Genomic DNA, 121,896 nt, shown 5'->3' with positions numbered 1-121,896 from the left:
ATTTCTATTCACTCTCTTCCAAGCAAGCTCATTGGCCATAGTTCTGCATACAACTAGCAGCTGTTTTCAACAGCTGGGTGTTAAATCACCATTGAGAACAATATTGGTAATAACCTTCCCCCCAGCTCCTAATTTCCTGGTAACTCAGTCCAGCAGCTTAGAATGCTAAATTAGAAATGCAATAAACATGCACATACAATAAAATGTCAAGTTTTATTCATGGATTTGTAGCCCCATTGAAAGTTAAAAACACAAATGGCCTCTTCTTGAAGGCATCATGAAGGGGATTAGAGTAGATTAAAATAAATGAAAAACATGTAAATATATAAAAGTAGAATGCCACAAGACATTGTTAAACGGGGTTACTTCTGTGTTGCTGCTAAATGTCCAAAGGCACAAGCTTCTAAAATTCATAGACGAAAGGATGGATCAAAAACCTTTGAAGCGAGTAATTGCGTGGTCCATAAAATGGTGTTGACTGTGGAAAAACAAAGTTCATAATTAGCTAATATTTGGTATTTATGAGACCCAATATTCAGGGATATTGTTCAAAAGAGGGGGAGGACTCTCTGAGTTCATACCCATGGGAATGGAACCAGCTAAAATACGTAAGATTAGTTTTAGGATATCATTTTCTTATAACTCCTAGATATGAACTATATCCCAGATGGTCTTGGGATGTCCAAATTTTGACAATGGGAATAAAATAGATTCTCTCTCTTCAAGATTATAGAAAAAAAGAAAACCAAATTCAAGGGAATCTTGTACATGTTTGAAATTTTGTTGGAACTGGACTCAGAAGGAGAACCCAAATGACTTAGCTCATATGTTTCCTTCAGAGGGCCCTCCTCAATCTTAAAATATTTGGTCTCTTCATGGAAGATAAGAAAAATGTTCTAAACTCTGAACTTATCAACTCCTCCTTCCATCATAGTCACTGGTTTTGTGACTGACCTTAGTAAAGTAAAATCAGTTCTGAACTTAGCAAAGTAAAATCTTTATTGTCAAGAAAAAAAATCCCAGGGTGAGGAGAGATTTATAAGACTAGTAGGTATAGGGTCTTCCTCATATTAACACCAAGTATGGTGTGATACAAGTACAAGAGAGAGAACTCAATTTAACCCTACTTATATATCTCTACTACTGACTGTATGCCATTCAAACCTCATTGGGGATTTAGAGCTTACCTATTGTTACTTGCCCCAAATAATCCATTTTTTGCTCATAAAATACCCTCTTGGGCACATTAAATATTAGCTTTTGTGGTTATTCATACCCAAGATTCTCTGAAGTGGGCATAGCCACATCTCACACAGTATCTGTACTCTATCAAGAACCAGTGTTCAGCAGGTGGCGCTACGATGAAGACATTGCTCATCTCGGTGTTGTTAGACTCATCAGGTGAGGCATAGAGGCTTTGAAAGGAAAAAAAAAAACAAACAAAGCCAATTAAAAAGTAACACAAAGACTTAAGATATCATTCCTGAGACTGAACGTTGGGCCCAGCTGTTACTAGGCCTTGCTTTAACAGCTATAAGTTTTTATTTTGTTTTAAGAATAACACATTAGCACGTTGTGCTTGTATAGCACCCTCGGCCCCTCACCCCCTCACCAAATCCTTCATTGTAGGATAATAAATGATGCATACAGAAACTGTTCTCTGTTAAACTGAGAAAAGCTATTTCAGGAAGATATTCACGGTAAGATTTGCTTGAAAATACTAATAGGTCTAAGGCAAGATTTTCCTAGAGTCTCTTGAAGTTTATTAGTAGATTACCAAAGAGCTAATAAAGTCCTATTCCTTTTATTGGAAAGACTACATCAGTCAGGAAGCAGAGAAACAAGAGCTTACTTACCAGCACAGCATGCCAGATCATAGTGACGTAAGGTAGTGGTTTTTGAGCCATTCTACCTAGAATTAAATCTAGGACTTTCTAGCCAAGTGATGTTGACAAATCATTTAATGTGTCTGTGCCCAAGTTTCTCAGACATTAAACAGGGACAATATTATTGACTCATGCCTAGGGTTGATAATGACAATTAAAATGCCTGAAGTTCTTGTAAACTTGTGGTTGGCACACAGTAAGTGTTAATAAATGAAGTTATTGTTATTAGCAAGGGTCAAACAGCATTTTTGCTCAAAAACTGTTGCCTGAAAGAAGCTGTGCTTAGCAAACTTTCTAACCTTTTCTCTCTATTCAACTCCCACTGGCTTATAAGAAATTGTATATTTACTGCCTAAACTATAGAATTTTTCTTGTTAATGGGCTGTTGGGTACTGTTTTTCTTTTAATTTTTTAAGTATCCAGAAAAGAAAGGTATATTTTGGTCCACTCTCCAGGAGTGGAAACTATAGGGGAACAATTTTACCTTTTCTAGGCTCTCTCTTTTCACTTTCCTCTGGGGAACAGGAAAGTGTTATCTGATGGTAAATTTGGGAAAAGGAACTGATGATGCTTCGTTTAGTCTCACTGCATTTCTCTTTGTGGAGCCAGGCTGTCTTCAGCGGGCCACATCTGGTCTGGTCTGCAGCCAGGAGGCCAGCTTACTGGAAAGGATCTTTGCAGGCAAGGGGGAGACCTGCAATTTTCCAGTACGTCTTTCCCCTGGGTCAGCAAACTCATGTCTTGGTGGACTTGTAAGAGGGTTTCTAGTTGAGGACCTAAAGCATCGTTTGCCAATTGGCTTTATTAGAAATAAAGCTACATTCTGATCTACATCTTCTATATCCTATGATTTATTACTTAGTTGATTTCAAATGGAGGCAGGAAATGGGTTCTTATTTATTTGACCTCCCAAATCCCAACTCATTTGCACAACTCAGAGCTTCTTGAATTGTGGAAGAGTCAAAGCCAATCTGTACACCTAAGAAACCTCCATAGATGATGTGTTTCGAGAGCTGGGGCTGTGAATTAGGTTTGGCAGCATGTCCTCATAAGCTATAGGAGAGTAGATAGAAAGAATCGAGGGTCTAGAATTAAGAGGCGAGGTCCACTCCCGGCTTTGTAACTTGACATAACTCACTTGTCCTGAGTTTTGACCTTTGAATAGTGAGCTGACACAGAAATTAAATAACATTGGCAGACACACTGTAAAGCTGAGAAGCTAGACAAAAACAGTCATGATTTTCAATTTCATGATTTCATCATTAACAATAATGACAAATTTCAGCAAAAAGCTATTGGTATTTAAGGGAGGAGCCAATGGGTATTTTGGACTGACCTGGGAACCGTACACTCCAAACGAAGTTCAGCAGAGATGAACCTATTCTTTGGTGTGTAGGTAAGCCAGGAGTAAATGACAGTTCCATCAAAGAAGACCTGGTGGGAAAAGAGACCTTTGAAATGTGTTCAACTGTCAGAACATATTTTAATATATTCAAATAAAAGATTGGCCACTCCGAGGTCTCTAGAGGTCATGATATTTACCCCAATTAAGGTAATTAAAGTTCTCTCTGGCAGAGCAGAGGCACTCAACTTCACCAGAAAACAGAACAGACACACATGGCAGAAAATTTTGAATAGAATTGGCAACTGAGGGTCAGTCAACCCCGAAAGTTTTATGTTAGACTCTTCAAATCAAAAGTCTAGGCAAGAAAATTTTTCACAGCTGCTTAGGAGAAGAATTGTTCCATAAGGAAAGGATTTTCAAAAAGACAGTTACTGTGGGGTTTTGCAATACTTTATATGATCTCTGAATTAAAACATGATATTTTCTCTTTACTTCTGGTCTCCAAATCCTTGAAAACATTAGACAAAAAGGAGGACAGCTAATTAAAAATTATGTATGTGTGCTAACCAACTGAGTTTTCTGAACATAAAGTATGTGTTCCTCATAGGGAACATTTGAAATACATTTGGTGTTCAACAAATGAGATAATTCCTATCATCATATCATCCTAGGTTTAATTCTGTAACTATTTGCATGTATTTCCATCTAACTTTTTTAGCCCTCCTGTGTTGACACTATTGAGATCATACTATATGTTAAGTTTGTATATCTTCTTTTTTCTTACTTTCATAGAGAGGTTCTCATGTTGTTAAATTATTGTATAAATATATTAGCTGCATAGTATCCTATAAGATGGATGGATCATGTATTTTGTGGGGTCTAAATGATTTATCTGGTTCAGCAATTCAAATCAAGGAATAAGATGGGAAAAAGGCAATTTTAAAAGTATGAAATGCCCTCATCTGGATTGTATAGCACTGAAGCCAAAGTTTAGGCTGTTTCCATTGTCATGATTCTAAGCTCCTTAGTGAAAGGCTGCTTAGAACACTAAGCAGGGAGAAAAGGCAAGTGTGATGATTTAGCCCAGGACATTACTGGCAATTTAGGCTGGATAATTCTTTCTTGGGGGGTGGGGGTGCTGTCCTGTGCACTGTAGGGTGTTTAGCAGCATCTCTGGCCTCTACTCACTAGAAGCCAGTAGCACCCTCCCCACCCACTTAGTTTTGACAACTAAAATTGTTTCCAGACATTGCCGAATGTCCACTGTGGGGCAAAATCATCCCCACTTGATAATTATTGGTTTAGGCTATTGCCAAGGACAAATGCTTTTAACCACAGAAAGTATCTCAAATGCCTTTGGATCTCTGAATGGCAGGTGTAGAGAAGCATATCTGAGTCACTAGATCTCACTGTGGGGGACTAGGGCTGGTGCAATGGCGTGTCTTGGACGAGCATAAACTGTGCTCTCACCATAATACCTATGGGTCAGTGAAGAGGATCCATTGAAAGAACTTCCAACATGTCTGAGTTATCCCTTGCCTGTGACTTGAAGGCCAGGTTCCTGGCAGAAAATATTTAGCCCCATGTTTAAAGCAGTGCGAATTAAGTTGAGATAAATTGGATATATTATACTTACCTTTGGTGTGATAGAAATCTCCTATATCAAAATCTTCCAAGCTTTCCTTACTCCTATGTTGATATAATATGGGTACATTTCCAATAATCTTTTGTGAGATACAGAAGAACAAGTAAACTCTATTTCTAGTTCAAGACCCTCTCAGATCATTCTCTCCTCCAAACTTCCCTGGCAATTTTTTTTAAAACCATCGTTATACATTCTATAATTCGAGTTGCTAATCCTAGAGTCATAATTGAAAATAAAACAAAGGGCCGATTAGAATAGATGTCAGCAAATCTGGCTCTGCTATATATTAATTTCTGGAGTGTAATTACATTGCTGGCGTTTATGCCTCAATTACTTAATGTACATAAATGGGAATGACATCAACCTCAGAGGAATATGAGAATTAGAAAATGTGTGAAAATGCCGGATAATGTATCATGCTATACATTTAATGGGAGTTCTACCCTAATAGACCATACGCTTCACAAGAGAAAGATCTTGGAGTTTCTTATTCATTCTCAATGTTCTACACATAGGTCTTTGGTGAATGAATGGAAACAGAGAAAAGGTTTTTCGTGTTCTTTCTAGGCATCTGCTCAGTCTGTGGTACCAATTAGCAATACTAGTAGCATATTATAATAAGAACTAATGTAAAGCAATGCTTCTAAAGGTTTTACGGATGGTACGAGGTAAAATGATGTTTCTCTTACCTGTGTGACAATTCCACAGAGATTAACAGGATAATAAAATTCAAGTTCATCTGGTCGCACTCGAATTGCCTGACAGCCAGTCCCCAGAAGTAATTCGTCAAGGCCTACCAATTCATCTCTATAAAATAGTGCTCTTTTGGCAATAGCATGGAAATGAAAACGGCTACATTCCACCAACACTGTTAAAAGAGGCAAAGAAAAAAAAAATCAGTCAGCAATTCTCTTTGAATGAACAGCTCAAAGAAGTTTGAGCAGGATTAGGTAACATGAAGGAAGACCATGTTCAGCTAAAAGAAATGAAGCTTAGAGATTTGTGTAAAAACTAATTTCCTTCACGGTACTACATCCCTCTTTCTACCTCTCTCAAACAGTCCCCTTTCGTCCCTGGCAGTCTCAGAATGGCCAGAATCAACTTTCACAGCACTCAGAACTTTTACGTGAGAAGGAACCACAGTGGCATCTCCTTGAGCCTCTTCATTTTGTGGAGGAGCAGAGGTCCATGTCTTTATTAGGGCACTCCTGCTATGTCCTAAGTTCCCCAATACCTGGTGTCCTTGGAAAACTTGAACTCTCTGAAAATAGATCCCATGTTTTAGCTTTTTGCCCATGGCTGTGTGCCACACAGAAGCAGATGTGCCATAAATATGGAAAGAATGAAATGACTCTTTCAGAGTCACAGAACTAATAAAGAGCTGTGACTGAAAATCATGCTTGGTTCATTGCTCTTTGGACCACCTTATATTACCTCGGAACCGCAGACTGTTACGCCTGACCTAGACATCCCCCCTCGTTTGCGAGTCATCTCTCCAATTAGCTACTAGATATCCAAGTGGATATTTGAAATAGTCCTCTCAAAAGTTGCATGTCCAATACAGAACCCTTGATTTTACCACTCTTTCTGCTTTCTCTCCATCACAGTCAATAGCACCACAATCCATCCAACTTCCAAGCCAAGAGATGCTAGGATTTATTCCCAATTTCTTCTTTTCCTTCCTCCCTGCATCTAGTCTACCACTGAATCTTCTCACCTTTACCTTCAAAATTTATCTCATGTCCATTCACTTCTCCATGATCAACGCGCTGGCCCACACTACCCCTGTGTCTCTCCTGGACTACCTCAGTAGCCTTGTAAAGGGGCATCCTGCTTCCAGTTTTGTTCTCCTTCTAGAGCAGCCAAAAATGTGAACACAGATAAAATTTTTTCACCGGATTGCATACAACTCTCTAATTGCTTCCCATTGCAATTTGCCTAAAATCTGAAATCCTGATGGCCCGTAATACCTTCATTGTCCTGGTCCCTGAATCTCTCTCCACCTAACCTTCCTTGATTCACTAAGCTCTAGCCTAGTGGGTCTCAACCTATCAGACTCAATGCTCTAATTTTATAATAAGAAATTTTAATGCTCCCTTTATTATCCTTAAATAAAACTCATAGATAATCTATCTACACACATTTCTTTAAAAAGTCACTATCATTTACTAATTATAGTATAAAAGAAATAAAAGGAAAGCAATGTATCATAAAGTAAAATGTATATCAATGTGTAGATACTCAGGGAGACCTATAGAAGTACTCTGACACTTACATCAGAGTCATCATGGGTGAGACTGCTGCTAATACAGCCAGATGTAGAGCTTTCAAGGACCAGAGTAGCCTTCCATTCTCTCAGTAGTGAGAGTTTTCCAGAATGATGAACATAAAGTTCCAAGCAAAACAATATGCCATTTTCCCTTGGTTTATATGTATAACCTGCATAAAAAGACTCTTTGTTTATATGTAAATGAAGGGTAAATTCCAGGTTCAGATTATAAACAGGTTGGCACCTATATGAAAGAATGGGGAAATATTTGAAATTCTTATGGGACAATTCTTTGCTGTATGGGATTTTACCTTGACTTGCAGGCTGTATAGCATATTTGCTTTCCCTCCAGTCTTGTTCAGAATGAAGCAGCATAAATTTCAGCATGCCCCAGGGAGCAGTGCCTTTTGGTTTTAATAGCCACTCTCTAGCCACACTGACCTGGAGGGTCATCGAGGTTGCCACCCTCTTCCCAATTCCTTATACCGTGGACTGCTTTTCCTCTGGGTTTTTGCCTTGATGTCTCCTCTTTCATGTCCTAGTTCAACGTCACCTTCTCGGAAGACCTTACATGAGTATCCTAGTCAAGCAGTTTTTTTTTTTCTTTTCCATAATTATTGCCATTTCACATTACCCTACTTATTACACTATCATCCTTATCATAATCTGGACTTAGTGGTTATCTACCTATTTATAGTGTCTTTCTCTCCAACTACAATACAGGATCCATAGAGATAGAAGCTGTTTACTGACATATTTTTACTGCCAGCAACAGTCAGATATATGGTAGGTAAATAGATGAGGAAAGAAAATGTGAAATGGAAACAACATTCGGATACCGTCTGTTCTAAATGCTGGAAGGACAGAAACAGAAGTGTGTCATGGACCTTGCTTTCAGGAAAGGAAGAAAGATCTCACTCAGGTTCTAGACCTGTGTGAGGGTCCTGCAGTATCATGGTGTTACTATGGTAACAGAAGTAGCCCAAATAAAGCTGCCTGAGCCTGAGTTCACTAGGGCAAGATTCAGTATTAAGGGTGAGCATAGGGTATAGAAACTGCACTAAAGCATAAGGGACACTTGACAACAAGCCCTGACAGTCTCATGTGCTTCTTTTGCCACCAGGTATATCCTACTACTGGTAAAAAAATTTAATTCCATTGTATAAAACTTTGAGAGTTATTTATATTTACAAAGCACCTGCATATTCATTCTTTCTTTGGACCATCACATTTCTATTATTATTTTAAGTTTGAACTTCTTAATATCCTTGGGAAATTGAATAAGCATCCTCCATATTTGACAGACGAGGAAAACAGGGACTCAAGGGCTTTGGGTGGCCAACTTTAGAATCTGGCCAGAGGCCATCTTGGCACAGTCAGGCCAGGACTCCACCACATCAGACAACTTGTTTACGAGGGATTATTTGCTTAGAAATTAATTCTCCCTTCCACAATCCTTCATCAATCTGAAGTGGTTTTGTGAAGATGATGGCAGCTTGGGGAAGGGCACCAGGCAAGGCTTTGAAAAGGTTATTATAGGGTGGTCGAGATCTTGAGTCAACAAAAATATAGCAGATACCCAGCATGCTATTCTCATCTCCATTACTGCTACCCTGGTCTCCTCGTTAGGATTTTCATTGTGAGTAGGAAAAAGAGCCAAGTCCTTAGCATGAGCTGCAAGACCCTGCCCAATCTGGATCCTGCCTCAGAAGCAAGCCAGGCCCTGGTACTTGGGATATGGCACCTGAGGGCAGGGCCAGGTGGGGTGGGGAGCAAATCTGTGCTGCTCATTATGGGGTGCCAGCACAAAGTGGGGTATCCTCTTTGATTTCTTTTTCTACCCACTTCACTTCTGAGTCCTGATGTTTCACTCATAAACCCAAACATCCCATTCCTAGCTTTCACACAGTGTCTACATTTTTCATCAGCCCTCTAATAACCACTGTGACAGCACATTACCCTAAATATCGGAAAGGCTTGCTTTCAGAGAATGCTCTGTGTGAAGCGAATGCTCTTCTTGCTTACACCCATCCCCCCACCATCTCAAAATCCTCCACTGCCCTGTCTTCCCCTTTTCAAATCACTTTCAAATCACTTTTTTTCAACCTTTCTATTCCATTCACATTGGCATATTTCATCAGCCTGGACACAGATCACCACTTCTGAAATAGTGGCATTTTGCAAAACCTTTTTTATTTTTTTAACTTAAAGCAAACAGCAGAGTGTTCCCTGCTCCCCACCACCCAAACCTTCCCCTAAGTAAAGATAATGTCATCCCCAGGGTCCTACCTCAAATATGACTTCTCCAGGAAACCTCTCCTGCCCCCCTAGAACCACATCAATTCCGCTTGTTACGTGCATTCATAATCCATCCTTACTTTTACTTTTCCTTCTGAGCATTTAGAATGGCTTATGTATCTGCAAGATTTGTTGTTAAAATCTGCGTCCTTTGAGACGACCAAGTCTCTGTGGTCTACACGGCCTGAATATGTTATGGTGGGCTCTGCACTGGATTCTCTCTGGGTGCTGGAGTGAGACTCTGCAACACCAGCGGGGAAACAAGCAATCTGAAAGTCCCTCTTTGGGGAGCAATTAGACGCATGGGATCTGAGGGTAGCCTGAGGTCAGTCTTTATGGCATCCTGAAAGCCAGTCTAGGCTTTACCCAGGTGGCTGCGGGAAGCACTGGAGTTTTTAAGAAGGAGTTTGGTCAGAGTCGTATCTTAAGAAAATTTATGCAGTGACGTTCTGGAGGCGAAGAGAGGCAATTAGATGAGGGAGGCCAGTTAAGAATGTGTGATTAAGTAATCCAGGTGTGAAGTGGTGAAAGAGCAGAGAAGACACCAGCAATGGGAAGAGGAAGTCATGTGAAAGAGCAGATGGTCCCAGAATGACTTAGTGGGAAACTCCATTAGCTGATAAGTAGGAAGAAGTGGGAGGAGAAGAGGAGAGAATAGTTCTGAGAACCTGCAGAGAAAATAACAACCACTTGAGTGCAATATTCCTTCACACATTCATCAGTGTTAGCTGGGTCCAAGGGGAAGATAAAGCACGGGGCTATGAGGGTTATCGAGTTCTTAATTTGTAGGAGAGGCAATCAAGCCCAAGCACCAGAAGCTCCATGACTCATGGTCATGAGAAACTACCCGTTCAAAGCACCATCAGTCAGGGTCCACTCTAATACCTGGCTCTTGTCCAGAACACGTCCGAATCAAGGAAGCAAGTAGAAACAGTGGCCCTCCTAACTCCACAAAGGCCTTCATTGTGCTGGACCCGGGGCTAAGAGCTCCTCAGGCAACAGGAAGTTGAGAGAAGCTGGGAAACACGAAGTGTTCTTATAGCCGATGCCGCACTCAGATGTATTCAATTAACCCAGTTCGCCAAAGAGAGAGAAAGCCTTTAAACATATTGTCAGCTCCAGCTCCTGAAGTCTGACCCTTTCTTGATCACTTGGGGATAGAAAACTATAGTGTCATATAAAGTGAACACAACACAGCTTTATGTAGTGACCGTAGAACTGTGTTTTCTAAGACCTTTAAAGTGCTCAAATAAATGTCATTTGCAAGCCAATTTCTGATACTATATGGGATGACTTAGGGAGGCCACAAAGCTCTGACCTGATGGTGTATTTCATCACTCACTGTTGGAACCATTTTTTCCCAGTTTATGTTTTTTTATTTTTTAAATAAATTTACTTGGGATGCTGGTAGAGTCTGCACCAGTAGCTGTAGGACTTGCCCAATATTATCAACCCTGAAAAGAGAAGCCAACAGGGCCAGGAGGTCCAAACTTGACTGCATCTACATTTTGTAAACAATCAACGTGGCAGAGTCTCATTCTCTTACTTGATTTCTTAACATCCTAGTGAGGTCAGACAGTGTAACTCTTTGATATAACCAGGATTTACATCTCCCCAGAGAGACACTGCGGTATACTAGCTCCAGTGGATGCTCCCGGGTGAGCAATGAGTAGCTCCTGGAGAGTCTGTTTAATTGGAAGATTTTCAAAATTCCTATGATCTATGAAAATTTCTTCAAGTTGGTTCCTATGAAAATATTTATTAGTTTCTCCAGTAGCATTGTTCTTCCCATACTGGGATTTATACAAGCTCAAGGCTGTGCTATCATGTGCCACAATATAGTCAGAGAAAGGATGGATACGGAAAAATTTCCTGGAGAATCTGTCAGAGAGGTGCTTAATGATTTATCTGGAAAACAATTTAAAATGTTATTTAAAATGCAAATAAAGAGGATTCCACTGTGGAAAGGAAAGGCAACTTCTATGAATACTTAGAATAAAACTGTATTTCAAGCATGCAGCTTCTAGCTACACCCCTATACACTATGGCGTTGTTCATTTTCTCCCCTGTTTCGTAGATTGAGAAGCACCAGATAGTTAGATCCCAAACGTCATTGATTTTAGAGAATGACTTTAAAGTTATTCCAGGTACAGCAAGCCTAGTAACTAAGTTTTACGTGTATTCAGTCAGCAGTGGTGGGAGATTACTATTTACTAGGTGGCTTTAAGAAAATCCATGAAATAGTATAAAAGGCATGTAATGCAAAAGGTTAAAAATATAAAATTAAAGTCCCATCTAACACATTCCTTGGTGATAGCCATTGTGATCAACTTTTTCTAAAGTTTTCCAGAGTATGTAATGTATGTTGATTTTGCTTTGAGGAGCTCAGAGTCACTGCAGTGAACTCCCAGGGGTACCAGAGAATATTTTAAAATTTCCAGGGACACAGTGATACTTGACAACTGTCAGGCACTGTGCAAACTACTAGCTCACAGTAACCCACAGTTCCAACATTTGATGGCACAAAGTCCTTTTAATGAGGCCATGCCTTTGTGAAGCTGGGGGTGCAGTGGTTGCTGTGATAAGAAACAAAAGCAATCACCATGGGAAAATCAATGTGGAACAAAAAACAAGAGTGTTGATGTCCAATCTGATTTTAGAATTTGAGAAGCTGTGCTTTGTTGAACGGGCATACACATTCTGTTAGTAATTGTGGTTATTTACACAATAAAATAAACATATTAAATTTTCTTTCAGTGTATGTGTTTTAATGTTTTCAAACGGCTATGAAGTTGTTAGGGCTTAAATATTTACTAAGTTAGTTTTTACATAACTATTTAATAAATGGAGCCAGTAGGTATTTCTTTTGACCTAGAGATGCTGTAAAATAAATTACTGAGCCATTAAGAGAACTATGGGAATGTTCGGGATTCTCTGCCGTAACTTGTCACATATCCTGTAAATTTTCCAAGGGAAATAATTCTTTTTGTAAAAAAAAAATCTGGCAAAATAGAAATGGAACTCTAAACCCAAGGCAAGAAGAAGGAGAGGATGTAGATGCTTATAGGAGTATCTTGACACATATAGGAGATGCAAACAGGAATATCCCTTTCAGTGGCTCAGTCTCTTGAGCCTCTGGAAGGGAATGTTGGCAGAACCCTGGTCCAGGGCTTGCTGAGAGTGAGACTGAGGTATTCGTCTCCTTTACTCAGGGAGACAGGCCTGTAGGTGGGACCACTGAAAACCTTAGCTAGTGAGAGATTTCCTTCTTTCTTTTCTTATTTCCTGTCTGCATACAAGTGTTAATGGGACATAGCTGAAATATTTTAGTGTTACTAGCCACTTAGCTGAGAGTTAATATGAATCAGTTAGGTGTCTGGGGGCCACGTTGGATATAAACAAACAAAGGACAGAGAAGTACAAATGACATAGGGTAGTGATTTAGTGGCCCTGTACTGGCTACACCCTGGTCCTAATACAGAGTCCATTGTGTACTTAGCCTGCTTGTATTAATTATTTTACTAACTAGATGTGGAGGAGTCTGTTCTAACTATGACTTATAGTCCAGAAGCAATAAGTAAAATATGACCAAATAAAACTTGAAAAAAAAATTAAACAAACTTTGAGGCAAAATTATCACAAGTAAAGTCAAAAGGCAAATAACTGCCTGGGAGGAAAATATTTGCATCTTATATCACAGATAAAAGTGTAATCTGCCTAATATATAAAGAACTCTATAACATAATAAAAAAGAAAAAAAATTAGAAAGATGGGCAATGAAAATGATATATAAATAAGCTTATGAGATCTTTTACTTTACTACAAGGACACAACATCATCTATGATTTATTATTGCCAAAAAGGTTTAACTTAAGTCTAATTATGAGGAAACAATCAGACAGATTCTGAGTGTGAGTCTTAAGACAACTATCCATGATTCTTCTAAAAAGACATCTTCATAAAAAACAAAAAAGTCAGGAGGCACAACTCAGCAAGATGAAAAATAACTCAATAAAAATGAGCAAAATATATGAACAAACACTTCTTCAAAAGAGATATACAGACAGCAAAGATGCACATGAAAAGTTGTGCAATATCATTATTTATTAGAAAAATGCAAATTTAAACCACAATGAGAGACCACTACATACCTACTAGAATGGCAAAAATTAGAATGACCCATAACACCAAGTACTGGTGAGGATATGGAGCAACTTGAATTCTCCTAAATTTCTGGTGAGATTCTAAAATGACACAATCATTTTGGAAAACAGATTAGCAATTTCTTTACAAAATTTAAACATACACTTGTCATACAACCCAGCAATCCCACTTCTGAGTATTTACTCAAGAGAAATGCAAACACATCTATACAAGGATCCATGTATAAATGTTTATAGCTTTATTCATAATAACCCCAAACTGGAAACAGCTTAAATGTCTATCAACTCATAAATGATTAAACAACTAGTGGAACAGACATACAATGAAATACTACTCAGCAATAATGAGGAACAAACTACTGTTGTCTCTAACAGCTTGAATGAATCTCAAAAACATTAAGCTAAGTGAAAGAAACCAGATGCAAAAGGCTACGTACTGTATGATTCCGTTTAAATGGCATTTTGGAGAAGACAAAATTACAGGGAAGAAAACAAACATGTGGTTGCCTGGGGATGGAGAAGGGAGAATTGTTGACTGCAAAGAGGCATTTGGGAACATTTTGGGGTGATGGAAATGTTCTATATCTTGATTGTGGTGGTTACATGATTGCACACATTCATCAAGACTCATGGAACTGTAGACTTAAAAAGAATGAATTTTACTGTTTGTAAATTTTGCCTTAATTTTTAAAAAGCAAGAAAAAAGGTAATAAAAATCTAAACTGAAAAAGTCGAGGCGTGGACTTTAGTACATTATAGAAGATTAAAGAGATATAATAACCAAAAACAATGCATCGATCTTTATTGTATTCAGAATACAATAAATAGCCATAAAAAGACACACTGAGGACAATTGGAAAACCTTAAGTTTGGCCTGTAGGTTAGATCATCACCCTCAATAAGTCTGGACGTTTCTAGAACCTCAAACATAGTGGGTAAGGAGGAGAAGGTCCTATCTCGCCTGCCTGCTATTTCCTATACTCCAAACCATTGCACTCCAAAAATTGAAATATATTCTTACTAAGACTTATATTGTTAACATAATTTCTGTACGTACTAAAACTTAGTTTAAAATGTTTTTTAAAAGAGTACTTAAAATAGAGAAAGGAGATTTTTGTTCAGGGCATAGAAAGCAAGTAGGGATTTATTAAAAAAAAAAAGATCATGAAAGATAGAGGCTGATGAGTAGAATTAAGAAAAATAATATAGAGACATAGACAACTACCTCTTCATTGCCTCCATCCTCACACTGAAAGTACTGCTCTCCTAGAGAGTTAACCAGGTAATTTAAAGATTTAAACCACTGATTTCCTTACCAGTTTGCTAACAATTTGCTAACAATCACAGTTTTGCGTATTGGCAGTGTCAACCTTCGAAAACAGACACCAGTGTGAGAGGCAGAGCGTTTATTTGGGAATCAAAGAATTGCAATCCAGGGAGCACAGATTCAAGTAGAAACCCAAACATGTCCCATGAGGGGGTAAACGTCAGGGGCTTCTAAAGGCAAAGAAGGGAGGTTGTATTACAAAGAAGCTTAATTGGAGTTGGAGGCAGAGAGCTAGTCTTTGCTAACCATTGATTGACTATTGATTCTATCTTCAGAAAGTCCACAATCCTCAGTCTTCGTGATCAGGGTGTCCATTCTTCTGCTGACTTCTCAAACAATTGCTTGTAAAACAATTGCCATTTTGGCTCAGTCCAAAGGTTTGGCCCAGTCTAAGGTTCAGTCAACAAGGCAGTTTCTCTGGAAAGGCAGCTCCGACTCAATTTTAAAATGACTTCACTATTGTCAATTTTGACAGCAGATTTGGGGGTTAAGATTGTGTTACTGAAAGTTGGAGACATTGATGTACGTACCTGTGCACAAAGCTTGACCCTCATTGGACTGTTTTTAGCATTGTCCATCTAGATGGCAAGATCTATGTAATGATGTTTTAATATGCTTTTTATCCTAATACACATATAATTTAAAAAGCATAATTATTGTTAAAATTGAAATATATTTATACCCATACTCAAGTGGAATGTAAATATTTGGTAAACTCTTAAATAGAAAAAAATGTTAATTAACTGTATTTCTTTCTTTTTTACTGCTTCTCCTCCCCTGATCTGTTATCAGATACCAGGTTTGCCAAGTTCTGCAGATGTGAACATACATGGGAATGGTCCCCGCCCTTGAAGATCCCATCATTCAGAGGCCTTTACTTTTAGAACAGACTGTGAATGTAGCTATAAAATCCATATAATACCAAGGATAGTTAAATGCATTTATCTAATCATTTCTAATTTCTGCTTCTCATATTCTATTAAAACAGCACAAAATTGTGGAATTCTAGTAACTGGTGAGATAGAGGGAAAAAAAAAAGCAGAATGCATTTAAACCAAATATTCATTCAGGTTCCTTTTCTTAATATGATTTTGAATTTCTCATTTTCAGTTGCACCTTCCATTTTGAAGAGAGGAATCTAAATGCTGCAGAAGTCTTTTCATGCTTTGCTAAAAATGATTTACAAACCAGCGTAATTGGTATTACCTGAGAGTTTGTTAGAAATGCAGAATTTCAGCCCCTACCCCAGACCTTCTGAATCAGAATATGAGTTTTAACAAGATCCGCAGGTGATGTGTATGCTCCTTAAAGTTTGAGAAGAACTGCTAATGGGCATCAACTCAGCATGTCCTCTGAAGACAAACCCTTTAGAGCAGTGATTCTCAAAGTGTGGTCCCTGGACACTATTGGCATCACCTGGAAACTTGTTAGGACTGCAGATTTTCCAATCCACTCCAGTTTTACTCAATCAGAATTGGGTGGGGCTCAGCTATGGGAGCTGAGCTTCAATACGCTCTCCAGGTGATTCTGATGTCTGTTAAGTTTGAGAGCCACTGTTTAGAGGTTGGTTGGTAGAATAAGGTGAAAGTAGGAGAAATCAGTCCTGTAATCCCCAAATTCTCAGGGCTTTGCCTTCTCAGATGCACAGGGCAATTAAATTCTCTTACAATTATTTTTTTTTTTAGGGCTCAGACAGGGAGATAGACATTACAGGATAATAGGGAGTTTTAATGAAATAAGCCTTAGTGCCTAAAAATAACTCCATATTTGATGATTTAGACTCTAAAGCGAGTGAAGCAGAGCCTTCCATTGATCTTTGAATCATATCTAAAAGACCTGCCTCTTATACTTCAATAGTCATCATTACAATTTGTGTGTGAGTTTCACAGGCACTTTTGTAGGCTCACAAAATTCCTTGTTCCATGAGAACACTCAAATAGCACATTTTACTTTACTTTTGCTCACGTTATTTGATATTTGAATAAAAGTGTTGTTTTATATAATGAACTAATGATATATTTATGGCATGTGTGTGCTGTCCGAAGTTGGTAGTTAATTACTCACACTTGAGTGTGGTTCAGCCATTTTGGCTTATAAGGCCACCTCTCCTCCAACTTCCTGTTTCCTGAGTGGGATTTTGTTTCCAATCGGGGCCAATGAAGACTTTCGTGGGGTTAAGAGGGCTCTTTCTCCTTTTTCCTATGATATGGACCTGTGCTGAGGATTGGTCAGGTATAACATATGACTTGGAGAGTAGGAGTTTCTGAACAAACGCTGAAAGATGGGGGCCTCCAATGTGGCTTTTGGATTATTCACAGTTTGGGTCTAGTTGACTCCTAGAAATAGCTAAGGATGCGTGAATTGCAGCTTTCTTTTAGATGCTTGATCTTGGGATGTCATGTTTCTTCTCTTGAATACTAGTCGTGAGACTAGAGAATGTGCCCAAACTTGAAAGTTTCTTTCTTTCCTCAACTCCTCTTCTCTTCTGACCCCTTTCAGACCATGTCAGGTTCTGGGGACTTAAATAGTTGAAGTGGGTTGAATACAAGGAGACTCCCACGGGTGATGGCAAGTCCTCAGGACCCTGTTGAGTGTGACATACGGGAAGGAAGCCTTATCAGATGCTCAGTTGTCCTTTACATTATTCTTTATAAATCCATTGTGTTTGAGAGGGAGCATCCAGCCCTTTCTATGTGGGGTGACCATCTGGGTTTTCCTCATGGCTTCCCTGTTTTGGCACGGAACGTCTCCTGTCCTGAGCAAACTGGGATGGTTGGTCACCCTAAGTATAAACATTGGCTGTCAGTTTCTGATGTTGAAATTTCAGAGTTGCAGTAAGAGTGTGTGTGTTCTTATCAAGTTACCTGTTTGACAAGACGGCCCAGACCTGCTGTCTGAGTACTTGTAAGGATCTCAGTGTATTCATTATTCTTTCTTTCTTTCTTTTATTTAGGAAATATTTAAAACAGACAACTATAAGAAATCATATAAATAATCATTGACCCACTTTTGTGCCATCTCAGCCATAATGCTATCGGCTAGAAATGCCTGGGGGCACTCACCTGGGTCCTGGTGTGAGCCACGAACAGGCATCACCTCTTTCCCAATCAACATTATGATTGGACCGACCTTTTGGTTCTCATTATGATTGCAAAATTCCCTTCAGCAATAACCATTAGGAAACCTTGAAGAAAAAAAAGTTTATTACTTACAGGCCCTGGGGTGTACCAGACACACCTGGGGCCACACAGAGGTTGCAGGGGGAGAGAGAAAAAGAGCATAGGCCTGGGGTTCTGCTTTTATTGGGGTCGAGGGTGGGAATCTAGGGTTTTGCGAATTTAAAACATAGGAGTGGGAATTTAAAGTGCTGGAAGAGAGGAAAAAAAGTGGCCCAAATGGCCAGTTATCTAAATCAACCAGGGTTTCTAAAACAAAGGAACCTCACGGTGGAGGGTTGGGGCTACGTGTCCCGGCTCTTTATCTAGTCATGTGGCTGGCAATGTGTTTATTCCAGATTGCCTTCATTGAAGCAGATGCCTCTTTGAAATGGATGCCTTGGCAATCAAATCTTAAGTCAGGCACCTGCATTACAAAAAGAAAAGCTAGCTGTCAGGGCTTACACTAAACCCACTATCCAGCTTTATTAAATCCATAATAATTTGCTACATTTGCTTACATTTTGTTTTCTGATAGAAGTAAAAGTTCAGGTAGAGTTGAAGTCCTCATGGCCATCCCTGATGCTATTCTCTTCCTCTTGGTCCAGATGTGAGTTTGGTAATTATTCATTTCTCGGTACCTTTTGCAGTTTTATGTCAAATTTATGGATCCATAAATATGTTTTGCCGGCATTACACTTTAATTTCTGTTTTATTCTACAGCTTTTTTTGGTTCAACATTAGAGATTTGTATGTATAGTTTTGGTTTGTTTTAACTACTATATGGTATTCTGTTGAATGAATCCATCGTAAATTGTTTCTATTTTCCTGTTGATAGGTAGAGTTTTTCTGATGTTTGGCTGTGACAAGTAGTGTTTGTGCTTGAGTATTTTTTGCATACTCAGGAATAGAATCATGAGGCCACAGGGTGTGCAGATATGAAAACCAACTCAGTCTTGCTCACTTGTTCTTGTGGTGAGCCAGTTTACAGCCTTCCTAGAAGAACGAAAGCTCTTCCTTCTCGTTTTTGCCAACACTTGGTGCTTATAGATGTCTTACTTTTTGACAACCTGAGTGTGAAATAACAATAACTCAGGCTTTAAATTTTTTTAACCTTTTTATTTTTAGATAATTGTAGATTCATATGCAATTGGGTAATACATGACAGTTGTATAAAAATAAGGCAGAGAGATCAAGTGTACCATTTACTCAGTTTCATCCAGTGGTAACATCTTGCAAAACTATAATACAATGTTATGTCAGGATATTGACTTTGTTACAGCCAAGTAACAGAACATTTCTATCACAACAAAGATCTCTCATGTGCCATGTTGCCCTTTGGGAGCCATTTCTACTTCCCTCCTGAACTCCGTCTGCCAACCTTCCCCTCCTCCCATCCCAGTCCTTTTATCTGTGGCAACCATAAATCTGTTCTTCATTTCTATAATCTTATTTCAAGAATGTTACATAAATGGAGTCATACAGTATATTAATTTTTGGGATTGGATTTTTCCACTTACCATAATTCTCTGGAGATTCATCCATGTTGTTGTATGTATCAACAGCTCATTCTTTTTTATTGCTGAGTGGTATTCCATGGCATAGATGTGCCATAGTTTGTTTAACCATTTATCCATTGAAAAACAACTGGGATGTTTCTAGTTTTTGGCTATTATGAATAAAACTATTATAAATGTTTGTATACACTTTATGTGAATGTAAATCTTTATATCCCTGGGATAAATGCCCAAGAGTTTAACTGCTGGGTCGTATGGTGGTTGTATGTTTAGTTTTTAAAGAAATTGAGAATCTGTTTTCCAGAGTGGTTATATCATTTTACATGGCCACCAGGAATATATGAGTGTCCAGTTTCTCCACATCCTTGTCAGCATTTGATGTCATATTTTTATTTTAGCTGTTCTGAAAGGTGTGTAGTGATATTTCACTGTGATTTTAATTTGCAATTCCATAATGGCTAATGCTGTTGAACATCTTTTTCATGTGCTTATTTGCAATCTGTGTATCTCCTTCAGTGAAAACATTGTAGGTTTATATAGTTTCCATTTGGCTAGTGAGTTCTCAGTATCCTCTGGGGCTCTTTCCAATATCCTACATGCAACTGAGAGAATTTATCTTTAATGGGGACTAGATACATAGTCAACCTGACTCTTTTCTCTCATGTCCTACCCAATCCCATAATTTCTAGGTTATTCTAATTCTCTTCTCCTGGAACCTCGCTCGGATAGAAGATTCTATCAGAAAATTGTTCCCTTTTTCAGATTAAAAGTAATTACTGTCCAGGTATTTCAAGTTAGAAGGGGAAGGATAAAGCACTATAGGCACTCAGTTTCTATAAAAGCCTAGTTGCTAGGTTTTAGTTTTCTGGATAAGTCTTTATTGCTGCATCAACACTCAGTGCCTCCTTTTATATATCATCAAGCTGTGGATACAAACATGGAAACGATGGCTTGCTTAGAGGACTTCAGTTCAACATGGGAGATCAAACGTGCTCTACACTTAGCATGAATGCTATAATATAGATATATTCTTATGATGCCAGCTCTATAAAAGACAACTGGAGAGTTGGATCATAAGGTCTTATTTTGTATTAACTTTTCATATATTGATTCGCTTGAGAGGCTCTTTGAAAGATATATGTTTGTATGAGTATTTTCAGAGGACAAAGCAAAATATGGAGACCATTTTTTACAGACTTGCTCATTTCTAAGACATGTTTTATTTTAGTGGAGGGATGATCTCTTCATTTGTATTAACTGGCTATGCTAAATTTTTCTGAGCTTATTATGTAATAGCAATATTAACAGAAAGTTTCTCTTTTCTACTTCTTAGCCGTGCAAGTACAATGCACCAACTTTTGGTTCTATGCCAGGATTAAACCCACAATATTCCACAATTTGTATATGAACCCCAATGAAGCATTTCTAGGAGATGACTGCCCTGTCACCGACGTTTGGCGGGATGTTTACTATGAATTTTTCTACCATCCTCGTGACTGTGGCATCGTAACCAAAGTAAGAGAAGTGGCTATTTTACCTAAAACCTGAGTGTTTTATGATTCCTCAACAGACCTACAAACCAGAAGTCACTAAGTTTCTATTTGTAATATGGCTAGACTGATATCTCTAATAGTCACATTCAGGACAGAGGAAATTAAGGAAGGAGATGATAAATACTTTTTTCTTCTTGTAGGGCAGTAACTACAAACTCGAACGTGTCCCTCATAGATATGAAACTCAGTTAGTGATGGAGCAAGTCAGGGAGTTGACAGGTGTAGGAGGAGAAAAGCATTTTGCATGCATCACAACTTTCTCAAGCAGTTTCTCAAACTAGTGAGACATTACAATTCATGAAATTTGGCCAAGGGCAAACAGAAGAAGGGAGTAACACTAGGCAAGCATCGGAATGTTTAATACTTTACCAGCCACAAGCCCCGTTCACCAGAGCTTTTGGTGTGCCTTAATGGGCACACTGAAAGATCTATTATGCAGACCACTGCTAAAAATATAGCTGGAATTTTGGCTTAATTTAAAATGAATTTTAAATTCATTTTAATGAATTTTCATTCAATGAAACTTTGCTGTAACGTTATTTTCACTCTCCCAAATGAAATGTTAAGAGAAGTAATAGAACTTTGTCAGGCCTAGCTGAATGTCACAGACTGGTGTCCACAGAAAGCAAAATTTGAGATGGAATTGATCATGCAGAATGTTTATTAAGAAGTGTCCACTTTTATGCCAGTACTATACTGCTTTGATTACTACAGCTTTGTAGTATCGTTTGTTTTTTTCCAGAAGAAATTGTTCCATATATAGCCATAGATTCAGTGTGTCTGTGGGAGGAAGTGAGTTCACCATCTTCCTACGTCACCATCTTGAACTGGATGTAGCATAGTTAGAGATCAGGGTGTGTGATGCCTCTGGCTTTATTTTTCTCAGGATTGCTTTGGTTATTCAAGGTCTTTTGTGGTTCAATACAAACTTTAGGAAAATGTGTCCGTATTTCTGCCATTTTGGATTTTGATAGAGACTACATTGAATCTATGAATGGCTGTGGGTAATATGGACATTTTAATAATAATTCTTCCAATCCATGAACACGAGAGACCTTTCCTTTGTGTCTTCAATTTCTTTTATCAAAGTCCCGTAGATTTTGGTGTACAGATCTTTTACTTCCTTAGTTAAATTTTTTCCTAAGGATTTTATTATTTTTGATGCCATTGTGAATGAGATTGTTTTCTTTATTGCTTTTTCAGTTATTTTGTTGTTAGTGTATGGAAATGCAACTGATTTCCGTATGTTGATTTTATATCCTACAACTTTACTTAATTCATTGATTCACTGAGTTTTCTGGTTGAGTCTCTAGGACTTTCTATCCATATGATCAGCAATTCCACTTCTGGGTATATATCCAAAGAACATGAAAACAGGATATCGAAAAGATATCTGCATTTCCTTGTTCATTGCAGCATTAGTTATAATAACCAAGATATGGAAACAACCTAAATATCCATCAAAGATGATTGGATAAAGAAGTTGTGATATATATATATATAGTTGTGTGTGTATGTATATATACAGAAGTTGTGCTATATATATGTCTCTCTATATATGTCTATATATACACAATGGACTATTACTTAGCCAAGAAAGAGAAGAAAATCTTGCCATTTGTGACAATATAGATGGACCTTGAAGATGTTATGCTAAGTGAAATAAGTCATGCAAAGAAAAATACTGTATGATCTCCTTTATATGTGGAATCTAAAAAGCCAAACTCATAGAAAGAGAATAGAATGGTGGTTACCAGGGGCTGGGAGGTGGAGGAATTGGGGAGATGTTAGTCAAAGGGCACAAACTTGCAGTTAGAAGATGAATGAGCTCTGGAGATCTAATGCACGCATTGTGATTATAGTTAACAATCCTGTATTATATACTTGAAGATTGATAAGAGAGTAAATCTTAAATTTCTCACCACAAAAAAGAAACGATAATTATGTGATGTGATAAAGGTGTTAGCTAATACTACAGTGGTAATCATATTGCAATATATGTGTATCAATTCAACACATTTTTAAAATTATTTTTTCTTTTTTTGTGAGGAAGATCAACCCTGTGCTAACATCTGCCAATCCTCCCCTTTTTTTTTTTTTTTTTGCTGAGGAAAACTGGCCCTGGGCTAACATCTGTGCCCATCTTCCTGCACTTTGTATGGGACACCGCCACAGCAAGGCTTACCAAGTGGTGCATCGGTGTGCACCCAGGATCCGAACCAGCGATCTCTGGGCCACGGCAGCGGACTGCACGCACTTAACCACTTGCTCCACGGGGCCGGCCCGTCAACACATTTTATACCTTAAACTTACACAATATTATATATCAATTATATCTCATTTAAAAAAGTAAAAAAAGAAGTGTCTTTGGGATCAGCACTTATGAAAGGAAAAAGAAAGAAGAAGATTGGGCAAAGAAGGAAGCTGATCTGTGATGTATGCCCAAAGACAGCTTTGCCTAACCCTGCAGGGAGCTTCATAGTCCTCCTGGATAAGTCACTGGAAGTGGGCCACCCAGGAGAGGGGTGGGGCCTTAGGGAGAGAGCTCTCTGCAGCTGTGACAATTCCTCAAGGGGCGGAGACCTGAAGGCTATCTGGTGACAGTATTCCAGCATCTGGGGTGACTGGCCCTTTACTGAAGGGGGATCTGGGAGGCAAATTACAGGTCCACCACAAGAATTAGGGGAACATCATCAACTTTGATACAGATTGGGGGGGAAAAATGCAGGGGGAAGTATCCATATATTAACTGAAGCATCTGTGGGTGGGGACAGTAGGTGAATTCCATTTGATCTATCCTTATATTTTCAAATTATCTAAAAAGAAGCATGATATATCTTCAGGGAAGAGAAATATTATATTTAAAAGCATATAATGTGAATAAGTCCCTCTGATTCATCTAATCCTCCCATGGAGTCAAGGACGGGGCCTTATATTGAGAATCACATGTTAAACATTCCTAGGAAAGCATTTTGCTATTAAATGTCCTAACTCCTTCCCCCCAGCTATTCTTCCTATTAGGCACTTACCAGATGCTGAGAACTTCATCACTATTGTTCCTCACCACTGTGATTGCTGCTCTTTTTAGAGATAAGGAAACAGACTTAATTGTTTAAACAAAATTCCCAGGGACTCATGGTGAGTTGAGGCAGCTCCCGGATTCCAGCCTGGATTCATATGGTCTCAGAGCTCATGCCCTCTACCACTGAGCAGTATTCCAGCTACCACGGTGTTTCTCCAAAAGAGGTGTAAACACACTTTCTTGAATATGAATCACAAAGATCCTTTCTCTTTCAACTAACAAGTATTAGTTGTCTTTTATGTACAAGCACTGTGCCTGACTTGAACCCATCTGTCCATTTGGAAATGGCCTGATGTCCCACAAACAGATGCTGTCTATAGTCACTTCAGTGAGAGTGTGGCCATTTTTAGAGAGCTTGAAGGATCCATACATTCTTATTCAAATGCCTTTAAATTTCCTGAGACACTTGAGACAAACATGTTTAAAACCTTTCTTTGTCCCCTTAGACTCTCCAGGAGACTCTTCTGTTTAAAACTAAAATCAAGTATATCTCAAGAAACTCCAGCGCCCGAGCTGAAATGCCACTGTTGTGTGTTGTCCGAAAGTGAGTATGGCGTGCCAGACTCTTGTCCTGGCCTCTGGCGTCATCTTTACCTTCCAGATAAGAAACCAAACCTGATGTATGCCAATTATAACTTAATTAAAAAAAAAAGAAAGAAACTAACCTGAAAGTTTAAATTGCCTAGCTGGCGAAGGAGGACTCAAAACCCAAATGGGAATACCAATCTGTTCATCCCTGGCCCTGTATTCTTCAAAAGTTATTATAATTGTCCCGTAGGATATGGGATTACTAGGAATAGTAAAAAACAGAATGATGATGATTCATTTTTTGATACAAGTATCAGGGTTACTGATACTTGTAAAACATGATGGATCTTAACTAGCCAAATCAGGTTATTGTAGTTTTAAGTTTGAGCCCACATTCAAGATTTCTGAAGCAGATAAACAAGAAACAAGGTCTAAGTCATACATAAACTCACCAAAAAGTTAAGATCAGTAGGTACTGTGCTGGGCTGAAGATCTGGGGAGAGAGATGGAACTTACTAGAACAAGATCCACAGGTCAAGATTAGATTTCTTTTGTATCTTATTGATTGAACTTTTTGAGAAAGTCTAAGATAATCAAGCTTTAGATCATAACAACTTTGATCAGGTCTTAGCAAAGTTCTGACACTCACCGGGACTTTCTTTGGGCAATTTTTCTGTTAGAGTTTTCTGGTTAAAATCTTGAACTGAGATTTTTCTTTTTTCTCTCAATGATTATAGGAAAGCCACACTACATAGGGTTCTTCTCACAGATAATAGTAATAATAAATGGGAGCTAACATTTATTAATCATTTACCATATTCCGACACCGTTCTAAGAACTTTACCTGTATGACTGTGTTTGTTCTTCATGACAACTCAATGAGATAGATACTATTATGCCAATTTATGGGTGAGGAAATTGGAAATTGAGGCACAGGGAAATTAAGTTATTAGCTCAAGATCATTTGCTGGTAGATGGTAGAACCAGGAAGTAAACCCAGAGTTTGGTTTCTAAGCCCATGCTACTTAGCACCACAAACTCTGCCTGTAATGTTCTGGAACAATAAGCAGAAATGAATACATCTGCTCAGTAGGAATTCAGCCCCAAGTTCAGTCTTGTAAACACTAGGGTCTAAATAGTTCCTTAGGCTTATGTGATATTTCTCTTTTCTTGTCTCATTTTAGTCAGTATCCTCTTTTAAATGAAGTTAAAAGGAGAGATAATAAAACCGGCAGTGCTGCCAAATGGGAAATAAAAATAAAAGCACTCGTTGCAAATGAAGACGCGGAAGTTGCTTTTGCAATGCGGTCATGGTAAGGGCACTCAGAGGTAGCATTTTATGATTTTGTCCAGGCAAGTCCTAGATAAGAGCCCATACAATTGGCAAGGAAATGTCATGTATTTGTATTAAGAGGTATTATGCTTAAAGTGTTCAGGAATGGCAAATTCATGCATTTCCTGTGTTTGTTGAAGGTATTACTGATCATGGTGGTTTTGTTAATCTGTCACTAACTGATAGGGATCCCATATAAAGAAGAGCTGTCCTTCTTGGGCATCATAGGAAATTCTATGATCAATGCAAAGGTGAAATACCCATCAATTCCAATGCCAACAAAATTCTGAATCTTAAAACAAAACGAGTGTCAAACTGTGCTTACAAAATGGTGGCTTAGATATGTTGATAATCCCTGGGGAAGTGAACACAGAAGTGCCATAAAGCTTGGTTGCAGCTTCTTCCAGGAAGGGCCAAGTACCTATAAGTCAGTACAGTTCTTCATTCTTAAGTCACATATGAAGGAATATTACAGAAAATCCAGATATTTTAATCTTGGGCTATTAATGAAGGGATGGAGCTGTGTTTTACAGATGGTACTGGGATAGTCTTAGAACATTTTGGATGTACTTCACAGTTTACAGAGGCAAAAGCATCCTTATTCACTTATACATGCATTGCACTTGAATTATTATACACTTGATATGGTCTCAACGATAGATTATTTCCTTTCTTTCAAATTCTTCTCTTCCCTCACCTTCAATCTTCATCCTCTCCCCCCATCCCCGTCCCCTACACACATAAACTGCTTTACTTATGAATAGCAGGTTCTTAGCAAGAGCTAAATAATGTTTATATTGGAACCAATTGTTTTTTTACTGTCTTTTTCCATTTCAGGGAGAATCTGAATATTATATTCCCTTGTGTATCAAATGATGTAACTTTACTGCAAGAGAAGAATTGGGTTGTTCACTCCTATGTTCAGAGGCAAATCTGAAGTGACTGTTCATGACTAAGAATTTTATGTGCTATTTTGTAGAAATCTCAGAAGCTGGTATGGAACTTAATGATACCCCAATTCTCTTCCATTAAAAAAACTAATTTGCAATTTTAAATAAAATGACATGTTGCCTTTTTATATTCCCTTTTCCAAAAAGTCACTGCCCCTGCTTTTAACTTTATGGAGACTTATTTATGAATAAAGTGTGTCCTATTACATGGCTGGCTCTAATTATTAAAGGGCTGACGTGTGTCATTTTAAGCTGTGATGCTCACTATAAAGAGGTTTTTAAGGGTAAAATTAACTTTTCTCTCCTTTGTGGCTGATTCATACCCTAAGCTAAGGTTTAGTCATGGTTGGACCTGGTAATAGCATGTATTCATTTACTTATTCCATGAACATGCCCTCCTGGAGTTTATATTTTAATAGGAGGAGACAGAATATAAAAAAACAAAAAGTAAATTCTATAGTATTCCAGGAAGGAGTAAATGCTATTGGAGAAAAAAATACGTCAGAGAAGGGAGATTGGGAATGTTCGGGTGACATTGCTGTTCTAAACATGGCATCAGGAAATGCCTAACTAGAAGATGACAATTGACAGAAGACCTGAGGGAGTGAGGGGGTGAGCTGTGCAGGTCCTGAAGGGAAGGTTATTCAAGACTATGGAAACAGCTGCTATAAAGTCCCTGAGGGAAGAGTGTGCCCAGAGTGTTCACAGGGCAAGAAGGCAAGTGTTGCTGGAGAGTGAGAGTGGTAATAAACGAAGTAAAAACAAAAACCCCCAAAACAATGGGAATGGAGTCGGGTAGGTCATATAGTTTCCCAAAATTGATGTGACAAACTTGGCTTTCATTGAAACAAGATGGGGAGCCAGTGGAAAGTTTCAAATGGAGGAGTGACATGGTCTGACTTGGGAGCCATCAGCCACTTCAATTGTTGTTGGAAGGTTAAGTAGGATGAGAGCCAAGAATTGACCGTAAGATCTAGCATGTGAGGAGCACTGATGACTTTGACAAAAGCAATTTTGGTGGAGAGGTGTGAGCAAAAGTCTATTGAATCAGGTTTAAGAGAGCATGAGAAAAAAGGAACCTGAGTGAGTATAAATGGCTTTTCCTAGGAATATGGCTGTAAAGAGAAGAATAGAAATTGGGTGGTTGTCGGGGAAAGTGGAGATAGGATCTAGAGCACAGGTGGAGGGAATAAGATGGATTGCTGAAATGCTGAATGCAGAGAAGGTTGTGAGTGGAAGATTCAGGACTGTCAGGAAGTCAGGTGGAGTCTCCTGGTGCTGCTCAAATGACTCCTACAATGACTGAGATCCTAAAATGAAAAGAAAATATGGCATAAGAATTACACATACTTTCTCTCCTGTCACTTCCCTAGACGTAAAGAAGAAACAGATCTCTGGCACAACCAAGCTTCACATTTTACTTTACTTATTCTCTTGAATTTTAGAACCCATGTGATCAGTAAAGGATGGATTTAGGAAACTGGGCTGAGTGTATAGTAACACCTGATGCTATGAGCATATACAATACCTGAGTTCATTGTGAGCTGTAAAGTCACATGAGGCGGCTCAGCTTCCTGTTATTTTCTGTATCCTGAGTCATTGTGGGGGCCGGCCCCGTGGCTTAGCGGATAAGTGCACATGCTCTGCTACTGGTGGCCCGGGTTCAGATCCCGGGCGCGCACCGACGCACTGCTTGTCTGGCCATGCTGAGGCCACGTCCCCCATACAGCAACTAGAAGGATGTGCAACTATGACATACAACTATCTACTGGGACTGTGGGGAGAAAAAGGGGGAAAAAAAAAAAGAGTCATTGTCCTGGATCTGGTATCAAATAGCCTCCCTTGAAGTCAGTTTTGGTGCATCTCCTTCTTGCTTTGACTTTGGTTCTGGAGCACCAAGTGGTATAAAATAGAAATCCAAGAAATTTTCCTAAAGAGATAGCATTTGTGGTCATCTGGGCACATTGATATGCTCAATATGTGGGGTGAATGAATGAACTGGATTCTTATTTGATTTTCTGATTCTTATTGTCCTGACTGGATAGTAAGTAGGGAGTAACTTAACCAGGATTTTCTGGTTCTAATTAGACTTTGGGCCAAATAAGTGTCACTGTCTTATCTCCCTTTTATCAGTTAATGTACTAAATTCGAATTGATATTATCTTTACTTTTCTGGAATATTCTGTAAACAGCAGGTATTTTCTTCTGATCCCAAGTCTACCTTTTTTCCTCTGCCATGTACCTCTTCCACGTCTGAACCCTCCATAAGAACAACTTTCAAGGAATCTTGCACTGGTCTTTGTGCCCTGATCATCAAATTCTCGTCTAGGATGCTCTTCCTAAATTAATTCTATAATGCTGCTTATCCTCCGATTTCTGTAGGAACATCTTATATTGATTGACACATGCTTTTCCATTTTTACCTCCCTGTCCTGTTGTATGTAGTGGATCAGAAAATGACTTGTCAGCCTTGGCACTGAGCAAATGAACTAGAGATAAGTAACTTTTAGATGATACTTACTCTACATATAACCTTAGGAGGTTGCATGACACCTAGGTAATTCTTGGGAGCCAATGAGATGTCAAGTCTCACTTTCAACCTTGTTTACAGGTTTGTCTACAATATGGGTTTGGCAGACACCACTTATTTTATTTATTTTTTTTGGTGAGGAAGATTGGTCCCAAGCTAACACCTGGGCTAGTCTTTGTCTATTTTGGATATGGGGTGCCGCCACAGCTTGGCTTGATGAGCAGTGTGTAGGGCTGTGCCCTGGATCTGAACCAGTGAACCATGGGCTGTCGAAGCGGAGTGCGTGAACTTAACCACTACGCCACCAGGCCAGCCCCAGGATACCACTCTTAAGGCAGTTGTCTTGAGATAATTTGTAATAAATCAGTGTGACTAAATTTGGAATAACACAATTAGATTCTGGAATTATTGGCTATACCTGCCAGAACTTCAGTGACAGGTGCTTTAGGTTTGAATTTTTTGTTTTTACTGATATTTCATTGTTACCATTCCTTTTCCTCTCTGTTTGTGAGTGGCAGTGGGTGTGATTCATGAGCAAGATGCAGTTGGAGGGGTTTTTGGAATTAAGAGATGTCTGTCCCTGCAGTCCACAAAGAGCGGAAGTACAACGTGAATATGGTTTTGTAGACCTTGGTCTTAAAGGGCCAAGCCTCTAAGATCACGTATTATTGAAAACATGTGATGATTGAAATATACAAACCCTTAGGAAGGAAGAAGAAAGCCACAGCCTTAGTTACAGAAACGGACCTGGAGTAATTTCCTAGAAGCATAGTGAATACAAGTTCTTTGTGCCTCATAGTCAGAAATAGCAAAGTGAAGAAGAGTTAGCAGTAAGAAGTGTTTAAAACATAATGCCAGTTCTAGAAGAATTTGTTATTTAAATATTTTTCCTTAGATCTGATGGCTTTGAAATATTAATTGGAAAAGGCTGGCCCCTGGCTGAGAGAGTCTTAGTTTAGATCCTACGGAGGCGGATATGTCCGGGGCAAAAAGAAACCGGCCAGTGGTAATTGCAACCCTTAGTTGTACATCTCAGGTGTAGGAATTTTAGTTACTTTAAATTTGCAGGAATTTTTTTCCCCAATTCCATCCTAAGACTCTTCTAGCTAAGAACTGACCTTTCAAAAGGTGGATATGAGTGTCTTCAAGATAACTTATTTTTAATATGTTGTGGCCCAAAACTGGGTGTTGAAGCTCCACTGGGATTAGGATAGTATCCACATGAGGCTGTGGGGTGGAGGGGATTGGTTTAGGGTTTTGAAGTTCAAGTGGATTCCTAGTGGGGTGAAAAGGGCATCGGCCTGGGAGAGCAACATGACCTTGTGTTTCAGGTGGAATGAGGTGGTTATCCACACAGAGAGGGATGGGCATAGCATGCGGGGAGGTGGGAGCAGAGTGAGGTGAGTATGGTTTCTGCCTGGTGGGGGTGATAATGATAGTAGATTGTTTCATACAGGGATATTGATCCAAAAAATTCACCTACTAAAGATAATGGGAACCAGATTTGTCACTGTTGGATAAGGGAACAAAAATACAGAAAGTCAGACTAAAATGAACCTTGTTATTTTGAATTGGAATTGGAGATATAAATTTGAACTCATAGTTTTCAATATATATAAATATAGAAATAAAGTAAACATAGTCATGCCTATATACACACACGTTTTTGTAGTTTTATCCACTGACAGGGCGTGGGAATAGTGACACCTAGTGGCAATGGTTACATCTAGCACCCATTTCTCAGTTCCTAAATACCATGTTTTAATTAAAACAAGTCTCCTCAGAATGAATGGCCAACGCCAGGGCTGGGGCAGGAAAAGTACAAGATAAACATGGAACATCTTTTGGTGCCAAAAACTTTGGAATTCCTCAAAGAATGCTAGAGAAATATCAAAAGAATACAAGAGCTATCTAAAGAGGCTCCCACTGGTCAAATCTGAAACAGTTTGAGCATAAATATAAATAATGATAGTAATGAGTTATAATCCATAGACTAAAATGGAAAACCATGAGTGAATACTGATATAAGCAAGTAAATTGAAAGGGTAATGAGGAAAAGGATATTTACAGTCTCAGAGTATCTCCCCGTAAATACAAATCAATTACAAAGTGAGAAACAGTCACTTTATAAGTGAGGAAGCCCAGACGACACCATCTTAATCAAGTGATCAAATTTGCATCATCAGTAAAAGGAAAAATTGAAACTGTGCACCACCTGATAGGATGCAATAAGAATGCGGTACCACTTCTGTGATAATTCTGCCAAACCTAACGATGAAGAAATGTCAGACAAACACAAATTGAATGCGTTCTACAAAATACAAGTGTCGAGGTGGTGAAAATCAGAGGAAATGTTGGAGACTAAAGAGACAGCTAAATGCAACATGTGATTCGGAACTGGATTTTATTTTATTATTTTTGCTATATAGGACGTTAATGGGGCAATTGGTGAAATTTGAAGGAGGTGTGAAGATTGCAGCCAGTACTATATCAAAGCTTAAGTTTTTGGTTTTGCTAACACTCAAACTTTTAATGTCAGGACCTCTTTTGCACTCTTAAAATACTGACAACTCCAAAGAACTTTTATTTTTGTGGGTTTCATCTATGCAAATTGACCATATTAGAAATTAAAGTAAAATTTTAAAATATTTATTAAATAATTAAAATAACTGCAATAAACCTAGCATGTGTTAAAATAAATAGCATATAATTTATAAAAAATGACTATTTTCCAAAAAAATGGAAGAGTGACATTGTTTTCCATTTTTGCCTGTCTCCCGTCTGGCTTCATAGAAGACAGCTGGGGTCTCATATGTCCTTCTGCCTCTAGTCTTTGTGGTATGTTGCTTTAGTTAAAGTATATGAAGAGGGCTGGCCCTGTGGCTTAGCGGTTAAGTGTGTACACTCTGCTGCTGGCGGCCCGGGTTCGGATCCCGGGTGCACACCTACACACCGCTTCTCCGGCCATGCTGAGGCCGCGTCCCACATACAGCAACTAAGAAGGATGTGCAGCTATGACATACAACTATCTACTGGGGCTTTGGGGGAAAAAATAAATAAATAAAAAATTATAAAGTATATGAAGAATACTTTGCCTCACACAAATATGTAGTTGGAAAAGGGAGGAGTATTTGAATAGCTTTCTCAGATAATTGTGGCTATTCTTCTTTGATACCACATCAAATCTCTACCAAAGGTAGTTTCCTCAAGGTTAGTTGTACTGTGGAATCAGGAAATATATCAAGAAATTTTGCATGCTCAGTTATGTTAAAATCCATTGGTCTCTCTTGTATTTTGAATGAAAATTTTACACATGCATGCTTTTATCACATCAGACCTTGGTTATTTGGAAAATATTGGTTCACTCAGTTATGCAGATCTTCCAAGTGTCAACATGTTTCATTATGCAACGAAAGTAAAATCACAGTTGTATGATCACCACCGAGCTCCCCAGCTCAGTGCCAACCTCAGGAGTAGGGAACACAAGTTTTCTAAAATTCTAATTTTTGCTTGTAAACTTGAATTTTATCACTGGATACAAAAACTGTAAGTTGTTTTCTTTAAAGTGACAGGGATATTTCATTCAGTTTCTAGAAAATATCTGTCAAATACCCAAGTCCAAATAGCCAATGTTTTCCTGACTGTCCTTCTCTCAGCTAAGTGTGGTGTTCTATGAAAAAAGTGGCTGGTTGAGCTCACGACTCAATTGCATAATCTTCGTATTTGATACACAATAGAAGCGCTTCATACATAGTTTCCATTTCATTAGCAGGATATTAAAAAGACATGAACTCAAGTGTCGACACTTAATAAAATGAATAATTTTTACTACTTCTATTCTTAAGTGAAACTGGCTTTTCCCCCTTTACTGTGAGTATAGTGGGGAGAAAAACACAATAACTAACATAGTTTTGGTGGCACTGCGTGACTGCTTAGGAGGCAGTGGTGTTCATCACCACTGTTTTTGCATATCTGTGCAAAGGTCAACATAGTGAAAAAGGCCTATCATGTCTTAGCATTATTATGAAAATAGTTTTGATCATGTGGGCTCACAGACATCCAAGGACCATATATTGAGAGCCACTGCAGTGGGAGAATGTCCTTATTTGTAAGAAATGCACTCTAAAATATTTAGGGGCAAAGGAGTATTGTATCAACAACTTACTCTCCAGTGGTTCAGGGAAAAAAAGTGAACTATATTTGCAACACTTCTCTAAGTTAGAAATTGTTTAAAAAGTAAGACATATTTTATCTCTGCTTTATCTCTATCCATTTTACATTAAACTTATATTTAAATTTCATTATCCTTTCACAGCAAAATTCTGTATTAAAATAGGAATTTCAGGAAAATGGCCTTTGTTCATTCTGTCGCTTTAAGTAATTCTTGGAACACGGCATAAAACCCCGGAACTAACTGTGCTCAAGTTTGAGGACAATAGTCACATATTATGTATTTTTTGTACTCTATTGATTTTGGCTAGACTGCTGACATTTGTTCTCTCTTTTAATATTCACAACAAAGTTACAAGGTACATAGCAGTATTATCTCCTTTTTACGGAGTATGAACAAGAGCTTTAGCTGGTTTAACTAACTTTCCCAAATTTGCATAAACTAAGAGTGGAAAAACTGGTCTATGATTCCAGAGGTTAAACTCTTAACCAGTAGACTCTGATGCCTTTTGGAACAATGGTAGATGCTTGTGTTGGAATGACTTAAAATACAAATGTAAGGTTTATAAACTAGCTCACAGCAATGTGAATAATATCAGGAGAAAGTTAAAAAGAAAAGACAAAAAATACTAACGTGGACTTATCTTTGTCTTTCTTCAACACCCTTTCCTCTTTGTGGCTGGTGACTGAGTTCTGCAGGATATCCAGACGCAGAACACTGTGTGAATGGCAGCTTTGGGGATCCCACTGTCCATTAGAGGATGTGATGTTGGAAATGGAAGTCCTTTTCCTAACACTCAGGGAAGCCCTGCATTTACTTATTTGAGAGCAGATTATAACATTGAAAATATAATTCAGATGTCACTAAAAACAGTAATAGGCCTTCAATTCAGACTTATTGAGTTTTATTTACTGTGAGCCTTGATTTTCAATTTACTTCACAACTACATAGTCACATTCGTGTCACGACTGACACTTAGAAAACACAGTAAAAATCTTTAGCTGGAACTTTTATTCCAACTGAGTAGTAGAATGAATATATATATTTATCATACATATAAAATTATATATATATGTATACATAACATGAAGACATATATATATTTATATTTATCCTTGTGAGATATATACATAAATTTAGTCTCTTATAAGTAAATAAATTTTAAGGCTTAACCTTACTGGAGTAACTATAACATTAATTTATGGAAGAATAAACAGAGATGGATTTGTGGATTTTCTTGATGCCAAGAAAGATGATTTTTCTTTAGGTCCTTGTCTCCTCCTAAGGATTTATGTTCCTGGTCGAGTCATTTTATCATCTCTGCTGCTGATTCTGCCCTCCAAACCCATAGAAATGGAGACATAATAGTCTTTTGGTTTCAAATTATATGATTTAGGCTGCTCAGCATACTAGATAACACCCGAAAATTACCTAGTGAAAATAGTTTCCTCCAATTTAGCATTTATTGGAAGGGTTGTGTGCCAGGCCAACCTCCCAGATGATTTCACAGGCCTCATGCAGACACAGGTATCAGATGGCACCTTTAGCCTGATATGCTCTTTGGGCTTCGGTGTTTGGGTAATCGGGAGAGGGTGAGCCTTCACGGGGTTGACACCGTGGTGAGAACACCCCATGGACTATCTAAATGAGTAGGAAAATGAAGGCAGCTGAGCATGGTATGCCATATAAAACCACTTAAGGCAGTCACCACTTCCTATTTCCTGAGAAGTCCTGTGCTGGTGGTTGGCCCAGATGAAGGTCTCTATGTCTTTAGAGGTCTTCATTCTCCTGGCTGCCTTGATTTGGCCTTGCGCTGAGAACGTCTATGGTAAATGACCAGTTTTAGAGAATGCTCCCCTGGAGGGGTTACTCAGAAGGATGGCTTTCCAGCCAGCATTCTCCTCCCTGCAGAGATCTGATCTTACCATTTGCTAGAAGAGAAGTGTTTTCGGGTCAAGTAAACTTGAGTCAATATACTGTGGACACATTTTCTCTTTCTGCCTGAATGTCTGAGATTTTCCTTTCTCTTTTGTTGTGGTCATCTCTCCACCTGGATCTTATTTGCAGAGGTTCCTCAGAAATAGTCCTTGGCTCTGTTTCAGGTTTTTTTCAAACCCACTGCCAATTACCAGTAGTACTTGACTGTATTGTATTGTAAGTTACTTGGTTTTATCTTAACTGAACTTCCTGCTTCTGGAGTCTTCATATTTCCCCTTGATGATGCTCTTTTGTTCTTTTTAAAATACTATCTGACCTTTGCTCATGTCAAATTCATCAATGGTTCTACAGAGCCAATTGGATAAAGCAAAGTCAATGTCTGGGTCCTCTATTAGTCAATTCCAGTATATCTTTCCTATTTTACCTGGAATAGTCTCCATTTTTTATGTTATCCAAATGCTTCCCAGGTTCAAGTCCTGACTAAATTGTCAATTACCCTAAGGCAGCATTTCAATATTATTTTTTGTGTTATGATTTTTTAAAAGTCACTGAGACGTGTCTGTTTCCTTCTGTTCGAGGTGGGGTGTTTTTTTGGAATTGGTATGTGAATTTCTTATTTATCCATTTGGCCTGTAAACCTTTTATGAGCAAGGACTATGTATAGTTTCTGATCTTTCCATTTTACCTAAAATGAATCTTTCAGAATGCCTAGAATAGTGCAGCTCACATGTAGCAGTTAGTTATGGACAATTGAATAATTTCAGTTCAGCACATTTGGAGAAAGGGCAGTGACCTGGGAGTCGGGGAAGAATTTTGGCTTCTGGGATGGGGTGAGCAGGGCGTTCAGGTCAGGCTATGGTACATGATGCTCAGGTGTAAGGAAGATTCTGCTTCAGTTAACGTAAGCAGCAGCTATGTGTGTTCCTCAGGATTTTTCTCAAATAATTTCTCAGCTATTTGAGATACAATCTCAGAATGTCAAACTGAAACTTGACTCTAATATTTGTTTGAATAAAAGTAGTGGAGGCAGAAGTATGGACTTCTTGTGTGTCTATTTCCACTTAGCCTTTTAAATCCATCTTTAATCCCAACTGTTGGAACCTTTTTTCCTTTAGGAAGGATCTTCCTGATAATCTTATCTAGGTGATGTAGAATAATATTTAAAACACATGGAGAGATGTCATTTGAGGTTACAATTACTGATGTAGAACACCTGCTGTCCCCAATCCCACATTTTCCCCCAAACGTCTCCCTGCATATTCTTGCTATCTTGTTGATGATTTATCTGTAAAGACCAAGAACTTCCAGGCTCAAATGGTGTTGGAGGTTTCCTGCTCATTAATCATATGAATATTTTTTCATGCTGGGAAGATTCAGCTCCTCCAAAGTGTTTAAGAATATCGTGAATGTCTTCCAAGGCCTACTAGTCCCTGTTACTGGCTTGGGAGCATTCCTAGTCAAGATTTGAACTGCTACCTATTCTTTTCACTGTGTGATCTGGCTTACTATTATTACTTTGCAATGAATGTGTGAGTGAGCACCAGTCACATAAGAAAGAAGACAATAAATAGACAATTAGCCCCTCTGACATGTCTGGCTTGCTCAGAGTCTTGTTAGGCTTATTTGTGATAAGTACAAAAAATATTGACGACAGATGGTCATTTTTAAAGACCCTTGTGTGTTTCTTCCAACAGCCACCTGTTGTCAATTCCTAAACTGATGAAAGATTTATCTACAGGGAGATACTTTAATGAGCTCTTGCTGCGGGAAAAAACCATCCTCCGATTCTTAACATTTCTACAGCCACTATTGAGGGACAGTTTACTAAGTAGATCTGTGAAGAGCATAGGATCAAGGTCAATCATGTGTATGATTCGTGCCTAATAATACAGGTAATTTAATCTTTAGATGATCTACACACTTCAATGACAATGTTTGGCATATAGTGTATTACCAAGATTAGCGTGAACATGGAAAACGTCGGTGAGAAGTTATCTAAATTGCACTAAGAAAGAAATCTTGTCTCCTGATAATTTTCTGACCACATATCTTTCATATATTTCTTCCAAAGGGGTCTTTAAGTAAGGCTTCAGACCTGGAATCCCTTATCAATTTACTCATCACCTTATGTCCTTTCTAGTTATCATCAGCCCTGAGTATTACTGAGCATACTGCTATTGGTGATTTGCTTTTATTTCTTCTTCTGCCTTGAAAGATATGCTGGTCGCGGACAGCAGGTATTGATCAGACTTCAGCAGTGACTGAATTACTTATTTGTGGACTAAGAGGATACCACTTTTATTTACTTTCTAGGTTTCATTAGGCTCCAAAGAAAGAACTGACATGTAAGTGCTTTAATTGTGGCTATGTTTAGAACACATACAGTAATGAGGAGACCTATGAGAGTATACGAAATTTATCTTAAATATCATTCCAAACTATTGTAGCTTAACTTTCCAGTTACCAGGTAGAATTGTCACCTTGAATGTACATTCACCTTAAACTTCAGCCCAGTACACCTATTGATCTGAGGCTCCAAGTACACTCAGTCAAATCACCACAGCTTATGTTTAACCTGACTGTGAATCTTCACTTTCGGTAGCCTTCACCGACTTATGAATAAGTTGTATGGCAGTTTTAACTAGTTTCTTTTTAACTAATAATTGGGTGTCTACAGAATGTAAGCTCTGTCCAGCCAGCTGGGAGAACGCTGCCTCCCTAATTTGAATTGCTAGTGGGGCTTGCATTCTCTCCTGCCTTCTCCTTTCTTGAGTGGTAAATTGGAAATTCTGTAATTTCTGCTCATCTGGAAGTCTTGTGTGCAGACATTACTATCTGCAAGGGCTACAATTCAAATTTTATGTATATATGTTCAACTGTGTTCTGTGTAGCTGTGACTATAAAGATGATTAAGAAATGAAATCCATGTTTCAAAGTATTTTTTCCAGCTTGGATGACAGGTCTTGTTAACAGTTACTTATATCAACATCAAAATAGGAAGATAAGATTTAAACCCTATTGCTTTTGCTTGTGTAAAACACAAGAAGGCTGTATCAGATGAGATCGAGGGTCATGTTTTGAGGCGTGATTCTAATACCTTAATAAGTGTAGGATAGGTATCGGCTATTTAAAAATAGTCTCTGCTTGCTTGGAAAAAATATTAAAAAAATATTTCTCTCTCATTTGAACTTTGTGTCAATACATGTATAAAGTTTGTGTTGTGACTTGCTTCTTTCTCACAATTGTTTTTAGATTTATCTGTTTATATGTACAACTACAATTTATTTTCCATGGCATATAGAATTTGATTATATGCATATATCACAATTTATTTCTTCATTCTGCTGTTGGTCATTTTGCCTGGACTATCTTGTTCATTTACATTTGTTGTTATTGTTGATACACTTGGAATTCATTGATTGCAAGCATCCTTTGTTTTTTATCCCCTTTTCCATCTGCTTTTAATAGGTGAAAGATTTAAAAAAATCATAATATGTCTGCTTTGGGAGTTAATGAGACCAAGACAAATCATGTCAAAAGTGCTTGTCAACTTAGGTCCTGTAGATTGGAGGATAAGTTATTTTTGTCCCTCTCTTTCTCTTTTTTTTTACTTTTTAAAAATGAATAAAATAAATATTAGTAGGACTTTTACAGCCCAAAGTCAGTGTTCACTTCCATTCCAAGTAGAAATTCTTGCTTCGGTTTATTTATTTTCACAGCTATATGATATTCTGTAGTATGTCTATTCCACAATTTATTTATCCACTTTTCTCTTGGTGGACATGTAGGTTATTCTGGGTTCTTTTCCTCTTTCAAATAAATCTGCAGTATATTCTTCTGCACGTCTTTTTATTGTTTACTTTTTGTTCTTTTGTTGGTTTGTTTTTGGCTGTCTCTTTTCCCTCTTCTTTTTTTGCCTTCCAGATTGTTTGAAATTTATTTGTTTTTGTCTTTCATTCTATTTTGTTCTTCTCTAGCTTGGAAGCATTGCAGTGTAATTTAAAGTTGCTTTTTTTCCCCCTGCTACTTATCAAGCATCTTCAAAAATGAAGGCTAATAAATCTTTGTTTTTTTCCCCAACAATAGAAAGACCTATGGAATTTAATTCTGATCACCCCTTCAGAAACTCTGGTTAATGTTTGTCTAGCACACTAAGTCAGAATCCAGCACACTTGCATTTCTTCCCAAGGAAAAATGAATCCATTAGAAATAGTGATTAGTATTGACTTACTGAAGATTTCAATGTAGTGGATAAGAATGGGTTTTACATAAAAAATTTCATAGAACTTGCATCCCAGACAGTGGATTTTTGTCTCTTCAAACTATTTCCTCTTATGGCTACAATTGTTTCCAGTTCTGGCTGCCCTAGATATGGATTCTGCTATACCAGCCTCACTCTCTTTCGCCCTCTCCAGAAGTATTACTGGGAATACATCTCTCCTATTCTAACGCATTGCAATTTACTTCTGCCTCTTATGTGTGGTCCTAGATACATCACCCACTTTGGAATCTAATTTCTTTAAGAGGAGGCAGGGTGATATAAGATTATGGATTTTCTTATTCTTATGTGTTTATTTTCTTCCCTTTGAAATAACTGAAATCTAGTTATTTGGAGATACAATTATGTAAATATTTTGGAAAAGAGTGGTAATACGAAAACTCTTTGTATGCTATTCTTTAAGCCGTTATCACTTTTTATTTATTACAAAGAGCAGAGCTGAATATTCTTTGAGCTATTCCTTAAGAGAAATACACATCTGACGCTTTCTCATCTGATTCTTTCTGCAGTGAAAATAAGTTGTTCCATGGACTGGGTGATGGTCTCAGTTAGTCCATGTGCATACAGCAGCAATCGTTATATATTTGCTGATGAATTATATCTGGGATCGGGCTGCCCTGTGACTCGGATACAAACATATGCATATGATTTTATATATCCTGTTCATGATTGCGGCATCAGGACAAAGGTGAGAATAGTGATTACTTATAAAAATAACATAAACATTTTTTCAGACATTTATGCCTGGTGCTAAAATTATTGTCTTTATTTTTCAAAGAACAAATTCTGCTCCTAGTTATAGTAATTTATGGGTAGATGACAACATAGTTCCTTACGTTTCATTCAATGAATATTGGGCTATCTCTTTGCATAGGACCTTAGAGCACAGATTTCCAGACTGGTTAGGGACCTGATGTTAAATTATCTTTAGGCTACTATTGTATTTCACTATAGCTTAGGAGACAGTTTTAAATTTCATTCAATGCTGCTAATGTGGAAGATCACCAGTCCTGGGAAGGTATTTCATATTCAACATAAGATTATTCGAATCGACCCATGTTCTATGAGGATGTGTGTCAATATGGGAAGTGGATTTTCATTGGAATAAAATCCCTGTTGGTTATTTTGCTGGGCACAAATCTTAAACTGTATTGTTATCCTGGGGCATTATCTCTTCATAGATTCCCCAATTTAAACAATTTATATTCAAACTACAGAAATATTTTGGGCCAGTGACTAATTATAATAGTCACTTATGAATAAGGTGGACTTTATTTTAGAAATGATGGAATTGGAGCTTCAGAAGGAGCTTTAATAATTTGCCTTGGGATACAGGGCTGCTTGGTGATAGTTTAGGTGCCAAACCAGGATGATTACCCTCCAAAAGTTATGCTTTAAACCACTCTGTTATTTGACCTCCAAATCATCTTTCTCAAAAGAATTGTTGAAAACTTTTTCCTTAATGAATCATAAATATGGCTCTAAGTGGCAGTTTAACCTCGCTCCTGTGTACTATTAAGATTTTTTTCCAGGCACTTTAAATCCACTCTTAAGATAACACATCTCTTCTGTGGGTTGTCAGAACTTTGTATGTACCTAAAAGTGCCACTAGCCGCTTTTGCAATCTTGAATGTTTTCTACTTCCTATTTAAGTGTATGTATGCTTCTTCTGTTACTAGAAATAGCTTTTACTTAAACTTTGTGCTCTCCTAGGTTGTTTCAGAGGATACTCTCCTTTTTCAAACTGAGATGTACTTTAACCCTAGGAATATACAGTGTGACTGTCAGAAAATCCCTTTGGAGTGTTCCGCCTCTAGGTGAGTCCAATAGACCAGACTGCCAGTACTTATGAGACTCTTCTACAGATGCACAGATTTTAGAGACTATGACTCACCCATGAGCATAATTCCAAACAAACACCAAATTACATTGGCAAAAATATTTTAATGAACACTCTCATTTTTTATTTATTTTTTTAAATGTAATATTCATTTTAGAATCAAACCATATACAATCTAGCATGACTAGGTTATTTTGCAGTAACCCAACTACAAAGCAGAGTCATTAAACACTCCAAGTCACCTTAGTACTTGTAAGAATCAAGTATGATATTATCTTTCAATGCTTTCTCCTTCAGAGTACTCTTTTCTGATACATTTTAAGGTTCAATTCCATGTTAGGAGAGTAAATGGATAAAAAGTTAAGAGAAAACCAATCTTTCATTTTACTGCTAACTCATGGAGATACATAAAAGGAAGAGGTTATTAGTCTAATTATTAAATGCACTTTGCAGTTTTGTGCAACTGAGACATTGAATCCCAAAGAGGCCCCACAGTGAACTTTGAGACCAAGTGGAATGGTATCCCAATACACTTTTACCATGTCACTGAAATATTTACATTGAGTGTTATAAATCTGAATGACAAACCTTGGAAACCCCCTGAAAACCATAGGAAAATTCTATCTTTGTTTAATGTATGGAAAAAGTTGACACCAAAAAAATTTAGAGCTCAGAGAAAATATGCGGTGTCTTTCAGCATGATCAGAAAACATTTTTGGGGGCGGGGATTGGTAATTTTTTATTGTGGTAAAATATACATAAGATAAAATTTGCCATTTTAAACATTTTAAGTGTATAGTTCAGTGGCATCAAGTACATTCACATTGTTGAATATCCTTGATCTTCCCTTTACCTTATTTTCATAGGGCAAAACCCAGGCTGAGGGATTTAGTGATACTCTGGGAAGCAGCTGACCCTAAATAGAACCAACACTTGATTCTGACACAAACATTTTCATTCCTATATATTAGCCAATGTTTAGAGTAACGTAAAAAGCTCTGACCTAATGCCCTGGAGCATTGTCTCTGCATAGGCTACCAGATTAATAGTAATGACTAAGGCATTTCCATTTTGATAGTTATTATTACGTAGTTTGCAGCTTATCTTCCTTAGAGAAAAATGAAGGCTAGGTCAACAAAGGTATATGATTAGGTTTTTGGTGCATGAATTTTACTGCCGTACACACACGCACGCGCACACACACACATACACACCCACACACCTCTCCCTTGCCACCACTATACCGGGTCAGGTTAAGCTTTTGACAGTTTTTATTTACTGTTCTTAGGATCCACTTGTCTAAGTCTGTTTTACTGGGCACTTTGGTACTCTGCTAATGCAAGCATTATAAATCATCTATTATCCAGATGGTACAGACATTATGCCACACTCCTAAATCACCATACAGAAAATGATCATGGTGTTAAAAATGATCATGGTGGTTAAAATAACTTGGCTCCAAGTTTAGACTCAGAAAGACCTGGTAACTAGTATGCCAACCTTATCTGCTTTCTGTTTTCCTTTTCTTTAGGAAATCAGCGTGGCTTATACCAGTTTCTACAGATAATGAAATAAAATCGGATCTCAGTCCCTTTATTGCTGACTTTGAGACAATGCCAGAAGAGTTAGGGTTATTAAGCTGTAGTCACACTGACTCCCTCCTTAAGGAGAAACAGAAACTTGGAATTGGTATCATGAATTTTGTTGGAAAAACAATGGTTTTTTGTACAAAAAAATAATTGGTATAAATCTTTCCTTAGGCATCTAATCACTAAAAAAACCCTAATTCAGTAAAGATCCTGATTCAGTGAAGGTGTATTTTTAGATATGTTTATTCATTAGGGGTATGGCATATTAATTTAATGTTAACTATTAGGTAATTCATGTTACTCATCTTAGTTTTATTTTCTGTTCTAGATTCAGCAATACGTCTTCACTAATAGTAGTTTGATCTATTTGATATGAACCTCCAAGAAATAAGTTCTAAATCTTTTTCAGTAAGAATAAAAAATAGAGATAGGGATGTAAATGTGCCAGACACTAAAATTTGTGCAGAGTCTAAAATTTAAGACACTGACTCCCATGAAAGACAAAGTCCTTTTATGCGAAGATGATTTAACTTGTGTGAGCTTTCCTAATTAATCAGTAAAGTTGAGTCCTAAAAATAATTGGATGTATATCATATTTGAGTAATTATATGGAAGAAATTAGATTCATATTCTAGAATTTAAGAACTGTTCCCTTAACTGAAATTTGAGGTCAAATTTTCCTTTCTCACTGACGTAATTTTTCCACATTCAAAATAAATGACTGATCGAGGCGGTCAAACATAGAATCATCCTGCCACTTAAAGAGCAACTCATTAGATGATCATTTATCACCAGCTACTTGCCATCTCCCTTCCCTAAAGAGGGAGTCTGCCCATGTAATACACCAAAAATCACGTCTGAGTTTTTTTTTTTTCTTTTTCTTTCTTTCTTTCTTTCTTTATTTATTTATTTATTTTTTAATTTTTTGTTTATTGCAGTAACATTGGTTTATAACATTGTAAAAATTTCAGGTGTACATCATTGTACTTCTATTTCTGCATGGACTACATCATGTTCACCACCAAAATACTAATTACAACCCATCACCACACACATGTACCGAATTATCCCTTTCACCCTCCTCCCTCCCCCCTTCCCCTCTAGTAACCACCAATCCAATCTCTGTCCCTATGTGTTTGTTTATTGTTGTTATTATCTACTACTTAATGAAGGAAATCATACGGTATTTGACCTTCTCCCTCTGACTTATTTCACTTTGCATCATACCCTCAATGTCCATCCATGTTGTCACAAATGGCTGGATTTCATCGTTTCTTATGGCTGAGTAGTATTCCATTGTGTATATATACCACAGCTTTTTTATCCATTCGTCCCTTGATGGGCACTTAGGTTGCTTCCAAGTCTTGGCTATCGTGAATAAGGCTGCAATGAACACAGGGGTGCATGTACCTTTGCAAATTGGTGTTTTCAAGTTCTTTGGATAAATACCCAACAGTGGAATAGCTGGACCATATGGTAGTTCTATCGTTGATTTTTTGAGGAATCTCCATACTGTTTTCCATAGTGGCTGCACCAGTTTGCACTCCCACCAGCAGTGTATGAGAGTTCCCTTCTCTCCACAACCTCTCCAACACATGTTGTTTCCTGTCTTGTTAATTATAGCCACTCTGACGGGCGTGAGGTGATATCTCATTGTAGTTTTGATTTGCATTTCCCTGATAGTTAGTGATTTTGAACATCTTTTCATGTGACTGTTGGCCATCTGTATATCTTCTTTGGAGAAATGTCTGTTCAGGTCTTTTGCCCATTTTTTAATTGGGTTGGTAGTTTTCTTGTTGTTGAGATGCATGAGTTCTTTATATATTTTGGAGATTAAGCCCTTATCAGATGTATGGTTTGCAAATATCTTCTCCCAATTGTTAGGTTGTCTTTTCGTTTTGTTGATGGTTTCCTTTGCTGTGCAGAAGCTTTTTAGTTTGACGTAGTCCCATTTGTTTATTTTTTCTATTGTTTCTCTTGCCCGGTCAGATGTGGTGTTTGAAAAGATGTTGCTAAGACTGATGTCGAAGAGCGTACTGCCTATGTTTTCTTCTAGAAGTTTCACAGTTTCAGGTCTTACATTCAAGTCTTTAATCTATTTGGAGTTAATTTTTGTGTATGGTGTAAGGTAAGGGTCTACTTTCATTTTTTTGCATATGGCTATCCAGTTTTCCCAACACCATTTGTTGAAGAGACTTTCTTTTCTCCATTGTATGTTCTTGGCTCCTTTGTCAAAGATTAGCTGTCCATAGATGTGTGGGTTTATTTCTGGGCTTTCCATTCTATTCCATTGATCTGTGTGTCTGTTTTTGTGCCAGTACCATGCTGTTTTGGTTACTATAGCTTTGTAGTATATTTTGAAATCAGGGAGTGTGATACCTCCAGCTTTGTTCTTTTTTCTCAGGATTCCTTTAGCTATTCGGGGTCTTTTGTTGTTCCATATAAATTTTAGGATTCTTTGTTCTATTTCTGTGAAAAATGTTGTTGGAACTTTGATAGGGATTGCATTGAATCTATAGATGGCTTTAGGAAGTATGGACATCTTAACTATGTTAATTCTTCCAATCCAAGAGCACGGAATATCTTTCCATTTCTTTGTGTCTTCTTCAATTTCTTTCAGAAATGTTTTATAGTTTTCGGTGTACAGCTCTTTCACCTCTTTGGTTAAGTTTATTCCTAGGTATTTTATTCTTTTTGTTGCAATTGTAAATGGGATGGTATTCTTAATTTCTCTTTCTGCTACTTCGTTGTTAGTGTACAGAAATGCAACTGATTTTTGTATGTTGATTTTGTATCCTGCAACTTGACCATATTCGTTTATTACTTCTAAAAGTTTTCTGGTGGATTCTTTAGGGTTTTCTATATATAAAATCATGTCATCTGCAGATAGTGACAGTTTCACTTCTTCCTTTCCAATTTGGATCCCTTTTATTTCTTTCTCTTGCCTGATTGCTCTGGCTAGGACTTCCAATACTATGTTAAATAGGAGTGGTGACAGTGGGCATCCTTGTCTGGTTCCTGTTCTTAGAGGGATAGCTTTCAGTTTTTCACCATTGAGGATGATATTAGCTGTGGGTTTCTCATATATAGTCTTTATTATGTTGAGGTACTTTCCTTCTATACCCATTTTATTCAGAGTTTTTATCATAAATGGATGCTGGATCTTGTCAAATGCTTTCCCTGCATCTATTGAGATGATCATGTGATTTTTGTTCTTCATTTTATTAATGTGGTGTATTACGTTGATTGATTTGCGAATGTTAAACCATCCCTGCATACCTGGAATAAATCCCACTTGATCATGGTGTATAATCTTTTTAACGTATTGTTGTATGCGATTTGCTAGTATTTTGTTGAGGATTTTTGCATCGATGTTCATCAGTGATATTGGCCTGTAATTTTCTTTTTTGTGTTGTCCTTGTCTGGTTTTGGTATCAGGCTAATGTCAGCTTCGTAGAATGAGTTAGGGAGCTTCCCCCCCTCCTCAATGTTTTGGAAGAGTTTGAGAAGGATAGGTATTAAGTCTTCTTTGAATGTTTGGTAGAATTCACCAGGGAAGCCGTCTGGTCCTGGACTTTTATTTTTGGGGAGGTTTTTGATTACTGTTTCGATCTCCTTACTGGTGATTGGTCTATTCAAATTCTCTACTTCTTCTTGATCCAGTTTTGGAAGGTTGTATGATTCTAAGAATTTATCCATTTCTTCCAGATTGTCGAATTGGTTGGCATATAGCTTTTCATAGTATTCTCTTATAATCTTTTGTATTTCTGAGGTGTCTGTTGTAACCTCTCCTCTTTCATTTCTGATTTTACTTATTTGTGCCTTCTCTCTTTTTTCTTGGTGAGTCTAGCTAAAGGTTTGTCTATTTTGTTGATCTTTTCAAAGAACCAGCTCTTGGTTTTATTAATTTTTTCTATTGTTTTTTGGTCTCTATTTCATTTATTTCTGCTCTGATTTTTATGATTTCCCTTCTTCTACTGATTTTGGGCTTTGTTTGTTCTTCTTTTTCCAGTTCCTTTAGGTGCATTGTTAGATTGTTTATTTGAGATTTTTCTTGTTTGTTGAGATAGGCCTGTATTGCTATAAACTTCCCTCTTAGAACCGCTTTTGCTGTATCCCATAAATTCTGGCATGTCGTATTTTCATTTTCATTTGTCTCCAGGTATTTTTTGATTTCTTCTTTGATTTCTTTATTAACCCAGTCGTTGTTCAGTAGCATTTTGTTTAATCTCCATGTATTTGTGGCTTTTCTGATTTTCTTCCTATAGTTGATTTCTAGTTTCATACCGTTGTAGTCAGAAAAGATGCTTGGTATTATTTCAATCTTCTTAAATTTATGGAGACTTGTTTTGTGGCCTAATATGTGATCAATCCTGGAGAACGTTCCATGTGCCTTTGAAAAGAACGTGTATTCTTCGGTTTTTGGATGGAATGCTCTGTATATATCTACTAGGTCCATCTGTTCTAGTGTGTCGTTTAAGGCCAATGTTTCCTTATTGATCTTCTGTTTGGATGATCTATCCGTTGGTGTAAGTGGAGTGTTAAAGTCCCCTACTATTATTGTGTTACTGTCTATTTCTGTTTTTATGCCTGTTAATAATTGCTTTATATATTTAGGTGCACCTACATTGGGTGCATAGATATTTACAAGTGTTATATCCTCTTGTTGGATTGTTCCCTTGATCATTATGTAATGCCCTTCTTTGTCTCGTTTTACAGTTTTTGTTTTAAAGTCTATTTTGTCTGATATGAGTACTGCTACCCCAGCTTTCTTTTCATTGCCATTTGCGTGGAGTATCTTTTTCCATCCCTTCACTTTCAGTTTGTGAGTGTCTTTAGGTCTGAAGTGTGTCTCTTGTATGCAGCATATATATGGGTCTTGTTTTTTTATCCAGTCAGCCACCCTATGCCTTTTAATTGGAGCATTTAGTCCATTGACGTTTAAAGTAGCTATTAATAAGTATGTATTTACTGCCATTTTTTAACTTTTTTTTTTTTTCTCAGTGTTTTAGTAGTCCTTCTCTGTTCCTTACTTATTCTATACAGAATTGATGGTCACTTTAGTTTGACCTCTGTCTGAAAGCTGTACTCTTTAACTACCCTCCTCCCTCCTTTTATGTTTTTGATATCATATCCAACCTCTTTTTTGTGCATTTGTATCCATTACGTTCTAATCGTGGAAATAGATAATTTTTCCTATTTGTGGTCTTCTCTTTTCCCCTTAAATCAGTCCCTTTAACATTTCTTGTAACACTGGTTTCTTGGTGACAAACTCCTTTAATTTTTGCTTATCTGGGAAAATTTTGATCTCTCCTTCCATTTTGAACGATAACCTTGCCGGGTAGAGTATTCTTGGCTGTAAGTTTTTCCTTTTAGCACTTTAAATATATCATGCCATTCTCTTCTAGCCTGTAAGGTTTCTGCTGAGAAGTCAGCTGATAGCCTTATGGGGTTTCCTTTGTATGTAACTTGACATTCTCTTGCGGCTTTTAGGATTCTCTCTTTATCTTTAATTCTGGACATTTTGATTATGATGTGTCTTGGTGTGGGCCTCTTTGGGTTTATCTTGTTTGGGGCTCTCTGTGCCTCCTGTACCTGGATGTCTGTTTCCTTCCTTAGGTTAGGGAAGTTTTCATCTATTATTTCTTGAAATAGATTCTCTGCCCCCTTGTCTCGCTCTTCTCCTTCCGGGACACCTATAACACGGATGTTAGTGCGCTTGATGTTGTCCCAGAGGTCCCTTAGACTGTCCTCACTCTTTTGAATTCTTTTCTCTTTTACCTGTTCACCTTGGGTAATTTCTTCTAGTCTTTCTTCCAGCTCACAGATCCGTTCTTCTGTATCCTCTACTCTGCTTTTGAGTCCCTCTAATGAATTTTTCATTTCCAGTATTGTATTCTTCATTTCTGATTGGTTCTTTTTTATATCTTCCATTTCTTTGTTGACATTCTCACTGAGGTCATCTATTCTTCTCCCCAGATCAGTGAGCATCCTTAACACTCTTAGTTTGAACTCTCTGTCGGGTAGGTTGCTCATTTCTGTTTCACTTAGTTCCTTTTCTGGGGTTTTGTCCTGTTCCCTTACTTGGTCTCTTGTCAGCTCTCTGAGGATTGCAGCTGGGTGGGGCTGGCCTCAGGCACAGGAGCACCCAATTGTTTCAGGCTTTGGAAGGTGGGGCAAACCTCCTATGTGGGTCTTTGAGAAGCACAAGTCTTCTGCAGCTGACAAGCCCTGCCGCCCAGAGGTCCACACACACAGTCAACACAGTCCTGCCCCGTGTGCCCACCCCGACCTCCCCAAGCGGACCCAGTCTCTCCACGGCGGGAGCCCCACACACTCCGCCACCACCCCACACTCTCCACACGCTCCTTGTGCACACCCTGCCCCGCTCAAGTCAGCTCAGTTGCCAGGCTGCAGAAAATCCAGTCACCAATCTATGCAGGCCCACACGTTGCCTGAGGGCTTGTTGTTAGGTGGGGCCAGTCTCTAGGGTGGGCTGCCTGCCTTGGCTGAGCTGGATTAAATCGGTGCTCTAGCGGGTGGAGCAGACCCTGGGCTAGCACGCCTCAGGGAGAACTCCAATGGCGTCTGTGTCAGCACGCTCACACCAGGCCACAACAATGGCCGCCGCCAATGTCCCAGTCCCTGGAGAGGTCTCACCCCTCACCGAGATGCACTCAGGGCCTATTAGGTGAGTCTCTTGTCACCAAAGCAGTGTGCACCTTTCTTTCTGGTGATTTTAGGATGCTTTCTGGCACGGGTGAGTTTGTGCGTGGGCCCTTTAAGAGCCAGTTTTAGTTTCTTTGTGAACCGGGTTTTCTGGGGGTGCTCCCCAATGCTTTAGTAGCAGGCAAGGTCAGATATTATGCCACTGGTGTCGATTGTGCTGGGTCCACAAAATGCCCACAGCGGGGGCGCTCCCCGGCTCAGGACCCCGCGCCTCCAGGGAGGGTGCGTACCTGTGAGCTGCTCCCGGCGGCCGCGACGCTGGCGGCCTGTGAAGGCAGCGTTCCTCCTCTCCAGAAGGGAGTCTCCGCCTCCTCCACCCCAGCTAGGACTGTCCGCCGCTGCAGGAGCTCCCCTCATCCAGTTCTCAGTTCTGTCTCAGGGGCAATTCCTCCACGAGTAGTTGCAAATTGGCTGTGTCCACGGGAGGAGGCAAGTTCAGAGTCTGCCTACGCCGCCATCTTGACTCCGCCTCTTCCCTTACTTGGAATGTATTCTTTTGCCTCCTCATTTTGCCTCTTTCCCTGTGCTTGTGTCTATGTATTAGGTAGGTCAGCTACGTCTCCTGCTCTTGAATAGGTGACCTTATGTAAGTGATGCCTTAGGAGGCTTCCAGTGTGCTTCCCTCAGTTCTCAATGTTCCAGGGGTGGCCCCTATGTGGGCTACGTGTGTCCTTCTATTGTGGCCTGTTAGCTCTCCCTATAGGCGCCCAGGGAGGCTGAGTTATGCTCCTGGCCAGCTGTTGTAATGCTCAGCTGCTTGTAGTTGTTGTGGGCCCTTCAGTCTCTTTATCAGCTGTGGGGAGCCCCAGCACAGTTGGCTGCAAGTTCTAATACCACATTTGTGTTGCAGTATTTCTTTTAAGTGAGTAGGCCCCCACCGTGGCAGGTTGTTAGGCTCAGGGCCTTAGAATTGCTGTAAACCTCTAGCCTATTAGGTCTCTTGTCAGCTCTCTGAGGATTGCAGCTGGGTGGGGCTGCCCTCAGGCACAGGAGCACCCAATTGTTTCAGGCTTTGGAAGGTGGGGCAAACCTCCTATGTGGGTCTTTGAGAAGCACAAGTCTTCTGCAGCTGACAAGCCCTGTTGCCCACAGGTCCACACACACAGTCAACACAGTCCTGCCCCGTGTGAGTGCCCCAACCTCCCCAAGCAGACCCAGTCTCTCCACGGCAGGAGCCCCACACACTCCGCCACCACCCCAGACTCTCCACCCGCTCCTTGTGCACACCCTGCCCCGCTCAAGTCAGCTCAGTTGCCAGGCTGCAGAGGATCCAGTCACTAATCTATGCAGGCCCACACGTTGCCTGAGGGCTTGTTGTTGGGTGGGGCCAGTCTCTAGGGTGGGCTGCCTGCCCTGGCTGAGCTGGATTAAACCGGTGCTCTAGCGGGTGGAGCAGACCCTGGGCTAGCAGGTCTCAGGGAGAACTCCAATGGCGTCTGTGTCAGCACGCTCACACCAGGCCACAACAATGGCCGCCGCCAATGTCCCAGTCCCTGGAGAGGTCTCACCCCTCACCGAGATGCACTCAGGGCCTATTAGGTGAGTCTCTTGTCACCGAAGCACTGTGCACCTTTCTTTCTGGTGATTTTAGGATGCTTTCTGGAACGGGTGAGTTTGTGCGCGGGCCCTTTAAGAGCCAGTTTTAGTTTCTTTGTGAACCGGGTTTTCTGGGGGTGCTACCCAATGCTTTAGTAGCAGGCAAAGTCAGATATTATGCCGCTGGTCTCAATTGTGCTGGGTCCACAAAATGCCCACAGCGGGGGCGCTTCCCGGCTCAGGGCCCCGCGCCTCCAGGGAGGCTGCGTACCTGTGCGCTGCTCCCGGCGGCCGTGAAGCTGGCGGCTTGTGAAGGCGGTGTTTTCCTCTCCAGAAGGGAGTCTCTGCCTCTTCTACCCCAGTTAGGATTGTCCGTTGTTGCAGGAGTTCCTCTTATCCAGTATTTCAGTTCTGTCTCAGGGGTAATTTTTCCACGGGTAGTTGTAAATTGGCTGTGTCTGCGGGAGGAGGTGAGTTCAGAGTCTGCCTATGCCGCCATCTTGACTCCTCCTGTCTCCAAAGACTTTTTTTTTTTCACGTCTGAGTTTTGGGAGATTTCTTACATCAGTATGAGAATTGAACTGTGCCATTGTTTATTCAATTGCTTATTGAATGTACATTTTGGATGTTATATCTTTCTGGAAACAGATTTTTTGCCAAGATATTTTTCATTAAGTTTTTTAAAAATTTAAAGTGCTGCTATCTTATTTTCAATAAAATGCTGCTTGTGGTTCGTTACTTGTCAAATAAAGAGTTTAAACATTGTCATAATGGGCATCTACCTTTGGCAGTTAATATACCGCTCAGAGGTAACACTTTTCTAAGGCTTAATGTGTGTCGGGCAATACTACCACCATGCTGTGACAACTCATTTAATCTTAATAACCCAGAGTTACGTTTTACTATTATCTAAATTTTTACAGATATGAAGACAAACACAGGTTGAATCATTTGCCTGAGTTGCACAGCTGGTCTCGAAATATATACTGGAAATTTGCTAGGGGAGTTGATCTTGAGTATTTTTACCATACACAAAAAATAGTAACTATGTGAGGTGATGCACACTTTTCTTTTGGTGAGAAAGATTGGGCCTGAGCTAACATCTGTTGCCAATCTTCTCCTTTTTGCTTGAGGAAGATTGTCCCTGAGCTGAAATCTGTGCCAATCTTCCTCTATTTTGTACGTGGGATGCTGCCACAGCATAGTTTGACGAGTGGTGTAGGTCTGCCCCCGGGGTTCCGAACCCACGGCACCCCCAGGCCCTTGAAGCAGAGTGCGTGAACTTAACCACTGCACCACTGGGCTGGCCTCATGATGGATATGTTAATTAGCTTGGTTGTGGTAATCATTTCATGATGAGTATATATATCAAAAAAATCACATTGTACACCTTAAATATACACAATTTTTGTTTGTCAATTATACCTCAAAAAGCTGGAAAAAAATTAAAAAATAAAATAGGAAAAGCAAGAAAAGCAAAAAAACAAAATTGGGTGATCTGGATCTAGACCTGTCCCTGCCATTAACCACTACACTCTACTGCCTCAAATTTTTTTAAGTTGCTAAACTTTAGTCCCCTAGAAAACAGTAGCTATTAAAGCAATTACACAGCCCTCAATAAGACTTAAAGTTTAGCTATGGACAGAGAGTGCTTTTCCTGAAACTGGAGCTAAAATTATTTTATGCTGATAGATTTGGGAGGATATATAGTAGGATGAATGATTGCTCAGGGCACAGAAAATTATTGGATGTGAGGCAACAAGTTTCTTTCTTCAATATCCTTGTGCAAGGTGGAGAGTGATGGTGCAGCTGGATTTTAGAAGGGTGGAACCTCTTATCCTGCCACTTCATTTTATAGGCAATGTCAACTAGGCTCAAAAAGGGGAAGCTATTTGTCTCAAATTATATGAACATTTAGTAATGAAGCCAGAACAAATCCAGTTCCATTCTTCATTTCACAAACTCTCTCATCTTCCTTAATTATCATGAATTTAGTTATTTCTATTTTATTTGTATTTATTAGTTTAAAACATTGGAAAGTGCTTTTTTTCTTTCTTTCTTTCTTTCTTTTTTGGTGACAAAGATTGGCCCTGAGCTAACATCTGTGCCAATCTTCCTCTACTTTGTATATGGGACGCCGCCACAGCATGGCTTGATGAGCAGTGTGTAGGTCCACACCTGGGATCCGAACCTGCGAACCCTGGGCCTCTGAAGGAGAGCATGCAAATTTAACCACTACACCATGGGGCTGGCCCCCGGAAAGTGCTTATTTTGACATATAAAATTGTCAATTTGATTGAACCACATGAGAACTCATTTCAGTTTCCCTCTCTTCTTCTCATGTGAAACAGGAAATATCATATATTTGAGAGGAAAACAAATCAATGGTTAAACATATAAATTAATTACTCAACTCTTTGTTAATGTTTATTTATACCAAGTCCAGCTTTACCTCCACAAAAATTAAAAGAAATTATCCGTTAATTCTGAGAGTTATACTGGGCTTTAGGTATTACCTTTAATGAATGTATTCCTCATTCATTTACAAAAGAAGAAACAGATGCCCACATCCACAGAAACTTATATTATCATGGTGAATCTCTCCAGGCTACCAGCAGGAACATATAGTTTTTATCTTACTGAAATGAGAAGCCATTGCAGGCATTGTAAGCAGGGTAGTGACCTGATCTGATTTATATTGTAAAATTATCTTATTACCCTGTGAACAATGGATGAGAGCAGTAGCTTAGAGGCATTGTAAGAATTTTATAAGGCAAGTGATGATGTTATCATGGCCTGAGTTTGTGGCAGTGAAGATGAAAAAATATGTGGACAAATTTCGTATGTGCTTTGGATATAGAAGAATTTCCAAATGGATTCAGAGTGGGGTAAGAAATAAGTCATAAATAAGCATGACAACTAGATGTCTGGCTCAGGCAATTATGTGAATGCTAACTATTTACTAATATTGGGAAGATTGAGGACAGGACATTTTGCCCATGATAAGCTGAGATGTCGAGGTAACAATTAACTGGATAGTTAATCAACGACCACCTGGAGTGTCATTTGAGAGAATGAAAGCAAAGGGTGGAATGGGATTGTGGGATCTATTTTCTTGACTGAGTTTCCATTTAATGTTTTTCACTTTCTTATTCCAATGCATGCAAAATATATAAGAATTTAAATCAAGTCTATATTTCTATAATTAATTCAAAAATACATGGACAAGCCCTTTGTTCCACCCCCACCCTGCCACTGCTTTTTTTTTTTTTATAAGTTATTTGGGGGGAAATTATAAGACTGTTTTTGAATAATAGTGTAGGGCAACTTGACAGTTGTTGGAAGAGTTGGAATCCGGGAGTGAATGATTCCGATCTGAGGTGTCATGCTGCCAACTGTACAACACAGTATAAGCTTGTTTCTCCACCTGCATTAGACAGTATTGATTAGGTTCTGCTACAATAATATGACCTCCATTATCAGTGACTTACAAGAACAAAAGTTTATTTCTCACTCAGGTAAAGTCATTTGTGGGTCTCAACAACCCTCCAGGTAGCAGAAGCTCAACGTTTCAATCTACATCTATTTTATGAAATCTCCTTATCCACAAATGCTTCCCCCATCTCTCAGGTGGGAAAAAGTGTATACAATCTACTGTTGGCTCCTGTGAGTTGGAGAATATGTGATGAGTGTTAAAAATCGAATGTGCAAAGATTTCAGAGCCTCAAAATAATTATTTTGGCTAAGGTGTCACTTAAATAATTGCCAGTCCTTTTTGGAAATCAAAAGTGCACATAATAAAATTACAAGAATGTCTCTGTTGTTAAATATTCTATGGTCGTAAGTTTGTAGCTAGTAGCCTGCCCAGGCTCTCCATGTTAATGTAGGATTTTGTGTATATCTTTCTTTTCTGTTTCATTCTATGTAAGTGACTGAGGGATGAATTCATCTAGAACATTTATAAAACCCAATATAATTCACACAAGTAATAGATACTTTGTTTTCAGTTTTGCTGGAGGTAAAGCTGGACTTGGTATAATCAAAACTCATTGAAGAACCAGTATTGATTAGTTGATATGCTTAAATGCTGATTTATTTTATTCTTGAAAATATGTTCCTGTTTTCCTTGGGAGGTAGAGAGGGAGGCAGGGGAGAGTAGAAATTCTTTTTCTTGAGAAGTAGGTTTTAGTGACATCATGGGTTCAAGATCAGTTGTAGATAAAGAAAAAAAAGGTTCAACATGCCAAGAATCAGTAGATGAATCACTGTTTCAGCTTCATTATGGTAGTGTTCACACTTCTGTATGCATTAGTCAAAATTCATAGGACTACACAGCTGAAAAAGAAGTAAATTTATTGTATATAAATTATATTTCAAGAAAGCTGACATAAAAATATGCCAGCCTGGCTACAAGGCACAATTATCTCCATCCCATAGGAATCTAAGTGCATGGAGATAACATTTAACAGTATATCAGTGAGACTTTTAGGCTGGGATTTACTGTTCTATCAGAAAATGAAAGTTATTGTATGAAATATATGCTCTTGAAAGAAAAAGAAAAGTATTGAGAGGCCAATAAGGATTTTGGTGGAAAGGAGATGGAAAAAGCAATAAGGATCTAAGGATATTTGGATTGAAGCACCCAGGCAACTTCCATTTGAAGAGCTCAATCACATTCCAGCTAGGGAAAGACCCCCATAGGATCTTGAGCAAAACTTGTAGAGAGGCCCTCTAAATAGCCCACCAAAAGGCTCTAAAAACTACCCAGGGAAAATCTGCAGACTGACTGTGAGAAGGAGACAAAAGGGAGTTGATGACTCACTCAGAGAATGACTTACCAAGAAGCAACTGGAAGGTGCTCAGGAGGTCTACTTGGCCAATAAGTTGGGCAGATTGACCAGGGTGGATCCCTGTAGATGTGCATCAGCTGTGGCTTGCTGCAAACTGTATGTTGCTCTTTCCTGAGACGTCCCATAGCCACTTACAAACCAGAAGTCTAATACCATGGTGGCTGAAAACACCACTTGAGTCCCTCTTGGGAGATTTCCTTCGTTGATCCAGGCACTCAACAGGTGGTATGAAGCCCACATTATATAGTTTTGTATGTGTAGCAGAAGGGACTCAAGTTCCTTTAATACATGGAACTGTTTAAACTGAGAACTAATTCTAGTCCTTCCCCATTTTTCCTTTCCATTGTCATCTAGCCATGTGAGATCCTGAGCCAGGGTTGCTGAGCTCCTTAGAGAAAAGCCTCAGGCAGACCAGGTAGACAAGTTACTTATAAAAATTTCAACCTCCACTGGGGGTAACTCACTACTTGTCCCCCTCTCCCACTTGTGGAGGAGAAATAATAGGGCCATGAGAGGTTCCCTCTCTGATATTCCTCATGGACTTACAGAGGCCCCTCAGGCCAAGAATGAGAGCAGTTAAGCTCTTCAGCCCCTCAAACCCAGCATCATGGACAAATTCTGGAGGCAAGGGATTGTATGGGGTTGGGGGCTGAGTGCTAGCATGGACTGGACAATGTGCCTGGAAATGGTCAAGAATGATCCAAGGGAGTAGATTAGAATTTGTGCCCTAAGTAGGTTTACCAGATTTGGCAAATCAAAATACAGGGTGCCCAGTTAAATTTGAATTTCTGATAACATTATTTTCATTATAATTATATCCCATGCAATACTTGGGACTTGCTTTACTTAAATACTCAAATATCACATGGGGCATACTTATATTTTAAAAAAATTATTATTTTCCTGAAATTCAAATTTAACTGGGAATCCTATATTTTATCTGGCAACCTTAGTCCCAAGAGAATCCAGCCAGAGAAAAGCAATGGCCTAGCAGCAGAGAACAGAGGGTAAAGAAAGTCTGGAAGGAAGATTCTCACCAAAGAAGGGCTGTATCACCTCTAAGTTGTTTTCATTGTAGAAAAAGAATACTGGAGATGAATTTAAGAATTTGCGAATGGAAATAGGTCAGAGGGAGAAAGTCAAATACCATATGATCTCACACACAGGTAGAAGATAAAATCAACAACAAACAATCACATAGAGTCAGGGATTGGATTGGTGGTTACCAGAGGGGAAGGGAGGAGGGAGGAGGGTGAAAGGGGTGATTAGGCACATGTGCATGGTGATGGAGTGTAATTAGCCTTTGGGTGGTGAACATGATGTAATATACACAGAAATCGAGATATAAGGGTGTGCACCTGAAAATTACATAATGTTATAAACCAACGTTACTGCAATTAAAAAAAAAAGAACTTGTTCAAGGGCCAAAGGGTTTAGGAGATAGTCAAAGCTGGGCAATCCTCAGATCCTAAGCCACAATTGGGGGACATTCTGAGAGTCAGTAAGTGGGGAGACTCCCAGAAGGTAACTGGGGATCTGACTAGTCTAGGGGCTCTAGTGACTGAGAAATGCCACTTGACCAACAAGAAGGTTGTTGGATCAATATGGAGACAGCCTTAAAGAAGAGCATGCTGGTGAGTTAAGGATCAAAGTGGACCCACTGAATTAGCCCTGGAATGTGTCTTGTGGGAACATGGCAGCTTCCCAAGTGCCGTATGTCCATGTGGAAGCTAGAAGTAACAGCCTGGGTCGGAAGGAGCTCAGAGCTCTATATTTCAAGCCCCAAGGAAGAGTAAAGGTCTAATTTCCAAGCCAGCTGATGAGAGAGGGGACCCCAGGAGACACAAAGGAGGGGAGCATTGAGGAGGAGATGCAGGTTTAAGGACCTCCTAAGCCAGAGAGAAGAGGAATCCCTGCCCAGACTAGGGGGTTAGTAGACAACCTTGTAAGCAAGAACCTCCACTTCCTGCAACAGAAGGGATAGGCTCCTCTAGAGAGAACTCTGTGGGTATAAGATGAAGCACTTGATCCATTGACTTCATCCCAGGACCCAGGGCAAGTGCAGGAAGGTCTGCTGCAAAAAGCCAAGTCAGTGTCAGGCTCTGCACAGAACCCAGGCCCATTGGAAACCAACCCTCTCTTCATGGGGAGACATTGAAATGCAGGAGGGCATGCCAGCCATTGGCATTCTCCTGGAGAAGAACCTCGAACTTACACATGGACTTCTTACACAGGAAGAAAGTAGCACAAGAAGGAATCCAGGCCTAGGTAGGACCTGTAAGTAAGTGATCCAAGGCTTTGTTCTACCTTGTTACATCAGCAGACACATGTTCATCAATACTCAGGACTATTTAGAATATGCATAGGCATCTACTTATTTTTTTTATTTTTTATTCATTAACATTTGTGATCTACCCTACCGAACTCTAACTTGTATATTCTGTTCATCTTTGTATATCCATTGTACCTATCTCAGTACCTTGTACCTAATAGGTACTCAACAAGTTTTGTTTTTCAACTATTTTATTTTTATTTTTTGTGAAGAAGATCAACCCTGAGCTAACATTACTTTCCCAATCCTCCTCTTTTTGCTGAGGAAGATTGGCCCTGGGCTAACATCCGTGCCCATCTTCCTCTACTTTATATGGGACGCTGCCACAGCATGGCTTGACAAGTGGTGCGTCAGTGTGCACCCGGGATCTGAACCCGCGATCCCTGGGCCACCGAAGCGGAGCCCGTGCACTTAACTGCTACGCCACCGGGCCGGACCCTCAATTATTTTATTGCGGTCATATTGGTTTATAACATTGTGTAATTTCAGGTGTACATTATTGTATATGAGTTTCTGTATAGACTGCGTCGTGCTCACCACCAATAGTCTAATTTTTATCCATCACTGTACGTATGTGCCTTTTTACCCCTTACCCTATAGCCATCCACTTCTGTTTCTAGTTGGGACATAAATTTGGCAAGAGGTGTATCAACAAAGGAGTCACATCTAAAAAGAACCTAGCCATTTTGATTACAGAACCTATATTCCTCCTACTCATCCAAAATAGTAGTCAGAATATCAAAAGTTCACATCGAATGAAATGGAATGAAAATTAGAGATATTTAAAAGACTTCGGAAATAAAGAGTGATTCTGAATTATTTACAAGTCAAGGATTCTGTATTGTGTAAAAACATTAGAGTTCCTTAGCGTCTACTACTTTTCTTCTTTGAAGAAGATTGAAAAGGCATTTTAGGATTGAAAGCTGTTTCCAGAAAAATAGAATCTATGCTGTTCTAATCCGATAATTCTACTGACAACTCATAGGAGAGTCCAAAGCTAATCGAGAAGTGAAACCAGAAAGAGTGGTCATATATACTCATATCTTGTAGCAGTTAGGGTTCAATCAGGGAAGCAGAACCAGTATGAGTGATATTGATAAGGGAATTATCATAAGTGATAATAAATTTGGGGGAACCAGGAAAGAAATCTATGGAAGGTTATTGCCTTTGCATCTGGTGGTGGACTTGATGCTGATGTAGGTAAGCAAGGTTGGCAGTCTGGAAAAAGAAGCTGGACATGAAAAATGGTTAAAAGGGTAAATTTTATGTAATGTGTTTTTAACCACAACAATAATTTAAAAAGCTGGACTTGAAGCATGGAATCATGGGAACATATTGGAACCTGCATCTTTCTCTCATTGTCTCTAATCTTGACCATATGGATGACCTGCAGAAGAAGGTGGCACTCATCATCATGGAATTGCGCAAGTACGTGGTCCAAGGCTCGGGGAGGCTGAAGGAGGAGATTGACGAGAGCAGGAGAAGCTGCAGACCCAGTGATGGTCCTGTGCTAACAAGGTGTGCCAGCAGATCAGCAGCAGTGGGTGCACGGTGCAGCAGCACCCGGCCCTCTACATCCACCTTTGGAGCATCTTGGCTGCTGCCTCACTTCTGCGTTCCAGATCTCATGCAAATTTCTAATGTGGCGAACCTTAACCCAGAACTGTTCAGAGAAGGGAATTCTGGCAAATCTAGTTCCAGCTTAGCTAATTGACACAGGACAACTCTAAAGCTGTTAAAAGTAGAGGGCTGGATAGCGCCATGGAGGGCAGAAAGTGGGAATATTGGAAACTGCATACACAGTATGTGTGCTCACAGGTGGTGCAGGCTTTCTAGAGGATACAATCTAGCAGTCCTCAACAAAATTAATTATGTGCATATCATATGGCCTAGCAATCATAGTTTTGATTTTATGTCTCAAAGAAATTTTCACATAGATTTAGAGAAGATGGATATGAGAAGAATCTTCAAGTCATTATGGTGGTGAGAGTTGGGATCCATTTGGGTGTTCATCTCTGGATTGGTGGTCAGGTAAGAAGTGATAAATGTGCACTAAGAAAGATGATGCAGCTGTAGGAAGAAGCAGACTAGACACTCAGATACAATAACTATGATTGGGTATTAATAATAGAGCTGAGTAAAAAAAGGAGGAAAATAAAGTCTATCACACAATGGCAATTTATGTATATTAAAAATGTATGTACGTAAAACAGAAATATGCACTTCGTAAGAACACAAAATAATATGCATTAGACATTAGAATGCTTGCCTTTGGTGGGGAGGAGAATGCAGACAAAAGGCAATAGATGAGAGAGAGAATTAATGAACTTTAATTCTTCATTTAATGCCTCTCTTGCACCACAGAGGATATATTTATCAGTATGAAGTCCTATAAAATTGGCTCCAATGAGTGAAATCTGCTTAACTTCAAGCTAAGATTCAATTTTCTCCACTAAAATAAAGTATGCAAGCCACCTTGGTGGAAGGGACAATCTTTCTTGAAGAAATTAATTTGTTCTTTCCTCTCTCGTCTCCAACCCTCTGATGTTAAAGATCTTGCCGATTTACCCAGTGGTTTCCCAATCTGGCTTCACATTAGAATCACCTTGGGACGGTTTAAAAAAAAAAATCCATGTGGGTGGGTCCACTCCTGTGGTACTGATTTAATGCCTTATAAACTCCCCAGAAGATTCAACTAGGTAGTTGAAAGTTGAGAACAACTGTCCTAACATTTTCTCTCCAGGCTATTTCTCTTTTCACCAACAAATATTGTGATAAATTCTCTGGTTTCCTGTGGAACTCTAGAAATGCAATGCCTTCCTTCAAATTCTAAGACTAGATCTCTACTAAATATATTTTTCCCCCTTTATCTAAAAAACAGCATGAGGTCAAAATCGGAAAGAATCAAGGCTAATTTCTGATCATTGGTTTCACTTCATTTGATGGATCGCCTTTCAGGCCTCTAGTAACAGCAATCCTCATCCATCATAACCTTTTACTGTCTTACAATTATACTAAATAATATAATTTCTAGAAGGGCATGGTCTCAAAGCAGTGACTTAAAAACTTACAAAGTTAAAAACTAGTGGGCCGGCCCTGTGGCTTAGCGGTTAAGTGTGCGCGCTCCGCTACTGGCGGCCCGGGGTTCGGATCCCGGGCGCGCACCGACGCACTGCTTCTCCAGCCATGCTGAGGCCGCGTCCCACATACAGCCACTAGAAGGATGTGCAGCTATGACATACAACTATCTACTGGGGCTTTGGGGGAAAAATAAATAAATTAAAAAAAAAACAAAAAAAACCAAAAAAAAAACTAGTAAGCGATGAATCAAACACATTTAACAAAGTCAGAGACCTTAGATGGTTAACTATTTTTATCAATAAAGTTTACACTTATTAAGATAAATAAAGGTACTGTCTCCAGAAGAGCATAATTCTAGGATGTGCACACATCAGCGTGAGTGTGGGTGTAAGCATAAAACCAACAACGCAAGCAAGGATATTTAGTAACTGGATTAGGACAAGCAAGTCTTGAGCAATATATCACTTTCCCAAGAGTCTAATGTGTCCCTTGTGAATCAACAGCTAGAATATCAACTTCATTCAAATAAAGATTTATTTTTTCCCTTTGGAAATTAGCAACTTGAATTTTGAACTTGATTATTCATTAGGATATTTCAGCACCAAAAGCTAGTCAGCCTCTTAGAAAATGTTTTCTTGTAACTGGAGGATATTGCGGGCCAGTGGAGGAAAACTCCATGAATCTTCTGATGAAATCAGTTTCTCGTAACCGTTCTCTCTCAAGAATTGAAGAGGCTTCTCGTTTTTGTTTATTTCTTTTGAATGCATGTAAAGATCTTAGTTGCTAAGACCTCTACATGCACTCTATCATTTAATCTTTATACTGTTCTCTAAGGTGGGGACTATGATCTTGAACTTAAAAATGAGATAACTGACCTCTTTGAGTTTAAGTAACTTCCTTTCAGAGTTCTTTCTTTCTATACCTTTGAATTCGAAACAAGTATGTTGAAAGGAACTACTGTTTTTTTTTTTTTCACTTGCTGATATTGCTTCCTCACCTTCCCTTAAGGCACTCTGTTGCCGTTCCTTTCTTCTTCTTCAGTATTCAATTTGCAATGGCTCTGGCTAAAATGAGGCAGGGAGGATCATATCTCTTCTCACCATCCTTTTAGCTATTTCCTCATGACTTCTGTTCAGGTCTTCTCTGCCATCATCCCTCCCTTCACTCTGAGGCAGTCCCTTCAGAGCCTCTGCTATAGGCTCAGGTGCCAGCCCTGGTCACAGAGTTCCTATGCATTACCTTTTCCTGGCTGCAGGGCCCCTGCTCACTTCATATTCAGTGCCACAGAGTTCACAATCTCCCCTTCCCAATCTGGCTCTCTTTCTCTTTCCTGTGACCAAGTCCCCACTTATACTCCAGTTTCCAGAACTAGGACCTCGTCTAGTTTGCCAAGAACATTCTTCTCTTTCTCACAGACTCCCCAGACCTGCAGATCAGAGGCTGGGCTCCACTTCTAGGTCTTCCTCACAGGTCCTGCCATGTGACTTTCCTAAGGATTCTGATATGAATCTTTACACGGTATCTATTTACTTACTCCCAGTCTCTTGGCTCTGATCTTTCCATCATCTATTTCAGGACACTTATTTGTTTAGGATGATGCTATAATTTATCTTCTAAACTAGGACATTTTGAAAGTGAAAGTGATACCAAGTAATGGGCTCACTCTGCTTGCTGCAATCTGATCCAATTAATCACAACCAGTTAGGGATCAAGAAAGGAAGTTTTAATCAGATTAGCTGGCATAATCGGAGAGATAGCAGACTAATGTTTCAAAAAAACCATCTTCAAGTATTACAGAATCTTGAGGCAGTTATATAGAGAAAATGGGCAGTGAGGAGGGGGTCCAGGGACGTTGGTCTCCAGGCGTGACAGGCTCCAGGCATCACATTGTTCCATTCTTTTGTCAGCTGTGGTGGATACCTTGTAAGTGTGTTTCCCACCTGTGGTCGGCCTGTTCCTGGAAAGAAGCTCATAGGACAAAGTTTTAATTTATGAAGCTATAAGGGGGTACATGCATAAGTGGAGGCCATAAATCAGGAAAGCATGTGAAATATTTTAGAGTATGTGAAGAGCAGTGAGTAGTCACACAGAGGAGGGGCTGGAGTCATTTAGTGTAACAAGATGGTCTCACTTATGTTCACTTACAAAAGGACACATTATTACAATCACACTGGGGTCACAGGCATGACTCTGAATTCACCCTACCCAGCTCCTGGTTTTGCACACAGCTTGGCCAGTTATCATGGGACGTTGAGAAAGCTGATTAACATCTCTATGCCATAGTTTTTTCTTCCATAAAATTGGGTTAATAGTTGTACCTAGGTCTTGGGACATTGTGAGGATGACATGAGTTAACACAAGGAAAGCATTTAGAACGGTGACTGGTACATAGTAATCATTCGGTGCATTTAAACTACCGTTTTCATCACTTTTATACCGACGATGTTGCAGAATTAATTAACCTTTCTAAGTCTGCAAGAATTGAACAGCATAATGCATGCAACCACCCTCCCTCCTCCAGACATGACTCTTACTATCCGACTTTGTCTCTTCTGACTATGCAAATAACTGTTCTAACCTCCATTCCACAACCCTTTCCCACCCACCTACTCATTTCTTCTGCGTGTATTTCTTGTTCCAACAATGTGTTAAGCAATATCTCAAAGCCAGGAGAGAGTTACTGCTGACACTAGTTTCCTAATCAACAAAGAGCCTTCAGGAAGCACAGTGCAATCTGAGGGGCCTCGGATGCGGGTGTGGTTAGCATACTCTCCAGTCCACCCATGAAACATTTTCACTGACTTCTCTAAAGTATTGCATTAGGCAACGATACGATTCTTTAAGCCCGAGTTAGAAGAGGCTGCTGTTTTCTGGAAGAGACACTATGGCGATCCTTATTGAGTGTCTCCCAGTCGCGACAAGATGGGCTTGAGAGGAAAGAAGTCTGCCAAGGCCTGAAGCTCCAAGGTAAACCCTATAGATTCTCTCCCCACAGAAAGCCCCCTTTCTTTATTGTCTGTTAAAGGTGCCACCCAGTGGGCCACTGTGGTTGCCTGCAAAGTTTTCTGTTTGGTTGTAATGCAGAGATTTGGAACATTTAGCTATGAGGATGGCTGCCCCTAGAATTTGATTGTTACTCTGGTGCCATGGTAAAAAAATGCTAGATGTAATTATATAATTATTTCTTTGGAAAAACGTGGGCATGGCCACATACACATGCACACACACACTCCTTAGATATATTAAATCCAAGTGGCTGCCCCCAGATTTGGCTGCCAGCTCTGGTAATGAAGGATGGTCTGGATGTATCTGAGGTATGGGATTTGGTGATTGAGTGTCTGCATAAGCTCAGAGGGACAGTAATGATACTATAGGACCAGACTACCACGTTCTCTTCCCCAGCTCCTCAAATTGCTGGCTGTGTGACCTTGGGCAAATTACTTAACTCCTCTAATGCTCAGCTTTCTCATGTGTAAAATGGAAAAGATCATAACAGTAGTCTATTCATATGGATGTTGTGAGAACTAAATTGGTGAACATGAGCAAAATAATGCCTGACACGCACTGAAAGCTAGATAGGTGAACTTAACTTGTGGGTTCTTAATAAATCTACACTTCTCCCATTAAAAAAAAAAGCTAAATTGACCAAATTATAGAACATAGTTTATTTTACTTGAAGGCGGAAAATTCTGCCTGATATTTACGGTTATTTTAAAAAGTCAAATTAAATAATGTGGTTGAAATAGATTTTATTTTCCCTCCAGAACTGCTCTAGAGTTTCTCTGTATGAAAGGCTCCGATCCTTACAAACATATTTTCCATTATCATCCGTAAGGCATGGCTATATCAGACTGGATCAAAAGTTCATTCATTTACTAAACATGTATAGCCGAGTGCCCACCATATGACAGACACTGAGCCAGGCACTGGAGTTACAATGATGAGAAGACAGTGAGATACAGATAAGTACCCAGTTAATTGAGGCTGAGACTGATAAGTATAGAAGGGAAGCAGAGGGAATTCTGAGAGTTACTATAAGGGGTGCTTCACCCAGGCTTGGCCAGGACTGAAAAAGGCTTCCTTCATGAAAGTAGGAGCATGGGCTGAGATTCAGTCTGGAAGAAGAGCAGAAATTATCCAGGTGGAGCTTGGGGGGAAATGTCTTTCAGGGAGAAGGGAACAGTACTGAAGCCAGGTACCTGAAGGGTACTGTAGATATTAATTAACCAATTTGCTGTTTTTCCTGTTTAACTGGAGGGATGACTCAGGGATCTTGAAGAATCGTGAGCTGGTTTGGCAGAAGAAAGAGAATGCCTTTGGGGAGGTTGTGATCACCAGATAGCTGGTCCTCAGCAGCCATTGAAGCCCAGAAGTCAGAATGCCCAGGGGCTTATGGAGAGTGACCCCTTTGTTTCCCTGAACCTCCTCCTGCCAAGCCCTTTAGCTCTATAAAGAGCTTTCTGTTCTTGGGGAGGTGGATTTGAGTGAACTCAGGCTCCCAGCTAGTCATTTTGGCCAATTCAAATAAATCTTTCTCCATTTCTAAGCACCGATGTCTCAGTGTTTGGCTTCGTGTGCATTGGGCACACAAATTTGAGATTAAGAAGTTCGTTATCAGTACTGAGAAGGATTCAAGACTTTTGAGAGCTTGACACTTGGGAGGATTGAAAGAAATAAAACAAGGCTGGCCTGAGCTATGAGATAGGGAGGGGTGAGGAATGAAGCTGGAGATACAGGCAAGTAACTGATCATTAAGGAGCAATGCTCCCAACATTACATACATTTTAGCATATTAGATATTTTATCTAAAATATATATGTATTTCCCAATGGATAAATTTTAAGCCTAGGCTTTGCAAGGTGATGTTTAACATAGATAAGAGAAGGAATTAAAGAATATTATTCTACTTTTGGCCATTCTTATTATTATACATCTTGAACAGAATTACATTAGGCGTTCCTTAAAATAGAGTTTGTTGTAACCTTTTTTGATCCTCCCTTATTCTTGGATTCCGCACACAGTGTTGAGCTTAGGAGGTAAGGGCTCCTTGTCATTTCACATTTATCAGTGTTTAAAAAGAATTGGTAGGAAACTTTTATGAGGGGTGAAATAGCAATTACCAACGTGATCAAGTTAAAGTTCGAATGTGCTCTGACTGTCACTTTCTTAGTGCCTTGGTGATTGAATAAGCGTGATACATACCCCCTGCCATAGAGAACTAGAAAGGTAAGTATTATCCTGAATGAAAGTGGAATAGATTTATTTTGACAAAAATGAGTAATTATTAGAAAAATGGATCTGCCATATAATTTCCAACAAAAAGTAGAAATTAAGATTATTCTAAACTCAAAGTCAATAGTTTTAGCAGAATTCAGCACTATTTATAGTTAATCTCATACCATCCACCTCATCACTTGTAAGGGCATATAAGTATTTTGTAATCTTTTGTACAAAAGTATTTTGTAATATTTTGTATTTTGAGGACACTATGTACTGGGAAGTTACATTGTTCAAGATTAAACATACAGTCATGTAACACAGAACGACGTTTTGGTCAATGGTGGACCACATATACAACAGTGGTCCCCTAGCATTAGTATCTTAGAACGACATTTTGGTCAATGGTGGACCACATATACAACAGTGGTCCCCTAGGATTAGTATCTTTTAGTCTAGGTGTGTAGTAGGCTATACCAGCTAGGTTTGCGTAAGTACACTCTATGATGTTTGCACAATGACCAAATTGCCTAATGATACATTTCTCAGAACACATCCCTGTTGTTAAGCAATGCATGACTGCACTGTGTATATTTTAGTGATACATATTTTTCAGCTGTAATGATTGAGGTGGTTATTTGGTGACCGTTATATACAATACTTAAAGTTCTTTTTGATTCAAGGCAGAGTATAAATTAAATGTCAACATTTACCAATTGTTTATTAGGTTAAGGGCTTCATACATTATCAAAGTTTCCCCTTGCAATGTTAATATGAAATTGAAATTATTTCTATTTTACAGGTGAGAAAACTGAGGTTCTTACTACTAGCTCATACAACTAGTAAGTGGCCAAATTTGAATTTGAACTTGGCTCTTCCATAGTGCTTAAACTCTTTCCGCTGTGCTATTTTGCTCCCCAGAAAGGTATCTTCCATATAGTACTATATAGTATAATGATTAAAAAACTGTTGGACGTTAAAGTAGAATGTCTCTAATAGAATCTGAACTCACTTATGAGCTGTATAAATTTGGGTAAGTTGCTCAACCTCTCTATGCCTCAATTTTCTCATCTTTAAAATGGGAATAATAACACTGCAACATAGAGTTATTGGGAAGATTAAATATGTTAACACATTCACGAGACATAACACAGCAACGAGACAGTGCTTGGCACATGGCAGTAAGCACTCCATAAATTACACCTATTGTTATTACTGGAATGTGACTAAAGCCATCTTCCTCACACAAGAGATCACTGGTCATTGAAAACAAATGTCTGATTGTCCAGGATTGATTTGAAGAGAGGCAGGGACTATACAATATATAATCGCATGTAAAAATGGGAAAAGGAATTGCTCTTTATCAAAGTTCAGTGAAGCACCCAGGCCTACTACAATGATTTTATGATGTCCACTACTCCAAGACAAAATAGAGTTAAACAGTGTAAACACTATTATTCTGCCCTCCTGCCCCATTTGTGGAGTCATTTTGATGTATGGATAGATTGAACCCTTCTGTTGCACTCAAAAAATATTACTGCTAGTGATAAAAAGGAAAACATGAAACCTTTAGATTTTTTTTTCTATGACAGCCATCAACAACCCCAAATGGCCTCCCAAGAAGTTGGTAATGCAGAGCTGGGGACAGCCTCAGCAAGTGGTACCCCAGGAAGCCATGTGGAACCAGGGGTGGTGAAAAATTCTGCCTACCAGCCCATTGATAGATCACAAAATTACCAAAAAGTGGATCTTCAAGCCCTTGGGGTAAGTCAGCTTTAATTAAGAAATTGGTTTATGAAGGAAGAAAATAAATGTCATGTGGAAAACCTCGTTTATGGCCATAAGGAGGAATTTCTGAGTTACTCATCACTGAGTCAGTAATAATGTTGCTCCTTTAAGAGAAGTCTGGGACATATTTTAGACCTGGGAAGTAGAAATGCAGAGGCATAATCTCATAGCAGGAAACATCCTATCAACATTGGAGAATGGACTCCAATCTCACCATCCACATCAGGAGGCTGAGCTCTGTGAACTCATATTCTGTATTTTAAACTTAAAAATTGGGTTGAGGGAAAGGCTGAGTAGAATGCTGCTTAATGTCTGTCTGCGTTCATCATATTATGGCCCCAAAGCATGCTGGGAAGGTCGCTTGACTCAATCGGTATTATCAGCCACATCTCCTTTACTCTCCTACCACTTTCCCAAAGGATGTGGGAGAGGTGAAGAGGAAGGGTTGGTGGGACTAGCATGGAACAAAAACCTCCCAGGGTAAGCTCTTGCCCAGTTAATTTAAGCTTGACTTTTAAACCATTTCAAGCGCTGACATCTCCTTTCTGAGGAAAATTAAAATAGTCTCTTCTCAATGTGCACTGGTATATGACCATTACGTTTTTGATTTGCTTTTTTTTTTTTTTTCCTTCTTACAGGCCATCCAGATCCTGAATGGAGCAATAATTCTGGCTCTGGGTGTTTTTCTGGGTTCCTTACAATCCTTACCCCATCTCCTCGACAGCTATTTGTCTACCTTCTACACAGGCTATCCGCTATGGGGCACTTCATTTGTGAGTATTCAGATTCCCCTAACCATAGATCACTTCTTAGATACCATTGCTAGCTATGTGTTTGATTGTTAAAGTATTGTTCTTAGGTTATTTGAAGGTTGCATGCTGTGGGTTCGATTTGTAATTCTTGACACAAACAAGTTTTAAAAACACAGCGTCTTCCCTTCTGATTAAAAGAAATCACATTTGCTGAGTACAAATTAACTCCTGAATGTTAACTTAAAACACATGTATTAAATTTATGGATACTAAGAAAATTGAATGAAAAATGAGTATTGGTGAATTACCTTGTGGTATAGCCAAGAAAGTCCTACTTTGGGAAATCAGAGATTTACCTGCTGCTAACTGTCTGAAAATCAGAAGAGTAATTTCCCCTATTTGAGTCAAAAGTAATCAGTAAAAATAGGCTTTGAGTCTAGCTGATTTTTAAAATTTATTTATTCAGCTTTGTCATTTGATTGTCTTATCTGATGATTCATTTTTTAAAAACTGGTTAATAGGAACTATTTGTTAATCACCTGATATTGTCTTTTTTTATGCTACCATGAAATCTAAGATGGGAAAGTTTAGTTGAAAATGGTGACTACAACATGTAAGTGGCAAATGGAGAAGAAAGAAATTTATAACAAGTCTTGGGCTCTAATTTATTCATGATTTTGTTTTTTCAAAATCACTGACCTTCAGATCTCCTTTAAAAAGAAATTGCTCAGGTCGGCCTGTGGCTTAGCGGTTAAGTGCGCGCTCTCTGCTACTGGCGGACCGGTTCCGATCCTGGGCGCACTCTGACGCACTGCTTGTCCGGCCATGCTGAGGCCGCGTCCCACATACAGCAACTAGAAGGATGTGCAACAATGACATACAACTATCTACTGGGGCTTTGGGGGAAAAAAAAGGAGGAGGATTGGCAATAGATGTTAGCTCAGAGCTGGTCTTCCTCAGCAAAAAAAAGAAATTGCTCTTGGGGCTGGCCCCATGGCCTAGTGGTTAATTTCGGCACATTTCTCTTTGGCGGAATGGGTCCTGGGTGTGGACCTACACCACTCATCAGTGGCCATGCTGTGGCAGTGACCCACACACAAACTAGAGGAAAACTGGCACAAATGTTAGCTGAGGACACATCTTCCTCAGCAGGAAAAAAAAAAAAAAAGAAATTGCTCATATTTGACCAAAATTTCTTGGCTTAAATCAGATCTCATATTCTGACAAAAGATTATCTTCTGTTTCTGTATATAGTCTAAGACATGTAATTTGAATTTAACATTTCTGATATTTTTAATTGGTTAATATCATTTTGATGGAATAGTTAAAACATGAATTTTTCTAGAAAACCTGGGGTACACATTTGCTCTGCATGATGAATCCTGACTACCTAAATGGAAATTTTCCATACTGGAAAAAGGGGAATAATGAAGTATCTCAACTGTTCAATCAGAAAAGAGTCTTCTTTTCTCAGAAAGTGAGGTCAGTTTGTTGAAAAAAGAGCCTTAGTCAGGGAGCCAGAGTTTCACTCTTTTAGCATCCTCAGCACTAAAAGATTCAAATCTGACCATTGGATTCCCATTGCTGGAAGCTTCTCTCTGGCTCTGTGTCACCTACAGAGCAAAGGCTAAGGTCCATGACATGGCACAAAGCCCTTCATATCTGGCCTTACCTACAATTGTAGGTACCCTCTGTGTACATGCTTTGCTGTATATTGACTGTGATACCTTCTATTCGCCTAATCTTTCTCTTAGTAATTCTTTGTAACTGTGTGACTTTGGAAAATATATGTGAACTCTTGCCCTTCAATTCCTCACTAGGATGGTAGAAATAATATAAGGACCTTCTCTTTGGGTCACTGTTAAATTAAATGGAAATTAAATGGAAAAATGTATATATAAACCTTAGCTATTGTTAATAATTTGAGTGCTTTCTCTAGGCTGGGCACATATCTGAGCCCTTACTATGTGTTATGTCATTTTATCCCTGTACAGCTATAAGGTAAGTAATATTAACACGGGGATATGCGGGATCTCTATTTTACAGAAAAAGAAACTGAGGCAAAGAAGGATTTGATCATTTGTCTAAAGTGACAGAATGAATATGAGCTGAAGATGGGATCAGCACACAGAGCATATGCTCTTAATCATAAAGCTGTAGTGACTGGCGTGACCTGTGATAACCTTTCTTATTTGAAATAGAATTTAAAGCCTGTTCCTTCGTGTTCAGCCAGAATTCAATCATTGAATTTTATGTAGCAAGCCTTCACTCTCCATAATTTTGGCACCTTTTCCCACAAACCATAGGTGTGGCTTGATAAGTGGTTGTAAGATTTATGAGGTAAAAAAACAGAATGAAGCTTTGAGAAAACCATGACCATGTAGAGAATTCAATTTATCAAAATTAGAGTCATAGAAACAATAGCATATCAAAATAATAATTTAAAAATTAGTGGATATATCAATATAGACATTTAGATTTGTAAAAGATCTTTTAGAACATCTAGTCCAATAAATCAAACCCTTATCTGAAGCTTGGGTAAGAAAATGAGAATGTGTATGTAAATAAATATTATTCACATTTGGTATAAATATAAGAGTAAAGATAACTATATTACATTAAATATATATTTATTATATGTTTTTAAAGTATGCACAGTCCGATAAACCTGTAAAAACCAGACATAAAAGAAAATGGAAATATTATCAATGTACTCAAAATTTAAGTTAATTTAAAATTGTGTTCACATAAAATGATGAACAACTTCAAGTACAACTTTGTGTTCTACGACATGAATTTAAAAAAGAAGTTTTGTATGACTATTGCTAGATATCTGCTAAGCAAGGGAGGAACAAGAAAAAATCGTTGAGACTTAAAATTCCTTTACCTGCCTCATTTCCTATTTTTGAACAGTATATTATTTCAGGATCCTTATCTGTTGCAGCTGGGATAAAACCCACAAGAAAACTGGTGAGTGGCAATTCTTCCTCTTTTTCTATATAACGATAAGAGTAGAAATAAGTTATCCATTAATAGTAGAGAGTAGAGTTTGGTGAATCCAACTGAGACACTAAGTCTCATTTAATGTACAAGAAAATTAATTTTCTTCTCTAATGGCATTCAGATGGAAGATCACCAGAAAATCATATAGATTGTGAATATGATTACTGGGATGGTTACTACGAATATTTGATGAATCTGAAGCTTGGAAAAAGGCTTCTTGATTTCTGTATGTTATTAAATTTGACCAATTCTAATTATTTTGAGTGTACACACTCGCACCACTAGTTCCACAACAGAAAGCCAAAATTCTATTCCATTGGTGATTCATTGAACAATTACTGAGTCTCTATTATTCCTTCTCATTGAATCATCTACCCATTTATGATATTTTTCCAGTCCATTCACTCTCTCTCCTTCCTAGATGGCTATTTCATCTTTATATTCTATCCTCAAACACCAATCCCTTTTCTCTAATCCTTACTCTCTGTTAATGACATTGCTTCCTATTCTGAGAAACTCCAGCCATCAGAAGAGAATTTTCAGACCACTATAACGTCTATTTAATGGTCCAGATCTGCACCAATATATTTTTTCATTCTAACCTCTTACCATAGGAGACCTCTCTGTGATTTTTTTCAAAGCCAGTACCCGTACCAGAATAATAGATTTTGTACCTTTTTCCCCACACAAGTTCATCACTCCAATTTTTCTCTTTCTACTAGATTTTTAAAAATTAGCCTATAAACATTTAGTTACTGTTCTTAACTTAAAAGAAAAGAAAATATCTTGACCTTATTTTCTCCTGCTGGCTACTGGCACAACATGTTTTTCGTTCTATAGCTAAACTTCTTAAAGGAATTGTCTATGCTTTGTCTTCAGTTCCTATCTACCCAGTTTCAACTAAATCCATTCCAGTGAGGCTTTATTTTCTTCTCTTCCGTACCTCTGTAACTGCTCTCTTTAAGAGCACTGAAGATTTCCACGTTGGTAACATAGTGTTCAATTCTCAATCCTCATTTAACTTGACCCACGAGCAGCATTTAGTACACAGTTGGTCACTCACTCTTCCTTCCAATAATTTCTTCATTTGGTTTCCAGGACACCTTGATTGGCTGGTTTTCTTTCTGTCTTTTTGGTTTTTCCTTCTCAATCTCCTTTTCTAGTTCCTTTTCTTCTCTCTGACCTTTTAATATTGGGGTGCCCCAGACCTCAATTTCTTGTTACCTGCTCCACTCACTCTTTTGGTGATCTCATCATCCATTCTCATGGCTTCAAGTAACATCTATATGCCCACAACCTTGAAATAAATACTTCCCACCTAGATCTCTCTCCTGAGCATCGGACTGACATATCTATTGCCTTCAGCTAGATGTCTAAGAGGTCCAAACTCTACTCCTAATCTTCCTCTTTAACCCTTCTCCATCCACTCTCTTCTTCATGTCAGCTCATGGGAATTCCATCTCCCCAGATTCCCAGGCCAAAACCTTAGACTTATCCTTGGTTCTTCTTTCTTTGACAATCTTGAATCCAGCAAATCCTGTCAGCCCTACATTCAAGCCATATCTGAGTTTGACCTTTTTTCATCTTTCTATTGATAACACCTCATCCAATCTACCATGGTCTCTTAATTGGACTCCTTGCTTCCACCCTTGGCCCTCTCTAAACTAGTTTCACTTGAGACATCAGAGTGTTAACCTAAAAATAAAGAGCCAAAATGAGAGACAGAGAGGCATTTATTTTGGGATCAAAGAATTGCAATTTTGGGTGCACAGATTTGGGTAGAAACCCAAATAATGTCCCACTAGGGAGTCAGGGGCTTTTAAAGGCAAAAGAGGGAGGTTGGTTTGCATTACAAAGAATGTAAATTGAGCTTGGCAGCAGAAAGCTAATCTTAGCTAAATTGATTGCTAAGGCTAGCTAGAGTGAAGCAAAAGTCCAGCATTTTCAGAATATTTGTGTCTTTAATTTCAAAAGTTTACTATCTGCCCGGTGAGGACTTGCATAAAACCCATTTCCTTAATGACTTCCCGGTTCCATTTTAAAGGCTGTAGAAGTAAGTGATCCAGTTTTGTTTCACATTTCACTAGAGTGTTCCCCTTAAAATATAAATCTAATTGTGTCGCTCCTTTGCTCAAAATCCTCTACTGGTTCTATATTTTCCTCAGCGTAAGAACAAAAGTACTTTCCTTGACCTGCAGGACCCTACATAATCTGGCTTCCTGGTCACTCTCCATCTTCATTTCCTAATATTGTTTACATTGCTCACTCCTCTCCAACCTCCTTACTCCCTCTTGCTTCCTTGGAACACTCTGGCATTGGGGCTTTGAACTGAGTGCTTCCTCGACGGCAAGGACATTCCTCCAGACATCCTCATGGCTAACTCCCTCAGTTCTTTAAAGCCTCTCCCCAAGTGTCATTCATACTGAATATCACAAACCTCCACTCCTTTCTTTGGGTTTCCACATCCTCTTTACTTCACTCTATTATCCCATAGTACTTAATTACTTTAAAAAATACTAGATAATTCACCTATTAGTATTCTTAACTGTTTTCTTTGTCTTTGCTGCTTAGACTTCACGAGGGTGGGGATCTTTGTTCATTGATGTTTTCCCAGCATCTAGAATCTTACTAGGTGTGTTACTGAACCAGGTTTGTTTTGTCCATTGCGTGGAAAGCCAATCACCGAGAAGAGTTTGCAGCAGAGAAGGGGTTTATTCACAAGACAGACAAGTGAAGAGATAGGAGAACAAATCTCAAATCCACCTCCACAAAAATGGGGACTAGGGATATTTATGGGGGAGAGGGACAAGGTGGTCTGAAGTATAGGAATAGACGATTGGAGGCTAGAAGTGAAGTAATTGATGATCTGTGCAAGCATGGTCAAACTTCATGCCTCTTCATAGGATGCATGTTCACAAAATGGCGGTGTTGGCGTGATCTGAGGGTGGAGTTTTCAGCTCCCTGATGTCAGGAGGTCACCTATCAGTCATCCACACAGGCCCAGTTGATGAGTTGGTGGTCTCAACTGGCCTGAACCAGACAGGGGTTGACTCTTATTTCCTGAAAAATGACTCAAGCATTCGTTACCATGGTGACCCAGACACCAAGGAGGTGTTATCTATAGGAAGCTAGTGTGAGTTGGATAACATATTACCTAAGCAACACAACTAATAATGGGTGGGTGGACAACTAAAAGCTACAATGAATAATTGCCAAAAAACTTTAGCTACTAACTACCTAATCATTAATAGCTAACTGTCCACAGGTTTCAGGTGTGTAAACAAGCTTCAACAGAAACTTATTTAAATGAATGGTAGCCAAAGAAATGAAGTATGTGCTGCCCATGTTAACTGAAAATTCTTATTCTTTTTTAGGTGGAAACCAGTTATGGGATCAACATGTCCAGTGCTACAATTTCACTAGCTGGGTTTATTATACTCTCACTGCATTTAGCAGTTAATAAGCAGTCAATCAAGACTTGTCCATTTTCACAGTCACCAGACTCATGTATTTACATGGGTGCCACAGCAAATGTATGTTTTTAAAAATTAGGTTTAATGATAACATGTTTCAAACAATCCAAAATATACAGAAAAATAATATATCAGGTAGTCTGCTGCCTTGATTTGAATCTTGGCTTTGCCACTTATTAGCTCTGTAATGAAGGGCAAAGTAGATGACCTCTCTGTGTTTCAATTTCCTCATCTTTGAAACAAGAATAGTAATAGTGTCAATCTCTCAGGGTTGGTGTAAGCATTACATAAGTTAATATTTGATAAGCAATGAAAACAGTATGCATTGTCCTATATTATTATTAATATTACCACTACCACAATTATACTCTCCAGAGAGACTAAACTTTTAAAAAATTTTATTTCACATCTTGCTTAATAAAACTAACTTGGGAGATTTACAATTTGCTTTGTGGTCTGGGATTTTCAAATAATGACCTGCTGAGGTTTTGAATGACTCACTTTTGAATTTATTTGAGTATGGTATTCTCAAAAAGAAGTTCTTTAATAACATTTCCAAATTATTATCATTTGTTTGTGTTTAGGTATTCTCCCTCTTCTGAGGTGAACTTAGAAATTAATATTTTCCCTCAAATTTGTCCATTTTCCCCGTGATGATTTATGAAACATCATTTACTGACTCACTCCTAATCCTCCTGTTTGCTGACACTACCCATGGAAGTTTGTAGCCTCATTTTCTTTATTTTATCTTTAATGATCTAAGTTTATATTTATATGGGCCTGATTTTTCTGTGGATTTTGTGGTATTTTCCCTTCAGAGCAATTTTGTATTTGCTTCTTCTGGTTGCCTCAGTGTTAATAGAAAGATCACGAGTCCAGTAATTTTGTGTTTAATATTTCAGCTTGGTGTTTTAGTTTCTAGGGATAGTGTAAATGCCTAAACCTCTAGGAAGTACTATTAATGAAACGGTAGAGGAGCCATTTTTTTCCATTTTCCTAAACTGCTTGCTCATCGACTTAGTTACCACTATTCCAATTGGTAGATGTTAGTGATAGTGTCAGGATTTTGCCTCTACAGCATCTTCCCCCCATGACTACTTCACACAGGTTGATACAGAAATACATGCCTCTCTTTCTAGGAAAGATGTGTCCATGCTTTTAGATTGACATTGTGTCTCTTATAGAGTGTTTGTGTGTGGCTATGTATTAAACCTAATTTATGATTACTTTCTTCTGTTTTATGGGAGGGAGATCTCATAGTTTTGTTTCCTGCTGACATTTTTTTTTCCTCTGAATGTTTCTACTGGGTTTGATATGAAGCATCATATCTCCTAGGGCCTTGTGTCTATAATGCTGATCTTTACCTTGCTGGAATTGTGCATAACCGTCTTTCTCTCAATCGTATGGTTCAGAGCAAATTGCTGCCATTCAAGAGAGGTGAGTTTCTTGAAATGACTAATAATTCACATGATCTTCAACCTCCCTCCAGGGTTTGAGGTTGTGTCTGACTCCTGGAATTGGACAGAAATTTTTATGTGGTAATGATTTGTGGGGTTCCTGGAGCAGAGATGGTATGAATGTTAACATGGAATAAAGACTAGAAAAGAATTTTAATGTAAAAATGCAAGGAGAGGGCCGGCCCTGTGGCTTAGCGGTTGCGTGCGCGTGCTCCGCTACCGGCGGCCTGGGTTCGGATCCTGGGCGTGCACCGATGCACCGCTTCTCCGGCCATGCTGAGGCCGTGTCCAATATACAGCAACTAGAAGGATGTGCAGCTATGACATACAACCATCTATTGGGGCTTTGGGGAAAAAAAGGAGGAGGATTGGCAATAGATGTTAGCTCAGAGCCGGTCTTCCCCAGCAAAAAGGGGAGGATTAGCATGGATGTTCTTCCACGTCTTCCTCACACACACACACAAAAAAGCAAGGAGAAACAGTGTATTTCATATCCAAGAGCATACATTTTTTATACAGATAGAATTGTTATTATTTTTTTGTAATTTGTCATTTTCTACCTGTATACTCAAGAAAAATCACGAATTCTTTCTGGATTTTAGGTATCTTAACTGTAAAATGAAAACATTTTCATTCATTTCTGATGTTTGTTGTAAGGACTATGTATACAGAACTTCAGCACAGTAATAATCAGTGAATGAATATTATCGGTGGTGATCATGATGATAGTAGGAAGTGATGGAAGGAGAAGGAGGTGATGATCCTATTCTTGGAGATTGATATTGTTTTATTTTCCAGGCAATTTTGCCACCTCCCAATTCTGTGGAATCAGGAATGCCTCCTGATGAAAGTAAATCTGAGAATAAGGAAATTCAACTTCAAGTCTCCCAATAAGTCAGAGCTCCATCCAAGAACTCAAGAGAAGATGAGCCTGTGAAACACATTTCTACTATCATGGCACCAATCATGAGAAACTTGGACATTTAACTCAATCCTTTCTGTCCTAATTATAAATCCCATTACTATGTCCCGGGTATGGAAAGACAAATATGCTTCTTCAGGCATTCTTGGTTTTGTAACTTCTGTGATCACCACTCCAAAGGTGTTTCCAGAAGTTGGTTCTCTTTCTTCCTACCCACCTATTCCATCGCCTTATAAGGTTTAAAGAAGGCAGGAAGAATAATCCCTATTTCTTGTATTTTCTCTAAAATACCTGCCTACCACCCAAAGAGAAGGAAAATGAGTCAGATCTTTTTTTTTCCATTACAGAAAAATGTACCTCACTTTAGTTGACATCAGTGTTGCAAAAACTGTCAAAAAATTATCATTATAATCATTAAGATAAATTTTACTATATTTGAGGTGGGAGGATCAAGCCTTGGAGATTTTATTTCAATCAGCTGGTGAGATTCACACATGCCCAGATGGGTAAATGAGTGGAAACTTTGAGAGCAAGATCAGCATTTGTTCTCCAAAGGGCAGCGAGAGACTGTAATACAGAGAAGTAAAGAATAAGGGCTTAAGAATCTCACAGATCTGGGTTCAAATTCTGATACTGTCACTTATTGGCTGTGTGAACTTGAGCAAGTTACTTAATCTTTCTGACCTATTTTTCCTCCTCTGTAAACAGGGTGTAATAGTATCAACTACGCCATTTGTTGCTATGAAGTTTAAATAAAAATAAAGCCAATGTGAAATAGCACAACTACTTGATAATGATGTTGCTGTTGTTGTTGGTCTTGTTGCGCTGTTAAGGCTGAGGTGAGATTGTGCAGGAAAGGTGGCAGAAATCCTCACGCTTCCATTGTGGCTCCTCCTATGCCCCCCAATCACATCAATGGCCATCTTTTCAAGGTGGCATTTTGATGTTAAAGCTCCTTCTGCCGTATCTGGTTCCTCATTTATAAATATACTGCTGGAATACTTATATTTCTGATTTATAGATTAATTTCTCTCACTTGATGCTGAACTGGTCATCCACAATGTCGGTAAGCTCATACGCATAAGTTACTCCTAGCTCCTTGTTTACCATGTGTGCTAAGATTTTTCTACACTCTTTTCTACTATTCTCTTCAGAATATATATATGTGTATATATAAAAAATATATATATAAAGTTTATTTATTTGTTTGTTTTTTAATCCATTCAACAATCATTCAGGGAGTGCCTACTATGTGCCATGTGCTGTGCTAGGAGTTTGGCATACAACAGAGGATGCTGTATAGTCTCTGCTCTCCAGGTGCTCATAGTGGGCTATATAGACCCATAGAAACATAAAATTACAACATACAGCAATAGAGCTATGATAGGAAGAGTAGAGCAATCTGAGGAAGCACATAACCGAGGTTACAGGCGATGTCAGTGACCATTTTTAAAAAGATTTTCTTTTAAACTGAGATCTTAAAGATGACTGGGAGTTAGCATGATGAAGGGGAAAAGAAAGAAGGGAGATACATGTAGAAACCTCTAAGTTGGGAGAATTTAGGGTATTCAGGGGACTAATAAGAGCATTTAGTGTGTCTAACTTTGGTGTGTGAGGGGCAGATGGCAAGATATAAGTTTGGAGAGAGAAGAAGTGGATACATCACAAGAGATTATAAGACAGGGCAACTCTGTAAGTTTTAAGGGGCAATTGAAAATTTATGCAGTGGTGTTGAACTGGCTTATAAGTCAATAGCTGATTTTAAATTGTGTTCACAAGTGAACACAATTTTGGTAGCTTGAAATTGGCTGTAGTGGGAGTATTTACACTACAGAAATTGGCAAAAACCACAAATCATATTCCCACCCCCACCCTCCAACCCTGGAGAGCCAATTGTTAAATATTTACCAGCATACCTCTGGATAAGTGTGGACAGGCCATGTACTTATTTGAAATTTAGAAACATCGTTGTAGTCGCAACGTAGACTGTATTGGAAGGAGTCCTTGGAGAGAAGGCTGGTCAGGAGTCTAATACAGTAAACCAAGCAAACAATGGATGTATATAGACCAGTAGAAGGAAAGATATTTATAGTAACAGTTGTATAATTTTTCATTAATCCAACTTCTCTCCTATTATGTTATAAATAAATAAATTATTTCTTTATATTTTTCCAAAGATATCTGCTAATAAATTTTGATTAAAACATATTGACAGCCTGTAGCAAACATTGTGATTGCCTCTCTAGCATCTATTCTTTCTATCCCAGATTGATGGCGACCTTGGGATTTTGGTGGCGTTAACCTCACCCTGTGCTCCAGGGATACACCGTGATAGGTCTAAATCCATCAGGACAATTCCATTCATGATTGTGTTAGCCCATGAAATTCCCCTGGACCAGAGCTTGATTCAGTTGTAGAGCCATCATCATTAAGTTGGATGCTTTTTATGACAAATGTGTGGCATGACCTTCCCTTTCATCATATTTGTGAATTGAGATACAACTAGAACTAGTACCTATTAATGGCCATGACAAAAACCAACTTAAGTATTAAGCTGAAGGCAACATAAGAGAATTTCAGAAAGAAATCAAACTCTAATCTAACCATACCTGAAATTTAACCTATATCTGGAATTGGAAGTGTCATGAACACATACATTTTGTTTTTATTATTTAAACAATATTTGTTGCAAATGTCTTCTCCTATTCTGAGTTTTTTAATTTTTTTTTTTTTGGTTAACTGTTGTTAACCCCAAACTGTTGTAATCCTATTTATTCACTTTTCATCATGACTTAACGTAGTTTGTATTTTGTGCGAGAAAACTTTCCTTACCTCAAGGCCATGGAGACATTATTATAGCTTTTCTTATTAAAGTTTTAAAGTTTTTCTTTTTATATTATGAGCTTTAATACATCTATAATTTACTTTTTCTATAGAGAGTGACAATATTATCATCATCATCATCACCATCATCATCATCATCATCCTTCTAGAAAGCTAATAACTCCAGAACTTTTCATTGACTACTCCACCATTTATAATATTCAAGTTCACATACACGCATGCATCTATTTAGGAGCTTCCTATTCTGGGGACATATTTTTGTTATTGTAAAAATACCACATTATTTTATATACTTAATATAATTGTTCTTATTATCACCGAGGACAAATTTCTCCATGTGATTATTTTTCATCATTTTCTTGGCTATACTTGGATCTTATGTTTCTATATGAATTTTTTTTTTTTTTTGAGAAAGATCAGCCTTGAGCTAACATTCATGCCAATACTCCTCTTTTTGCTGAGGAAGACTGGCCCTGGGCTAACGTCAGTGCCAGTCTTCCTCTGCTTTATGTGGGACGCTGCCACAGCATGGCCTGACACGCAGTGCATTGGTGCGCACCCGGGATCCAAACCCAGGCTGCCAGCAGTGGAGTGAGTGCACTTAACCACTACGCCACAGGGCCAGCCCCTCTATATGAATTTTTATAATCATTTGTTAAAGCTCTAAAGATATTTTGCAATTTTGACTTAAAGTCATAGATCAGTTTGGTGGGAATTGACATTATTTTTGTAATTTATAATATTAAATGGTATCATTTATATATTTTTATTATAGGCCTTATTTTATTCTCTTTAATTATATAATTTTTTCTTTCAAGATCTTGCTCATCTTTTGTTACATTTACTTCTACAAATGAAAGCAGTTTTCTTTCTTTTTTAAAGATGAATATAGAGCCTTATATATTTTTTTGTCTCACTGAGTTGCCACAGATAACTTCTATAACATTGAAAAGGGGAAGAATATTTATATGTTGTTTGCACTTGTGTGAGGTGTCTGCAAGAGAGACAGAAAGAGAGAGAGTATATGGAGTTATTATTGTAGATATTCAATGAAAAACAGTTAAGGAAGCACAGGCTAATGTTGAATGAAATTTTTTTTACTGCTGATTAATTTTTAACTATTTATTTTGTAATATTTTTAGATTTATGGAAGAGTTATAAAGACAATACAGCATTCCCGTATACTCTTTATCCAGCTTCCTCTAATACTAATGTCTTACATAAACATGATACATTTATCAAAACTACAGAATAAACATTTGAGAAACACTATTAACTAAACCATAGACTTTATTAGGGTCTCACAGTTTTTCCAATAATGCCCCTTTCCTGTTTCAGGATCCAATCCAGGATACCACGTTGCAGTTAGTTATCATGTTTCCTTCGTCTCTTCTGATCTGTGACAGTTTGTCAGACTCTCCTTGTTTTCCATGACTTTGACATTTTTGAAAAGCATTGTCAGGTATCTTGTAGACTGTCTTTTCAGTTTGGGTCTGTCTCGTATTACCCCATGATTAGGCTAATTTATGAGTTCTGGGGGAAGAATTCCACATAGGTAAAGTGCTCTTCTCATCACATCATATCAGGACACCCAGTACACTCCTCATACCAACATGACATCATTGGTGAAACTAACTATGATTACTTGATTAAGGTGGTGTCTGCCAGCTGTCTGCACTATAAAGTTACTATTTTTTCTTTTCCATCCTCTGTATTAGAAGTGAGTTAGTAAATCCAACATACATTCAAGGGGAGGAGAAATGAGTGCCACCACCTGGACAGAAGAATATCAAAACAAATGTGAACATTTGTTGAAACCACCACAGTAATAAATATTTCGGAGAAGATGTTTTGAGGCTATGCAAATATCCAATTTCTCCTCAAAGTTTCACCCACCAATTTTAGTGTTCACGTGTAGATTCTGCTGCAGCAATTACCACTGTAATGTTCAACAGGTGATTTTCTATTTCTCTCATTTCTTCTTCATTTACGATTTGAATTTTTCTGTAAAGAAGATTTGTCCCTTCTCTCTCATTTATTTATTTATTAAATCATTTATTTCTATCAGTATGGACTCATGGATATTTATATTGCTCTTTGGGTTGTGACTGATATTTATTTTGTTACTCAAATTGTTGCAGCTTTGGGCCTTGAGAGCTGGGTTGGCTCTTGTGTAGTTTGGATGTGCTTCCAGCTCTTCCATTTTTTAGCACTTTCTTCTTTTCTAGAACTAAAGATACTCCAGGCTCATTTCCCTGTTGCAGACCTAGAATTTCCATTTCTACAGGGAGCGCTGATTCCTTTTTTTGGAGAAGTATATTTTAAAAACCTGACCTGGGGGCTTATCGTGACTGGTTGTCACTGCTTTTTGGCCATCTCAGTGGATAAGGCTAGGAAATGCATGCATATGCACTAACCTATGTGCACACATGTTTATATTATTGCTGTATCTATTGTCTGTACATATATTAAAAGATACATGAGTCTATACTGATATAGTCCACTCAAATCCAGCGCCACAGAGTTCATTCTAGCACCATCCCCCCACCACACCTTGCTAATTTGTAACCTGTTTCTGAATGTAAGAAATCTGACAACAATTATACAAAATTTATTGACGGGTTTGTTGAACCTTAGTATACCTACAGAGTTGTTTCAGAATTACTAGCCAGTATTCTTGTAATAAATAAATTTACCAACTACAGTATAGCATTTATGTACAGTTCTTTTTATCTTTAGCCTTAAGGTATACAATCAAGCAGTTATTTTTCAGTTACTTAGGTCAGCTCCTTTTAACCCCCATCTCTTGCAGCGAGTTTTCATGCCTTTGTAATAGGGCTTAATTCATTTTTCACAGTCTGCATTTCATCCTGGGTTCCACATACACTGGTTGATTTTTTCTTTTTTCTTTTTTTTTTTTTGAGGGCCAAAACGATACAGGAGAATTGTTTTCTTACAGGAAGCCACATTCTCTCCTTGACTCTCTCCTACTTTTACGATATAAATTACATAATCCTTTGTTTGGAAGCTCTCTGATACAACATTTCCTTTCTATCACTCTTTATAAGAAGCAGGTACCTAGTGGAAGAGGCACAGCTTCACATAAATGACAAACAAAACCTAATAATAATAAATAATAACAAAACCTAAATTCACAAGAGAAGGATATTAACATTTATTGACTATACACTACGTCTCAGGCTCTTTGTTAGGTGCATTGCATTTATTATCCACTTTAATTTGACCCTCAGAACATTGTTATGATTTGATAAAAAGTAGGAGAGGTTGGAAGAAGAAAGTAAGACTGACTTTGAAGCTATTAGTTCTCACGCTGTGCTACTTTACATTTTATTATCTCATTTAATCATAACAACCCTTGCAAGTAGGTATTATTACTCCTATTTTAAAGTGAAAATCAGAGAAAGGAAGATATTTACCTATAACCACACAGCTAGTAACATATAGGCTCATATTCAATTCAGGTCTGAATACAATAAAACTCAAATTTTTAAAATGATTATTTTATAGGTAGCAAAGTGCTTCTACTTATTTTTTCTCCACTGGCTCTCAGAAAGCCCTTCAGTCAAGCCCAGGTTTATTTTGGGTAGGCTGGGCCAGGGAAGCAGTGGACAGTGTGGCTTAGAAAAGTTGGAATCCTAAGATAGATGTCTTGACATTCCTCAGGGAGGGGATATTTTGGAAATCTCTCAGAAAAAGAAAAAAAAAATACATTACTCATGATCTGGTTGTGACAAAAATGTGAGACATAAAAAACAATAGAGGTAAAAAGAAAATTATGGACTATTTAAAGACAACAATTGGAATGCTTAAGGGCAGTGGGAGAGAGAGAGAATGATGTCTTGATATTTTAAAAATATGAATCTTTTTTATTGCTTTTTGGAGGTTCCTGCTGAAACTGTCTCCAAAAAGAATCCAATGGAAAAATCTCTGAAGATTTATTGTCTCTGATGAATCAGCAATTTGAGAAGAACTTGCGGCTTATAACCTGTAAGCCACTGATGATCGTGGACTGTGCCCAGTGTTCTTTTCTTCAAGTTTATCAGCAAGTTGGGGATGCTGGAGAAGTTGTTGATTGATTGATTGATCTACTCATTAATTCATTCAATATATACTGAGCTCTGATCATGTGCTTGTCATTACGTTAAAAATTTCAAAGTGGTAAGTTGTAGAATTTTGTCCCTATTTTCATTGAATGATAATTCATTAAGTCAAATGCTTAAAATAAAGCCCCAACCAAAAAAAGGTTAATTGTAACAATTTGATACTGATTAAAGAAGAGTTTGTGTCATGTATAAAAACATTTGCCTCAGGATGAATCGTCTCACTCACATCTGATTTAGATGATATTTAGTTGAGACTTTGGTCTTGAGATTTTTCAGTTGAAACTGGAACAAGTTAGGCTCTATGGATGGAATGAGTGTATTCTGCGTATGAGAAGAACAAAAAATAGGGACAAATTTTGGATGTCTACAATCTCTCTAATAGGAGTTTCATATAAATAGAAGAAACAAAATTTTTGTGAGGAAATTATCAAAAAAGAATACATAGAAAATTCTTTAGAACAAAGTACATGGGTCTCTAGTGTGAACACGGCTACTCACTATCCAGTAAAATTATGACATAAGATTTACATTGTCTTGACATCATGCATTTCTTACCTCTAGGATTTAAAAGAAACTATAAAAGTTTCAGAGGGAAAATATATGACACATACAAATATTTGGAATTAAAAATTACATTGGAATTCCGAAAATGAACTGTGGATGCTAGAAGAAAATGGAGTGAATGATTCTGTGTAAAAAATATTCTCCAGTTCAAATTCTATACCTCTCTAGAATTCAATTAAGTATGAAGGTGTAAAAAGGAAATGTTCAGACCAGCAAAGTCTCAAAAACTATATCTCCCAGGTACCCTTTCTCAGCATGTAACTGAAGAATATATTCTACCAACATGTGTTGGGACCCAGGGCAGGCTGCCTCAAAATATCCCACAATGGCATATTGATTATTTTGAATTAAAGTTACTTGAGAAGCAAAAAGGTCATTCTGACCCTGCTGTCTCTGTTCCCCCTGAAAGCAGGAACTAAATCTCCCATGTGATAGGTGCTCTCCCCGTGTCCTTATCACCAGAGCTAGAGAATTCAGGGCCAAGGAGCCTATAACAACAAAGCTTGCTAATTTACCACCTCAAGCCTAAACTCTGCTTAAATTCCTCACTAATTATGTACCTCAAACCTAAGTTTCTTTGTCCTGTCATTCCTCACAAAATTATTGTTTTTTTGTGTAAAAGATGTATATTCTGCCTGCTTTGTTCACTCTTTGGGCATCATTTTCATGATTCTCCCAGGTGCACATAATTAAATTGAGTTTTTCTCCTGTTAATCTAGTCTTGTGTCAATTTTACTATTAGTCCAGTCATAAGAACACAAAAAGGGTAGAAGGGGGAATTTCCTCCCTCCCTGACACATGCAATAGTACACTGAGACACAGGAAAAAGTGGGATCAAGGAAATAGGGAATCCCACATAAGGCAGGGCAATGGGAAGTCTGAGATGCTAGCTGCGGGCATGCTTAAAGGCAAAACAGTCCAGCCTGAAACATGAGGGGAGACAAGTGACTCCAGGAAAACAATATGTAATACGTCATTCTCCAAGGTTAACAATGTGAAAAAGAAGATTGACAGGCAACTGATACAACACTTGTAAAGCATTGGAAGATAAAAGTACATTTTCAAAACTAAGCCAATAAAGAATAGGAAATTGTTAAAGTTTTGGAATAATATTGAAAATAGTAAAAATGAATTTGACCACACAGTCAGATATAATTATATTAGGAGGCTAGAGAGAAAGGAAGAATGAGTTTAAGAAAGCTAACAAGCTCATCACCCACGATAGGGAGCAACAGCTAATGTCTACATCTTGCCTATGATTCTAGGTGTCTTATAATTTTCTACACTGAGAAGATGTTCTTGGTGAGAAGAGAACAAATATATTACATGCTTATAATTTTCCCTGTGAAAAGTGTCATTTTGGAAGATAGAAGCGGTGTGAGGAGATAAAGAATTAATGTGTGCTGGACCTTGGCAGTTGAGTGAGCCAGAGGCTGCAATAGTAGATAAACCCCAATTTCAGAAAAGATTCAAAGAGATTTTAAGCACCTGGGTAGTCTGTATAAAGCTTTCTCTTTGTATTCCTGAAGTCACATAAATGAAGAGACAAAAATTTTCTCTTCAAGTTTGCTGTCAGTTCTAGGCCGTTTAGAACCACCTACCTGTCTTGTTTTGTAAACAATATTTTCTCATTTTTGCAACCAAATTTCCAACGGAACATTGAAGCTTGGTGCCAGTCTCAGCCTCTCTTAGCCTCTTATCCATGTTTATTGAACCCATGCTTGGCCCTGAGCTGTAGAAATGAGAGACTGACTGTGATTCCTTTGGGAGTCTCAAAAAATACCCGCTTCGAGATAGCAAACTTTCGATTTGTAACATGCAAATGTGTTCATATTTATTTTAAGTAAATTGAGCATTCAGTTTGAGAAAATAATTGTTCAGACGGGATCTGAAAGCAAATTTCTTTTGAGTTTGGGGAAATGAATCTAGTGTGTAACTGAGAGAAGAAACTTTGCTTGTCAAAGAGGAAACCAGATGGTGAGTGGATGAAAAGCGTGTGCAAACATATTGCCAGAAGGAGGAAATATATGTGATGGGGAAGAAATGTTAGCTCTATTATCTCTTCCTTTCAGGCTGAGGCATGATTAAAACTCATCTTGATAATTTTGCCCCCACCAGAAAAAAAACGTCATTTTGTCATATGTTTCAATGTTCACTCTTGTGAAAGATGAAAGAGCATGACTGTAAGGATCCAAAATGGGGGCACAGAAGATGACAAGCATCTCAGAAGGGAGTATGAAGAAGAAGCTGGCAAAGGTTGGGATGTGAAACAATTTGGAGGTCGTAAGTTACGTCTCAGTTTCTGATTTGCATTTTGCAAGGGTCTGTTGAAAATTCTCACGAAATAACGTTGCATCCAAACATGGAAGACCATCCTCCATCTGTTTCCTGTCTAAATCTCGGGTGTAATTTTTAATTATTTGTTGCACACGTAATGAATTATTATATACTCCCAGAAAATGCCATAAACAGACATTTCTTCAGGCCCAATCCTAGCAGATGTGGTGTAATTTCACTGAAGCAGAAGCAAGCAAATAAGGCTATGATTTCAAGTGCTGGCTCAAATGTTATTTTCTCTGAGAATCTCTTCCTTGAATTCTACATACACCCTATCAAGTGAAATTGTTTATATCCTCTGTGTGTTCTAGCAGCCTCTGACATATTGGGAATATTATGTCATTTATCTTTGTTCTACTCTGCCAGGCTGTGACCAGGACAAGGGCTGGGACCATGGTGTTCATCTCTGCATGCTCAGTGACAAAAGTAGTGTCTGACATGGAGCATTAAGTCCCTTTTGGACGAATGTATAAGTGAATGAGGTTTATTTCTTAGTTCCAATAACATGTCAGTTAGGTCCACCAATTCCTGAAGACACAGTGGGAAGATGGCACATGGGTTAATAAATTTTTGTTATGGAAGGTATGCTAACAGGTCTTTTAATGTCCTCTGTTCACACAAATATATTAGCTTCCTGGAGAACAAGGAGAAATTTTATCATACCCCAGAGAAGCAATACAGGTGATTAGAGGTATAATTTGTAGTATCTTACAGTTGAATGAAGAGTCATTCAAGGTTATGTCTATAGTTAAACTGAAATAAAAGAGTTCCAAATCTGTGAATCTCACCTGTATATTCACTTTGCTATTGTCTAGCTAGTTATGCTTTTTGAAGATTTTAGTTTAGCTCCAAATCTAAATTAGGCATACTGCTCAGTCCAATGCTGCTTATATCTACTCATAGGATTTATCATCAAGTTCATGCCCCTCAGTGTTTCCATTGTTCCACCCTTGCCATCACAAAAATCAAAGCGGCAGAGAGTAATCTAAGAGTTTAGCAGACAATGGAGTCTTTAGTGTGGAAATTTCTTAGCTTTCACACTGTATGAGGAATGGTTCACAGCTGTTAGAACTCTGCCTGTCCAGTTCCTGAGACCATCTGCTGCAGAGAGCTATATAAAATGTCTAAAAGGCAAGAAGAGAGAGAGAGACAGTAAACATTGGAGTCAGAGACAAATCCAGAGATTTAGAAACTAAGACACTCATACTTGCAAACAGTACTTCAGCATTAGATTACGTGGTGAAGCCAAATATGCCTTAAACAGGGAAGACAGGCTTTTCAAATGTACAGTTGGAGAACTTCTGGCATAGAAATGGCTTGACTGGGACACAAGTAACGAAAGCTCCAGAAGAGAAGAACATCTCTTTCTGTTCTGCAGTTCTTTCTCACCTTCTCAGTCTCTACTAAACTGTCTCATTTTTAGGGTCTGTGAATTTTACTGGTCTCAGGCAGAAGTATTCTCCAGAAGTCTCAAATTTCTTCATCTCATACTAGTCCCTACTTAGTAGCCTACTCAATTTTGCTCTTCATTATAACAAGAAAAACCCTGTTGATCTTAATCAGTCAGGAAACTTCTGTCTCTGACAAATGTCTTAAGTGTGAAGATTGTCATCAATGTCATGAGCCAGCCCATCTTAACTACCCGTCTGGAGCACACTGTGAGAGGAAGCCCACCAAGGCTCCTTGTAACAATATTCTTCACCACTGGAAAGCTCAGTTATTGAAAAAATGGACACGGAAAACAGACCTAGAGCAGCTATTGCTCTCCCAAACCCACAGGAGCCCTCCAGGTAGGTATAGGCTGTAATTTTTTTCTATTCCCAGTCACTTAGTGGGCCAGAGATAGTCACAGTGCTGGGGAGATGCCAATTCATGGACTTGGGCATGGACCTATCTGGTTTAATTAATATATTGAATATGAAGAAGCTATTTGTTATACTTTCCCAGTAGTTCTCTCTAGTTGATGGGGAGGTAGGTTTTCACTCAGCTTGTGGACTGGGAATAATTTAAGTTTTCTCATAGTAGAGGCTCATCTTCTGGGTATGAGGTGGAGGAGTTTGTACTGTCAGTATAGATGTCTTGCCTCTGTGTCTGATCTGTTAAGGGACAGAAACTTTTCAAAATGACCTTGGGCTCCTTCCTGGTTAGTCTCTGTGAATCTCCAGCTGTGGGATCCTGCCCCACTCTTTAGAGGGGAAATGATCTTGGAGTGAAGGCTGATAGAGGTGCACAATTAATTTTCCTTTCAATACCAAAGCTAAGCATATGTTAAGACTTTCCTTTTAAAGGTTTTAGGAGAGGCTGAAGACAGAGCTTTGGGAATCAATATTAAGTATCAATAGTAAGTATATTCTGAAGCTTTAGAATGGACAGTATTTCCAGTTAGCCTCCTCTGAGGATGAAAATAGGAAAAGAGATTCAACTAAGAGATTTCAAAGCCATTCCTTTGTGCACATGAAATTTGGTGTGTCATTGACAAAATATATTCAGATACATTTCTATGTTAAAAAGATTGAGAGATGCATAGGCAAACATGTTTGTTTGATTGTTTTTATTTTTAATCATCAGCATAGATTAATGGGAAAGAACTTGGTAGTAACCCTGGATTAAGAATAAGAAGACTTGGCATGGCTTTTGTTCCCTTTTGTTCCATCTAATCATTGATTAGATAGTGATCTTAGCCACTAACTTGGACTCTCTGAGTCTCAGAGTTTTTTATACATTACAATGAAAATTTTAAGTGCAGGATTGTTTGGAAAAAATAAACAATCTGAACTTCCCTTTCTGTCAGTTGAGAACTTTACATGGGAACTTAAAGAATTTTCTCATGACTGGATTTCTGTTTAAACTTCACAGAGTGTCTGAAATTGAAGTTTCAGAAGTTTCCCTTCGTGGTGCCAGCTTGCTGGGGAAGGCTGCCCCAAACCCACCAGGCCTTACATGGCTGACATTTTTGAGGAAGGAGCTGGAATTCCTGGGGGTGAGTGAGCCTCCTCCAACCTCAACTAGAGTAAGGACTGGCTCTAGGAAAGAGTATTTGGTTACATCAACAGTTTCCCCACTTGGATTCACGAGGAGAGTAAAAACCTGGTAGATGAAGAATTGACACTAACTGGGGCCTGTTAGGTAGAGAGAAGCATTTCCTCATGAAGGCTAGAATAAGAATGGCACATAGGAGCTGCCAACCCTGGTCAGTTGTTGGTGGATTAATGTAATATTTTGCTTGAAGGATTTATAATCTCTTTCTTCACTTATATGGAAAGAACAATTATTGATGTCCACCAGGACTACGTAAATAAAGGCATATGAGAAATATATTGACCATCCCTGCCTTAGGTTATGCCTGTATCAATTCTTAGAGTAGTCAGAGGATACTGGAAAATATCACATTTGGATCCTTTCTCAGGACTGCCTAAGACACCAAAGCAATTTCTCACATTTGGCCTCAATTATTAGGAAATGGATGCAATCTTTTTTGAAAATATCTTCTTATTCCACGAAACTTATACATTTGTTGACAGGTAACACAAATTCTGATTGGTTTCCTATGCTTTTGCTTTGGAACAATTGTCTGCTTCGTGCTCAATATTTCAGAATTTGATGAAGATTTATTTTCATCATTTAAAGTCGGCTACCCATTCTGGGGAGCAGTATTTGTGAGTATACATCTACAATTGTCTTTGAAATAACACTGCACATAGGTTTTCTCTTACATAGATGGATCTAACCAATTGTCTGTCTTCAGTATTTAGATTATATATACGTCTGTGTGTGTGTGTGTGTGTGTGTGTATGGAGTTTACAGAGCACTTCAAGTTAAACATGTTACCACACTTTTATCAGATGAGAAACTTGAGATTAATAAAAATTAAATGAATTATCCAAAGGACGTTTAGTTAATAAAAAATGAACCTAACCTTTCAAAATTCAATTCCAGAACACTCTCGCTAACACTGTTCATCAATGGTGTTATCTTAGTGAAAGGAGGGGAAAGAGATTGCTGAGGTGAGGAGAACAAGGTCAAAGGCAATTGATGAACTTCTACGGGCCCTAGAAACTCTGTGAGGTGCATCCTCATTGTATCTCTTTTAATCATTGTATTGTTTAGAAATTAGATGACTGAACGAGATCACAAAGATATGTAGATTTATTGAGGTATAATTGACATACAAGACATGGCACATATTTAAGGTGTGCAATTGGATAAATTTTGGCACATGTTTACACACATGAAAACATTACCACATTGATATAATGAAAATAGCCATCACCTCCAAAGTTTCCCTGTGGCCCTTGGTAATCCATTCCTCCCTCCACTCTCTGTCTTCCCATCCTCAAGCAAGCACCAATCTGCTTTCTGTCCTATAGATTAGTTTGCATTTTCTAGTTTTATATAAATTGAATTGTACAGCATGTTCTATTTACCATCCAGCTTCCTTCACTCAGCATAATTATTTTTGATTAATTCGTGTTGCTTTTTGTACCAACACTTCATTCACAAAGATATATTTTAACTCTAATAAATACCACCGTGGCTTGGCACTCTGCTCAATACTTAGGACTCAGATCGCTTGTTCAGGACTCTCCTTGAATCTCTGACAGAGTTTATCTGAAAATTCTCTCTACTATCTTTTCATTCGAAACACTTAGCTTACTAGGTGTCCCTCAATCCATCATACAATCTGAACCTTTGAAATTGTTATGAATTTGTGCTATTGATTTGTATTTTCACTAAATCTTTCGCCATGTACCTTTTCATAATTACTACATGTCTATGTGATATACATTACACTCTGGAGATATACATGCCACAAACACATGTTTATTGCCCAAAGGACCTGACACTAACACACAGGATGCTCATACAAACAAATAGAGTAAATTGAGAGTAGTGTTACAGCTGAGTCATGCACTGGGTGCTGCTGGACGTTGCAACTCCAAAACTGACCAATAAACTGTCAGCATCAGCATCACCTGGGAGCCTGGTAGAAATGAAGACTCTCAAGCCCCATCCAGGACTTACTGAATAAGAATCTGCATTTTAACAAGACCCTCACATGATTCTCATGCACATTTAATTTTGAGAAAGCACTCTACAGGAAATAAGAATAAGAAAATAGCAAGCCCACAAAAACACTTAATGGGTAGCTTTATAGAGAACCCCTAACTTTACCTTATTTGGAAGATAGAGGTGAAAGGGTCATAGACAAAGATAGAGACTCACTGTGTTTTTTTCCCCCTCCCTTTTGGACAGTTTGTTATTTCTGGATTTTTGTCAGTTATGTCTGAAGAGAAACATGGAATATATCTGGTGAGTTGCAATTCTGTCTTTGTTCATCCTGGAGAAGGTAAGAAACATTGAATTTTAAGAGTCTTGAAGGGGACATGTTATCATCTATATTATGAGTGAAGGTGGATATATAATTTTTTTCCAGTCTATTTTGTGTTGGATATCATCATTAAAAATATAATCATTAAAACATCAATTGTATCATTTAAAAAACAACAAAGTGTAATTACCTTGACACTTGTTGAAAAAAATATCCTCACACTGGCCTTGTCTTTCTAAGTACAGTCCTATGATCAAATAAATGATTCATTTCCAATTAAGGGGACTACTTGAGGAGAGACTGTGTGTGTCCATGTGGGTCTTCCTGAATGCAGTCCTAGCAAGAAAGTTATAGATGCTTATTAAACAAGGAGTATATTTTCAAGATTTCCCTTTTTAATCTATATTTTGAACCAATGCAGAGTTTACTGGATGCATCCAGCCATGAAATGCAGATAGGTTTGTTGAATGTGTTTGCAGTTGCAGGTCCAGGTCTGAGTGTTCTTCTGTACCATCAGGTGCGAGGAAGCCTGGGGGCAAACACTGTCAGCAGCATTGCTGCAGGAGCAGGAATCATCATCCTGATCATCAACCTAAAGAAGAGCTCGGCTTATATCTACAATTGCCAGGAAACTTATGAGGATGTCCTCTGCCTTGTGGCTTCTTTTTCTACTGTATGTATTGTGGGAAGGCTAAGATTCTGGGTCCTACTCTAAGTGAGAAGCCATCTTTTCCTTTTTCGTGAACACAATCCTTTTTTACAACCTTTATCACATAACGCAGTGTTCTGTAGGTTCATGCCCAGAGATGCTGGCTACCCCCTACCCACCCCCCAGTTGAATTCTGCAAGGTTGGAGTCATCTGTCTTGAGTTACTATTTCCTGGTTTTTCCGCGTGTGTGTGCGCATGTGTGACTTTATAGGGACTGATCATGTTGGGGGGTGGGGATGAAAACAGACTGCTGAAAGAGAACGCAGTTTTGGGGCACCTACCTTGTGACTCTACTTGTTTTTTTGGTTGTTGGTTGTTGTTCAACAGGAAATTGTGGCGATGATGCTGTTTCTCACCATTTTGGGGTTTTGCAGTGCTGTGTCACTCACAGTCTATGGTGTGAGAGAAGTAATCGAAGGAAATAAGGTAGGTAGAAGCCTGATCCTAAATCCTGAATGACAAGTTAAAGAATTTGAGCTTTATCACTTAAAAATACGACTGGCTTTCCTGGAACATTTCTTCCAGAAAATTATTTCTCCCAGTTTCAGTATTTGATTTCCAAATCTCATACTTTAAATCACATTTTCCACTCCTAAGTAGCACAAATATCAGTATATCCCCATGACTGAGGGTCAGGGAAACAACATCTTCATTATTTTAGAAAATATAGATGCTCCAAATTGTGTTGAGCATGAGACATGAATATTCAGGTAGTATGTGATGGAACCACTCAGATATTTGTGCTTATTTTCGGTTCCAGAATAGCTCCCTTATACGTGTTCCTGCTCTCTCTTTTTTCTTGGCTTTTGCCTTCCCACTTGCTCTGAAGTCTCAATTTTCTTTTCTCCCTAATTCGTGACTGCCAAATGCATTTCCACTTGCCTTACCCATCCATTGCACCTTTGATTTATGAAAAAGAATCACCAATACTCGATGCACATGCACTTACTCAAATCTTCCAGATGAAACACTCTCTCTCCACATGTCCACTTGCCTGCATTCAAGCTGGCTGCCTTTTTTGATCACTTTCCTCCAAAGAAATATGAAACAGCAGATATATCAAAATTCAGATGCATAACAGTCTCACCAACTTGCCATTGACTGACATAACTTCTTTTGGGTCCACTTGGCCAGTCAATGTGGCTTGGTTTGTTGGAAATCGAGGGAATAATTACAGTGTCATGGGGGAGAATATGAGATTCAGAAAGACAAAAGGAGATGAGATACACCTCTAAGTCTTCTAGTGGTAGAAAATTCTTGGTGATAGATTTTGAATGATTTTTTTCCCTCATCAGATTCCAGAAGATCGTCTTTATGAAGAATTAAACATATATTCACCAATTTACAGTGAATTGGAAGACAGAGGGGAGATATCTTCTCCCAGTGACTCATAAGAATCATGTGCCCAGAACATTCTGATTCACAGCAGAGGGTCCAGAAAGCCAAGGTCTTTGTTTAAGGGGCTACTGGCAAAATTTCTATTCTGTCTATGATCTGCCAATTTTACATTATGATTTATTTTCCAGATAGCAATATTCTGTTTTTGTTGTTTCTGTTCACTAAACACCGTCCCCCCCATTTGTAGATATGATAGACTCCTGTTTTTCGTCTTTTCTATCACCCATACCTTCTGGGAAGTCAACATGTAATAAGTAACGTTTACGGCGTGCCTATAACTGCGCAAATAGGGAAAACAGGAGGAAGGCTGGTTGAGAGTTGAGTTAAACTTTAACAGTTTGATAATAGTTATTTCTTAGCCCTTTTTAGAGTTTACAAGAGCTACGGATGTGCATGACATATGTCCCCCTACTTGACTGTAAGCACCTTGAGAGCAAAGTCCAGTTCAGCAAACATATGCTGAGAACCAATTAAGTGTTTGAAGTTTTCCACGCTTGTCTCTTTCACAGTGTGTATCCCAGTATTTCACAATAGTGGATGCTCAGTGTGTATTTATGGAATGGATGGGTGAGGATTCAGACCAGATCAGGCCAGAAGGAGAGGAGAAAAGGAAAAAGAAATGATTCTGGAGTGAATTTGGAGGTGATAAGGTGACCACATGGGTGTGTATTAAGAATAGGGGTAGGAGGGTAATCAGATGGGATTTGAGTAGAGATTCCACAGGCATGTATTAAACATGTTGGTGGATCCATATCAGGTTAGCAATGGATGCTTCCTGCTTATGTTTGATCTTATTATATGGAGAAAACAACGTGGTATGTTAGAAGCATCACTGTTCTTCTTTTTTTTGTGAAGAGGACCAGCCCTGAGCTAACATCAATGCCAATCCTCCTCTTTTTTGCTGAGGAAGACTGGCCTTGGGCTAACATCCATGCCTATCTTCCTCTACTTTGTATGGGATGCCACCACAGCATGGCTTAACAAGCGGTGCGTCGGTGCGCACCCGGGATCCGAACAGGTGAACCCGGGCCGCTGCAGCGGAGCATGCCCACTTAACCGCTTGCGCCACTGGGCCGGCCCGGAAGCATCACTGTTCTTATCAAATGCAGGGAGCCTGAGTTGGAATCCTAGGCCTATTGCTTATTAGTGGAGTGATGTAGCAAATCATTTAACTTTTACTCAATCTCTGTTTCCTCATCTATAAAATTAAGATATTAGGAATAATTTATCTGCCAGCGCTAAATGTGGAAACACACACATGCACAAGCACAGTGTAAATTAAAAGTGCTCTAAAAGAGAAAGGGATTATTATATAAATTATTTAATTCATATGTACACAAAAGTGATCTCCAAATTTTAGTGATCTCTAATGATACAACATTTAAGTCTATTTTATGCCAACCTTAAAGGTCTCACTCTTTAATCCCACTTTAGCTTTCTCTTGGATGTGCTTTGTGCTTGACTACCTCCCATCAGCTCCCTGGCTTGAAATATTCTGCCCTCTCTTCTGAGCTTGCTTGAATTTCTTCTCTCTTTAATGCCAATCTTAAATCCCATCTCATTCTTTAGTTTTTTTCTAATTGCAATTGCTCCTTTCTCTAGACGATAAGTTTTCAAACCAAATGCACACATGAACACACACCTTACACTATATATAACTTTCAATATGCAAATATTTTACATCCCTTCAATGCTAATACATTTTTTCAAAGACATAAAGTCTCATAAAAATCTGTATGTTGCCTGAATCACCAGTGCCTTCACTGACACAATATTGTTCAATCATGTTTGCAGATAGATGAGTGGGCAGTAGGAAGTTTTATTAAGTTACTCTGTATCTGATGAGATGGAAACTATAAATGGAAAGGTCATTTAATGAGGAATTTGAAACAAAAGAAGAATGAATTCATGGAGACCAGAGCTAAAATGAAGTGAGTGGGCATGGACAGAAATTGTCATGTCTATAACAGGGAAAGAGTAATTGGTCTTCTTGTTAAGAGTTGAATTAAAGAACAAAGTTAGACAAGTAATTGGTTGGTTAACACATTAAGTGTTTGAGTCTAAGATCAAAGGAGAACAGGTTAGAAGGATCAGTGATCTTTCTAGGTGATGTTGAAATAAGCGATAGGAAGTCAGAAATATGACTTGATAGGAGAGGAGTACAGACAGACCTAAATTAAGAGTAGTTTTAGACTGTCATTTTTAGGAGACCAAAGAGAAATGCAGCTAGAGAGGGCCTGATGGCATCCAACACCAAGTTCTGGTAAAGATGAAATTTGGTGATAGAGATTTGGTGTCATTATAAGAGAGATCACTATTAAATTAGACAGATTAACACTCTGAGAGAATTATTTTGAGATAAAAGTAAAGCCAAGCAAACTTTCGCGTGCCTATAATCAGAGGGAAAAAGGAAGGAAAAAAGTCTAGGGTAGATGACACAAGAATTAGTCAGAAAAGTGTGTAGTGAAACAGTAGACACCAGGTAGCCCAAAGTAAAGAGAGTTTAGACAAAGAGAGAATAATTAACCATCAGAGACAGTATCTGCTGGCTTGGGCAAGAGAAAAATCTACAGTGATCAATCAACTCCAGGTGGGGCATGGAGATGGGCAGAGAAAATAGTAATGGTGAATGAATGCAAAAGGTGCAGAGAAATTCAAAACATGGTTAGGGTGATACGTAAATGAATAAAACATTTGCAGAGGCATTTAGAGAGAGAGGATGGGGGTATATGTGATGTGAGAAATAAGAGAGTAGTTTGTGAATTGAAAGTAGTGAAGAAAAAGTAAGCTAAGCAAACTGATTTTGTTGCTATTGATATTTTTATTTTTAAGAGAGGGAAAACGTAGTTCACGTCTTTAGCCTAAATAGAAGAAACCTGTGGAGGGACTGAAATACCACTTTGGGTATATTAGTTACAATTCATTAATAAAAGAATTACATTTTATGTATTTAGAATGCCAAAATTAAAAATAGACAGGTTAGAGATTAATTTCCCCAGACTATAAAAGTAATCACATAACCACACAGCAAATGATCCAGTGACGTGGTATGCTTGTCTAACCTCAGGACCTCAGGTTTTCTATTTCCATTTTTCTGAAATAAAATTGTGTTTCTGAAAATTTGACAGCAGCATAAAAATATACTCTTACTGTGTAGCTTGCTAAGCTGTATCTCCTTTCTTGATCATCCATAGGTATTAATCCCAACACTTCCATGGTGTATATATTCACATCCAAACTGCTCAACCTGGCCTACCAGGACTTCCAGAAGTGGATCCAGTCTATCTTTACAATTGTATGATACATTACACCACTCTTTCTCCCACTCGATTCATATTTTAACCACATTGTTGACTGTATATTTCTTAGGTACATAACGCAATTTTTGTCTCGAGACAGTTCTAATGGTTGTCCTGTCCCTGCCTGCCTTTTATCATATGCCCATCTCAGGCATACACTGAGCACACAATTGGCATGCTCTTCACACATTCATTGCTCCAAATTATCTTTCTAAAAACTTCAACTTAAAGGTCATCTTCTCCATGAAGACTGCCTCATGCACACCTCATCCAGCCTTAATTTCTTGCCTCATAACCACTTTACCCCATCATGCAGTATATTATCATTTATTATTCGTGTACTTGTGATATTCTTGATGTATCCTCAATTAATAGTATTTGTGTAATAAATTGGAATCATTTAACTTGACTTCTTGTCTGTGTTTGTCTTGGTGTATGAGGGTGAGGGACTGATCAAGGATAACGGAGAATCAAAGCATCAATTCAATGATGCCAAGGACCAGGAACAGTTTCTGGAGTCCTCCTTTTTATCAATGCTTTATCAAATGGGACAATCTATAAATAACCCTATAGATAGAAAACAGTTGTAAGAACGATTGTCAGCCATCTCTTGTCAATAAACGGTGGGATAAAGTTGAAAGGAAACTGTGATCACGAGTCACATTTTACTAGTTGGTCCTGTCTCTAATTTATTTGCTGTGCTATGTGAACTTGGGGCAGTCTTCTCCCTTTGTGGGCCTCAGGTTTCCCATCTGAAGATAAGCAGTTTGCAGCTAAAGATTTCCAACTTATCTTTCTGTTTCCATACTCTGTGCTTTTGGTAATCACAATTATTAAGTTTGCGGTTGGGACAGCAATCAGGGCTATTTGATGTTATTTGATAAATGGTCTAGCAAGGCATCTGGGATGATGATATTTGTTCTAAATTCCTCTGACAAAAGCTAATCAAAGGTTTCTTCCTGAAAATTGTCTTAGAGATAAAATTTCCCAAGTAATTCCCATTCTATGAGGCATGGGTCTACCTACAAACAACACTGATACAATAGGGTACTGTATTCATAATTTCAGCTTGATTTATGGTATTGAGGTAAATTTATACAAGCAAGAGTATGAGAACCCATTGGTAGTCACCCTCTGCGTTTCACGACTATTTCCCTCCACTGGAAAACCTCTGCTCACTCCACAAACAGTCAAGTAGGCTTAATCTATGTCTTCCAGACAGCTTCTGTCTGGGACTCCCTGTATAGGGTTTTGTTGAACAACATTGAGGAGCAGGGATTGTTTAGAATGTGGACTTTGGAATACAAAATACTCAGAAGCAAATTGTAATAGCTACATTAGGTACTAGCCCTATGGTCTTGGGCAACCTTTTTTTTTTTTTTGGAAGATTGTCCCTGAGCTAACATCCACGCCCATCTTCCTCTATTTTGTATGTGGGACACTGCCACATCATGACTTGTTGAGCAGTGTGTAGGTCTGTGTCCGGGCTCCGAACCCATGAACTCCAGGCCTCTGAAGTGGAGCATGGGAACTTAACCACTACACCACCAGGCTGGCCCCTTGTGCAACCTTTTTTTTTTTTTTTTTTTTTGTTAAATATAGGATATCTTTATTTTTCTTAACTTTTTTTTTTTATTGATGTTTTAATGGTTTCTAACATTGTGAAATTTTGGGTTGTACATTTTTGTTTGTCCATCACCACATATACGACTCCCTTCACCCCTTGTGCCCATCCCCCACCCCCACTGCCCTGGTAACCACAGTCCAGTTTTCTCTGTCCATGTGTTGGTTTATATTCCACATATGAGTGAGATCATACAGTGTTTGTCTTTCTCTTTCTGGCTTATTTCACTTAACATAATACGCTCCAGGCCCATCCATGTTGTTGCAAATGGGACGATTTTGTCTTTTTTATGGCTGAGTAGTATTCCATTGTATATATATACCACATTTTCTTAATCCAATCGTCAGTCGAGGGACACTTAGGTTGGGCAACCTTTTTAATTTTATCTTAGTTTATTTTTCTTATCTCTTAAATGGATATATTAAACATAACTAATTCAAATATACTGAGTATGTTCAAAGATCATGTAACCAAGTGCCTAGAAGGGTGTCTGGAACATATTTTTGCATTTGTAAATATCGATGCCTAATCCTGAACCTGAAATTAGGAAAGGAGACACCGTCCCTACTTCTCAGGAGCCTTTGACAAAATTCACCAACACCTTGTTATTTCTGGTTGGTGAAAGTGGGTGTGGGACTCTGGAAGGCACCAGGTAATTATTAGTAGCCTTCACGTAGAATATTTCCAGGTAAATTGAAATGCAAGAAATATGTATTACAAGGTGAAATTGTTTTAGTCCTATAAAAGCAGAGAAATAGATGGAAAGAGGTTATAGGGAAAATGCTATCAGATGAGCTCTGAGAAACTTCTAAAAACATAAATCTTCTCTTCAGCAATGAAAAATATCTTAACACATAGTATCAACCTATTAGGAATGAACTGCTCGAGAAACACAGAACAAGAGCCTCCATTTATAACAAACACAAGGAACAGAGAGATAATCAAGGGCAATTCTTGGCCCTAAGGCTAAGCTGTGCCAAAAAAGGAGCCCAGATAGAACAGCTTATTTCCTGTTCTTGTTCCTTGGGGTCCCAGATAACACTTTCGGGTTGGATTCTGGCCTGTGCTTCTGCAAGACTTTGGTCATGGAGTTAGATTTAGGCTGGGCAGATGGAAGGATGGCAATTACTCATGTGAGAAAGTTAGGAATGATTTTTTCCACAGCATAGTAGTTTTCAATGGCTTTTTTTTTTTTTTTAAGAGACAATTGTTCTAGGCTAGACACTCTGCCTCTAGCCACATCTTTTGTTATTTGTAAATAAATTGGTATTTCCTCTAACTCAAGTTACAGGGACTCCCATAGCCCAGGCACTCATATCCTTCCCACTCAGATCCCTTCTTAAAGACCAAGCACAGGGCTAAGGTGAGAAACCGTTTCTTCCTACCCTTACATCTCCTCAGAGCAGACAAATCGGTATTATTGTCCTTTCTGGTGTGTGGTCTCTAATTCACAGCCCTCAAAAAGAATGACCTGCTCTGATGTGTGGTGTGTGATGAAAACATTGCCAGGAGTCCTGTTGGCCATTTGTTTCCTGTGATTTATCTTACCCAACTTGCCAGATGAGTATCTGCAATGTTTTTAAGCTTTGTAATATGTCCCTAAGATAATAATCTAACTCCACTTCGCACATGCTAAAGACTACGTCACAGCAAGAATGTATTCTCAACACTAGCTCCTCCCCATTGCTGTGTTCCTCCTGAGTACTAAGTCTGGCTTGCCAGAACCACAATTAATTGGGCACAGTTAAATGTCTCTCTGGCTTTATGTATAACCTATATTTTTCTTGCTATGTTTCTTAACCACACTCTCAGACAAATGGCAGTGTGGTATTCAGAGTAATAGTCCCACGAAGATCTCCACATCTGATTCCCAGAAACTTTGAATATATTATATTGCAAATAGGAGTCAAATATTGCAGAAAAAATTAAGATTGCTAATCCTGGATTGTCTCTTTGGCCCAATATAATCATATAGGTTCTTAAAAGTAAAGAATTCTTCCCAGTTGTGGTATAGAGAATGATGTGACAATGGAAGGAGAGTCAGAGAGATGCAATGTGAGAAGGACTCGACCCATCATTGCTGGCTTTGAAGGGCCTGGAGCCAGGAAATGTGATTTTATTGGGCCCCAGAGACAACCCAGGATAATTTCCTTCTTTTAAGGTCATGTGTAAACAACCCTTTAAAAAGCAATCCTCACTCATCCTGTTTGAGTATGCCACTGGTTTTCTTTCCAGTTAATAAATGACAAATGACACGGATGTAGACTGGGGGGAAATATAATCATTTAAATAAGTGATGCTGGACCAATAATCTTAAGTAAGTTTAAGGGGGAAAAAGGTGAAATTGGATTCATAACTCATATCATAAAGAAGGCAATTCCACATGAATGATGGATTAATTTTGATAAGAAAACTATTATAAAGTCTATAAGGCAATATTGAATAATATATTACTATGTTGAGGCACAGAAAAATTTCTTAAACAAGATGCATAAAATTTGACTGAAAAGCGTATTATACAGACCATTTTATATGGTCTGTATAAAATTAACTTTTTAATCAAAAAGAAACATAAGGAGAGTGAAAAATCAGGAAATAACTTTCTAGAGTATAATTGCAATACACTAAATGTCAACAGGATTAATATGCAGAATCTTTACAGACTGCAACAAATCAATTTTTTAAAAAAGACATAGATAAGGGCAAAAAATATTAACAGGGACTTCATAGAAGAGGACATGCAAATAACAAAGAAAAGTAAGAAAGATAATCAGCCTTATTAATATTCAGGAAAATGTAAATTAGGTCCATAGTGTGATACAACTGGACACCAACGAGGGAATCTGACAATGCCAAGTGCTGGCTAAGATGTATGTAGAACAATGTGAATATTTACTCTTATTTTGAAGGAGAAATTTGATTAAAAAAAAACTTGGAAAACAATTTTAGGTTTTCTCATAAAGTTACATACTACATTTCTTATTAACCAATTATTCCACTCTTAGATATATACTCAAGAGTAACTTTGTACATATGTGGACTAGCACTCATGCACAAAAAGGTATTTTAAAGTAAGGATGGTGATAGCAAACAACGGAAGCAATCCAAACATCCATCTATAGCATGTTGGATAACACACACACACACATACACACACAGGTACATTATAAAGCAGTAAAAAATGAATGAACCACAGCAGTGTGTGACAACTTCAATGAGTCTCCAAAATGCCATAGGTGGAAAAGCATGAGACTGTCTTCATTATGATTCCATCCACCTTTCTATCCCCCTACTGAAAGTTTATGTTGGAAATATACATGTATATATACACTCAGTAATATTTTACACAAAACCAATAAATGATTACCACAATTAAGAATGGCAGTTACCTGACAGGCAGGTTACCTCTCTAACCTTGCCTCTGTCACCTCTCACTGAGTCACGACGTCTAGCCACAGTCTTCTTGTAGTAAACAAATTATGCTTGCTCACTACACTGTCACCTCTTCCTGGAAGACTCATTCTCATTCCTCAACTATTTAAAAAATGAGGTCTTTTCAGGCAAACCTTCCCCGACCATTCTATTTAAAATTGCGACCCACCCCACAGAACTTCCAATCCCTTTAAGCTTCAAAATTTGCTCCATAGCATTTGTTACACTCTAACATAACAAAAAAAAAAGTGTTTATTTACTTTGCTTATTATTCATCAATTTCCATTAGAACATGTGCTTCAGGAGGGATTTGTTTGTTTTATTCACTGCTTGTTCCCCAATTGCCTAGAAGAGTGTTTGCTACATAGAGAATTCTCAAATTTTCCTTGAATAGAAAATTAATCAACTCTATAGAGCAAATTGTCCATATGATACTCTTCAGACCTTGTTGAAGTTCTGAGAGAGTATGGGCCTGAGGGCTTAAACAAAGCAAATCTCAACGTGTTTGGATTGTCCCATGGGGAGGCACAACAAAAACTACGGGACCTGACAAAGAACTCAAATTCACAACCAACTTCCGTGGCTTCTGGAAGGATAACCATAGTGACTTCCTATAAGAAAACCAGTCCCTGACCATCCAAGTTAAGCCTGTGGAACCTGGAGATGTTAAGCCTGCAGGGCCAGCTTCAGCCAGTACCTTAGCATTTAGTAGAAGACCCTTTAGGAGCTTCAGACATACACTAGGACTTTTGGTCAATCCATGCACAGACTAGAAAATTTATCCATAGGTTCAGCACAATTACTGTCCTCAATATTTAGAGGGTCCGCAGGAAGACCATGTGCTGGAAACAGTTTGGCTAGGAAAGTTCTTTAATGTGAAGGTGCACTCGCCATCCCCGGCTCAGGAGGAGTTTTCTCCATCCCTATAACTGTGGAGCAGGTACGCTTAGCCTGGCTAATGGCATGGAAGGTTGGCACTCAGACTGTGGAACAGGCCTGATGGAGAAGCTCTGACCTTAGAAACCCAGCATGCTTCTTCCTAGGGAAGAAGTTTTGGAAGCTGATGACCAATTTACATGTTAAATATTCTGTTCTATGTGGGGCGTGAGAAGGATATAAACCTAGTCCAAACCCGATGAAAGTACGTATCCTATTTTCACAAAGCGGGCCTGGGGATGAAATCAAATTAGGTTTTACTACAGGAAACCAGCCCCATAGTTAGATAAACACTTTACATTTGGGTGTGTGTACAGTTGGACCAGAATGACTGTCCCTTACTCACGAAAATGGCAATAAGAATGTGTCATTTCCTATGTGAGCCAAGTTGGTGTCTCAGATAACTTCAGAAAGAGGACCCTGTGCCCTCTCATATACATGTTGGCTGTTCACCCCTGCTGCAGTCCCTGTATTTATAGGGTAAACAGTGGATCAGGACAGGCTGACTCTGGGGAAAGAGAAAGATGGATTTCACCAGAGTTTCTGGTTGACTTCTCTTCTCTAGGGGAAAGGAATCTGGGTGCTGATTCCTCAGTCATCCCTAAGGGAGCATCCTTGGAAACTTCTACCAATCTCCTACCTCTTCCACTTTGGCTGTATCCTTGAGGATATAAGCAATCCAATGCATACCAGTAATTAAGTTTGAAACAAATCCTAATTGTGCTCTGAACTCTCATGAGACATTGTCTTCCTTACTCCTCACAGTCAGAAGTTGGTGCTAGAAGAAAGCAAATAATCACATTGGGAAACGGAGACGGGATTAATGTCTCTCCCCTAAAGCCCTTGTAGGGCCTTAAAGTAAACCTAAAAGTGTGGCCACACTTACAGAATCACCACAAAATTTCTTCCATATGTGTTTGTAAAAGGGCCTTACATTATCAGCATCATCAATTGTTACTGGTCACCATAGAATTGTTGGAATCTCACGTTAGAAAGGCATCAGAAATCAGCATGCATACAATCTGCCCGATGCAGATGTTCCATCTGGTAATATCTCTGTGAACTTAGCAGGATTTTTAAATAGATGCCAGAGCCCAGGGCAATTTCAAAGTTCCGAGACACATGATCTCAGGTAAAAAAGAGGCTTACTTCTGTCTGGGCCCTTCTCCACCATATATTTCCTAGGAATACCTTTGCCTCTTTGCTTCTGTCTCTTTACTTCTGGCTATGCTGTAAAAGTGGAAGTGCTTTTCCTACAGCAATAGAAAAAAATTAGTATGGTGGGGTGGGAGTAGGGGATCAGCAGGCAACACACTTCATAGTTTCCTGAGGTCGTCCAATGCTGAGAGTCTCTTATGAAGCAAGGAATGGGAGCCCTAAGTGGACCAAGGAAGAACATATCAGTCAAAGGAGGAAGAGTAATGGTACACATGGTCTATCAATATGGGGAGACGCTCAGACCAAGCAGAAAGAGGATTCTGATTATTTCTGAAAATGATAATTATGCCTAAACAATATGTAATTAATATTTAAGATTTTCTCATTTTTTTTTGGTTTTGTTTCCTTCAGTTAATCCAGTTATAGCAATCTCTTTCTCTAAACCACCAGACCATTATCTTTATTAGAATGAATGGGTATTTTCAATGCTGCCTCCTTAAATCCTTCAGCCCACATTTCATTTACATAAAGCATGTAAAAAGGGGTTCTCTATTTCCTATGGAAAAGGAGTGTTATTTCATAAAGAATAATGCATGGATAGATTCTCCCACAATAGATAGACTTGGATTTGAGCTATGGTCAAACTATTTATTAGCGAGGAGACCTATAGCAGTAGATCTTATCTTTGCTAAACTTGTATTTCCCCATCTATAAAACAGGGATAACTATTAGGGTGTATGGGGTGGCGAGAGGGTTGCTTTTCCCTGCAAAGGGTGTTTCCTCCCATGGGGCAGGAGCTCCACCTGGGCAACAATTTTGGCCTCTTTCTTATCCATCACTTACGACTTCCGCAGAAAGGAGGAAGTCATCTGATACATTTGGGAGGAAGAATTAGGCACAACATAGAGAGTCATTATTCTGTCTATAAGAATGGGCTGGCTGCAAAGCTGAGAAAGGTAGTATGTGACAGTGTTCTAATCCTGTGTGGGTCCAGCCCTGCCATGACTTTGCATGGTTGTGTCATTCTGAGGCCTATTGTTGGGAAATCTAGAAGCCACCAGCTATAAGCCGCATCTGCCAGTATCAGACTTACTGATCTCTTTCTGTTTTACTTTACCATTTTTCAATAGGTTAGAAACATCATGAAGGAAGATAAATCATATTTATTGGGTGTCCCTCAAATCTCAATACCTGGTGCATTAGTCATGGCCGTTAAAAAGAGAATAAAACTACTATTTTGGGTCACAGAATAATGCACACAGATGGGAGCTTCTTGCAGGGGTATGGAGGATGGATTTAACCTTTAGAGTTAAATCCTGTAGAGGGGCCTTGTGGGGTTTCTACTTTGATGGTAATTTAGCTTATAGGAGCGTGGTCCCTAGGTGAATAGTTATTTCTAGAAAGACAGGTGTGCGCACAGTAGTTGAGACAGAAGAGTTCTCCAGAGAAAAAGAACTAATAGGAGATATCTATATCCATCTTTCTATCTCTATGCCTATCTATCGAGAAAGAGAGAGAGAGACAGAGGAGAGATTTATTTTAAATAATTGGCTCACACAATTATGGAAGCTGGCAAGTCCAAAATCTGTGGGGCAGGCCAGCAGGCTAGAGACCCACCCCAGAGAATAGTTGATATTGCAGCTCAAGTCCAAAGGCAGAATTCTCTCTCTTGTGGGAAATCAGTCTTTTTTCTCTTAAGGCCTTCAACTGTTTGGTGAGGCCCACCCACATTATGGTGGGTAATCTACAAAGTCAATCAACTTAAATGTTAATCTTATCTAAAAATACCTTCACAGACACTTCTAGAATAATGGTTTGACCAACTATTTGGGTACTGTGGCCCAGCCAAGTCGACACATAAATTAACCATCACAGTAAACAGGTGGGAAGAGTTTCTCAGCAAAGGAACTGGTAAAGATGTTAACAAAGGCAGTAGGGTATCAGCTTCTGCTAGAAAAAAAGTATTCGTATAATAGTCTTTTACATATTAAGGAGTAGAATATTAATTAATCTTGCAGCTCGGGAGAGTTTTCTGTGTCCTTTGAAGCACTAGTGAGCTTGTAATTCAAACTGGGTTTCAGGTCTGGAAAGGCAGCCTGAGGCAGGCACACCTGAGAGTAATCTGCACTGAGGACAAAATAGAAAAAGGCAGACCTACCAACTTTGAAACCCCAAGGCTTATGCAGAGACTCAAAAGTCATGCTCACAGCTTATGATTGTGAATTTCCAAAGAGTATACATATTGTAGGTAGGCTAGAAGGCATTTATTGTTTCCTGAATAAATATGCCAGAGAAATGTTGGCATTAAGTCTCTAAGGTAAGAAATTCTGATGAACATATCCTCCTAGCCTATAGGTGTTAGAGAAGGAAAGGCCCAACTCAAGAACCCGTCAAACTACTACAAATTTGGTTGTGACTTTGTAAAAAGGAGATGAATTTAAATATGTACAAATCACTACAGCATATACCACTTTGGAAAGAAATATAGGAAGAAAATGCTTCTCAAAACCTGGGGCATTCAAGAGTTAAGAAAGGCAATGTCTTGAAGAAGTCATGGCAGAAGCCTCAGAGACTTATTAGGCCCTTGACCTAAATCTTTAAACAAGTGTTTCAGTTTAGGAATTTGTTCAGGGTGATTCTCCAGCGGAAACAAACGATACAATCAAGGAGTTACCATCCAGGTAGGTAGGTTTCATGGGCCTAAATAGCTTGTAGTTAGACAAATGGAAGCACTTATTGTGGCAAAGGATTGAAAATGGCAGTTCAGAAGAGGTAGGAGAGTTCCTGCCACTGTGCAGAACTCACAGATCATATATCACGGTGGAAACAGAGCCAGAAGTTTATGTTAATGAGCCTTAAAACACATGTAGGGAAAGAATGAGAAATTACTGTATTAACCTGGGTCTTCTCTAACTTAGGGTTTTTATTTTCATCCAGACTTTGTGCTCAAAAAAAAAAAAAAAAATTCCTGTAGCCTGAGCTAACAACTTTGGTCGTAGAATGGCATGAATGGGACCTTATCAGAAGCTCAGCCTTGGTCAGGGAGAAGGATGCCTAAACAAGCATGGAAAACACCGAGGATGACAGCTGAGGTAAGATAGAGAATTCAAGACAGAAAGAGAGAGAATGAAATGGCAAAACCAAGAAATTCATGTCGGGAGAAATGAGAGGAAGAGATTTGAGCAATGCCTTGTTTTTTTTTTTATGCTGACTTGGTGTGGTGATGTAAGAACCCTATTACCATGTGTGAACCTATAAATATGACTTCAATGCTTAGATTCCCACAGTAGGATGAAGTGGCCATCTTCTGGGAAGGGCGTGGTCACTGGTCAGTGTCTCTTTTCGTACCCTTCTCCCATAACAAATCCAAGAGCAATTTCTAACTAAGCTCATACTGTATTTTGTTTTTCAATTTTTTGAGGTGCAATTCATATAGAATAAAATAATCCATTTTAAGTTGAAAAATTCACTGGCATTTAGTACATTCACAATGTTGGGCAACCATCACCTCTATCTAGTTACATCACTCCAAAATAAAACCCTGTACCCATTAAGCAATTTCTCCTCATTACTCCCTCCCCCCGGCCCTGACAACCACCAATCTGCATGCTGTATCTGTGGATTTACTTATTCTGTATATTTCATATGCATTGAAGTGTACAATATGTGACCTTTTGTGTCTGTTTTTTTTTACTTAGCATAATGTTTTCAGCCCTGCTGTATTTTAATAGGAATTTAAATAAAGCAGAGAACAGGGCAAAATAGGAGGCTACTATTGGGCCTCATATAATATTGGCTAATATTCACTGAGATTTTAGCATATGCCAAGCTTAATCGATGTATCAAGTATATTTTAGATAAAATGTACTTTGTGGCAAAATCTCATTTATTCTTCAAAACAGCCTTCTGACATAGATCTACTGTCATCCTCATTTCAGAGAACACAGAGATAACAAGCGATTCTCCAAGATCACAGATTAACTAGGGACTAGCAGCTGATTCCAGAGCCCGTTCCTTTAAAATGAATTCTTTGCCACTTGTGTGGGTGTGACTTTACTCACAGAACCTTAAAACAAAGTCAGGTTTGAATAAAAATGGGGGAATGGAAATGAGATTAAATTACAGAGGAACACTCTTTCCTTAGGGACAGCCCTTGCAAATCCACCTGGCCTATTCCCACCTCCACCTGTGTCTTAACATTGCTTATTGCATCCTGTGTTACAAATGATTTAGTTGATGCCAGCCTGACTTTCATTAATATCTCATTCTGAAAGCTTTAAAGATTCATTAATGTATTCTTTGTCAGTGTACACTTGGTGATAAATTTCTCTATAATATTTATATATATGTGTTCTGTTTTTTATAGTCTCATAAGCCAGGTGACAGGTTCTTTCTATCTGAGAGTAAATCACTCTTGAGATCAATATGTACATATGCCTATTATTTGCTTAACATCATAGGATAGGAGCCAGACTGACTGGGTTTTTATCCAGCCCCACACTGAAGCTAGGGTTGTAGGAGATGATGGATAAGAAGCTCATCCCATGTTGAAACAGGCCCTCTACAATGAACTTTGTTAATTGACAGCACAAGGAGTTTTCACGATGCTGGCCCTACAGGGTTCCATTATTAGTGTAGACCAGTGACTGCTCCATGTTTTCCATTCTCCCCTTTTAGGAATGGGAGTTTTCCACCTTTGTATATATGTATATGAATTGGAGCAGGGGTTGATGGAAAATACATGGTTTTGTTGTTGTTTTTTAATTCAAAAGTCTCTGACCATGAGGAATCATGGCAGGAATGAATGAAGAAAACTGTATATCACCCAGATATCCCAGTTTTTTAAGATGGATACGTTTACCGGGTGGAACTTCAGGTCATTTCCTTTGATGAGAGGGGTGAGTGTGTTTTGAGAGTGGGAAGAAAGGGTGCCTGTGGGTCATTGTGCAACCAGAATTATGGACTGGTGGAGGAACTAGCTCTTTACCAAAATCTATTTTGCTCTCTGATCTGGACGCAAAGTTTGACTACATGTCCCAGCCTCCTGTGCAGCTAACTCTATAGTGTGACCATATTCTGGAATGTTAGTGATAGTGACACATGCCAGGTCTGGCACAAGAAAATCTCCCATTGTGCCTTTCTCTGCTTTCTTTCCCATTCTTACAGTTTAATACACATAAGAATAGAGCTCTAAGTGATGGCAGAGACACCAGATGGAAAAAATCACTGGATCACCACCTGGAAAAGTGCTGCCCACTGACCAGGGGCATCCAATGTGAACTATTATGTGCATGAGAAATGGACTTCTATTGTGTTTAAGCCACTATACTTTTACATGTCTATTTCAGAGTCTACCTTACCTTCAAGCACATCGCTCTCTACTTCCTGTGTACCTTGTGCAAGGCACTTAAATTCCCTGGGTTTCATTTTCCTAATTGGTAAAATGATAGTAGCAATAGGCATTGTCCTCAAACAGAAGTTGTCAGGATTTAATGATTTAATAAATTTAAAGTGCTTAAAACAACTCCTGGCACATATTAAGCACTCCACAATATTAGTCATTATTTCTTAAGAAACCCCCACTTGATCTCTAGAATACCGGATGTTCAGAAATAACCCTTCATTTATTTTTTCTAGTAATTTTCATTTTGAAAACACTTTCTAATTTAGATAGAAAATTAATAAAAATGGGCTGTAACTCACTGGAACCTCTGATTAATTGTGTGTTTTACTTTCAATTAAGTCATTGTTCTGTCTTTTACAATCTATAAAAGATCAGATTTCACAATGACCAAGGCTGAAAACAGGCCATGGTTCAAGGGACATTCAAAGATAGAAGATATCTAAGAAGATTAGGATGCCTTCTTTACTTGGTTGGGAAATAGCCCCTAGCTGGGGAACAGCATGACTTGCTTACAAGATTTAAACAATCTTATATATTCATCTGGCATTGACAATCAGATTAGACCCAAAAAGGGGAACCTTCCAGGGTATGTCATCTTCACTAAGGAACAGAGAAACAATAAAAAATAATGTCTATCATCTATCCATTGCATAACTAGGGAGACAATGAAGTTAATTTCCAGTTCTCGCCCTTTTAGAGAGTCACCAATATGCTTGGCAAAGATCCACACCAACTGAGTAAAGTCTTGTGGCAGAGATATCCTCTAGCATGAGGTGAGTTCAGGGAACTAAAGCTGTGATAAGATCTCACTGCTAGGTTGGGGAGTGGGTGGGTAGTAACCTGATATAACCTCCACTATTGAAAGCTAGAAACACAAGATTGAGCAATCTTGGTCTGGTCATATAAGGAAGACTTGGAGCCTGAATCCACACTTTTTGAGGATATCCAACTGGGTTGCAATGCTGTCCCATATGCCAGGAAAGAGCATGTTCTTCGTTTTATGAGTGGCAAAAGGTGATTCCTCAATTTCTGTAAAGAAAGTGCTGATTCTCGTGAGAGTAAAGCGAGCTAGAAAAATTGTCTCAAGAACTGGGTCTTCTTCAGCTTAGTCATTCTATCCATCCTCCAGCTTCTGCTTTCTGGAGGAACAGTCCTCAGGCCTGTTAACAATGCCTCAAAAACAAAACAAAACTCTTCATTGAGATAGAGTTGACATACAAAAAACTGCAATTATTTTAAGACTAAAATTTGAAAAATTTTGACTTATGTATACAACCATGAACCATAATCACAGTCAAGATAATGAACATAACCATCACACCCCAAAAGTTTCCTGCCCCTCCCCACCCCCATCCCCATTCCCAGGAAATCATTTATCTGCTTTCTGTTGCTATAGATTAGTTTGCCATTTTAAAATTTTATATAAATGAAATCATACAGCATGCACTCTTTTTGGCTGTCTTCTTTCACTTAGCATAATTATATTGAGATTCATCCATGTTGCATTTTCTATAGATTGTTCATTCCTTTTTATTGCTCACTGACAGTATTCCATTGTATGGATACACCACAATTTGTTTATTCATTTACTTGTTAAGAGACATTGGAAGTGTTTCCAGTTGAGAGCTGTTACAAATAAAACTGCTATGAACATATGTGTACAAGTCTTTGTATTAACATATACCTTTATTTCTTTTGGGTAAATACCCGAGAGTGGAATGGCTGGGTGATTTTTAAGAAACTGCCAAGATGTTTTCCCAGGTGATTGGGTCATTTCACTTGCCCACCAGCTGTGTATGAGAGTTTCTGTTCTCTGCATCCTTGCCGATACACACTATGATCAGTCTTCTTAATTTTAGCCTTTTGAATAGAAGTAAAAAGGCATTTCAATGTGGTTTTAATTTGCATTTCTGAACAACTAATGATATTGAGCATCTTGTCATGTGCTTATTTGTAATCTCTATATCTTCTCTATGAAGTGTCTGTTCAATTATTTTGCACATTTTTTACTTGGGTTGTTTGCTTTATCATTATTGAGTTTTTAATATATTCTGGATACATCACTGTTACTGAATATATGCCTTACAAATATTTTCTCCCTGTCAGTGGCCTCTGTTTTCATTGTCCCAAGAGCAGAAGTTTTTTTTAAAATTATTTTATTGAGGTCATATTGACTTACAACATTATATAAATTTCAAGTGTACATTATTATATGTCAGTTTCTGTATAGATTGCATGGTGTTTACCACCAACAGTCCAGTTTTTATCCGTCGCCATACATATGCACCCCTTTACCTCTTGTATCCTCCCTCCGCCCCCTTCTCCTCTGGTAACCGCCAATCTGTTCTCCTTACCTATGAGTTTGTTTGTTTATCTTCCTTATATGAGTGAAATCATATGGTATTTGTCTTTCTCTGTCTGACTTATTTTGCTTACCCTCAAGGTCCATCCATGTTGTCACAAATGGCATGATTTTGTCTTTTTCTATGCCTGAGTAGTATTTCATTGTATATATATACCACATCTTCTTTATCCATTCATCCATTGATGGGCACTTGGGTTGCTTCCATGTCTTGGCTATTGTGAATAATGCTTCAATGAATACAGGGGTGCATAAATCTTTTTGAATTATTGACTGTATGTTCTTTGGATAAATACCCAGCAATGGAATAGTTGGATCATATGGTATTTCTATTTTTAATTTTTTGAGAAATCTCCATGCTGTTTTCCGTAGGGGCTGCCCCAGTGTGTATTCCCACCAACAGTGTATGAGGGTTCCATTTTCTCCACATCCTCTCCAATATTTGTTATTTCTCGTCTTGTTAGAAGTTCTTAATTTTGATGAAGCCCATATCTCTTCCTAATAGAATTCTAGAATGACTTCTTAAATATGCACCTAAGGCACCTTCATACTCTGTGGAGTTGGGGCTTTGTCCTTTAAACTGCTATATGTATCTTTGAGCCAGTGGCTATTGTGTGTTGCTATAATCCTAATGGATAGAGCACAGTGACTTCTCTCATGAAAAATCCCAGTGATCCACTTATAGAAATCCTGTTTTTGTCCCTGGAAGTTTAACCTCTTGCTGAACTTGAGGGTCTGGTTCCTGCAAGGCAGGGTTGGGGCTTTCTTCCAGGGACACAGTAAGGGTTCCGCCAAAACTCATAAGAGTGAGTCATTTTGGAATCTTCAAACCAGTGAATCAGAAGAAAATAAAAGAAGGTACTCTACTCTACAGAACTTAGTTTTCCTGAGGAAATAGTGTATTCTTAAATAATAGAGTCAGAAAGGATTATGTCTGGAACTCATGGGCTTCACTCGGTTGCCTCTCGGTACTTCCATATTTGGTAATACCATAAATGGGTAAATGGAAAAACCGTAGTCAGGCAAAGGGATTAAGCCAGAGGTTCAGACCTCCTAAAGAGGAATCTCCGGGTTACTCCAGTGGAAAAGAAATAGAGACAAGAGAGAGTAGTGGGTAAACGTGAGTGGGATCTGAAATGGAGCTTAAAAGAAGAAATTGATGGATATTAGTGCAGTTTCAGAACAACTATAGTGGTGGGTACTATAGCTTGTTCCACTCTTGTAAATCTTTTTTTTTTTTTTTTTAAGAAGTTTTCATGAGAAAAGAGAATCTAGTGTGGGAAGTGAGTGGAGTTGAGCAGTACATGGTTTGGCCAACAATGTCTCACAGGCCTTATTTCTACAGTGCACTTTGAATTCTTTGTCTGAGGCCTTTCTCCAAACCCACAGAAGGATGTTTTGCCCATGGCAGGAAGACATTGCCAGGGGAATTAACACTCCCTGGGAACAGCCTTCAAATTGTGGCTGCTGGGAGTTGGTATATAAATACAGCTCCCAGACTTTTCCTTCCAGACTAGGATCCACTTTGCATACAGTTGAAACTAGCTTGACAATACATATTTTATTGGTTGTATTTCCTTCTTTTATGGGCTGAATTGTGTCCCTCCAAAATTCATATGTTGAAGTCTTGATCCTCAGCACTTCAGAAGGTGACTGTATTTAGAGATAGGGTCTTCAAAGAGGTAATTAAGGTAAAATGAGGTCATATTTTATCCAACCCAATATGACTGGTGTCCTTATAAGAAGAGATTAGGACACAGACACACACAGAGGAAAGACCATGTGAAGACTCACAAGCAGGCTACCATCTGCGATCCAGGAAGAGAGACTTCAGAAGAAACCAACCCTGCCAACACCTTGATTTTGGACTTCCAGCCTCCAGAACTGTGAGTAAATAAATTTCTGTTGTTTAAGCCATCCAGTCTGAGGTATTCTGTTAGGGCAGCCCTAGCAAAGTAATACACCTTCTCATCTGACTTTATCTTCTCTTCTCCCCTACTGATGTATTTCTTCACTTCTCAAAAAATAGATACCCAAATCCTGGTCTCAAAACTTGCCTCTGGGGAACCAAACCCTAGAAAGCACCTTATGAAAAAACACTATGATGCATAATCACCAAGAATAAAGCAATATTACTTTAAAAAGAACATAACTGGGTGGCAGGGTGATTAAATTGGCATTTAGATAATAATGATATTGCATTAGATTTTTGTTATATGTCATACATTAGAGTGTGGTAACATACATTTTGTATCCTATTATATTTTCTCAAGTTCTCCTTGACACAAGCAGGGAAGAGCTGGAACATTAAAACAATCAGAGGAACATGGATTGGACCCCATGTGAAATGGTATGCTACTGCTTATCCAAACAATTTGTACAAAGACTTTTCACTTGCGTGAACTGTCAACCAAGAGGGAAGTACAGTTTCTAGGAAGCAGCAAGGGAGTAATGACAAATTCCTCTGGAAGAGCTAAGAATTAAAATTTGCCTAGAAATAGTATTAGATTACCCAATGAAAAAAAATCTATTAATCTATAGAGTACAAATACTAGTATTTGCTGGTCAACCATAAAATAAAGCACATATACGGGCTAATTGTGTGTGTGTGTGTGTGTGTGTGTGTGTGTGTGTGTATGTGTGAGGATGTTTGTGGTAGAGAGAAACTGCGTAACGAGAGACACGGGGAGGATGGTATTTGTAGAAAATTCCTATGAGAAAATCTGTCTTTGGTTGCCATCATTGATCCAAGATGCACCAGTATAGTAAAAAATGTTATAATGGTGTTTCATGGATCACAGTTAACAGTATATATATCTTGCAGCACTAAGTCTTCCTAAGTTTCAGGTTGAGTCAAAAAGTCTTGTAAGAATCTTCAGAATCTGATCTGATCAAGCAACTTAGTACAGAAACCTGGAAATATGACATCATAACATCCACAATTTTTTCAGCTAAATCTTCAGTGATTTTCGTCTGATCTTGTCAATTTATCTCTGCAGAGCTCTATCTAGCCCACTGTTCTCAACTGGTGGTAATTTTACTGCCCCCCACCCCCACCCCCAGGGGACATTTAGCAATATCTGGAGACATTTTGGTTGTCACACTGGGGGTGGGGGAAACTGTTGACATCTAATGGATAGAGGCCAGGGATGCTGCTAAACATCCTACAGTGCACAGAAAATCCCCCTACAACAAAGAATTATTCATCCCAAAATATCAATAGTGCCAAAGCTAAAACACCCTGGTCAGCTGATGTTTTCACAACAGCCTAGGTAGAGGGATAGGGCAATTTCAGCCACGTCTGGGATCATTGTAAAATATATTTCTCACAAATATTAACAGGTATTTGTGTTGCCAACAATCCATGCCAGCATCTACAGGATTTTGAGGAGAAGTAAGAGAGAGGGCCATTCCATAAAAATAAAATAAAATAAAATAAAATGCCATCCATGAACACAGTGAGATATGTTCCTTTGCCTTTTGTCCTACGACATGAAAACAGAAATATCAATATGATAAAATTGGGGCTGCAGCAAGGCCACCCATTTCTGTGGGCTTTGCAAAATCTATGTCTGGTAGAACATACATGTGGCTATGTGGAAGATCACATACCCATATATGAATAGGTGTGTGTGCATGAGCACATAGACATGCCAGTGTGTATATGGTTAATGGGATTACATGAAAAATGTTATGTGGTTCTGAATTAATATCAAGATTATATTTATGTGTTCCTAAAGCTATTTTATCTCTTATTTTATTGCTATAATTTTACCATTTAAGCATTTATTTTATATGTTATGACATTCACTTCTTGAAGACATGGGCAATGTCACTGTTTCCTTCTCTCACAACACAGTAAACATAGCACGCATTCAGTATATTTTAGATGAATGAATTAAAAAAATGAATGTCAGTGAATGCATGAAACTGACTGTGTATAATTCACTACGAATAAAAGTGTTTATACAAAGAATATTTAGAAAATGGAGTGGCTGGTGAATATAACACATAACCATTACTGTCTAATCCCACCATCTCCCATCTTACCTTTAAAAATTTTTTTTTGCCAATTTTCTCTCTAACCAAAGATCAAAGTTAACAATTATTAGTACATAGGAGTCTTTGAAATACTTCAAATGCTTCCTCACCTTCTCAACAAAGAAGTCTACTCACTGAGCTGATATCATTGCCCTTCATGTTATAAGTAAGCCCACGGAGTGAGAATGAAATGAAAATTTGCACACAAGTCAGCATCACTTGAAGGATCACGATACTCTATCGAAGGGAAGAGTACAGGGTTTACGTTTCTCCACCAGTGTTAGCCTGCAATATTCTCATCCCGATTGCCCAGGGGCAAGGAGGGTGGATATTTTGCAGAACAATGCATTTCCTATCCAAGATATGCACATTCTATTAAGACAGAATATTGGATCTGACACAAACCTTGCTTCAGTGATCACCTATAAATATACTCCTATAGAAACAAATATGGGTTATGGGAATTCTAAATGGCGGAGCCTCTGCAAAAGAACCCCCTTGACACTCTAGAGTTACTCTTATTTCAACCATTTCTTCACATGTATTGGACAAACGCTAACTAAGAACACACCAGAATTTCTCTCTCACACACACACACACACAAATGCCATGGGACTCAATGTTACTCATGAAAAGGATGGATTTACCAATATTCCATTGATCTCTTAAATAAATATAGAAAGGACTCAGACCAGCTCCCAAATTTTGTATAATTTTAATTACCAGAAATCCACAGGCCAATTCTCAATTAATGGTCCAGATGAGATCTCTCTTCTCTGGGCACACTGATCTATGAACAGCCTTTTTATTATTTTGTTTTTATAACAGTACATGGTCATTAGAGAAAATCTGGAAAGATAGGAGTATATGTTTTAAAAACCACATACACAATTCTGCAACCTAAAATTGGGTTTTTGTTTTGTTTTTTTTTTTTAAAAAATTGAGATTGCATTTGTTTGAGTTCTTTTCCCCATTACTTTTTAACATCTAGAAACTTCATCTTTAAGCTTTAGTCATTGAGGACTAACGTAGCTGGAAACAAACATTGCATGTGAAAGAAAACACCATCCAACAAAAAAAATACTTACTGTTGTAAAAGATTTAACCAATGAACACTCACAAAATTCTAAACATTCAAATAAGAATATATCAATTAAATTAATTGAGAGAAGAATTATCCCAATGCTTGAAAGTACTGTACTGATAATGTTAGCTCCAATATTGACTCCAATCTGAAAGAGAATAGTGCATTTATTGAAAATACTCAGGGACTTTTTTATTCCTAGACACATCTTCCACAGCATCCTAGAGGGGCATCCCAGCTCCATTGGCTAGTCTCGGGGATTCTTCACAAGTAATTCAGTTCCCTTTGTAACTGAAGCAGTTTGCTGGCAATTCACCCCACATCATTGGAGAGAAGTAAACAATTGATCCTCCCCGAATAAAAGGACATGGACAGAGCCAACATGATGGGGGTTCTATCTGTTCTGATATCACTGATAGGAGTGATCTTTAATATATCCACTCTGAATTAAAGCTTCCTGATATAAGCACAAACACACACACACGCGTGCATGTGCACACACACATACATTTTAGCCTTCCAAAATGTATCTCCTCAACCATTGTAACAAGGGTCTATATGTAAAGGGTCCCTTACTCTGCTTCTTATTGGGAGATTTTTGTTTTAATTTTTGCTAAAATTTAGACAGTTGAACACCTTCTCCTCCTTTAAGAAGCTAAATATATGCCTCATTTTCTACAGGAGAATTACATAGATCAATGAAGTTAGAGTTGCAGGTTAGTCAATGAAATAGATTGGAACATCTAAATTTTGTGTTGTTTTGGTTTTGTGTGGAGAATCAGAGTCAACTCTTCTTATTTACTCATTAAATGAGCAAAAGAGAAAATGATACTCACCAGAAATTTTGTGGTTTTTTGTACCTAAGACAAAGGTTCAGAAATGATGAACTGTTCATCAGACAGGAACAACACCAGTGGGAGACAGCTCTTTCCTATCTACCTCACCCACCTCCACCCTAGATGACCCAACCTAAACCCCATATCTTTCCCAGCCAAAATGTATATTGATAAAATATTTCTAAAGAACAAATCATGGAATTGAACTGAACTGAATATGCATCTATTTTGGCTCTTTTCAGGTTGTTAGAAAGACATGGAAGAATTTTTGGAATAGAGCCTTCTTAAAGTGAGAATGAACATAGAAATACAAGTGGGAAGGTTAACTAGTACAAAAGAAATATCTTCCATTGCAGCTAAAAATCAAAGCAGAACTAAAAGGGAAGATGAGTATATGGGCAGAAGAATGTTGATGTGGAGAGAAGGTGAGGCAAGAACTCAAGGTAGATGCTATTGATTGTGATAAAATTGATTGGGAAGAATGATCCTTTCCCACACACCCTCATCCTAATCTATCCAAATCTATACCAATTTGAAAATTCAATTACTCGGTAAAGTGTGCTTGGATTATCTTCTTAAGAATGATCTCTTCCTTCAAAGGAGAGAGCATGTGACTCAAGAGCATTTTTTTGCCAAACACTTGAAATTGGCCCCAAGGCTGCTTTTGTCTCCTCTCTTACAAATTCACGACATTCTTGGCTCAGTGCCTCTACTAAAAAGAGTCTCAGCTATTGTCTATAAAAAGAATAAACCAATTAAATATATTTTTTCTTTAATTTGTTTATAATTTCTGTATAACTTCCTTGACTTCCAAAGTAGTTCAAACAGATATACTCACAGACATGGCAGACCAGAATGGGTAGCCAATATAAAAACAGAATAAAGTATTCCTAATATGGGAGGAAAAGTAAAAAAAAAAAAAAAAAAACAAAAAACCTAGATTATCCCAAATAAGAAATTTCAGGCCAATCATTATCTGAGCTACCTAGAGGAAGGAAAATAGAATATGGGGGTGAAGTAGAAACTCTCTACATTAGACACTTCTTTCCCTCAATCTCAAGATTACATATGAATCCCATTTTATCTTTTCCACCTTCACCATCTCTTAAAAATAATCCTTAGAAGAGTGAAATCCCAGAAATGTGTATTAGTTTACCAAGATTTGTGGATGGATATTGCCTCATGGGGATATAATACTTGGGAAAAAATTTCCCATTTTATATCTAGGAGCCCAGAGTACCTTCAAACCAAAACATTTGCCTTAAATGTATTCCCAGACATATTTTCTTTGCCTATTTTTTATTTACTCTTATAAACGGGTATAACATGTCATCCCAAATAAAATTATAGGTGATTTAATTTTCCATACTCACCCCCAAATGTCTCTAGGACTAAAGATAACTTACGCCCAGGGATTGTAGATTCTTTTTAAGGAGATTAGGCAGCTTTCTGTGTAGATGTTGAGCAGAATTAGATGTGTCTGCTTGTCCCATCTGAATGTGTTGAATCTTGTTGATCGGAATGCCCTCAACAATCCCGCTGGTACCCATGACATTGCTCACTCCGAAAAAGACCGCTTGTAGTCAAGATTCGTAGTTAAGCCCCACCACACGCCATGTGCAAAGTGCTGTGAACATTTCTGAAAGGTATTTCAAAAAAAGCAGCCACTATGCTTCCTAGTACTGAGAGGATTGTATTTAATAGGAGGAGAAGGCACTGGAAAAATGTGTCATGTGTAAAATTTGTTAACACAGCTCTCAACAAATCCATAGGAAGGAAATGATAAGCAATCCTTACTTAAGGACTAGAAGGGCTAGTTCTAGGTTCTGCAAGATGGGATCAACGGACTACGGAATTCTGGAACATAGTTGTGGGA

The 121,896-nt window shown here is 38.5% G+C and overlaps 5 protein-coding genes and 1 pseudogene across 12 annotated transcripts; 4 read left to right on the top strand and 2 right to left on the bottom strand.

Annotated features, from left to right (window-relative positions):
• Nucleotides 1-236: 236 nt before the first annotated feature.
• On the bottom strand, nucleotides 237-52,201 carry LOC147912570 (oocyte-secreted protein 3-like). Its single transcript, XM_087422866.1, has 5 exons — nucleotides 50,358-52,201; nucleotides 5,566-5,744; nucleotides 3,223-3,320; nucleotides 1,277-1,415; nucleotides 237-478 (listed from the first exon to the last, which is right to left on the bottom strand). Exons 1-5 carry the CDS (start codon nucleotides 50,482-50,484, stop codon nucleotides 404-406), a joined length of 618 nt encoding a protein of 205 aa, XP_087278992.1. The 5' UTR covers nucleotides 50,485-52,201; the 3' UTR covers nucleotides 237-403.
• Nucleotides 17,090-26,977, top strand: OOSP1 (oocyte secreted protein 1). Its single transcript, XM_004437772.2, is given in 6 exon segments — nucleotides 17,090-17,165; nucleotides 20,939-21,120; nucleotides 24,687-24,784; nucleotides 25,953-26,050; nucleotides 26,053-26,081; nucleotides 26,939-26,977. Coding segments are annotated over 6 exon segments (522 nt in total).
• On the top strand, nucleotides 35,505-43,749 carry LOC101390265 (oocyte-secreted protein 2). The gene is made up of 5 exons (XM_004437773.3): nucleotides 35,505-35,580; nucleotides 40,479-40,657; nucleotides 41,683-41,786; nucleotides 43,341-43,498; nucleotides 43,727-43,749. Exons 1-5 carry the CDS (start codon nucleotides 35,505-35,507, stop codon nucleotides 43,747-43,749), a joined length of 540 nt encoding a protein of 179 aa, XP_004437830.2.
• On the top strand, nucleotides 51,577-79,321 carry LOC101390516 (membrane-spanning 4-domains subfamily A member 3). Of its 6 annotated transcripts, XM_087422857.1 has the most exons (10): nucleotides 51,577-51,666; nucleotides 60,239-64,893; nucleotides 67,097-67,152; nucleotides 67,946-67,985; nucleotides 68,736-68,907; nucleotides 69,570-69,704; nucleotides 72,597-72,653; nucleotides 76,061-76,219; nucleotides 77,495-77,596; nucleotides 78,415-79,321. In XM_087422857.1, exons 5-10 carry the CDS (start codon nucleotides 68,752-68,754, stop codon nucleotides 78,508-78,510), a joined length of 705 nt encoding a protein of 234 aa, XP_087278983.1. In that variant the 5' UTR covers nucleotides 51,577-51,666; nucleotides 60,239-64,893; nucleotides 67,097-67,152; nucleotides 67,946-67,985; nucleotides 68,736-68,751; the 3' UTR covers nucleotides 78,511-79,321. The 6 variants fall into 6 exon arrangements, with proteins under 6 accessions (XP_087278983.1, XP_087278984.1, XP_087278985.1 ...); XM_087422858.1 differs by lacking the exon at nucleotides 67,097-67,152; XM_087422859.1 differs by lacking the exon at nucleotides 67,946-67,985.
• Nucleotides 79,322-79,409: 88 nt separating this feature from the next.
• On the top strand, nucleotides 79,410-99,552 carry LOC101407720 (high affinity immunoglobulin epsilon receptor subunit beta). Of its 3 annotated transcripts, XM_087422865.1 has the most exons (10): nucleotides 79,410-83,337; nucleotides 85,286-85,561; nucleotides 88,143-90,197; nucleotides 91,264-91,387; nucleotides 91,929-92,063; nucleotides 93,661-93,717; nucleotides 94,254-94,409; nucleotides 94,774-94,872; nucleotides 95,742-95,893; nucleotides 99,039-99,125. In XM_087422865.1, exons 3-9 carry the CDS (start codon nucleotides 90,136-90,138, stop codon nucleotides 95,838-95,840), a joined length of 732 nt encoding a protein of 243 aa, XP_087278991.1. In that variant the 5' UTR covers nucleotides 79,410-83,337; nucleotides 85,286-85,561; nucleotides 88,143-90,135; the 3' UTR covers nucleotides 95,841-95,893; nucleotides 99,039-99,125. The 3 variants fall into 3 exon arrangements, with proteins under 3 accessions (XP_087278991.1, XP_087278989.1, XP_087278990.1); XM_087422863.1 differs by lacking the exon at nucleotides 95,742-95,893 and having other exon boundaries at nucleotides 99,039-99,552; XM_087422864.1 differs by lacking the exons at nucleotides 79,410-83,337; nucleotides 95,742-95,893 and having other exon boundaries at nucleotides 83,546-85,561; nucleotides 99,039-99,552.
• A 17,295-nt stretch (nucleotides 99,553-116,847) lies between these two features.
• On the bottom strand, nucleotides 116,848-121,574 carry LOC147912569 (high affinity immunoglobulin epsilon receptor subunit beta-like; annotated as a pseudogene).
• Nucleotides 121,575-121,896: the final 322 nt, after the last annotated feature.

Source organism: Ceratotherium simum, chromosome 34 (genome assembly GCF_057802395.1).
Source record: "Ceratotherium simum simum isolate JZ-2026a chromosome 34, ASM5780239v1, whole genome shotgun sequence".
Classification (NCBI taxonomy): domain Eukaryota; kingdom Metazoa; phylum Chordata; class Mammalia; order Perissodactyla; family Rhinocerotidae; genus Ceratotherium; species Ceratotherium simum.
This window is presented reverse-complemented; position numbering and strand designations above follow the sequence as displayed.

Coding starts and splice junctions, on each gene's coding strand:
- LOC101390265 (XM_004437773.3), top strand. CDS start 35,505: ATGAAGGTCTCTATGTCTTTAGAGGTCTTCATTCTCCTGGCTGCCTTG. Junction 40,658..41,682: donor ATTGCGGCATCAGGACAAAG/GTGAGAATAGTG, acceptor GTGCTCTCCTAG/GTTGTTTCAGAGGATACTCT. Junction 41,787..43,340: donor TTGGAGTGTTCCGCCTCTAG/GTGAGTCCAATA, acceptor CCTTTTCTTTAG/GAAATCAGCGTGGCTTATAC.
- LOC147912570 (XM_087422866.1), bottom strand. CDS start 50,484: ATGAGGGGAGCTCCTGCAGCGGCGGACAGTCCTAGCTGGGGTGGAGGA. Junction 1,416..3,222: donor TTGGAGTGTACGGTTCCCAG/GTCAGTCCAAAA, acceptor TTCCTTTCAAAG/CCTCTATGCCTCACCTGATG. Junction 479..1,276: donor CCCACTTCAGAGAATCTTGG/GTATGAATAACC, acceptor GTTTTTCCACAG/TCAACACCATTTTATGGACC.
- LOC101390516 (XM_087422856.1), top strand. CDS start 51,596: ATGGCCGCCGCCAATGTCCCAGTCCCTGGAGAGGTCTCACCCCTCACC. Junction 72,654..76,060: donor TAAAACCCACAAGAAAACTG/GTGAGTGGCAAT, acceptor ATTCTTTTTTAG/GTGGAAACCAGTTATGGGAT. Junction 76,220..77,494: donor ACATGGGTGCCACAGCAAAT/GTATGTTTTTAA, acceptor CATATCTCCTAG/GGCCTTGTGTCTATAATGCT.
- LOC101407720 (XM_087422863.1), top strand. CDS start 90,136: ATGGACACGGAAAACAGACCTAGAGCAGCTATTGCTCTCCCAAACCCA. Junction 94,410..94,773: donor TTGTGGCTTCTTTTTCTACT/GTATGTATTGTG, acceptor GTTGTTCAACAG/GAAATTGTGGCGATGATGCT. Junction 94,873..99,038: donor AAGTAATCGAAGGAAATAAG/GTAGGTAGAAGC, acceptor GATCATCCATAG/GTATTAATCCCAACACTTCC.